Raw genomic sequence first — 140,785 nt, forward strand, 5'->3', positions numbered from 1 at the left:
TCTGGTGGAACACAGCACGCATATTCTTTACCACCCAGCTGTTCCCCAGATCGGCTAAACCTAGAAAATTTTTCTAGAAAACAGGTACAAAGAGGTTCACAGGCCCATTGTTTTTAATAGCACAACACTGGAAACAACTGAGAATCCACTTGTAGCAAAACATGTGAGTCAACAGCGGTCTGTGTGTTTCTAGTACATTGAAATGGAACCAGCTGGAGCCACACCCGTGAGGGTGGCAGGTCCCAGAAACACAGGATAAACCAAGACAGGGCTCCCACAGAGCACAGACTCAATGCTGCTGACACATTGCAAAACTCTAACCTAACCCAGATGCTGGGCTAGATGAAGACAGATGGAGCAACATCCTAGAGAAAAGCTGAGAACATCTAGAGGAGTGGTTATTTCCACTGGTGAAAGCAAGATGCCAGTGCGGAAATGACAGCACCTTGGCAGGAAGGGCAGGAAAGAGCACCTTGGCAATGAGGAGGTCTTGCTTCCTAAGCTGGCTGGGAGGCACAGGAGTGAATATCCTTCCTTCGTCCTTCTTTACATCATCACATGTAATCTTCAAGTGTGCTCAAAGAGGGGACAGGAGGTCGGAAGGGAGAGAAGAGGTACCGAACAATAAAATCCTCTTTAGTTCAAAAACCTGCTGAGAACTGTCAAGTGGAGCCGTGCCTGTCCTGTCAGGAGCGTGGCACTGCCAGGGGAGACCGTGGATCCCTTAGCCGGGAGGTGCACGTGGCTACGGGGAAAGTTACAACTCTACCCAGAGCTCCGAGGAAGGCTCCCGGGCTGCACAGGCTGGAGTGGAGGTCTATGGATCCCCCACTGAAGGGACCGAGTCCCCTCTCCTATAATTCAGAATAGCTTCTAGATCTGTGTCTTTTGCAACACGTGTGCAACAAGACATGGTACATCCACTCTCAGAGTAGGCCTGTGTCTCAAAAGAGAGCAGTGGTAGTGTAGTTAGGAAGGACCTGAGGACTGGCACCTGTTCAAAGGACCCCCAGGGCATGGGAAGACCTTGGCACTGCGGCCTGCAGTCTGGGCATCCAGCTCATCACTCCGGGAGGATGTGCCTATTTGAACCAGTGCCTACTTGCAGGGGAAGAAAAACAGGCATGTGCCCAGCTTCCTGTCCAATGAGCCAGGGGGCAAAAACGCTGCCAACCCCCGCAAGCAACCCTACCACCTCCAACTTCTAGCTTCCTCATGGCCTTCCTCGGGGAGTCCCCAGCCTCCCCATGGCCTTCCTGGGGGTGGGGGAAGTCCCATCTTCCTCACCACTTTCCTAGGGGGAGTCCCTGACTTCCCCTTGGCTTTCCTGGGAGCCCGCAGCAAGGGAGGCCTGATGGTCATGAACGAACGAGGTCCTGGCTCCTGAGGCCTCTTAGTGTATCTGCTAGACCCAAGACCCTGCAGGGGCCTCTAGATCCAGCACAGTCCCAGCCTGCTGGGCCCCACAACGGCGTGAGTCAGCTGAGTGTCCGCAGATCTGGAAGAGAATGGATCACAGGGCTTGTCACCCTCCGCAGCCCTCCCCAGGCCCTGCACTCCATCTTTCCCTCTATTCTGTTACTTCTACAAGAACACAGTTCTCCCAGCCCAGTCACGTTCATTCAATGCCATCCCATGACTGGACGCCATTGTCCCTTACTAAATCCACATTCCTCTCCCCCTCCACAGTGCAAGAAATACAACCCCATTCCAGACCCCTGCTGCGGGCTGAGGCTGTACCTGCTTGCCTGTAGTTGACACCTGCCAGGCTGTGACCTGGACACATATAGCTCTGCTGCTCTCATCTTACAGCAGTGAGAGCCTGGTGGGTGATGATGAGGCTAAGTAACTAAATGTCTTCCCATGGTGCTAATGAGGGGCCAGGACTCAAACCCAATCTTCCCTGGAGCCCTGCTCTGTAAACCAGGGCGCTCAACAGCCCCCCGACCCCTTCCCCATGCCACTTACAGTGCAAGACGGCATCCCTGACTTGGCGAAAGCCTCCATCAGGGCCTCTGCCATCCACATAGTACATGAATCGGAGCTCGGGTGGGTAGGCGGCTCTGGAAAGGCCCGACAGCAGGGGGATGGTGCGGCCCTCGGCGCCTGGGGCCTCGGAGAGGGCCTGTAGCATCTGGTACCTGCACCACGGATCGCGAAGGAAGCCCGGGGTGATGAGCAACACACGGCAGTGACTGCTGCTCAGGGCCTGGCAAAGCTCGGAAACGATGGCACCGCCCGGGGCAGCATCGCGCAGCTGCAGGAAGCAGCGCAGGCTGGCAGCGCTGTCCTCCAGGTAGGAGACTAGCTCCTGCGCAGCCATCAGGTCCTCCTCGCTGTGACACACGCAGACATCATAGTCCCTGCTCCAGCGGCCAGTGTTGCTGCGGGCGCCCTCGTGCTCCTCCGAGGCGGCTGATGGCCGGGTGGCGGATGGTGAGGCCGTGGTGCTGAGGCTCGAGCTAGCAGGCTGTGTCCCGGAGGAGACCCGCGGGGTGTCGCTGGAGGAGCTCTCTGGGGAGCTCGGTATCTTCGAGGGCTTCTTCTGCAGGGCCTGCCTGAACCAGTCTGTGGGGACAAAAGCAGCTGAGCCCGAGGCCCTCCCAACTCCCCTAGGCCTCTCCCCTCAGCTCACAAAGACCCATTGCCCATCCTCTTTTTTTTTTTTTTAAGATTTATTTATTTTTATTGGAAAGGCAGATATACAGAGAGGAGAGAAAGAGAGGAAGATCTTCCCTCCGATGGTTAACTCCCCAAGTGAGCACAACAGCTTGAACTGAGCCAATCCAAAGTCAGGAGCCAGGAGCTCTTCCGGGTCTCCCACGCAGGTGCAGGGTCCCAAGGCCTTGGGCCGTCCTCTACTGCTGTCCCAGGCCACAAGCAGGGAGCTGGATGGGAAGCAGAGCCGCCGGGATTAGAACTGGCGACCATATAGGCTCCCGGCGCGTGCAAGGTGAGGACTTTAACCACTACACTATTGCACCGGGCCCTTTTTCCCATCTTTTTTTTTTTTTTTTTTTTAATGAAACTCAGTTTTGAAACCAATTTTACTTGAAAGGCAGAGAGATCTACCATTTGCTGGTTTATTCCCCTAAATAACAAAAGCCGAGGGTGGGCCAGGCTTAAGTCAGGAGTCCCAAACTGGGCTCAGGTCTCCCACCTGTGCATGGCACGGCCCCAAGTACTTAAGCCATCACCTGCAGCCTAGCTGGGTGTGCACTGGCAGGAAGCTGGGAGTGGAGCAGATCCTGGACTCAAATAGGAGTTCTGCTACAGGATGCAGGCAGCCTGCTCAGCTCTGCTATGATACATCAGCAGGGTCCTGCCTAAAAGCTCCTGGTATCTTTCAAGGTTTTGGGAACAGGTGAGACTTCTGGAATTCTGTCAGTGTCTTCCCTGCCGGATGGAATGACCTAGCCCTGCTGCTTGCTCTCTGAGCCACCACTGTCTAGGTATACATTTCTTCCTCTGTAGAATGTGTTCATTGTAGCTGTTGTGGCAGGCTAACCAAGAGAATGCAGGGTACTTGTAGTGGAAACATTCTAGAATGGCACTAAAACTCAGCCTTGGGATATGGAATGCCCACAGCTCTCGTCGCGGTGCCTGGTCCCAGTCCCAGCTTCGCCACTCCCAATCCAGTTTCCTGCTAATGCACACCCGAAGAGGCAGCAGGCCGTGGCTAAAGTGCATGGATCTCTGCCACCCATATGAGAGACCCAGATGGAGTTCCAGGTTCCTGGCTTCAGTTTGACTCAGCCCTAGCTGGTGGGGGTATTTGGGGACAGGAACTAGCAGATGGGAGACCTCTCTTTTTCATCTTTTTTTCTCTCTACCTTTCAAACAAAATGCAAATAAGTTCATTAAAAACCCAGACCCCTCACCTCTACGGCTTGTGCTAAGGACAGTTTGGTATTATGGGGACTGATTTTCTCTTTCTCTGCCCATTCTTCTGAATGGTTCTGGAATAAGGATCGAGATGACAACAACCACAACTCAGCCCTTGGCACCAGGTTTCCCAGGTGAGGACAATTAGCTGAGCAGACCTGGAATACTTGTGTGCCTCCAGGACTAAAGATGTGACCGAAGCATGCCTCGCTCCCTCCTCTGCACAAAGCATCCGGCAGGATACTAAGCCAGGAGCCTAAGGCCCCCTCGGCCTTCCTGTCCACCCTCCCGCACCTGCTGCCATTGTTGGAAGCAGGACAGCCTCCTTTCCAGCCCACACAGAGGCTTTGGATTGCACTGTCGGCAGCAGTCCAATTTTACTCACCAGCCATCTTGCCCAGAGGCTTCTTGGGCCGGGTGCGAGGACCTGAAAGGGAGGTTGATGATGCCATCATGTGGGGCTCACTCACATGCCTGTGAGACCAGGAGGGAGGGAGAGGAGACCGAGTCGGGACCCCGTGGAGCAGCCATCCTATGGCAGACACAGAGACAGGGTGTCACAAAAACCGTGCTAACCTGGCTACTCTCAAGGCCCAGTGTAGGCACCTCAACTTCTGGTTCCCTCCAGATGCCTCAGGGGACTAGGGACACACACCTCTGGGGGCCATGCCTGCAAGGGGGGCGGCTGGGCATGACCATCAGAGTACGCACTGGTCATGCTTAGGAACCAGGAGGATATTTGGAGCTGCGGAAGGGCAGCTGGCTTTCTACTGCAAATGCTGAGGGGAGAAGGACGGCTATTTGGCTTTATACTTGTGTGGGCAGGCAGATGGAGACTTGGCAGTAAGGACAGCATGAGTGGAAGATTTCTTCCTTCCATGATGACCTTCCACCCTGGGAAAAATCCCACAACCCTTTCCCAGCCAGAGCAAGGAAGCAGGGCCACCAAGCAGTGAGGATGTAAACCGCAGGCAGACTGTCCCGAGCCTTGCCCCTCCCTCACTAAGGGCTGTCTTGGCAATCTTACTGAACATCAGTTTCTCCATCGATGAGATGGAAATATATAACACTGGAAACCCACTTCTCTTTAGCATTATTGTGAAAATCACTCCTGATAATTTACATAAAGAGTCTGGCATATGAACAATACCAAAAAATGCCGTGAGTTACTCCACTTTTAAAATAATCTATGGGGCTGGCCCAGTGGTACAGCACACTAATACTCTGTTTGTGGTGTCTGCATCTCATATGGGTGCTGGTTCATGTCCCGGCTGCTCCAGTTCCCATCCACCTCTCTGCTTATGACCTGGGAAGGCAGCAAAGGGTGGCCCACGTCCCTGGGACTCTGTACCCACATGCAGACCTGGAGGAGGCTCCTGACTCCCAGCTCAGCTCAGCTCTGATCACTGTTAGCATTTGGAGAGTGAACCTGCAGATGGAAGAACTCTCTCTGTCTCTCCTTCTTTCTCTGTGAAATCTGCCTTTCAAATAAAAAATAAATCTTACTAATAATAAACAATATGGGAGCAATAGGCTTATGGTTTACAAGACTCAACAGCATAGCATTCATTTTCCCCAAACTGGTCTTCAGTTTAACGCTAGCCCAAATTTCAGTCCATGTTTACTTTAGTTTTTGCTTTGGTGGGGGAATAAATTGCCTCTCTAGTTATATGGAAATGTAAAGGACCAGGAAGGTTCAGATGGTGTCCTGCCATGTTCTCTGCTCACCACAGCAGGGATGCTCCTGGCAGTGGAGGCTGCTCTGGCTTAGCCTCCGAGCAGAAGCCAGCATGCAGCATGGCACAGCCTGCGTCCAGGGAAGCTGTGCTACCCTGCAGACATAAATCCAGGTGGAGGATGGGTAGGAGACTTGGTTCCATTGCTGTGGACCAGCCAGTAGAGGGCTTCTTCCTTCCTTTCTCCCTTTCTCCCTTTCTTTCTTTCTTTCTTTCTTTCTTTCTTTCTTTCTTTCTTTCTTTCTTTCTTTCTGTCTGTCTTTCTTTCTGTCTTTCTTTCTGTCTTTCTTTCAAAAGATGACTTATTATTATTATGATTAATTATTGGAAAGTCAGATACACAGAGAGGAGCAAAGACAGAGAAGAAGATCCTCCATCCATTGATTCACTCCCCAAGTGGCCACAACGGCCAGAGCTGAGCCGATCCAAAGCCAGGAGTCAGGAGCTTCCTCTGGGTCTCCCACAGGGGTGGCAGGGTCCAAAGGCTTTGGGCTGTCCTCGACTGCTTTCCTAGGTCACAGGCAGGGAGCTGGATGGGAAGCGGGGTTGCCGGGATTAGAACTGGCAGAGGGCTGATTTCTTACACTCTGCCCGATCTGAAAAGGTCAAAACCAAAACTCCCTTTAGCAACTTATACAGACATGAGTCTAATCGTTAGACATGTGATCCACACTGTGGCACAGTGCATTAAGCCAATACCTACAGTGCTGACATCCTATAAGGGTAGTGGTTCTTGTCCTGGATGTTCCAAGAGGCATAAGTATTTGGGCCTTTGTTCCTACGTGGGAGACCAGGATGAAGACCCTGGTCCTGGCTTCTGTTTGGTCTAATTCTGGGCACTGTGGCCATTTGGGGAGTAAACCAGGAGTTAGAAGATTTCTCTCTCTCTCTCGCTCTCTCTCTCTCTCTCTCTCTCTCTCTTTCTCTCTCTCTCTCCTTCTCTCCTTCTCTCTCTGTAACTCTGCCTTTCAAATAAGTTTTTTTTTTTTTTTTTTTTTTTTTTTTTCAGAAAAGAGCTGCTAGACACACCAACATAAGAGGTCCCACAACAGACAGCTAACATTGGGCCTCAATGCTCTGTGCAGTAACACACCAGATGAGGATGCTGTGGATTTACAAATGTACACTGAAATTCAAAGCAAAATCAAACTTTTCATTGCAGCAGCAACAGGGGAAGAAAGAAGGACTGGAGCAGGGTGCAGGAGGCAGAGGAGATGTCTGACAGAGGAAAGTGGTTAACCATACCGGCACACCAAGAGTGAACTATTAGTGGGCCCACGAGTTTCCTTTCCTTGCTGATATGCTGTGGGTGTCAGACAAGCCAGGAGGAAGGCCGCACGGCTGCCGTGCAGCCTCCACAGTCCTGTCCCATGTTGTGGGAGGGCTGACCGCGTCGTCATGTCAGCCACTCAAGGCTCCATGTCTCCCCCAGTAGTAGACATACTCCTAACAGCATGAGGGTTTTAATAGAAATATTTTCAACTTTGATTAACTTCATCATTAAAAAAAAAAACTATTCATTTGAAAGACACAGAGACAAGGATCTCTCGCTGCTGGCTCGCTCTGCCAGGGGCAGCAACAGCCAGGACTGATAAGTCCCAAAGCAGAAGTTGCTGGAGGGCACTCTCGGGTCCCCAGGCTGCTTCCTGTTGCCTCTCAGAGTGCTCCTTAGCAGGAAGCTGGTTGGGAAACAGAGCCAGGACTCCAGCCAGATGCTCCCAAATGGGACGTGGGCATGCCAAGCAGCAGTTTAATCATCATGCCAGATGCCGCCCCAATTGTTTTAATTTTGTTGAGGTTCACATTGTGGTACGGTGGGTTAAACCACTGCATTCAATGTGAGCATCCCATATGAAAGCTCATTTGTGCCCCAGCTACTCCAACCACTTCCAGTTCAACATTCTGCTCGTGTGCCTAGGAAAGCATCAGAAAGTTGCCAAATACATGGGTTCCTGCCAGCATGTCGAGACCTGCATAGAGTTTCAGGCTTTTGTTTTCAGCCTGGCCCAGCCAGAACCATTACAGCCATTTGGGCAGTGAACCAGCAGATGAAAAATTTCTCTATTTCCGTGTCTTCCCCTCCTCTCTTGGTAACTCTGTCAAATAAATAAATAAATAAAATATATATGTATGTTTTTAAAGATTTAATTTTATTTGAAAGGTACACAACTTTCACAGAGAGAGGAAAGGCAGAGAGGGATCTTCCATCTGCTGTTAGCTGCCCAAATGGTCAGAGCTGAACTGATCCGAAACAGCGAATCATGAGCTTCATTCCAGCTTCTGACATGAGTGCAGGGTCCCAAGGACTTAAGTCATCCTGCATTGCTTCCCCAGGCCACAAACAGAGAGCTGGATGGGGAGCAGACTAGTCAGGACATGAACAGATGCCCATATGGGATGCTGGCACCTGCAGGTGGAGGATTAGCCTGCTATTCTACCACCACACACCCCCCCAACCCATGGCTAGTAGGCCAAGCCTCTGCTTATGGTGCCAACATCCCAAATGGGTACTGGTTCAAGTCTGGGCTATTCTACTTATGATCTACCTCCCTGCTAATGGCTTGAGAAAATAGTGGAGGAACCTATGTTGGAGACCTGGAAGAAGCTCCTGGCTCCTGGCTTCAGATCAGCTCAGCTCGAGCCACTGCAGCCATCTGGAGAGTGAACCGGCAGATGAAAGATCTCTATCTCTCTCCTCTCTCTAAATCTGCCTTTCCAATGGAAATAAATAAATCTTTTTTTTTAAAGATTTATTCATTTTATTACAGCCAGATATACACAGAGGAGGAGAGACAGAGAGGAAGATCTTCTGTCCGATGATTCACTCCCCAAGTGAGCCGCAACGGGCCAATGCTGCGCCGATCCGAAGCCGGGACCAGGAACCTCTTCCGGGTCTCCCACGTGGGTGCAGGGTCCCAAAGCTTTGGGCCGTCCTCGACTGCTTTCCCAGGCCACAAGCAGGGAGCTGGATGGGAAGTGGAGCTGCCGGAATTAGAACCGGCGCCCATATGGGATCACTGGCACGTTCAAGGCGAGGACTTTAGCCGCTAGGCCACGCCGCCGGGCCCATAAATAAATCTTTTTAAAATGCATTATTTGTCCTTGCTAGTTACAAACTTGAAAATCACTTGATTTTTAAAAATAATATTCCAAGTTAAAAAATAATATAACATGAAGATTAACATGTAACATGTTACCAGTTCTCATTTTGTCAAATAATTTTCCCTTTTGGCAACAGAGGCTGATTTTGGATAACTGCCTTTTTTACTGTTTGAGAAGAAGAAAGCCAACTGTTCAATAAATAGCATATGCCACTAGAAGTGGGGTGGGACAAGCCCTTGCGAGTAAAGTTATGCAAAGTTTTAAATAGGAACCAACTCTGTCTTTGGCAGGACCATTGAGCAAGAAGGTAGGAAGTAATCGCAAACACAGGTTACTTCCGAGAGTTTTAAACCCCAACCATCTTCCTTATACATCAAGGTTCTTGTGCAGCCAGGGCTGTGGAGCAACCCCATAAACATGCTTTAATCTTTCCAAGTCTTAGTAATAGTTGTCCTATATCAAGAAGTAGGTGTCAAGCAGATAAGATAGTGAATGCTTATCTCCAGCTGGAGGGTCTAATGATTAGTCCTATTTTAGTCACCGATTTGCTGTGTGGTTTGATAAATACTTCCTTCTTATTACATTTTTTAAAAGTTCATACAAGAGCCTGGGACAGTAGCCTACTGGCCAAAGTTCTTGCCTTGCATGCGCCGGGAGCCCATACAGACACCATTTCTAATCCTGGAGGCCCTGCTTCCCATCCAGCTCCCTGCTTGTGGCCTGAGAAAGCAGTCAAAGACGGCCCGAAGCCTTGGGACCCTGCACCCGCGTGGGAGAGCTGGAAGAAGTTCCTGGCTGCTGGCTTCGGATCAGCACAGCACCGGCCGTTGGGATCACTTGGGGTGTGAATCATTGGATGGAAGATCTTCCTCTCTGTCGCTCCTCCTCTCTCTATATCTGACTTTGCAATAACAATAAATAAATCTTTAAAAATTCAAAAAAAGTTCATATGATATGGAGTCGAGGTTGTGGCTTACTGGGATAAATTGCCACCTGCACGGGTACCACTTGTTCATGTCCACCCTCCTCCCTTTGCCATCCAGCTCCCTGCTTATAACCTGGGAAAGTAGCAGAGAATGGCTCAGCCCTTGGGCCCCTGCACACACATGTGAGGCCAAGAAGAAGCTCCTGGCTTCAGATCAACCCAGGTGTAGCTATTGTAGTCATCTGGGGAGTGAACCAGCAGATGGAAGACCTTTCTCTTCCACCTCCCTCTGCCATAACTGTCTTTTTGAAAAAGAGAAACAATTTTCACTGCATAAAATCCAAAGTGTAGGGCCCATTGCACTAGCCTAGTGGCTAAATCCTTGCCTTGGATGTGCTGGGATCCCACATGGGCACCAGTTCATGTCCCACCTGCTCCATTTCCCTTCCAGCTCCCTGCTTGTGACCTGGGAATGCAGTGGAGGGTGACCTATAGCCTTGGGATGCAGCACTTCCGTGGGAGACCCAGAAGAAACTCCTGGATCCTGGCTTCAGATCGGCTCAGCTTTGGCCATTGCAGCCACTTGGGGAGTGAACCAGTAGATGGTTTCTATCTCTCTTTTTCTCTCTGTAAATCTGACTTTCCAATAAAAACAAATACATCTTCTAAAAAAGAATCCCAAGTGTATTAAGTTTTATCTGGTTTCTTACTGTTCTCCAATTTCTATTTTATAGGAAATGTACCCAAACCTACAAAGAGATATGAGGAGAATATGGATTTTCTATGCTTCATATTAGAGTTCTTTTGGGCTGGAGTTGCTGTCTGTGGCAGACAGAATTACGGTCTCTCAAATATGTCCACATTCCAGTTCCTGGGACTATGTCTATGTTGTGTTACATAGCAAAAGGGGTTTTGCAGCTGTGGTTAAGGATCTGGAGTTGGGCTATGCTGGTTTATCCAATGTAGTTATGAGGACTGTCACAAAGCGAAGGAAAGAGAAGCAGAGCAAAAAGAAGCTGTGTCCACAGATGCAGAGAGGCTGTGAGCAGGGGTAGGTGTGAGGCCTCCGAATGCTGAACTAGAGTTCCCGAAGGCATGCAGCCCTGTCAGGCCATCTTAGCCGGACAGATCCCAGCATGGCAAGACAGTGCATGCTGTATGAAACTGGTTAGGTTTGGTGATTTTCCCCATAGGATATAACAGGAAACAAAGGTACAATGTCTGGTTGTATGTGAGGCATTTGGCCTGGGGCTTAAGATGCCCTCTAGGCTTCCTGCTTCCCATATCATAGCGCCTGGGTTCGCACCCATCTGGGAGACTGGCATCGAGTTTCTTTCTCCAGACGCTGACCCAGACCAGTCACAGCCATCATAAGTACCCGAGAGGGAATCAGTACTTGGAAAGCTGGGAGCTCCTTCTGTCTCTCTGCCTCTCCTCCCCCCCCCAAAAAAATTTTTGAATAGATAGTTTCAAAAGCAGCATTACAAATGGGCCGACAAGGCTGCCTTGTACCCAGGCAAGTGTTACACTGCTGGGAGAAAAGCAGGCAATAGCTGGCAGGCATTCTGGGCCTAGTTAATGACAAATCTGTATTAACTAGACCAGTGTGTCAACTCAGTCATCTACTCTTACTTTTTTTTTTAAAGACATGCAGGAAGGGTAGGGAGTTCTGGGCCAGGACATGCTACTCTGGCCACTAGGAACACTGTGTTTCTGCGTGGTGGGGCTACAGATTGCCTGGGCAAGGCAGTCTGAAGACGTGTTGGAGTAGAGTCTGCTGAGGGCCTGTTTGACAGTGGAGTGACTTCTGGGGTACTCCACGGGCTGGGCCATTGAACTCTCAGGTAGGCCAGGGAGCTTAGATGGAGTGATTTAGAGGAGGGAAACCATGAGAGGCATGTCTGGGTTAGGCCAAAGCATCCGCCCATGTGGGAGACATGAGCTGTGCTAAGTAACATCACCTGCCACCTACTTGCACACCCAAAATCTGAGGTTGGGAAGCATGCCTGGCTGGGCTATGCCACAGTATCTGCCCCCAAGGAGGTGAGCCACATCAGGCTGGGCTGCAGCACCCACTGGGATGTAAGATAACTGGATCTGGGGCAGATTTTATGGGGGATTTGTGCTTGCCTCTGACGGGGGTGGTGATGGGCTAAGCCAGCCTGGACCGTGGAGCTTACCAACACTCGTGGGAACTGGGGGTGGGAGGAGGCAGGGAAGTGCAGTACATGATGGCACATGCAAAGGCCAGGACTGAGGAAAGCGCATGCCAAGCAGGGCCATGGCACTTACTAGCACACATGAGATCTGGGGCTGGGGGCGGGCCTGGCAGAATTTGGAGAACTCCCGCGCCAAACTGCAACTCCTGCTGGGGAGCACAGTGCCAGGGCTGGGGAGGGCCAAGCCAAGCAAGGCTACAGCACCCGCTGGCATGTACAAGAGCCAGGATGGGATGTGGACCATGCCGGACAGGGCTAGACTGCGACACTGCCAATGAGAGCTGAGACTGGAGGTGGGTCATGCCAGGCTGGGCCAAAGCAACCTCTGGCACATGTGAGATTGGCCTGGGAATGGGCCTGGTATGGGGAACTTTAGGGAATCCCCTGCTAGGTTGCAGCTCCCACTGGTGAAATGGGGCTGCAGGAACTGACCAGGTAGCTACATTCATCACTAAGTCCACTGGCTGCTGTGGTTGAGGGACTGAATTAGCTGGTGCACGAAAAGTCAAGTCTGAGGTCACCCCAGGCAAGGTTTTTTGGGGGACTCCCCAACTAAATCGTTGGAGTAGGAATCTGGCCATAGGCAAAATCACAATGTGTGTGGTCCAGCCTTGGAGTGCGTGTATCGGGACTGGGCTTCCTCAGTTGCCAATGCCTGTGCAGTGGGCAGCATGCCCGGATGCCCACAGAGGACATGATAGCCAGCTCATCTGCCCAGCAGAGGATGTCAAGTGACTCGTCAGAGGATGGAAAGCGGAGTGGGTTGTATGGCTCTCCTAGCCAAGCTTTAACACAAGGGTCAGTATCTGTGGACTTGGTCAGCCAATAGACTTGGAAAGATTTTCTCCACCTTGACGCCAAGGTTGACATCTCACAGCTATCAAAGCTACTCAAGTGGTACTTTCGGAACATTCTTCCCTATGTCGGGGTTTCTAGGGCATTCCCATCCCAGGGTGCCAATGTAGCTTGGCAGTGAGGAGTGGCCCGCTGCCTCTCTGTGGACATAAGAGAAAAGAAAAACAGGAAGAAGAGAACTGAAAAATTGGTGCCACCTACGTTCCTGTGTGCTTCAACCCTTTCCACCTTAATCAGACGCCCACATAGGCGCATCTCTTTCAACCGTGTAAACAATATCAAAAATAAAAGAATTTTAAAAACCAAATGGCCAACAAATATATGAAAGACAAAAAAGCTCAATATTACTAGCCATCAGGGAAAACACAAATCAAAACCGCAGTGAGATATCACCTCACCGCTATCAGAGTGTCTATTCTCAAAAGACATGTGGTACAACGTATAAAGCCATCACCCTCAAATCTGACATCGTATATGGGCACCAGTTCATATCCCAGCTGCTCTGCTTCCAATCTAGCTCCCTGCTAATGGCCTGGGGAAAGCAGCAGAGGATAACCCAACTGTCTGACCCATGCACCCATGTGGAGGATCTGGAAGAGGTGTCCTAGTTGTTTCAGCCATTAGGGAGTGAACCAGCAGATGGAAGTTCTCTGTCTCTCTGTGTAATTCTGACCTTCAAAGAAATATAGATATGTATCTTACGTGTACAAGAACTAAATGGGATGCACAATCAACTGGATCAGTCTTCTGCACATACTGGTATGCGTATGAACTAAAGCTGGGAGTGGGTCTGGTGGGGGTTTTGGGGGGCCACTCCAACTAGGCTGTATTTCCTGCTGGTGTGCCTGAGGGTCTAATGTGTTGTGGGCAGGGTTGGGCTATGCCATAGTATCCACTGGTTTGCAAATGAGATGGGACTAGAAATAGACCCGACGAGGCAACTACAACCACCAGTGGGTATGTAGGCGGATGTGGGTGATGGACTGAGCTGGACTCCTGGCACAACAGCAGTCAGGTCTGGCGTCACCTCTGGTCAGGTTTCTTTGGAGACCCTTCCAATTGGACTGCTGGTCTCAAACATGGCACCCCCAGATGCACATGTGGGACATCACGGATCATTGAGGCCTGCAGAGGACGTCTAGCACCATGGAGGGCAGAACAAATTGGACAGCAATCCTGTTCAGGCTGGGTGAGTGGAGACCCTAAGATGGATTATGTCAACCAGTGGACCTTAGAAGGATTTCCTCAATCTTGGAAAAATGAAATCAACAACACATTAGAACCTTCGAAACCACTTAAGCAGTGCCCTCGAAACATGCTCCGCATCAGCATCCTCTCCCCTTCTCTCCCCCATCCCTCCGGAAACAGAAGAAAACAAATGGAAATAATAGTCTCATCCTCTTTCCCCAATTCTTCAGTCCTTCCTACCCTAATCAGTGGTCCACATGGGCATCTGTCCTTATCAACTATGCAAACATCATCAAAAAGAAAAGAAAAACTTTAAAAAATTATGTTCATTTTGTCTTGTATGTTAATCTCCCTTAAATGTGCAAAATGACTATTTTTACCTATATATATATATATACATACATATATTTTTAAGATTTATTTTTTTTATTGGAAAGGCATATATACCCAGAGAAGGAGAGACAAGATCTTCTATCTGTTGGTTCACTCAAGTGGCTACAGCGGCCCAAGATCAAGTGAATCTGAAGCCAGGAACCAGGAGCTTCCTCTGGGTCTCCCACGTGGGTACAAGGTCCCAAGGCTTTGGTCCATCCTCGACTACTTTCCCAGGTCACAAGCAGAGAGTTGGAAGGGAAGTTGAGTAGCCGTCACACAAACTGGTACCCATATGGGATCCTGGCTGATGAAAGGATTTAGCAACTAGGCTTTGCAGGGAAAAATATTTATGATCTTAAAGAATAATGTTGGGGGGCCCGCCGGCGTGGCCTAGCGGCTAAAGTCCTCGCCTTGAACACCCCAGGATTCCATATGGGCGCCGGTTCTAATCTCGGCAGCTCCACTTCCCATCCAGCTCCCTGCTTGTGGCCTGGGAAAGCAGTCGAGGACGGCCCAAAGATTTGGGACCCTGCACCCGCGTGGGAGACCCAGAGGAGGTTCCTGGTTCCCGGCTTCGGATCGGCGCGCACCGGCCGTTGCAGCTCACTTGGGGAGTGAATCGTCGGATGGAAGATCTTCCTCTCTGTCTCTCCTCCTCTCTGTATATCTGACTTTGTAATAAAAATAAATCTTTAAAAAAAAAAAAAGAATAATGTTGGGGTTTGGTGCAATGGCCTAGTGGCTAAGGTCCTCACCTTGCATGTGCTGGGATCCTGTTTCGGGGGTGGCTCGTGTCTTGGTGGCCCCACTTCCCATCCAGCTCCCTGCTTGTGACCTGGGAGGGTTAGCTGGGGATGATCCAAAGCCTTGGGATCCGGTGTGCAAGACCCAGAAGAAGCTCCTGGCTCCTGGCTATGGATTGGCTCAGATCCGGCTGTTGTGGCCACTTGGGGGGTGAATCAGTGGATGGAAGATCTTGCTGTCTGTCTCTCCTCCTCTCTGCACATCCAACTTTCCAATAAAAATAAATGAATCTTAGAAAAAGAATAATGTTGAACTATGCACTATCAGAGTAAGCATTTATTGTAAGGTAACAGTAACTACTTAAGTGCTTTTTAATATTTACTTTTATTTATTTGAAAGACAGTGAGAGAGAGAGGAAGAAAGCTCTTCCATTGGCAGGTCTACTCCCCAGATGGCTACAACAGCCAGGTTTGGTCCGAAGTAAAGAGGGAAGCCCAGAAGTCCATCCAGGTCTCCCGTGGGTGTGGTCCACGCACTCTGGCCATCTACTGTTGCTTTCCCAGGCACACTGGAAGGGAGCTAGATCTGCAGCAGAGCATCCAGCACTCAAATGGGGACTCCAGTAACGGGGGAGGCTTAACTTGCTGCATCAACTAGCAAGTCAACAGCAATGAAGGCAGAGTGATATTGGTGGGCAAGGGTAGACACACACATCGATGGAATGATAGGATGTCTAGAAGCACAGCCACACCTACACACTCTCCGTATTTATAAGTACGGGAGCCTGAAGTACAGCAGGGGAGATGGTGTTTGTTTCCATGACTCGCATTAGGGCAAATTCCATGGCCTTACGGAGAAAAACTAGTCTTGACTCATATTCTGCGTCATCTAAAAATTAATTCCCAATGAACAGCTTAATTCCCAAAGTCAGCTCCTCATATTTGTGGATTTTGCATCTTTTTTTTTTTTTTTTAAGATTGAGAGGAGAGAGAGAAAGGTATTCCATTCACTGGTTGTCTCCCAAATGGTTGCAATGGCTGGAGCTAAGCTGATCCAAAGTCAGGAGCCAGGAGCTTCTTCCAGGTCTTCCATTCAAGTACAGGGTTCCAAGGCTTTCAGACACCCTCTACTGCTTTCCTAGGCCATAAGCAGGGACCTGGATCAGAAGCAGCCAGGACACGAACTGGCATCCAGATGGGACGCTGGAACTTGCAAGCTGAGGATTTGGCCATTGAGCCATTGTCCTGGGCCTGGACTTTGCATCACTAGATTTAACCAACCATGGGTAAAAAAATGCATTGTCATTTTTATCCCTAAAAAATAATACAGAATAATAACTATTCCCATTGCATTTACATTGTGCTAGATAGTACAAGGAACCTAAAGATGATTTAAAGTATATGTGAGAAGGAAGGCAGCTGGCCTAGCAGGTGAGGCACCCAGGTCTCATACCTGGAACTGAGTCCCAGCTGTCTTTCAATTCCAGCTTCCAGCTGGTACAGACCCTGGGAGGAAGCAGGTGATGTCTCAAAAAGTTGTCTCTGCCCAGTCCCATGGGAAAACCTAGAATGACTTCCTGGCTCCTGATTCCTGCCCTGGGCCACTGTGGACACTCGGGGAGTTAACTAATGGACGACGCTCTCTGCCTGTGTGTGTCTGTGTCTCTGTGGCTCAAATAAATAAAGTATATGGGAGGATGTGTGCAGGTTACATGCAAATACCCCACCATTATATATAAGGAACTTGCGTGTCCTTTCAGGGAGGAAGTCCCTGGGAGCAGTCCCCCACTGATACTGAGGTAGGACTGCAAGCTGAAGGATTAAGCAACTGAGATGTTAGAAGGAAACACCAGGACCTATCTTTTCTGACTTTGGGGCGGGCAAAGATGCTTGCAAAACAGACACTGTGCATACATGTATAAAAGAGAGAACAATGAAAAACTGGAAAAGATAAAAATGAAGAGCTTCATCAAAAGGCATCATTCGAAGAGTTATAAGGCAAGCTATCAAGAAAGAGTAAAGCTGAAAAAAGACATGTCCCATAAGTGTCTCTTACCCATACATATCAGGAACCCCTAAACACCAGCAAGTGAAAGAGAGAGAACCTATCAGAAAACAGGCCCGGCTGCTGGGAGCATGATGTCCTGTTTGCCGTTCCACACTGAAGCTGAACACACATCTACCCAGGGTGGAAGTGCTCCCCTACGGTCACCGCAAGACAGCACCCTACTCAAAATAACCCTAAACTGGAACCTAAACTGGAACTAACCTCACCAACCTTGTCCATCAGCTCATCCGTCCAGGCGGACTGATAAACTTCTTAGGGTCTAGCCACGTGGGAATCATTACACATCAAGGAGAATAAATGTATTATTGCCAACCGAAGCCCAGGTGAACCTCACAAAGGTAGTGGGTAGAAGATGCCTGCTGCACAAGAGGACATGGTATTTGATTTCATGGACTTAAAAGTCTAAAAACCGGCAGAGACGTTTTACAGCTAGAAGAAGCAGCTACTATTCCTTGGACCCTGGGTTGGTAGGCGTATGGGCCGAGGGCTGCTGACTGCGTGTTATTGGTTGTCTGAGGTCAGGCTGCACGGAGAACGCCTTGTGGACAGCGGTTACGCTGGACACTCGGGATTGGTGCACTTTCCCATGTGTCTGTAACACACTGAACGGTTTTCTACGGACTAATAATAATAATAATAATAATAATAATAATAATCAGATGTGGCTCCCTCTGAGTCCACTGAGTTAGGTGTGGCACTTGTCTGCACCGCTCTAGAATTCTGCTCTGTCCGCCGCCGCCGTTCTGGTTTTCAATTTACCTGTCTCCACGAGGTCAACGGGACTCGGGGTGCCCAACGGAGAAGACAGCAGAAGCTCGCCACAGGTCCCTCACCCCAGGTTAAAAAAAAAAGTTAAAAACCCATTCATTTGCTGGAGAACGTCGAGAGTAAGAGGTACAGGCTGTGGCCAGGGAGAGCAGGAAATCAGGAAAAAACCATACCTACGGTGAGATGGCAGCAGCCCCTCCGGCCGAGCTCCCCGGCGACGGGACCCGCTGGGTCGGCGGGTGCGGGAGGCGGCAGAAGAGAGGAAGGCGTCCCTCGGGGTGGCGGGTGGGGCAGATGCGCCCAGACTGGGGCAAGGCCGTGAAGGACCGCCTGGGGATCCCTGCAGTCTGCAGGGTGGCAGGGGTGCGCCCGCCGAGCCCCGCCGCGCCCCTCCCCGCCCCGCGGGCTCCGGGCTCACCTGCGCGCCGGCCCGGGCGGCGGGGCGCTCTGCGCGGGCTCCCCGGGAAGTGGCGCGCAGGCCGGGTTCCCGGAAGCGCTCTGGGGGCCCGGCGCCGCCCTCCTCCGAGCTGCAGGCTCCGAGTCTCGACCCTAGAAGGCGCTAGGGCACCGCGAGGCCTGGGCAGGCACGGTGTCCCCTCCGCAGGAAGCCGGATGGAAAGCTGAACCCCAACTTTGTCCTAGGTGAGGAAGCAGGACAAACATCTTTAGTTCATTCATTTCGTCCTCTGTGACACCTTGCAAGCGAACTGTACTTGTTCCTGTTTTAATTCGATTGAGAAAAGTAAGACTGAGTGGGGTGAAACTCCTTCCCCTAAGGGCCCACACCGTGAGTGGTGGGACAGAGGTGGCCTGGTGTGGCTGTGGTGTGTGCCCAGCGGGGAACCCAATGCAGGGTGTTGGTGCTCCGCTGGGTGGTGACTCCACATGGGCACTTGGTGAAGAGTTCTTCAGGACGCAAACAGAAAGTACACAGTGGGCACAAGTCCAGGTCCTGAATTCCACACATGCGACTGGCTCCTGTGGCTGCCAGGTCCTAGCATGCTGGAGAAGTCAGCAGACCACATTTCCCTCGCTAGTGTGGCCAGAGAACAGTGGATCTTGCTATGTCCTGAGGCCTGCCATTGGGCAAACACAGGCCTCATGCAGTGTTCTGGCAGTGATGGTGGCTGAGGGTAGTTTAACTGGACCAACCCTGCCCCTCACACAGTTTAATGGTGCCTGGAGGAAACCCCCAGTGTGTCCACAGGATTTCTGGACAGTTCTCCCACTTGCTGGTGCATTCTCAAGGGGCTGGGCCCGAGCCAGGAGTCAGGCCCTCAGTGCATGTCAGTGCGATGGGCAGCAGAGATCCGATTACTTGAATCATTACCACCGCCTCCAAGGGCGCACATTAGCAGGAAGCTGGAGCTGGGACTTGAACCAGGTGCTCTGGGTATGGGATGCAGGCTGTACCAATGCCTCCGACCCCATGTGTCCTTAATACATGCAGCGTTTTTGGTCTTAAGGAGAGAAGCTTCTGTGTGAGCAGCGCAGGCCCCTCTGGACCTCACCTTGGTGTGTCCATGCGGAAGGGAAGTTGCATGGCTGCCAGCACTCTGAACACCTGACAGGGTTCATGGGCTCTTGGTTTGGCCTGACCATCCCTACCCTCGAGCCCCTGGCAGGCTCCTTCCGGCCCTTCAGCACTGCTTCCCAGGGCCTCTTCCTCCTCGACTCACGTCTTTAACCCTCTGTGCCACAGTGCTGCCCCCTCAGCTTCCTTTTAAAATACATATATATATATTTGTATGTATTTGAAAGTCAAAGTTGCAGAGAAAGGGGGAAAAATAAAGAGATCTTCTGTCTGCTGATTCACTCCCCAAATGGCCACAGCAACTGGAACTGGGCTAGTTGGAAGCCAGGAGTCAGGAGTCCCCTCTGGGTCTCTGTCGTGGGCTCAGGGGCCCTGGCATTTGGGCCATCCTCTGCTGCTTTCCAAAGGCACATTAACAGGGAGCTGGATTAGAAGTGGAGTAGCCAGGACTCCAATCGGAGCCGACATGGGATTCGAGGGCCGCAGCCAGCAGTTTTACCTACCGCACGGCAGTGTCAGCTCTGACACCCACTCACCTGTTTAGTCCTTACTCCTCCACTTGGCACTCTGACCAAAGGCTCAGCCCCCTGACCTGCTGTCTCTATCCCCACTCAACTTCTCCCTTTCTGTAGCTGCTCTCGCTGAGGTCACTGCCGACCCACACTTGCTGCTGAATCCAGATAGCATTCTGTACCACTGTACACTTCCTCCTTAGTGTCAGCCTCACTCTGGCTTTTCTTCTGCTTGTCTGGGCACCTCTTCAGCATCTTCTTTGGCCTGTCATATGTCAGTAGCATTCCTCTAGCTTCCTGCTTTTCTTTCTTGCTGAAGTGATGCCATGCTGCTGCACAATGTCTCTTGTGCACAGCTCAGACTGTGCCCCTAGGGCCATGCCGATGGCCCCAGCGTCTTGTAAGGAAGGTCCCTGAACACTGCCCAGATGCCTCTCAGGCAGCACGCCCATAATCGCCACCTTGGTTTTGGCCCCTCTTGTGTTGCCTGCCTGCACATCTCAGAGAGCCATTGCTCTGTCCAGTTGCCCAAGCAGAAGCCTTAGTCTTCTTTCACCCTGGTTCTTTTTTTTTTTTTTTAAGATTTATTTATGTTTATTACAAAGTCATACAGAGAGGAGAGACAGAGAGGAAGATCTTCCGTCCAATGATTCACTCCCCAAGTGAGCGCAACGGCCGGTGCTGCGCTGATCTGAAGCGGGGAACCTGGAACCTCAAACCTCTTCCGGGCCTCCCACGCAGGTGCAGGGTCCCAAATCATTGGGCCGTCCTCGACTGCTTTCCCAGGCCACAAGCAGGGAGCTGGATGGGAAGTGGAGCTGCTGGGACTAGAACCGGCGCCCATATGGAATCCTGGGGCGTTCAAGGCGAGGACTTTAGCTGCTAGGCCACGGCGGCGGGCCCCACCCTAATTCTTGTTGCTGCTACTGCCACCTCTTGGACCCTCAGCAGCAGGGCCCTCTCTGGGATCCTTGTCCCCTGCTCTGACGTCCCAGCCCATTTGCCACAGGTTTCCTTAAAGGAAAACCTGATGGGGTCACTACCTTATTCAAAACTCAACAGTGGGGGGTGGATGTTTGGCCTGGCAGTTAGGATACCTGCATACCGTTATCATTGACTCAGTCCCAGTTCCTGCAGACCCTGAGAGGCAGTGTGATGGCCCAAGTATCTGGCTTCCTGCCATCCTTGAGGGAGAAAAGTAGAACCCTACAGTGGTACCTGCCCATTAATACAATTCACCTTTTTTTTCCCCTAAATAAATCACCACCACCACAAAGAGGATATGTCTTTTTATTACAGTAGGCTAAAGACTCTGCCTGTGGTACTGGTTTGTGTCCTGGCTTTTCCACTTCCTATGGGCTGGGACAGCAGTGGAGAATGGCTCAAGTGCTTGGGCCCTTGCACCTGCGTGGGGAACCCAGAAGCTCCTGGCTTTGGTCTGGCCCACTCCGGGCTGCTGTTGCCTGTTGGGCAGTGAACTAGCAGATGGGAGACCGTGCTCTGTCTCTTAACTGCCTTTCAAATAAAAAAGTTTCAAAATTTATTTTTGAAAGGCAGAGCTACAGAAAGAAAGAAATGAATTTTCCCTCCTTCTTGTTCACTCCCCATAGTGAATGGCCTCAGAAGCCAGGAGCTTTTTCTAGGTCTCCTGCAGGGGTGCAGGGGCCTAAACACTTGGGCCATCTTCCACTGCCTTCCCAGGCTATTCACAGGGAGCTGGATTGGAAATAGAGCATCTGGAACTCGAACCTGCCACAGGTGGAGGCTTAGCCACCTAAGGCCACGGTACTGGCCCCCCCAATTCAAGCTCTTTAGCATGGGTCTTCAGTCTCTGGTCCCTCTTCTTTAGTTCTGTTGTGGTCTGTTAGGTTAGAAGATAACAGCTAGTGTGATATATTTAGAGGCAGGGTCTTCTGGAAGGCTCCACTCTGGCGCAGCGCCCATGTAGAGGCTGGAGAGAGCTGCCTCCCTGTTAGCCCTGTGATGAGGCAAGGAGGCAGTGCCATCTTGAGCAGAGAGCAAGCCCTTCCTGGACTCCCTGGCCCCTTAGGCTAAGCAGTACACATCTACCATGTATCACAAAGCCAGTCTCTGGTACTTTGTTCTAGGAGCCCAAATGGCTAAGACAAGTCCCCGGAGTCTAGTTAGATCGTGCCTTTGCTGAAGGGAATCTTCATAAAGTTCATGGAAAATGTGTTTTAGAAAAAAACTATGCATGGCTTTCAAATTTTCTTGCACTGACTTTTAAATTCTTTTTTAAAATTATTATTATTATTTTTACAATTTTGTATAGGCTGGGATTCCCTCCCCAAAACTCCCACCCCCCCCATCAGATTCTTCCCATATTGTTACAGCAGTGTAGGCCTTCATAAGGAATCATAATTCCATCAGGGACTGTTTTTAAGGGGTATATTTCTTTTTCTTTTCTTTTTTGCAATCAGCCGCTCATGAATTGTTGATTAATAGGTTACATCACAAGACCTTATTGCATATAGTACAGATGGCTTGGAAGTGCAATAGGATATAATTTACAGGTACAGTTTTTATGTTTGACATCGTGTTATGGTTCATCTACTCTATGGTTCTACTCTACTCGGCTGTTAAAAAAAAAGACTCTAAGTTCCATATTTCACAAGGCTTATGATGTCTCCTTGTGTAAGATTTTCCCTCGTCTTGGACCCTTCCTGTACCCCCTCTTGCAGTTGCAATGCTAATCTGTTCATTCTTTTATAAATTCAGCTCAGAAGTCAACTCCTTCCCTGGGAAGCTTCATGGAGGAACTCCCTTCAGGCCTGACTGCCACTCTGTGAGCTGGATGGGGCATCTGTGTTGTCTGCTTACTCTAGCACAGCAGAGGTGACCCTGTGTGAACTGGGCATGAGGTGGGTGGAAAGCACAGATATGAAAATTCCAGTGAAGACCTCACATCTTGGTGCACTCTAAGATGTAGCCCTGAATCTGGCCTGCAGCTGGGGCTGAATAACATCAGCCAGTAGATGGATGCATCCACCACTTCTACAAACACACTCCTTGCAGGGACTTGGAATCAGGAGGCAACAGCACACAAATGAGACTCCAGCTGGGGTCTCAGAAAGCTCCATGGAAGGGGGGAAGGAGGGAGGGAAGGCAGCAGCTGCTACAGTGAGAAACAGAAGGGGCAGAGACTATGGGAAAGACTTTATCACATTTATTGAGTGATGACAAAAAAGACTCAAGTCAATCAGTCTGGGCCAAGCTGCTGCTGGGCTTGGGCTCCTCCCAGCCCTGTCAAGAGGGCCAGAGGCAGTCTTTCTGGGCTGGTACCATGAAGCAGCCAGGCTTGGGCAGACTCCTCAGGATTGCAACCGGGTGGCCTTTGTCAGGGGGACTAGCCTGGGCTACAGATCAGTACGTTCAGTTACTGCTGCCTGGACTTCAGCGCCTGTGCCCACCCACCTGCTTAGCCAATACAGGGGCAGAATGTCCTGTCCAGTGGGAGCAAGGCTGAGGTCCTGGCCCAGGGCTGGGAAGGATGTGGGCAGTTCAGAGGACTGTGACCAGGATGCTGGCCTTATCCATGTGAGCTCAGAAAATATTCTGCTCCAGAACCTTCTCTCCCAGGTGAAAGCGTGTGAAGAGGAAGGGGCTCAGGTCGATGGTCTGGAAGTGGCCCTCCAGCACCATCTCGGCCACGGCCCGCCCCACAGCAGGGGCATGCTGCAGCCCATGGCCACTGAAGCCTGTAGCAAAGTACATGTTGACCACCAAGGGGTGGGGGCCCACCACACCGTTCTGGTCGAAGGTATTGTAGTCGTAGTAGCCAGCCCAGGCGCTCCGAACCTGTGAGTGCACAAGATGCTAGAGTCCCAGGGAAGGTGCCTGGCTTGCTCAGCTCCATCTTAGTCAGGGATAAGTTCACAGTACCCTCTACCAGCGGCTAGGGGCCCATGAGATGGGATGGGAATGAGTCTATCGGATTCCTTAGCAGCTGCGAGGTTGGGAAGACATGGCAGTGTCCCTGGGGCAAAAGCATCTGCTGCTAGTTACCTTCAGGTTCTCAAAAGTTGGTACCCTCTGAGCCAGATGGGGCCATACTCTGTCCTGAAAGAAGTCATGGTCCACTTCCAGGTTGCCTGGGTCTGGCTCTTCCTCCTGGGGTGAGAGGTGGAGACAAGGGTTATGCTGCCTGGGATCCAAGAAGAGATCCAGATCTCACTGATCCCTGTCAATCCCCTTAGCAGGGGGTGGGTGGGGGAGAAAGGATGTCAGTTCAAACATGGAAGGGGCTATACCACCCAGTCATAACAGTGCAAGGTTCCCCACTCCACCCTGGAGGCCAGACTCTCTGCTAGCAGGTGGCCCGTGTCTCGTTCCTGGCACCCCCAGCCCACATGGCTCACCTCCGAGGGGCTACGGCCACCAAGGTAGTTGTGGCCTAGGCCTTCCCGCCGGAAGTAAACTCCATTGGTGTCTGCAACAAGCGGAGTCTCCAGGCCTGGTCCCTGGGGGCAGTGCCATAAATACACATACCTGCCACGACCACAGGTTAGAGCATCACTAGACTAGCACGGCCAGCGGAACACACATGACCAACTTCCATGGTGCTTCTTTCCTCCTCTCACCGACCTCCTCGCTGTCCCGAGGGGTGCTACCTTTTCCTTGGTTCCACAGGTAGCTTGGTGCCCTGCAGGGTGCCGGGCGGCCCCTTCCCAATCCCTGCCAGCTCTGCAATCTCTCCAGACCAGGCTCCTGCTGCATTGATCACTATGGCGCACTCCACAGGCTGGTACTCCAGGCTGTGCTCCATCTTCACCTGCAGGTGCCACAAGACCGCAGTGAGGACACTTGTGTCCATGGTCCCTCACTCCCGAAGGAAGATGCCTGCCCTGGGAACTTACATGGACTTCATGGATCCTTCTCAGGATCATCTCTTCCCCACTTGTGGTCTCCATGCGGTTGGAGGAAGAGACAAAACCTGCAGCGAAGAAAACAAAAATGAAAGTTTTAAAAATTTTATTTTTATTGGGAGGGCAGATTTACAGAGAAAAGGAGAGACAGACAAAAAGAGCTTCCATCTGCTAGTTCACTCCCCAAATGGCCCCAATGGCTAGAGCTGAGCTGATCCAGAGCCAGGAGCCAGGAGCTTCTTCCATGTCTCCCACATGCGTACAGGGTCCCAAGTCTTTGGGCTGTCCTTGACTGCTTTCCCAGGCCACAAGCAGAGAGCTGGATGGGAAGCAGGGCCGCCTGGATGAGAGCCGGCACCCATATGGGATCCCAGCGCATTCAAGGCAAGGACATTAGACACTAGGCTATTGTGTTGGGCCCCAGGCCTCACAATTTTTAAAAACAACCTTGAGGCTTTGAAGAGGAAGGACATGGGGGTTCTTTCTAGTTGCTCCAAGGGAGAAAGCTGGGAGCCCATGAGCTTTCCTCCAGACACTGAAGCAGGCAGAGATGAGGTAAGTAGGAAGAATCTGGCCCCAGCTGGGGTAGGACGGTAATGAAACTGTCCCATAGATCCTAAGTTACAGAGCAGCCTAGAACAAGCCCTTGGCCAACCAACCTTGCTTAGCCCCATCCTGGGGTCCTGACCAGGCTAAGAGGGGGCATCAGACTCACGTGTCACCTCGCCCTGGCAGAACAGGACACCCATGGACTGAGCCTTCCGCCGGAGGCCCTGCAGCAGGGACCAGGGGTCAAACCAACCTTCATCTTCCATCCCTGAGGAAGAATTCTGGATAAGGAACTAGGCCCGGCTTTCCCCGGCCCTGTTTTCTCTGCCCACCCCTCCCTGCTCTTCCCTGGGGCTTATAAGGAAGGTAAAGTGAAGTGATGACTGCCTAGTTGGCAGTCAAGGGCAGAGAACAACTAAAGAGCAAAGAACCAGCAGGCTTGGCCAGGCCCTCCTGCCTGTAGCTTGGCTGGTGGGTGCCAAGCTTGCCAACACCCAGCCCACCTGGCAAGCAAGCCTCACCATATGATGCCAAAGCCACTCCCTCGGTGTTTATCCAAGGAAACTTGTTCCGAAGCTGCTCAGGTGACATCAGACAAATTTTGGCTCCTTCCTGCCTGCGGGAGATGTGTGTGTTGGTGAGTCAGAGATGGCCAAGCGTGCGGAGGGGATGTGGAGACATGGACAGGCCGCCACTGCACAGGAGGGCGCCAAGCTCATTCCCGTCACCTTTCTGCCCTACACGGCCCAAGGCTGCCTCACTGCTGAGGGGGCAAGGACCCAGCCCCCAGGGAACAGCCCTCCTCCTTTCCTTCTCAACACCCTGTCTCTATACCGCGGCCCGCCTGCCCCATGTCAAGTCGTGTGTGGTGACTGTGAGTGACTCCTCTGCCCAGAACGGCTTAGAAGCCAGGACCACCTGAATCCCGCTGCCACCACTTAGAAGCCGCAATACCTCACTTTCCCCACTTACAATGAGTTAAGATCTGTATCCCACAGATGTTACCAGCAGGACTTGGAGCATATGTGAGAAAGGAACAGAAAAATAAAACCTCCTGCCGTAACATAACCACAGATGCCCACTCTTGATGGGTCACAAGGTGCTTTAGGGCAGGGGCTGCCACTGCTGACCTGCTGCCTTCTTGTGGATGACCCACACGGCCAGCAAAGCCTAACATACTGGCTGTCGGGTCCTTTACAGGGGAAGCATGTTGGCCTGTGACCTGGGCTCTGCATGTGATCCGTCTGCCTGGGTACACGCAGGAACGTACACGGCTGTATTTTGGCCATATCTGCCACAGCACTTGGGCCGGAGTATGGAAGGTCTTACGCACTGCCTTTCCTGACAGACTGAGCTGTTCTAGAGCAGGGGCCTGTCCCATCAACTCTTGTCCTCCCAGCTCCTGATGTGGCACTGAGCCAAGTAGCCATTCCAGAGCCCGTGCTGGGTACCCACCTCTGCACTTTGACGTTATTCTCTAAGGTGGAAGCGCCCGTCTCAGAAGCCAGCAGGAGATAGCCTGAGGGGTTGAACTGGAGGTCCAGGGGCGGGGCATCCACCACGGCCAGGTAGTCCTGTGTGCAAAGGAAAGCTGCTCAAAGAGGCCATCCCGGAGAAGAGAGAGACCCCTTATCCTCATCTACAGCGTCTGAGCTCTGTGTCCCAGCCAGAGGAACCTTCCTCCAGGCACCACCCCCGGGGAAACAGACTCCCAATGCCCCTGATGCCTGAACAGGTTGTTCACGACGCTGAAGCGGGGGTCAGCACCCAACCTCTCAAAACTTACTGTACACGCACATTGATGTTGCGAAGAAAGTTGATGGAGAAGAGGGAGAGCTGGACGTTCTCGGGCAAGGAGAACTGCTGCCGAATCCCGCCCACAGAGAGCCCCGTGGAGGCCCGTGAATACTGGGGAAAGACGAGACAAGTTCAGGTGCAGCCCGCCTCGTGCGATCCGAATGCTGCCAGGGACGCTGGCAGTCATAAGCCACAACCGAAAGCTGAGTCCTGATGGCAGCTCAAGAGAGGTTTCAGGGTCCTGCAGACCAGCAATTTGACATCAATACTAGTAAAACTGCAGGGCAGACAGGACGGGCCATCTCCAAAGGCCCACTTGTTAGAAAGGGCCACAAAAGTACGACTCAAAGCCAGCTGGCAATGGCCAACAGGAGCGACTAGTATGCGGAAACCCACAAGTCACAGAGCCTAAAGGAAGACCAAGACAGCTGCTTGCATTAATTATTAGTTTGAGGGCCCGACGTGGTAGCCTAGCAACTAAAGGGTTCGCCTTGCATGCACCAGGATCCCATATGGTTGCTGGTTCTAATCCTGATAGCCCTGCTTCCCATCCAGCTCCCTGTTTGTGGTCTGGGAAAGCAGTTGAGGATGGTCTAAAGCCTTGGGAACCTGCACCTGCATGGGAGACTTGGAAGAGCTCCTGGCTCCTGGCTTCAGATTGGCTCAGCTCTGGCCATTGTGGCCACTTGGGAAGTGAATCATCAGATGGAAATCTTCCTCTCTGTCTCTCCTCCTCTCTGCATATCTGAATTTCCAGTAAAAATGGAGTAAATTTAAAACAATTATTAGTTTGAATGTGGGATCTCCTGGCCAGAGCTTTGAGACCTCCAAAAGACCCAATCCTGCAGAACGTGCTTTCAGAAGCAAAAGCCTGATTGCCAGGGCCTCTGCTCTAAGCTGCCAAAGACCAGGGCCTCTGCTTTAAGCTGCCAAAGACCAGGCCCTCTGCTTTAAGCTGCCAAAGACCAGGGCCTCTGCTCTAAGCTGCCAAAGACCAGGGCCTCTGCTCTAAGCTGCCAAAGACCAGGGCCTCTGCTCCGAGCTGCCAAAGACCAGGGCCTCTGCTTTGAGCTGCCAAAGACCAGGGCCTCTGCTCTGAGCTGCCAAAGACCAGGGCCTCTGCTTTGAGCTGCCAAAGACCAGGGCCTCTGCTTTAAGCTGCCAAAGACCAGGGACCATTCAAGGGACGAGGCACAGATCTCGGTCTCCCTTCTCTCCTAAACCTCATCCCAAGAGCCCTTCATAAAGCATGGGTCACCTTCCTTGCCCCACTAGTGACTCCATGCCACCCCAGACCTCACCGTGTGGTCGCGTTCCACCACCAGCACCCGGATGGCACCTTGGGGTTTCTCCAGCTTCTTCAGCCAAAAGGCGACAGACAGGCCGAGCACCCCACCTCCCACGATCACCACGTCCGCATGCTCGGGGGGCAGGTGGCTGGTGTTATACAGTACATTACAGGCCTCTCCAGGCAGCGCTGATCTGATCTTCTTCTTAAACTCCGAGAGCTTCTCGTCCCAGTCTGTGGGACACGTTTATGGTCAGATGACCCGCCTTGCCCTTTCCATACGGTGAGGGGCTGGGGGTACACAGACATTCGAGTTGGCAGTCCTTGCTGTCATGCCTTCCCATAGGAATCCACTTGCACTCAGAAGCGCGTGCCACGTGGTTTTAACAAGCCATCAGTCTCCCTGTCCCTGCATCCAGCCCCATACTGCAAGCCTCGCCAATCTGGAGTCAACACTTTCCACTCTCCGAGTTAGACACTGCACAAATGCATTTTGCAGAGCTCTCTCTACCTTGCCAACATCTCCACTTGGATGATCTCCACTAGCCCGTCCCCAGCCCCGTTCCTCCACCAGGCATCCAAGGATGGAGCAAGCTGCAGCCGCCCAATCCTGGCTATCCAGTACCAGCGTCGAGCTGACATTTACGTGGTGTTTGTCACTTGAGAGGGGACTGTCTTGGGATCCACACGCCTGCCCAGGCCCTACAGGCTCTGGCAGGCGGCTTGTCACCCTGCGCACAGCGGACCGCAGGTCCTGCCAGCATGGACTGGGCTCCTGTGTCGTAAAGGTCACAGGGGCGGAGTTGGGGCGTCCGGAGCCACAACTTTACCTAGAGCGGAGCCTCCTCTGCGCGTGCCCAGGCGCCGATTCCCAGGGCCCCGGCCCAGCCCCAGCTGCAGCACCCTCCGGAGCATGGCTGCTGCAAAGCTGCACCCCCAGGAGCTGCGGCTCCTCGCCCGGGGCTGCGCGCCCGGAACACCTCAGAGCAGCGCACCCATTGGGCCAGCGGCCCACTGTAGCCCCGCCCAGACACGCCCCCAGCAGCTATTGGCCGGCCTGGCAGTTACGTCAGCCCTGCGCGCCCAGGGGCGGAGCCCGGCTCCGAGCGGAAGTGCGGAGGGCCGGTTTCCGGGCCTCTGGTGTGACGTGTCCCGCGCCTGGCGCAGCAGGAAGCGGCGGCGCTCGCGGCCCGAGTTCCCGACGCCGGCCCCGGCTCCCTGCCCATCGCCGCCATGCTCGACTTCTTCACTATCTTCTCCAAGGGCGGGCTTGTGCTCTGGTGCTTCCAGGGCGTGAGCGACTCATGCACCGGACCCGTGAACGCGCTGATTCGCTCGGTCCTGCTGCAGGTACCGCCCCCGCGGGATCGGAACTGCAGCTCTTCCCTCCCCGACCCCCGGTCATGGCCCCCGTCACCCGAGCCCCTTTCGGCTGGTCATCCGTGCCCGACCGAGGCCGTCCCGTCCCGGAACGCCGACTTGGTTTCTGCCTTACGTGGGCCGCCCCGCAACTTTGCGACCCTTCTGTCCGCCCTGGTGTCCGGGGCTGAAGCCGCATCCTGAGCCGTTTTGGGGCTTCCCTTCCTGAGCGCCCCACCGCTCACCTCTGCCCCCAGCAGCCTGGCTGTGTTAGGTGGAAGCTGGGGGAGCTTATGGCCCGGACAACATCTGGAGAAACTACTCCTGCTGCCCAGAGACCTGGCTGCTTATGTGTCCGCTTCGCTGCCCAGAGGCCTGGCTGTTTGCGTCCACTTCACTTTCGGCTCCCACGTGTCGTGTCGTCCTCATCTCCCCCCACCCCCTCCCAGCCTGCTGTCTCCGTTTGTCCCTGGTTAAATGCTGGCGGGAGGTGCCCTGGTCCACCGAGGGCCTGATGAACCCCAAGGATACTCTTTTTTTCCCCCCCAGGAACGGGGAGGTAACAATTCCTTCACCCATGAGGCACTCACTCTCAAGTATAAACTGGACAACCAGTTTGAGCTGGTGTTTGTGGTAAGTCGGCGGGTGGGGAGCAGATGGTGTTTTGTAAAGAATGATTGCATTCTGAGTGTAGTTCTGGTTATTAAGAGAATCTTGATGAACTGCACACGGGGTAAATGATGAAGTTGTTGAGAAAACTAGCACGGTGGACAGGGGTCATGGAGGCAGCTCCTGGGCGCAGGCAGCGGTTGGCCACCTGTCAGCTAGGGAAACCTGCCAGGTGCCCGAGCCTGCCTCTGGAGGCCTGGGCTGGCGTGTAAGCAGATCTCTTGGCTCTGTGTCTTTCCCAAAACAGGTTGGTTTTCAGAAGATCCTAACGCTGACGTATGTAGACAAACTGATTGATGATGTGCACCGGCTTTTCCGAGACAAGTACCGCACGGAGATCCAGCAGCACAGTGCCCTGAGTCTACTAAATGGCACCTTTGATTTCCAGAATGACTTTCTGCGGCTCCTTCGGTGAGGGGCTTCCTCCCCCAGATCAGTTGAGCTCCCCTCTTGAAGGTGCTTCAAGGATAGAAAACTGTGTGTTTAGAGACACTGCTTGTTTGCTGCCTGGTTCTGTCCGTGCTCTTGGTGGAAGGGTCCTTCTCTGGACTTCCACTGGACTCTCTGCACAGGGCAGATACCAGCCATGCCTTTTGTTGTTTAGGGAAGCGGAGGAGAGCAGTAAGATCCGCGTTCCTGCTACCATGAAGAAATTTGAAGATTCTGAAAAGGCCAAAAAACCTGTGAGATCCATGATTGAGACACGGGGGGAGAAGCCCAAAGAGAAAGCAAAGAACAACAAAAAAAAGGGGACCAAAAAAGAAGGTGAGCGCGCGCCTGACCCGTGGAGGTGGTCTGTCCTGTGGTCGTGGCTGGCCACGTCACTCGCCATGTTACCATTTCCCAGGCCATATGGTCCACATTTGTTCAGCTGAAGGATTGGGAAGGCCTTGCCCATTGTCCAGTTGCTTGGGGACTGGCTTTCTCGCCAATGAGATTTCTCTTGAACAGGTTCTGATGGCTCTTTGGCCACCAATAAAGCAGTCCCAGCAGACAAGTCGGGTCTCCCAATGGGGCCAGAGAATGGAGTGGAACTTTCCAAAGAGGAACTGATACGCAGGAAGCGAGAGGAGTTCATCCAGAAGCACGGGAGGGGTATGGAGAAGTCGAGGTGAGTGTTCTAGTTTCCTCTAGTACTCTTCCAAAGCTGTAATTGAGGCATGGTGGGGGCAAGGCACCTCATCTGACTCATGTATCCTTTTTCCTTTTTGCATGTAACCATCTGTAGCAAGTCCAAGTCAGATGCTCCGAAGGAGAAGGGCAAAAAGGTGCCCCGGGTGTGGGAACTTGGTGGCTGTGCTAACAAGGAAGTCCTGGATTACAGTACTCCCACCACCAACGGAACCCCTGAGGCCGCCCCCCTGTCTGAGGACATCAACTTGGTAAGAGGCAACAGGCATCTTGAGTTACTATCAGCAAGAACTGGGAAGGATGCAGAGGCTAGTAAAGGGATACAGAGCTGGAGCCAGAAGCCTGCCCCCATCGTGGACACAGCCCCTGTGAATCTGGGACTCCTTCCTCGTGTTCCTGGTCCCCTCTCAGGCCTTTCCCCATGTCCTCCAGATTCGAGGGACTGGGCCTGGGGGGCAGCTTCAGGATCTGGACTGCAGCAGCTCAGATGATGAAGGGACCGCTCAGAACTCCACCAAACCAAGGTAGGGCGATTTCAGGCAGGAGTGGTGTGTACTGCTGCAGAGCTGGTAAGCTGTAACTTCTGCCTGCTGGCTTTGTGTGTATTTGTGATCTTCTGTGCCTGCAGTGCTACCAAGGGGACTCTGGGTGGCATGTTTGGGATGCTGAAGGGCCTTGTGGGTTCCAAGAGCTTGAGTCGCGAAGACATGGAATCTGTGCTGGACAAGATGCGTGACCATCTTATTGGTAAGCGCTGAGAACTGGGCTGCTCACATTCTTGGGGTGGACTGGTTTCAAACAGCACCTACAGTTTTCTCAGCTGTACCATCAAGATGCTGAGATAAAACTTACACAGCCTTTCCCCTTCTCTCAGCTAAGAATGTGGCTGCAGACATTGCTGTCCAGCTCTGTGAATCTGTTGCCAACAAGCTGGAAGGGAAGGTGATGGGGACATTCAGCAGTAAGTACTCCCTAAGCCAGAACACACTTCCATGTAGCAGGCAGTACAGCAGCCCTCCATTTTATAGGTACATGACACATGTCCTTGACTTCTAAACCTCTAGTAGAAGCTAAACCTTAAAGAATTATGAGGGTAAAATACTGTGCTCAGTACAGTATGGTTTGGATTCCGGTGACAGTAATGTAGCACCATGTTTTTGGGGACTCATGGCTGTGTCTCCCTCCACCTGTGCTTTCAGCGGTGACTTCCACAGTAAAGCAAGCGTTGCAGGAGTCCCTGGTGCAGATCCTGCAGCCACAGCGTCGCGTGGACATGCTGAGGGACATCATGGATGCCCAGCGTCGCCAGCGCCCTTATGTTGTGACTTTCTGTGGTGTGAACGGAGTGGGGAAGTCTACCAATCTTGCCAAGGTCAGTGCGGTTCCCCAGCCTGACGCTGACGTTTTTTACTGTTGTTTTAGAACCCTTGCTCTAGATAACATTTTTCTTAACACTTTTGCAGATTTCTTTCTGGCTATTAGAAAATGGCTTCAGTGTGCTTATAGCTGCCTGTGACACATTTCGTGCTGGGGCTGTAGAGCAGCTGCGCACACATACTCGGCGTCTGAGTGCCCTACACCCCCCAGAGAAGCATGGTGGTCGCACTATGGTGCAGTTGTTTGAAAAGGGTTACGGCAAGGATGCTGCTGGCATTGCCATGGAAGCCATTGCCTTTGGTATATATAGTGCATGGGAAACGTGGGGGCGGGGGGTTGTCCTTCCTGGGTTTCCTTGGAATTTGCAAAGAGGATCAGGCTTACCCTGTTACAAAGTCACTGCTCAAAAACAGGATAAAGGATTAATTGCCATGCTCTGCTTTTGGGTAGCTAAGGTATTTATTATATTCTAACCAAAGAAATCTAGATTAGGGTCAGCTTTACCTTGTTGTTTACTTGTTTCCAAACATGCCTGATGATAATAGGCACAGAATGGCTTTTTTTCCCTCTTATTACCTTGTAATCAAATCCATAATCCAAGAAATGAATGGGCTGTGAAAATGGTTAGATCCGAACTTGTTGAGAAGTGACAGGAAGCTAGCCTTGTTAGTGCAGGTACTTGGAGTTGACCACTTTTTCTCTCTCTCTAGCACGTAACCAAGGCTTTGATGTGGTGCTGGTGGACACAGCTGGCCGCATGCAAGACAATGCCCCCCTGATGACTGCCCTGGCCAAACTCATAACTGTCAATACACCCGACCTGGTGCTGTTTGTGGGGGAGGCCTTAGTAGGCAATGAAGCCGTGGACCAGCTGGTGAGGGCTTGGGCCTGGTTCCCTTTACACCCTGAGCTGGGGTCAGCTGCATGGTTCTACATCATCTTTTTTATTTCCAGGTGAAGTTCAACAGAGCTTTGGCTGACCATTCAATGGCTCAAACACCTCGGCTAATTGATGGCATTGTCCTCACCAAATTTGACACCATTGATGACAAGGTAAATGTGGAAGGTCCAGAACTGTGGGACTGGAGAGGGGTGGGCATCCTTCAAGGGAGCAGAGACAGGCTACATTGGCTCTGAAAGAGTGAAAACAGGCCTGAGCTAATTGGCTGCCCCTTTCTCTACTCCAGGTGGGAGCTGCTATTTCTATGACGTACATCACAAGCAAACCCATCGTCTTTGTGGGCACTGGCCAGACCTACTGTGACCTACGCAGTCTCAACGCCAAGGCTGTGGTGGCTGCCCTCATGAAGGCTTAATATGGCTCTTGTCTAATACCAAATCGCCACTTTCCCCAAGCCCCTCATCCTGTGTCAAGAATGTGCTTTAGAGTATGTGAGCAACTTGTCAGTGTAGTACAAGGGCAGAGTAAGGGGACTTCCAGGGGCTTGCAGCTCCTTCTAACCCCATGCCTTGTCCAACCCAGCCTCCATCTGCTAGGAGGGCCTAATCATGTTACAATCACTGCCCACCGACTCCCTTGTCCTATTCAGGCAGCCCCTTTACACTCTACCGACAGACTGTCTCATTACAGCTTTGACCAATGGTTGGAAAACCCAACATCAGAAACATTAGAACTTTGTTCCTCAGCGTGGTCATGGATCGCCTGGGGCTAATGAGCAGGCTGCAGTGCTAGCACCTTTAGGTTAGAGACTGGGCGCCAGTGCTGGGTCTTGAAATGGTACCTCTTCCTAGGACACACAGGGTGATACCCACCTCACTATGGCAGTGTATGGCCTGTTTTTAATTGCTGCTAATTCTAATTCTGATGACTCTTATCCCACTGTTGTCCCCAAAGCAACAGAAAGGCCATAGTGATTTCTTGAAATTAAATGGATAATGAGTCTCCACCTCCCTCAGAACTGAGAAACAAAGGGAGCCAAGCTGCAGTGTTGCCTTCCGACTGGACCCCACAACTAAGATCCAGGTGTAACCTTTGCATGTTCCCACTCCCAGGAAAAAAGCTACCAGAGGCTATCAGTTGTGCCCTCCCCGGCTCCATCCTTCACCTCTGACCAAGTCCTGGTTCTTCCCCATCCCTCTCCACAGTGCCTGGTAGACAAGTGCTACACTGAAGAATTACAAACCTCTGTTAAGACCTGTCCTGTAGCTTGGTATTACAGATGTGCTATTAGTGCAATAAGGTAAAGGCTGTCCGCCCAGAGAAATACATAATTTATATAAGAAAATAAATTTCATAAATAAACTGCCTTTTAGGTCTTGGAATTATTTATACAGGGCTCAAAACTGAAATCCCATATCACACTAACTGGTTCTGGGGCTTATTGATGGTAGAAAGGCAATAATGCTGAGGAAGCAAACAGCAAAAACATGCCTACCCCACATTAAGCTGGAAAAAAAAAAAAAAAAAAAAAACCAGAACCGCCACATTGAGTTATAAAAAAATCAAGCTTGTTAGTATACCTTGATGCAAGTTGGAGTTTTCTACAATGACTCAATGCAGAGCCAGGTCCCTGGCAAGTAAATGAACAAGCTTTTTTTTTTTTTTTTTAATGTAAAATACTGTACACTGTAAAAGATCTAGAAAACTAGAGCTTCAAGTCATGTTTTACAAAAGCCATTAAGCTTAATCGAAAAACCAAGTATGGAGTACAAAACTACACCAAGAGCCAGGAAGATGCCATGGCTTCTAGATGCCTCAAGTCCTTCATGCAGAGCTGCAGCCACGACCCGTGGAGGATCACACACTGTGCTGGGTGGACACGAGCATGTCCGGCCCATGGAGTGGGGCAGGGGTTTCATTTGGGTCCTGTTGTCACTTGGTATTCTTGAACAGGCAGCAGAATGTCAAGAAACCAGCAGGTATAAAGCATTAGGATTTAGAATGTTTCCTCCCCTATTCTACCCCCAACCTTCAACCTCCGTATTGGTACTTCTGGGAGCTTTGTTGGATTCTTGCAAATTTACTTGTTAAACACTGTCCACAGTAGGGTCTTACAGCTTGGTCTAGTGGTGGTAATTTCTCTAGCTTGCTCATGTACTGCAGCCTGTGAAGAGAAGGAAAAGAGAAGAGAATGAAATTAAGTTTCCAAAAATGGGTTTAAGCTTTAGATACTTCAGTCAATCTTAACTCCTGAGGAGACAGGAGATTCTAGGATTCTTGACGGGTCACACTTTAATAGGTGGCATAGGTAAAACATTGACTAAATTTCAGGAAATGTCTGCAGGTAAATAACTATTAGGATGGCATACCTCTTAGTTCACTGTGTACTGCGGAGGAACCATTTAGCTGACCTTCTCTCACCACTCCTGTTGAAAAGAGTGGATGAGTATCAGACATTAGCTTGAAAGACCAAAGCCATCAACAGCAAAAAGAAAACCACGTAAATGGAGTGCACACGGATGGGACAAGAAGGCTGGCCTTGTCTAGACAGAACAAGTAGATTACCTAGATGAGTCCTCAGACTGTTCAATTAACTGCTACAGCAGAAAGGTCTCTTAGTGCTCTAAGACTGAGCAGAATATTTCACACAGGCAAAGGGTATCTGCTGTTCCTGGGTAGTCCAGAAGCCAAGTGCAGGTGGAGAGCAGCACCAAGCTGAGCAAATCCAACCATGCAGAACACTGAAAAGCAGCAGACACTCCTATGCTACAAAATGGGCAAGATCTGCACTGAAGCCCATGGTCCTGCTAGCTTATGTGACTGTTGGCTGTGGTGCTGCACACTGGGATTATGTTTTTGAACCTCTGAGAATACATGTCAAGGCTATTACCAATGGAAGAAAAAACCTATGGATGACGATGTGATTCATTGCAATATTAACAGAAAAAAACTTACCCAATGGGGTTAACTAGTTTTAGGATCCATACTAGAACACAAGTCAAATAGTGATTACAGGGATTGTGACAATGTGGGAAAGTATATAATGTACTACTAAATAAAAGTGCCCAAATTTTAAGTATATATTTTGTTTAAAACTGAGAAAATACATAAGAAAAATCTTCACACATAATTACTTTTGTGGTAATGAACTGTGAGAGAAATCTTTTCCTCATTGCTTTATTTCTCCTGAAATATCTGATTGGATCCTCCAGTCTTTTAACAAGATTTTTACCACGTAAAATGGAGTACACAGCAAATGCAAGGCACACAGCACTGCTGAAAGATGAAGCAGAGGAAACCTTCCTAGTATTTAGACTCAAAACACAGCCCAGCGTTGTAGATAAGCTGACATACCAAAAAATGAAAAAAATGTTTCAAAACTGCTTTGTCAGATTTCAAACTGGAAACTTAACTGACCATTCTAATAAAGCTCCAGGGCCATCCTGAAAATCCACCATTTAAAAAGTACAGAGCACTTCAACGACGGGCAACTTGGGTAGGAAGCTTACATAGCACATAACAAAATGTATACATTTCTATGACTTGGTTCAACAGAAACAGCTGTCCAGCAGGAATTTGCTGTTGAAAATCTGTAATTGCTAGCATATTTCCAAAGAATCTCAGAATAATAGATAAAATGATAGATGTAGAGTGTGGGTGTGGATCTCTTTAATGAAAACAGAACATGAGCAATGGCAAAGCCTAATCCTGGTCACAGATGTGGAGAATGAAGGATCCAGGACTGTAAGATGCTAGAGAAACTTATCCCAACAAAAACAGCCAATTGCCTTTACAAAAGAGACAAACTTGGTTTGTCCAAACCTTCTGGAGATACGGTAGATCTTGACTGCCATGGTTAATTATGAGGCTGACTTTTGTTAACAGTTTGTACAACTTCTTCATTACAAGATAATTTCACCAGAAAATCATCTGAAAATCTGGGAGTAGTTAGGTTTAGGAAAATGGTGTATGGATTAGCTGAACTTTAACAGGCCCCCAAAAACAGTTGGATTGGCAGTGAAGCACTTATTAATATACTCTGTGTCAGCAGGCTTCTGTGGGGCCAGGTAGGTAAAAGAATTGTCATGCCTTGAGAACAGCTTTACTCCATGGGATGTTTTTAAAATCATGCATTGGTGTTAGGACTATAAACTTCCACATTTTATAGTCCCTGGGAATCTGCCTGCAGTCAATAACAAACCCAAAGTTCATTGTGATTTTTCCCTGCACTGCTAGTCTGGAGATAAAATGCCAACTTCTGACTTTAATATATTCTTTTCAAGTAAGCATTAATATATGCTTTCCAAGTAAGTTTAAAAGTTTTGTTTAAATATATTACAAAAATCACGGGCCCAGCCGCGTGGCCTAGCGGCTAATATCCTCGCCTTGAACGCCCCGGGACCCCATATGGGTGCCGGTTCTAATCCCGGCAGCTCCACTTCCCATCCAGCTCCCTGCCTGTGTCCTGGGAAAGCAGTCGAGGATGGCCCAAAACCTTGGGACCCTGCACCCGCATGGGAGACCCGGAAGAGGTTCCAGGTTCCTGGCTTTGGATTGGTGCAGCACCGGCCGTTGCGGCTCACTTGGGGAGTGAATCATCGGATGGAAGATCTTCCTCTCTCTCTCCTCTCTGTATATTTGACTTTGTAATAAAAATAAATAAATCTTAAAAATAAATAAATACATTACAAAAATGAAGCATTATTCCAGATATTTTCTACATATACACCTATAAAATACAGCTATGCCTTTCTATAAAAAGTTTCTAAAATGTTCACGGGGAGTGTGTATTAAGAAAAACTGGATGGTGCTCGCTTCGGCAGCACATATACTAAAATTAGAATGGTACAGAGAAGATTAGCATGGCCCCTGCGCAAGGAGGACAAGCAAATTCGTGAAGCGTTCCATATTTTTTAGACACGAAACATTTTTGCTTTCTCCAATTTTATGTTAATGGCGAAAGAATGGAAGCGAATAAAGTTTTACTGAATTTTGAGACACTAAAAAAAAAAAAACTGTGGGTGGATTTCAAACCTTTCGGGTCAGAACAAATTTATGTTTGAATGGGATTGACCATATGGTATTAACAGCTCACTTTTTTTTGGAAAGAGCGATTTTCCATTTGCCGGTTCATTCCCTAGACAGCAACAGCCAGAACTGAGCAGACGACAGGCAGGAGTTAGGAGCTTTGTCAAGGTTTCTGAACGGGTACAAGGGTCCCAAGGACTTGGGCCATCTTCCAAGGCTTTCCCAGGTGCATTAGCATTAGATTTGAAGTGGAGCAGCCAGGACAGGAACCAGCACCCATATGGGATGCTAGCATTGCAGGTGGTAGCTTTTATGCGAAGCCATAATGCAAGTCTCTTCAGCTTACTTTTTTTTTCACATGTGCTTGTGATTTGTGTATGGAAATGAAAGCATTTTCCCTTTGATGGTTTCATTATATTTCATCAGCAAGTAAACTGGTGTCCACTAGGATGAACTGTATTCATGGAATCTCTTGGTCAAAGGTTTTCAAATTCTTGGCACATATTCTAAAACCTATTCTCATAAAAATTACATTAACTTAACCTCCCCACCCTATATTACACGGCTGTTTACTCCCAGCCTTAGTCAAAACTTGAGCAATCGGTCTTCTGTACTTTGACAGTATGGCTGTAGGTCTCAGAAGATACTTGTTCATTCTCCCTGCTTCTATACAGAACGCTGGAAGGTTTTTTTTTTGTTTTTTTGTTTTTTTTTTCAGAATTTTGTTTTCCAAATGGCACTCTAGAGTAATCTGAAGACTGCCAACTTCCTGCCCAACACAACCAGGGATGGCATTTCTCATCCTGGTAATGACTTTACCCATCACACACAGAGCTGAGCAGCCGTGTCCCCTCCTGCCATCAATGCCTCTTACCTGATCTACCCCTCGTGGAGATCTCACATGTCAGCCGCTTGAAATATTCTGGAAGGTCGGCATAGTCATTTCCATAGGAGATGACTTTAATCCCTTTATCTAACATATTTTCTCGAAGCTTCTTGAACTCATCAACATCTCCTCTTCTAACCAGCATGAAATGTTCGAGGTCCGATTTATGCTTGACAGCCTCCAGGAAAAGGGCCTGGAATGTGGTGTCATCCACAGTCCAGCCACAACCCAAGAAAAGAAATGACTTGTTTTCGTAGAGTTTCTGAATCTCTCTCTTGAAGGAAAAGAAAGAACTTATTAATGACACTATGAACATACACAGATGTGTCTGAAGTAGCAGGTTCATACTGACATCTGGTAGACAGTGAGGGCCAAGTTTTAAGAGCAGATAACGTTCTATGATGGAGCCTGAGCTCCTCTTACTACTCTAACTTGATACGGGCTGGTCCATAGACTGTACCTTTTCTTGGCATTCCACTTGGGTGCAGGTCCCAAGGCTTTGGGCCATCCTCGACTGTTTTCCCAGGCCACAAGCGGGGAGCGTGTGGGGAAACGGGGCATCCAGGGCATGAACTAATGCCCATGTGGGATCCCAGAGCATTCAAGGTGAGGATTTTAGCTACTGAGTACCGCCCTGGGCCCAGGAGTGATTTTTTTTTTTTTTTTTTTTTAATTTTCGAATGGGGTTAGCTGATGGACCCAGGAATGGCAAAATGTCAGGGGAAAAACATGGAAGAAAGCATCTGAGGCTTTAGAAAATACTGTCTTTTCTTGCCCCCTTTTATTTTGTGGCATCGTGTGTAGATCTGTGACCCAGTCCTGCTAACAGCCAACACATAGGTCTCTGAGGGTTGGGGACCAGTGAATTCCCCTACATACCCACTGGTGAGGAAGTGCTTCTGGCTGGAATACAGTAATTATCAACAAGTTCAAAACTTATATCCATCCCAAATTGAGTTATCAAAAAGGAGGTAGCCTCCATCTCATCCCTCTGGCTGAATCCCTGCCCTCCATTTTTGTCCAATGACCAAGTAATGTGAATTAGTGTGGCTAATTTAGTATAAGACTGCTGCTACTTACACAGAAATCTGTTTACAATATGTGCTGTCAGAGTGATCGGTTTGCAAAAAGCTGCCTAAATTATTTTTGGTGCAGAGAGGGATATTAATAAACCAAGCGAAGGAGGAGGCTAGTAATGTATTTCTTGCATGTGAGGATGCTGCCAGCAGTGGCGTGCCAGCAGCTTGTTTGCAACTGAGCACAGATAAAGATTCCATGGGTGACACCTACAGACTGTGGCGTGTCCCAGGGCAGTGCACGTGCCAGGGCCTGAGAAGCACATGCCACAATGTCTGTCCTTCCGGTTACGATCATGAGGAAAGTAAACCCCCTGCAGGACCTGTGCACCTCCAGGGGCCTCTCAGGCAGGATGGCAGCACTCACCATAACTTCAGTGTTCCTAAGGACGTTCTGATACCCAGCTGGATGAAGGACGATGCCACTGGGGTTGGTGTAGACGCCATGGATGTGCAACACGCTCAGCTTCCGCTTCTCCTGCGCCCACTCCAGGACCTGCACAACATACACACAGCTTATCCAACTGACAGGGAGAGCCCTGCTTCAGGTCACAGTGTCCCCACGAAGCTGTCTGAGGACAAGGCAGCTGACGTAACTTTCCTTTCCGCACAGTCACGGCCTAAGGTTCCATTTCAGGTGTGAGTATCAGAAAGGCTGACAGCATTCTTGCTGATAACTCTTTGAAAGCAATAATCAAAGTATTAAAATTAACAAACTTTCCAGAAAGAAGTAGCAGGGGCACTTGCACTGGTGGAATAAACAGGGAACTGAGAATGGTTGTTTTAGGGATGGCCCCCAGAAATCACGCCTCCCTGAATCCAGGCCCCTGAGCTGTCACTTGTCACGGTGTTTCCAGGCTGGCTGCTGATGGCCAATGGGGCACGAGCAAATGACCCAGCAGCAACTTCAGAAGTGCTGGTCTGATGAGCCTGCTATTGTTTCTGGAACCCAGCCTAGGCCAGACTGCTGCAGACATGGCCCAGATACCTGACACCGAGGAAGAGCACACAGCCCCACTCTCGTCAGAAGATGAGTTCAGCCATGAGAGTGAGCCACGAAACCAGGAGTGCCCAGTGGGTGGCTGAGCCAGCGCCCATTGCTGATTCATTTTACCCAGGGAACATGAGGTATTTACTGTTCTAAGTCATGAAACTTCAGGGTGGTTCCCCAAACAACAATAGGACAGCAACAGAAGAAGCACTTTAGTCATCTCTGAGGAACTCTGGAGCCATCTACAAGTCGCCATCACTTGGGTGGCAGTTACAACAGCCACCTGCACATGAGTCTGCCTTTAAAAGGACTTGATTGTTACCATGTTATCACATTTTGGGAGATATGAATATGGATTAGGAAACAGCCCAGAAGCATGGAGATTTGGAATCGTATTACTAGGCACCATTTCTACCACTCAATAGCTTCATTCATGCGACTTCAATATTGTCTCGTTGTTAAAACCACAAAGCAAATCTCAAGGCTAAAGTCAAGACCGACAGAGCCCTCACCTGAAAGGACCCTGGCAGCTTCTGATACCCACGACCACTTTGCTGTGATCTTTGGTGATTATACTAGAAACTGCAAGGAAGTTGCACAAGATACCAAGCTTTAAATTATTTAACTTCATCGTTCACTAATTTAAAAACTACTAAGCACCTACTACATGTCAGGTGCTGAGTCACAAGTCTGAAAGGTTGACATGGTCCAAATGAAGTTTTTTAATCCTACGGAACAAACACAAAAATAAATAGAAGAAATAGACTAAGTAAAAACTACAAGCTACAAGGCCAGCATGGTGGCACAGCCAGCTAATCCTCTGTCTGCAAGTGCTAGTGTCCCATGTGGGCACTGGTTTGTGTCCTGGCTGCTCTACTTCTGATCTTGCAGCCTGGTAAAGCACACGCCTTCCAGAGAAACCCAGCCTTCAAGGCACCATTTCTCTAATTTCCACTCCCTTTGAAAATTTGATCCTAGATCAGCAGAACCACAAGAGCCCCCCGCTGCGCCTGCCCCTTCTGTCTTGGCAGAGGCAAGAGGAGCAATGAATGCCTGTGGCCTGATCCCTTATCCCAGCTTGGATCAGCTGGACTCCAAGACCAACACAAAGGCACATTCCCAAGGGAAACAAAATAGGAAATGAAAATTACAAAACTGGAGAAGGACAAAAGAGGCCTTAAGCACTCAGATATGTTAGACTGAAATACTTAACTCAATATATGACAGATGGGGAAAAGAAAAGAAAGTTGGCCCAAGTTTCCTGGCATGTTAACCTCCACCTAGCAATGACCTGGCCTGGAAGTTCTTCCTCTAAAACAGCTACCACCCATTTACAGTAGACAATGAATCCCGGGGTGAGAACTCTATTATAGCACCTACTATTAGAGACCTCCGCTTCAAATTACTTCCTCTACACTGCCTTTCAAACTGGGCCAAAGCTCAGAGTGAGACACTTTTCTAAACACCAAAAAGCACTCAAGACAAACAATCTTCCTTTTAAATGGCACATAATTACCAACATCTCAAATAGGAAATGGCTCTCCTAATGAAGACACAAGCCTCTAGCCTATAGAAAATCTGACTACTCTGTACATTCTACCTTTTTCTCATCTGTAAGGTCGAGGGATTCAAGCTGTTTTCCTTGATCTGCTGCATACAGTTCCAGGAGATTATCAAAATTTGTAGTTAACACCAGGGCTCCATTTTCCATCAAGTGCAGAACTGACTGAAGGAGCTGCTTCCCGGAATCTTCCATCTTCGACTCCAGGTCGTCAAACACTTCATATAAACAGTCCTTGAAGAATGTAGATCGAACATTACTGGTACGCTGGGAGGGAAGTGAAAGAGGAAAGTTAATTCCATGGTATCTTGGCAGGTAATTTGTTTTCAATACACTTAAGATAGGGCTAAAATCCTTCTTTTTTCCCCCAACAATTTATTTATTTTATCGGAAAGGAAGATTTCTAGGGAGAAGGAGAGACCGAAAGATCTTCCATTCATTAGTCCACTTCCCACATGACAGCAACGGCCAGCGCAGAGCTGATCTGGAAGCAAGGAGCCAGGAGCTTCTTCTGGAGCCTCCCATGCGGATGCAGGGTCCCAAGGCTTTGAGCTGTCCTCAACTGCTTTCTCAGGCCACAAGCAGGGAGCTGGATGGGAAGCGGAGAAACTGGGATACAAACTAGTGCCCATATGGGGTCCTGGAGCATGCAGGTGAGGATTTAGCTATTAGGCTATTGTACCATAGGACTAAAATATTCTTTAGTGGTGCTGTAATAGGGAAAACTGGAAGACACATGCCATGAGCTGAACACAATGCCTAGCATGTAATTATGGTTAAAAGAAAAAAAAATCCCCTTGGGCCTGATACAGGTAGCCTAGTAACTAAATCCTTGCCTTACAAGCACAAAGATCCCATATGGACGTCGGTTCTAATCCTGGCAGCTCTGCTTCCCATCCAGCTCCCTGCTTGTGGTCTGGGAAAGCAGTCGAGAACGACAGATCAAAGCCTTGGGACCCTGCACCCGCGTGGGAGACCCAGAAGAGATTCCTGGTTTTGGACTGGCTCAGCTCTGGCCATCGCAGCCACCTGGGAACCAGTACGTGGAAGATCTTTCTCTTTATATCTCTTTCTCCCTGTAAATCTTTCAATAAAAATAAATTTTGGGCCTGGCGTGATAGTGTAGCGGTTAAAGTCCTCGCCTTGAATGTACCGGGATCCCATTTGGCACCGGTTCTAATCCTGGCAGCTCCACTTCCCAGCCAGCTCCCTGCTTGTGGCCTGTGAAAAGCAGTCGAGGACGTCCCAAAGCTTTGGTACCCTGCACTCGTGTGGGAGACCCAGAAGAAGCTCCTGGCTCCTGGCTTCGGATTGGCTCAGCTCCAGCTGTTGCAGCCTCTTGGAGAGTGAATCAATGGACGGAAGATCTTCCCCTTTGTCTCTCCTCCTCTCTGTATATCTGCCTTTCCAATGAAAATAAATAAATCTTTTATATATATATATTTATTATATTTTTGACAACCTTTACATAGTATATTGTTTCCTCCATGTATCTGAGGTAAAGAGGGATATTAAGGGAGAAGCCCTACCCAATTTCCCATCCACCCCAAGTCCCGGATGTGGGGCATGCTCTGATATTCTTGCTCAAGAGGTTTTGATAGTTCACCAGTTATGAATTGCTGCCAGTCTCGCCACTCCAAGCATGATGAGATTGTTGAAGAATAAATAATAAACAAATAAGTCTCCTTTACATCTCCTCCATCTTAAATATCTGAACGTGCTCTGATGTCTCTTTCTCTAATGCATTTCATACAACTGCTTATGGATTTAGGAAAAAAAAATGTGAATTCCTCCTTGTTTCATCCTGGCCCAAATCAATATTCTGTTCCAAATTTGCTATGAAGAGTATCTTGTGTGTATGTGTGTGCACATCTGTGTATATGGTCACCAGAAAAAATTTCGTAAATCTTGTCAATGTAAACGTGACTTTTGCAATAGTTAAAAAATACCAAACACTCATCACTCTGAACAGATCTCCCATTTCCCAGTTAATATTTAAATAACTGCTCTTCCAGGTTCATTCTCACATTCGAGTACAGTTACGTGTGCTCGTGTTTTGATGGATGACAGCCAACGCACACATGATGGTTTCCTAAGATTCGTGTACGCTCGTTCTATGTTCACAGGACAACAAAATCACCTAGTGACACATTTCTCAGACTAGGTCCCTGCTGTTAAGTGGTGCCTGACTGCATCCCTGAGGAATGCTGAGGAAATAACTGTACTAACCTCAGACAGGAAGCTAGCTTTATGACATAAATGACAAAGAATTTGAAATGGGAAAGTAACCATGCAATGTAATGTAATGAGTATCTGCTTCCAGACACATCATTCCATTAGATAAAAGCAGAGCAAGAATCAGTCACCACAGGCACTGCTATTTCCCAGGGAAGCTACAAATAATTGCTCGTAGCTGTCAGGGAGTGGATTTTTAGCTCCTTCTGCTTTCCTTCAGATTGGACCCTGCTGTCCCCACTGCCATAGCATTTATATATACATTTTTTTCCTAATTATTTTTATTGAAAGGCAGCACTAGAAGAAGAGGGAAAAACAGACTGATCTTCCATCTGATGGCTCACTCCCCAAATGACTACAATGGCCATGGCTGGGCTAGACTAAAGCCAGGAGCTTCATCCAGGCTTCCCATGTGGGTACCAGCCCAAGGACTTGGGCCATCACCTACTGTTTACTTGGCACTTTAACAGAAGAGCTGGATGGAAAGTGGAGTCACTGGGACTTGAACTGATTCTCATATGGGATGCCAGTGCTGAAGACTATGCCTTAGCTTGCTGTGCCTCAGTGCCGGCCCCCAAATGGCATCGTTGTAATAGTGCAATGCTCATATGAAGATCTACTTCCGTGGAACCAATTAAGCAGCTTTAGAAAACATGGTTCAATGTGTCATACTCTTTCTCTGATTTGTCAAGGTAATAAAAAAAAATCACCAGTTACTTAATCACACTTATAAAATAAAATAACTGTGTTCACAAAAGAGCCGGTAGAACACAGAGGGTTTTGGAAAGCGTACTTCTACCCTGTTGTGCAGGGCTCAGGGAGCCCTCTCCCATGCTGTACCCGCAGTGAGAAGACAGGCCTCCCGCTGCCAGTGGCTGCAAAGAATCTTTAAGGGCTGGCACCTTGATGACTTCCACCTGTGGCGCCAGCATCCCCTTGGGCACCAGTTCATATCCTGGTTATGCCACTTCCAATCTGGCTTCCTACACACCACTTCAAGGGCAAACAAATGAAACGACACACACAACGTGATCAGCGCGCCATCACATGGCAGCAGAATCCTGGAGTAAACCAAATACCATACAGAGCAGTGTAATATTGCCAAGTGCCCACACAAAGGGACCATCCAAAAGTTCATAGAAATGCGTACTATGAAAATCTACTGTAGTACCCCCACCAAAAAACAAAAACAAACTCCTACCAACTTGCTCTAACAAATCCAAACAGAATTTATTTTGAGGAACTAAGACATTTAAAAAGGCTGACTATCATTCCCAACATGAATTCGGTTAACATCGAGGCAAGAAGTTAAGGTACAATGAAGCCTGGGTGGAAGAGTGGTCAGTTACTGACACATTACATGAAGTTCCCACAGAAACCAGCAGTTCACAAGCTAAAGCTGAGCTAACTTGCTGCTCAGTTGATGCCACAACTGACACAACCAGGTCAGCTTCACACAATAGAGATTTCCAATGGAATTTTAACAGAAAGTGGAAAAGATAGAGATCTTCCATCTGATGGCTCACTCGCCAAATGGCTGCTAAAAGCCAGGGCTGGTCCAGGGTGAAGCTGGAAGCCTAGAACTCCAGCTGGGTCTTCCACATGAGCCATCCTCCACTGTTTTCCCAGATATATTAACACAGCGGGATTGGAAGTAGAACTGCTGGGACCCAAACTAGTGCTTCAATATGGGAAGCTGGCATTATAAGCAATGGCTTAATCCATGATGCCACAACACCAGCCATCTGTCCCCTCCCCCCATGGAAGTTTTATATATGATTCTGAAATACACTGTTGTGAAAAACTGTCAGCCATGGCTTTCCAATATGATTCTGATGACAAAACAAAGTTTTTGTCAAAGCAATAGCTATCCAGACTAGAAGTGGTTTGGTCAAAGCAGAAACAGATCAGTCAAGAGCGTAGGTCACAGCAACAGCTTTTTGGGATGTTGAAGGAATTCTGTTTGTTGACCTTCTGGAAGAACAGTAATATTCATGACTGGCACAATGGCTCAATTGGCTAAACCTTCCTTTGCATGCTCCAGGGTCCCATAGAGATGCTGATGTGTGTCCCAGCTGCACCACTTCCTTTCTAGCTCCCTGCTTGTGGCCTGGGAAAGCAGTAGAAGATGACCCAAAACCTTGGAACTCTGTATCCATGAGGGAAATCTGGAAGAAGCTTGTGGCTTTGGATCAGCTCAGTGCCAGCCGTTGCAACCATTGGGGAAAGAACCAACAGACAGGGGCCCGGTTTGGTGGCCTAGTGGCTAAAGTCCTCTCCTTGAACGTGCCCAGGATCCCATATGGGCGCCGGTTTTAATCCCGGCAGCTCCACTTCCCAGCCAGCTCCCTGCTTGTGGCCTGTGAAAGCAGTCCAGGACGCCCAAGGCCTTGGGTTCCTGTACCCGTGTGGAAGACCCAGAGGAAGTTCCTGGCTCCTGTCTTTTGATCGGCACAGTACCGGCCGTTGCAGTCATTTGGGGAGTGTGAATCATTGGACGGAAGATCTTCCTCTCTGTCTTTCCTCCTCTCTGTATATCTGACTTTGCAATAAAAATAAATAAATATTAACAAAAAAAAAACCCCAGCAGACAGAGGGTCTTTCTCTGCTCCTCTCTCCTCTCTGTAAATCTGCTTTTTCCAAATCAATAATAATTATATATATACATATATATATATAAATGAATCCTAAAAAACAAAATAGTAACATTCACTTAATAAGATAATGCTCTGAGAAAATCAGCAAAAGGTTTAGCAGAAAATGCCTGGGAAAGTTTCTCCAAGGAGTCCTCCATCATGCAATGCTCCTGTTCGCTCCTCTCACCAAGCAAGGGCAGTTTTACCAGCGATCTGATGGGAATCACTAGGCACTCACCTTAGTCCTGATTGGCTCCTTTGATTTCTTTTTGTCTGGTAATTTACAAAAACCTTAAAGGACATGTATATCCCTAACCTCTCATTTAATAATGTAAAAATGATGGCATCAATATAGCTAAATTCCAGTATCCTCGGTTTTTCTAGGTTGGACTAAATGGCTGGTATCACTGCTTACAAAAGTGCCTTGAACTTGATGGGAGTTTACTTTGAGAAATAATGTTTAAACTTTTTGTCATTTAATTTCATTTTCCCACAACCCTTTTGAAGACCCCTTGTATTCTTCTTTGTTGTTGTTTTGTTTCCACATTATTATTTTTTTCTGTATGGGGTAAGTGGGAAGACAAAGGGAGAAGACACACCCAGCGTCTCACCCATCCCAGATCCCCATGTGGGGCATGCTCCAAGTAGTTTTGATAGTTTAACAGTTCTGAATTGCTGCCAATTTTTACTGGAAAGACAAACAGACGGGAGAGACAGAAAGATCTTCCGTCCGATGATTCAATCCCCAAGCGGCCTCAATGGCTGGAGTTGTGCTGATCCGAAGCCAGGAGTGTCCTCCTGATCTCCCACACGGGTGCAGGAACCCAAGGCTTTGGGTCATCCTTCACTGCTTTCCCAGACCACAAGCAGGGAGCTGGATGGGAAGTGGGGCTGCTGGGATTAGAACCAGCGCCCATATGGGATCCCGGCGTGTTCAAGGCGAGGACTTTAGCTGTTAGGCCACAGAGTCGAGCCCACCCCTTGCATTCTAATACCAGTTCAGTTATTATGCACAGACAAAAAGGCCTGGGTAAACAATCAAGTAATCATAGTGTGGAATATATTTTCTAGTTTCTAAGACAAGGTGCACAAATGATTAAACCCTTGGGGGGGGGACCCTAGAAATAAATTCGGACTCCCTTATTCTGGTCAAACATCTTTTACTTCTATTTTTCCAGGTTATTAAATCTTCTATGTCAACACAGCAAGGAAGGAAACGGACTTTCATAGCTGACTTCAGATTTCAAATAAAGCTTTTTCTGTTTCTTTAAAACATGTCCCTATAACTAAATTTCCCACCAGTAGCTTCCTACAAGAAAAGACAAAGGAATGAAAACACAAACGGGGTTCAACAGTCAAAAGGAAATGTCAAACTCCCACACAACTTCAAATGACATTCCTACCCTGTCCCCCCATTTTAAACAGGAAGCTCTATCTATTGCTGTTTCACTCCCTTCAACTCTTTAGTTTTTTTAGTCCCAGGTAGTGTGAAAACAACACACACATCCTCTTTTTCTCCAATGGTATAACTACTGCTTTTATACATTTACTATGCACCAGTTACCCACTATTTATATCACCGATTCCTCTCAAAACTCCATGAGATAAGGCCCAGCACCACAGCGTAATGGTTAAGGTCCTCATCTTGAACGTGCCCAGGATTCCATATGGGCACCGGTTCTAATCCTAGCGGCTCCACTTCCCATCCAGCTCCCTGCTTGTGGTCTGGGAAAGCAGTGGAGGACGGCCCAAAGCCTTGGGACCCTGCATCCGCATGGGAGACCCGGAAAGAAGTTCTGGCTCCTGGCTCCTGGTTTTGGATCGGCAAAGCACTGGCCATTGTGGCCACTTGAGGGAGTGAATCATCGGATGGAAAATCTTCCTCTCTGTCTCTCCTCCTCTCTGTGCATCTGCCTTTCCAATAAAAATAAACAAATCTTAAAAAAAAAAAAAAAACCCAACCAACCAAACAAAAAAACCTCCATGAGATAATATCCCAGTTTTACAGATACAAAATCAGATTTAGGAAAGCTAAGCAACCTGTCCTGGTTCCTAACGGCTGTTCAGGTAACTATATATTATTGCTTGACTGACTTCCTCTGTAGATCCACCATTTCACATTCTTATACATTCAGGAAGTTTCAGTTTTTCTCACATCCCTGCCAATACCAGATAAGCAACTCCCTGAGAATGAATATTCTTCCTGTGGACACTAAATCTATAGCAGATCTATGACCTAAAAACATTTTTCTGTTATTTTGTGGGCCATCTTTTTTTTTAAGATTTATTTATTTTTATTGGAAAGATATACAGAGAGGAGGAGAGACAGAGAGGAAGATCTTCCGTCCGATGATTCACTCCCCAAGCGGCCTCAACAGCTGGAGCTGAGCCAATCCAAAGCCAGGAACGTCTTCCTGATCTCCCACACGGGTGCCGGGTCCCAAGGCTTTGGGTCATCCTTCACAGCTTTCCCAGACCACGAGCAGGGAGCTGGATGGGAAGTGGAGCTGCCTTAGAATCGGCAACTGTATGGGATCCTGGGCGTGTCCAAGGCTAGGACTTTAACCACTAAGTTATTGTGCCTTGCCCTGTGGGCCATCTTCTCAATGGCAACAATTAAAGCAAAAAGTTTCAGATTCTGATAACAAACAAAGTTATCAACTTCTACTTTGTTCTTTAGGTTTCTATTTTTTTATCCAAGCATGCCTTTCCTTGCTATCTTGTTACTGTTGCTCTGAGGTAAGTTTTGAAATCATAACATGTAACTTCTCCTTGGCTGTTTTTCCACAATGTCTTGGTTATTCTGTGTCCTTTGTAATTCCCTGAGTTTTTTTTAAAAAGATGTATTTATTTTATTGGAAAGGAGATGCACAGAGAGGCGGAGAGACAGAGAGGAAGATCTTCAGTCCAATGATTAACTCCCCAAGTGGCCACAATGGCCAGTACTGTGCCAATCTGAAGCCAGGAGCCAGGAACTTCTTTCCGGGTCTCCCATGCGGATGCAGGGTCCCAAGGCTTTGGGCCGTCCTCTACTGCTTTCCCAGGCCACAGGCAGGGAGCTGGATGGAAAATGGAGCTGCTGGAATTAAAACCGGTGCCCATATGGAATTCTGAGCACGTTCAAGGCGAGGACTTTAACCATTACGCTATCTTGCCAGGCCCAATTCCCTATGAATTTTTATACCAGCCTGTCAATGACCACAAACATCACCAGGGATACTGATTCCAATTTTAGCTATGATATTTAAGTCTTTGATCCATTTTTTAGTTAATTTCTGGTGAATGGTATTAAATGGAGATTACACAATTCCTATAAAGCCCATTAGTCATTTTTATAGTTCTAAGTTAGTAACATTTTATGGCTATTAAATTGGAAATGCAAAGAGGATGTAAAAAAAAAACCACAAGGCTCTGGGATGCTACTTGGTACAGTGGGTAAGATGCTGTATTCCACAGCAGATAACATGGGTTCTGGTCCCGACTTTGTTTTCAAATTTAAGTTTTCTGCTAATGTGCACCTGGGCAGGCAGCAGGTATAGTTCAAATTCTGGTGTCCCTGCTACCCATTTTCCATGTGGGAAACTGACTGCACTGTAGGCTCTACACTTCACCCTGGCTTGTTCTGGCTGCTGTGAGCATTTAGGGAATGAGCCAGCAGATGCAGGATTTCTCGCTAACTTTCAAATAAATATGTTCTAACCGCAAAATACTTAAAAACACAGAAAACCCACAAGGCTCTGCAATGACACATAAATCAACAGAACTTTCCTTTATGTTGATGTCTTTTAGGCTCTTATTGGTACTTCCTTCTACAACCTTAAGGATCTGGGGAAACTTTTTCAGGTTATTTTGGCAAAGATTTTATTTTTATTGGAAAGGGTTAACAGGGAGAGGAGAGACAGGGAGAGAGAGCTTTCATCTGTGGGTTCACACCCCAAATGACTAAACTGCCTGGAGCTAAGCTGATCTGAAGCTAGGAAGCAGGACCTTCTTTCAGGTCTCCCACAGTAGGTGCAGGAAATCAAGGCCTTGGGCTACCTTCCGCTGCTCCCCAGGCTTACACAAGGGAGCTGGATCAGAAGTGGATCAGCCAGTGCCCACTGGGATGCTGACATCACAGGCTTAGGATTAGCTTGTTACTGGGTCCCAACAGATGACTCTCCCCCCCCCCCCACAAGATTTTTATTTTCATTGGAAAGGCAGATCAGATTTACAGAGAGGATAGACAGACAGACAGATCCTCCATCCACTGGCTTACTCCCCAAAAGGCCCCAATGGCCACAGTTAAGCTAATCCAGAGCCAGGAGCCAGGAGCTTCTTCTGGGTCTCCCACTTGAGCACCATCCTCTACTGCTTTCCCAGGCTACAAGCAGGAAGCTGGATGGCAAGTGGAGCAATGAGAACATGAACTAGCGTCCACATGGGATCCAGGCACATACTGGTGAAGGGTTCAGCTACTGAACCATCCATCACACCGGGCCCCCAACAGCTGAGTTTTTTAAAGAGTTTTTTAATTGTTTTGTTTGAAGGTGCATTTGACTTTATAAAATTTAAAATATGCTTTGGTATTATTAATCTTGATTTTTAACAAATTTTTAAAGTTATTACCTCTAAAAAGAACATTTAAAATTGGTTTTGATTCACCCACAACATGTTAATGATTATCTCCATTCTTCCCTGAGGTTTCTTATAGGCACAGATCACTGTAACACAGATCTTCTAGTTGTGAGTGTGGAAAAACTAAATAAAAATCCCAGTGATATTGGGACAGTAGTCTCATTTTGGCACAAAGGTTTCAGCATCATTATACACTCTTTTAAAGCACACCCTGTGAAATGGGGTCAAGACAATTATGTTAATTGTAAAAATAGACATTTTGCAGAAAGACAAATGCTATGCAAATTCAGAGGCTACCAGAGGATATCCCTGTAACACTCAGCACGCCGATCCTGGCTTTTGGGCACTTCCAATGCCACGGCCGCCGAAGGTACTCACAGGAGAGAGTTTCTGGATGAGGTCATGTGCCAAATGCACAAGGTTCTTATCTTCATGAAGACATTTCTGAAACTTTTTACTCTCCTCATCTTCTAAAAGGTCAAAATCAATGGCCGCGTCCAGTAAGGCCTGAATCAGCCCCTTCCAGGACTTCAGCGCTGGGACCTGAGGCGCAACAGCAGCACTGATGCCTGTGCCAATGACCAGCACAAGTTCCCGGGGCTTCTTGGTTTTCAGGCTTGGAAGCAGCTTCCTGGAAAGCGAAAGAAACCAGAGCATCAGAACACTCTGCAGGCTGGAAGTACAAAAGACAACAGTTGGCTTGAAACCAGGGATGTGAGAGGCAACCTGCAGAGCTGCAAAGATGACAAGTACCAACTGCTAACACTCCACAGAGTGGCGTGCTCAAAAACACTCGAATACTGTGCTACTGCTGTTTGAAAAGCAAAGTATAAACCCATTCCAACAAGCCTAAAAATCAACCTTGAAACATATTTTCTCCTCCATAGGCCTGTGAGCTAAAGAAAACCCACAAATACCAGAGAAAGGTCCAAATAGGAGCATTTCACAGCTCAGCTGAGCTCTGCTAACTAAATTACATTTCACAGCAAAATTAAATTTCAAAAGGATGTTTGATTTGCACTCCCAAAAGACAGAAAAGAATGCCATACAAATACATAATAGCAGATGAAACAAAGTCAACAAAAATTTTAATCTCAAATTTTACAAACGTTAATATAAAACTGAGCATGAGACAGTGAAAAATGAGGACAGATCTAGTTTTGATTGTTGCTAATATTCTCAGCCCTCCAGGTGTCTCCCTCCTCCTATCAGCTAGCAGAATTCTGAAACACAAGAGCCTCATACATCTAAATAAACAAAGTACAAGACTGTTCAATAAACTTGACAGAAAGCTTACCATGATAGGTACAGAACAGGTTTCTCTTTTGAGGCTTATATGTAAGCTAGTACTTCTCTTTGATTCTGAAAGAATGGGTTAGAGCTAATATGTGAAATATGCCCCTTCACTTTAATTTTTGCTAATGGCATGCCCTTTTGACTCCAACATTGCTTTCTGTCCAAACAATAACATGAACAGAAAACAAGATCCACATTGTGGCATAAACCAAGAAAGGAATGTATTTTTAAAGCATGGGAGATTGAATTTTGGAGAAATCCTCTTTAAGCTTGCCGTCCGCATGCCCAGAGCTCCTGCATTCACTCACTCAACAAAACAAAACAAAACAAAACAAAACAAAACAAAACAAAACAAAACAAAACAGAACAAAAACCTGTACCAGTCACAAAGGCAAGTTCTAGTGGTTACTGCAAAAGCTCAGGCTCCTTGAGAAGACTGATGACACATACTAGATGCAAAGGACACAACATGAACTTTGATCCAGAAGAATCAAGACAAACCAACATGGATATACACAAAGGAGCCAGAGGAACTCTGGAAGACGGGGAGGACTTCAACCTTACACTGTTGTTCTACCTCAAGTTTTAACATATACATCTGAGCTAGAATTCTTCCTAACTAAAACTTGCAGTTCAAAAAGGATATTATCAGTTTTGTATTATTTGCAATCCTTCCTAAAAACTCTGAGTGGTTGGCATTATTTTGAAGAGATACATGCATAAAAAGTAGGGTAAGACGACATAAGACAAGCAACAAATCTTAGAATTTATGAAGGCCAATTCCTTTTCCAGGACCTTGGAAATGTTCAGGGACACCTGACAAAGGAAGGAGCTCCAGATCAGAAGCCGTTACCCTGCTGTCTCAGGACTTGCCTTCTGGAGCAACTCTGGCAAGAGAACTCGGGATCAAGTATAAGAAAGGACAAAACAAAATGCAAGTTTACGGAATATGTGCTTTTAATTTCATTTTCCACTAGGTTAAAAAAAGATTTATAAATACATTTATTTGAAAGGCAAAGTCACAGAGAGGTTGAAAGAGATAGGCCTTCATCCACTGGTTCACTTCCTAAATGGCCATAAAAGCCAGGTCGGATGCAGGATTGAAGCCAGGATCCAGACTACAGCCAGGTCTCCTGTGAATGGTGATGGAGCCAAAGCACTTGGACCATCACCTGCTACCTCCCTACATGGATTAGCAGGGAGCTAAATGGGAAATGGAATAGCCAGAACTTGAACCAGAATCCCAGTGTGGAATGATGAACTTGCAAGCAGTGACCCTATCAAATGTGCAACAACATGGCCTCTTCACTTTCAGGTAGCCTCGTATTAAACTTCTCCCAATCATCTGCCTATAGGGGAAGATTCCTAGGAAACATTTTTATACCTGCCACACTCACACCCTCCATCCAGTTAGAAGGAGGATTCCTCTTTGGGGAAAAGATCCACAGCCTCTACTAGGTGAGAGACCCTTCACAGCAGAGCCTACGCCACGCCCAACACTACCAGGTTGGCTCATCAGCAACCTAGGCCCTGCCCAGTGCACACCCAGATTCTCCAAGTGGCTTTCTAATGCTTTTGCTAAATATGAACAGACTACTTACATTTTGAGGAAAGCCCCAGATTCCAGAATTAAGCAAAATAAAGTAGCAGATAGGGAGGAATAAGAGACAACACAGGAAAGAAGAGGAAAATTTAAACCAATGACATCTTCCCCACCCAGACTTAAAATGTAAGTAAACTCGTATCCAGAAGCTCCAGCAAGAATCCTACAAAAGCAGTGTCCTACAAGACAGCTTCTCAGTGAAGGTACACTGGTGGCCAGTTTGAGAGAGCTACACTTTAAGATCTATCATTAGGAAATTTCAGGTTCTGAGAATGAATGGAGCACAAGCTTTTACAAGCTCTGATAAGAAAGGGATTTGGAGCTCAAAGGACTGGGAATAAAAACAGTGTGGCCATATTGGCAGGAACACACAGACATTAGCAGAGAACAAATGGTGCCCGCAAAACACTAAGAAAATTTCCTAACTAAAGTTCTATGCTCAAACCATCAAATACACGTAAGATAAAGACATCTTTAAACATCTTCAAAGTTTTTTCTCCTATCTTTACTAAGGAAGACACACAAGCATGTGCTTCAGCATCAAATATCTAAGACTTGAGGCCCAGAAACAGAGCAGTCATCCAAGGGCAGTTGGATGGGGGAATTCTTGGGGCGTCCTGTGAGCCATGCAAGTAGGACTGGAAACACCGGTATAGGGCAGAACCCAGGAACAGAAGCAACCACCGTTACCCACATTTCGACAGACAAGCATTCACTCTTATGTCACAGTGTCTCTGGGTATAAATCGAAAGGAAAGGGACACAACAACCAAGCAAATGAGAAAGTCTTTAATCTAGAGCAGTAAGTAGGCAAGAAATATAATCATATGTATTATTAGCCTCAACTATGATTATAATTTGCAGTTATCACAATGCAAATATTAAATTGTCATAACAATACTGGCAGGGTGTATGGGTGAGGGGAGCAGCCATGAAAGTGAACAGAATCTTTTAAGTCATTAACTGAAAATAAATAAAGCTAAAGCAAATACAAAGTAGCCATACATATATAACATTACACAGACATCATTATTAGAAGACACAAACAGCAGGTGACCATCTCTGGAGAGGGACAGGGTACTGCGAGCCCTGCAGTGCTGACGTCATGACTGCATGTATCAGGGGACAGCAGCACATGAGCGAAACAGGTGAACAGAGTTCATCATTACTACTTTTTAAACCTCCCACTAACGGAAATTGACTCGGTTGCTCTCATTGCCTTCTCTTGTTTACCTGGGCTTTTTGCAGGGGGGTGCGCCATCATTGAAGAATCCAAAAATCTCGTCTATATCAGAGGCCTGGCTCCCTGTAGAAGCCATCCAGTTTCTAGAATAGATTAAACACCATGGACCATGATTAGATCTGTAAAGTACACCACTCACAAGAGCATACACATAAAACAGTTTTCATAAGTTGTACCCCCTTAATGATGTTTTGGAGGTGTCCCCTGCTTAACAGAGATTTATTAACACACATTCCAAACTGAAGGAATTAAATTACTCTAAAAGAAGGAAGTAAAAAAAATCACAGACTTTGGCATTCACACTGTATCCTGTTCCTGAAGATGCCCACCACCCACCAAAACACACTGCTGTCCCCCCAGGTGGCTAGCACTCCTCAGAGCTCAGTGAACACCTGCTATTCTGCTGCATGAGATAGGTTTGGGGAAATAGGATAAAAATGACCCATATCTCTCAGCAGAAGAAAGCACAGGGTAAGAATAGAACAATCAATACTAACTTGCTGATTGTTAGACATTCCATGTTGCTGGACAGGCAACAACTCATGTCTTTCTGTCTGAACACTTTCAAATCATGCCCACATAAATGTAGAGAGGGATTATCAGGCAAAGACGAACAATGACTAACTATATTCAGGTGTTGAGAATGGTCAACGTAAAAGGGTTACCACAGATTAGAATAGTAACCATAAAGAAAAGAGTTTGCAAAAAAAATGTTTTTTAATTTGAAAGGCAGTTATACAGAGTACAGGGAGGGAGATGGTCTATCCCGTTTCACTTCTCAAACCCAGGTTCCCCTCAGGGGTGACAGGGACCCAAGTACTTGGACCATCTGCTGCCTTTCCAGGTGAGCAGGACTGGAAGTGGAGCAGGCAGGACTTGCATCCACACTATGATGTAGGATGCCAGCAGCTTAATGTGCTATGCCACAATGTCAGTCTCAAGAAAAGTCTCAGTTGTTTAAAACGTCAATAAACTTTAAAGTAATTAAGCTAATGGTCATTACTAATTTGATAAAAACAATAGTATTTTAAACACTACACAGAAAATAATATACTTCTACCAGTTTTTTCATATTCCACTATGAATAATTAGAAAAAAGTGAATTACTAATAATTATTAGAAGTTTAATGTCTTATCAGCATGTTTTTCTTTAATAAAACATTTTAAAGTTTGCTGAATTCATTTTTCTGATAAACAGAAAGTTACAATCTTCAACCCATTTTCCATCATGCATAATAGTTCTTCAATTGTATAACTATTAGGAAAATCAGAAACCATAAAATCACTGACATGAGCTAGGAAAATCTAGTCAAACTTTTGATCTACTGGTGAAAAACTGGGGGTGAGAAGACAGAGACAGCATGCAACCCAATCCAGCAAACCCTGCGCTAATCTAACCGACTGTGGCACCGTTATTTCTTTTCTTTTCTTCTCTTTCCTTCCCTCCCTCCCTCCCTTCCTCTCTTTTAAATTTTATTCAGACTTTCGAGATGGCTAGAGTCCTGGCTTCATTCTCCCTTCCAGCTTCTTAGTACTACACATGTAAGCAGGTGGCCACTAATGACTCAGTCCTCGTACCCTATTACCCACTGGGGACACCTGGGATGACTTTCTGATCCTGGCTTCTGCATGGACTAGCCTTCTTTCTCTTCTACCTCTCAAAAGAAACTAAATAAATAAAAATTTAAAAATAAATTAGGTAGCTATTCTAAAAATTAAAGTCAATTAATTAGAAAACGGTATATGTTTCTGGGTCCTACTGAATCAGAATCTTTAAGGGATTCTGATAGTAGGGCAAATAGAAAACACTTAAATTAATTTTTCCAAAATCCAACTATTTTGCTAAATTCAAAATGTACAGAAGCGCACGCATCATTTATTACAATCCACGTCTTCCAGTTTGCAAGTACCACCAGGCGGGAAATAATTCCCATCAAAATACTTACAAGTTTTAATTTATGTGAAACCATTTTCCATTCCAATTTTGAGGATAGTTTTAAAAGGTACACAAAGAAAAGTATGCTCACCCTTCTTCCTTCAAAATAGTTCTGTCATCTCCTGACCAAATTACACCCTAACAATGTGTATTGCACAACACTAAAGTAAAATGTAAAGAGAATTTTGTGTTCATTAAGTTTTGAAGATAGCTACCTTCAGATCATAACACCGTAAACTGCAAATTGCACACCACAAAATTTCTCTCATTCATATACAGTGCATATGAAACATAAATGAATTTCATATTTAGACTTGAGTCTCACCCCCAAGATAACTCAAATACTCCAAAATCCCCAAACATAAGAAGCCTGAAATGCTTCTGTTACAAGCATTTCAAGTAAGAGACACTCAACCTGAATTATTTTCCTATTTTGCAGGTAGGAAATGGAGGCACACAAAGGTTTGTACTCGACAGCCTCAGAATTCAAACATAGCAACACTGCCTCCCAAGTCCATGCTTAAACTACATCATTACTAACTAAATTCTCCAAGTATTCACTCTTCAGATTTAAAAAAATACTAGAACTCCAAAACCATCAAAAAGAAATCATGTATGTTTTAGAAAGCAAATATTTGAGTCAATTTTTCTGCAGGTCCACTCCACTGACCATCATTTAAGGAATTTAAGCATAGCCAAGAGCTCCTGACTGCATGCTCTGAAGAGGTCAGCATGCCGGATCCTATCGTCATCCTGTTTTCTTCCATCTTACATGATGTGACCTCACAAGGACAGCCCAGTAGCATACACAGGTAAGCAACAGCACACTCCTTCTGGAGCACTGTCTGAGGGGGTGGGCAGGGCAGGGAAAAATCCATTTTCATGTTTACCCTAAACAGTAGGTAGCTACTGCTAAAGCTAACTGTGAAATGTCCGACCTGGAGTTTGCAACATGTGTCAAGTAAATCACATAAGAATTTTTTCCCCAGATTTATTTACTTATTTTAAAGGCAGAGAGAGAGAGGTCTTCCATCAGCTGGTTTACTTCCCACATGGCAACACCAGCTAGGGTTGGCCAGGCTGAGGCCAGAAGCTTTACCTGGGTCTTGCACTCGGTGGCAGTGGCTCAAGCACTTGGGGTGCTTTTCTAGGCATGTTAGTAGGGAACTGGATCAGAAGTGAAGCATCTGGGACACAAATCGGAGCCCATACGGCATCACAGGTGGTAGCTTAACATGTTTCATCAAAATGCTGGCTCAGTAATTTCTTCACATGGGCACTAGCTGAATATTTGTTTCAGTAGGACTTACTATGTATCCGGGAATCAGAAATGTTTTCCTGCCACAACGAAGGAAGTGACCCGTAGCAGGGTCTTCATTACTCCAATTACTGCTAAGCACCGAGAAATCCTTCAGTGCCAACTTAATCCAGCAAAATAAAAGTAAGCCTCTTGGTAAGCACTGAGAAAAGCAATTGACAGCCACTTAAAAGAAAATGTGAAGGCCAAGGTCTTCATATGAGATACAACACTTCCACTTTGAAACCTGTCATTCTGACAGGAAAGAGGTATCCATGAGTGCATGCTAGAGGACCTGTGATTTGCAAAGCATTCAGAGGCTTCTGCTTCTAGAGTCCCGGTGCTGGCCGAAACAGCAAAACCCTGCCTCCACTGGAGAACCATGCTGAAGCCCCCAGCCTGCCTTCATGGCTGTGAATGCTAAAGTGCTGCAAGCAGACACTCCTGAGTTGTGGTGCCGTTAGGAACTCCTAACATACATTGGTAGAATGGCAGATGGAATAAATAAAAGGAAGAGAAAGTTTTGGCTTTCTTTTCCCTATTTTTTGGTGGGGGGAAGGATCCCCAAAAGAGCTTGAGAAGGTTGCATACTTCATGCCTGAAAAGGATACACTGTAATTATAGCAAGTTTCCCTGCAATGGTTTCAACAGGGCAAGCAACAACTGGAACAAAAAATAATTTATTTCTTCTGTGTAAACATAGACAAGGGTTGGCTTCACTTTCTAAGGGAAAAAGATAGTCATCTTCTGACTTGAGAAGAAACCAAACCCCTCTCATTGTGGCTCTTGGCCTCATTCCAATGCATCTGTTTTCTAGCAACTGTGAGGAATTAGAGGAAGGAAAAGATACCCAGTATGAAGCTCTACAAAAGAAGACTCAAGAAGCCTGCTAACAACCAACAAAACGAATAAAAATGTTGCTGCTGGAGCTGATGTGTTTAATTGCCCAGTGTAAGCCTGCAGCTTACCTTCTCCATGGACAAAGCCAAGGTCAGGAATCAGGTCTGCCTGTGCAGGGACTCCATTCCTCTACACACCCTGTCATGAAGCATGTCTCCTCTCCGTGGCTCAGTTAGGGTGCTCCTACTTCAGTTCCCAGATGGGACTGACAGCCTGGTTCTTCTGCTGGGTGACATCTGTATCACAGTCACCTCCTGAAAATCTGCTTGCACACAAGACATCAGCGCTGCTCAGTCCTGACATTTCCTCTCCAAACAATGTCAGGATGGGCTCATCACAAGTAGGGTTTCCAGAAGACCTTTAGGACTGAGATGGATCACTCCAAACTCTAAAAGTTCATTTGAGATTCATGTCCCCAAATAAACCCTACTGGTATCCAGGCTCAAGAGAGCAGATGTTTTTATGAGTGATTTTCCAATTATAAAGCTGAAACAACACATCATTTAAGTAAAGAATAATGGATCTGATATGGTGACTGGAGGTGAGAATTTTACTGTGAAATGAATGACAATGTTTCAGTGTTTTTCCTGCTGTGAAGCCTCTGGGAAGGCCTATGCTGAAAATAATGACATATGCTGCTAAGGAAGGGGGCTTCGAAAACATTTAATAAAAGCCTTTCCTAAGTACTCAGTACAATCTTACAAACAATTCCATCAGAAATGACAGGCCATTCATTAAAAATGAAATCACATAAATGCTTAAGTTCAAGATTTCCAGTATGTCCTTGAGAATTAAATTCCCACTATTAATATAGTGAGTGATGCATGATTCTATTCCCACATATTCACTCTTCATGCCAACCTAGTATGTACAAAAATGTTACATTTGGGGGATTGCATGGTGGCATAGCACCATAATCTTTCACCTCTTAGTGCCGGCATACCATATGGGAACTTGTCCTGCCTGCTCCACCTCTATTCTCTGCTTATGGCCTGGGCAAATAGCAGAGGATGAGTGGCCCAAGTCACTGGGTCCCTAAACCCATGTGGGAGAACAGAGGAAGCTCTTGCCTCCTAGTTTCAGGTCAGCTCTAGCCACTGGGGCCACTGCAGTGAACCAGCTGATGGAAGACCTGTCTGTTTCCCTACTCCCTTCTCTTCAACTCTGACTTTCAAGTAAAATAAAACAATCTAAAAAAAAAAAAGTTACGGACAGGGGCAGGCATTTGATTTAGCGGTTGGGACACCTCTATCCCACACCGGGTGTCTGGGTTTGGGTCTCAGCTCTGCCCTCCATTCCAGCCTCCTGCTGATACAGACTTAGGGAGGTTGCAGGTGGGTCCCTACCATCCACACGGGAGACCTGGGTTGTTTGGCCCAGTCCAAGCAGTTGTGGGCATCTGGGTAGTAAAACAACAGGCGGGAGATTTCCCTCAGTGTCTCTCCGCTTCTGAAGTTAAAATATAAATAACAATGCTGTGTACAAGTGAAGATTCTTCCAAATCTGGGAAATCCCAGAAGATGCTATTGTTACCAGGGTAACTGTAAGCTGACATTTGACAAATCTTAATAAAAGGAAGACTTTATAATAATAAAAATTAAAACATTTAATCAATACATCTTGTCTAATGTCCACCTCCTTCATGTTTTCTGACCTAGGGCACTCTAAATTAAAAATTTTAAAATAAAAAATGGCCTTGAAATTAAAAAGTCCTATTTTGACGTCAGGAAGCTTGGCAGATTGTCTCTGAAGGCAGCAAAGCGTAGCTGATCAGGTGATCAGGTGAACCCAGCAGCACAGCAGGACAAACGCTGGGGAGTGCCCCCTATTGTTAGCCTGGAATTCAAATCCCATCAAGAGCCAAACAAAGGACAAAGTATAAACAAGAAACAAAGCAGATCTATTTTTCATTTTCTCTTAGAATCAAGTAAAATGAAAACAACAACAAAAAAAGTGTTTCACAACATCAACATATACCAAAATTCAGTATGAAGGCTAATGTACTGATTAAGATTACTTTCAAGTTCAAAGGTATCATACTTTAAACAGATACACAATGACAAAAAAACAAAACAAAACTGAAAAAATATCTATCATAGGTTCTTCATTATATTTAAAATCTAGTTTCGAGGGCCAGGCCTACAATGCAGCAGTTAAGACACCCCTTGGGCTGCCTGGTCTATACCCATGGGCTTAGGTAGGTTCCAGGCTGGACTCTGTTTCCAATCCCAGCTTTCTGTTGTGCGCACACTGGGCGGGAACAGGTGATTATTCAAGCAGTCAGCCCCTATCGCCTACATGGGAGACCTGGACTTTGGCTTGGTCCAGCCCTGGCTGTTGGGGCCATCTGGGGAGTGAACCAATGGATCAAAGATTCTGTCCGCCCACCTCTGTCTCTGCTTTTCAAACAAATAAAAAACATAATTTTGAAACAATCTTCAAAATCTATATTACTGCCTAGAAGGAAAAGGGTCCGTTAAACTTCTCAAGGGCTACTCAACTTGTAGTTACATGAACTTGTGTCATTGTCCTTTTTTTATTGGTGGAATGTCTAGTCCCAGAAGGTCAAAGACAAATGTTTCTGCACATTTTCTTCTGTAATCTTATGTCAACTTCAACCTCATGGGAAACTAAACGAGAAACAACAAACAGCAAGTCAGAGAGGAAGATTCAAATATAAAAAGACTATGACAAACCGGGGCAGAAGTTTTAAGACATTACAAATACATACTCCACTTACGAAAAACAAAATCCAGAAACAACATGGGGGAAAACCAGCTGTGGGCCAGTATGGCTGCAACAGTTCTTCACCGGCTAAACTGAGCATGCATCTTCATGAAGAGTGTTATGTGCCTAAAATTAAGCTGACCCTGAATGTTCATGTCCATAGGACACAATGGACATGCACATGACTTGGGCAACGTTCTTCTATCTTGGTCATTGGTTAAGACTTTGCAAAAGTAGTACGCCCTATTTAAAACTGAAAATCTAAGGAATATATGGAAAATTTCACCGAGACAAAGAACAAAGCATGTGGACTACTAAATAAAAACTTAGAAACAGGGATTGTAAACACAGTTTGGAATGCCCACATCCCATACTGGAGGGCCTGGAGTCTCAGCTCTGCTCCCTGACTGCAGTTCCTGCAATGCCCAGCCTGGGAGGCTGCAAATAATGCCTCAAGTGCGAGAGACCCTGGGAGACGTACAAGGAATTCTGAGCTCCTGGGTTTGGCCTGGCCCAGCCTGCTGTTGTGGCCATTTAGAGATCGAATCAGGAGAGAAACTCTTTGTGTCCCTTTTCAAGTACAGTGAAAATAAATATAGAAGAGGTTGGTACCGTGGTGTGACAGGTTAAGCCTCTGCCTGTGCTGTCAGCATCCCATATGAGTGCTGGTTTGAGTTTTTTGAGTTCCAGCTGCTCCATTTCCAAGCCGGCTGCCTTCTTACAGCCTGAGAAAGCAGTGCAGGACGGCCCAAGTCCTTAGCACCCTGTACCCACGTGGGAGAGATCTGGAAAAAGATCCAGGCTCCTGGCTTCTGATTGGCTGAGCTCTAGCTGCTGTGGTCATTTTGGTGAGTGAATCAGTGGATGGAAGATCTCCCTCTCTGTCTCTCCTTCCCTCTCTGTTGTAACTCTTTCAAAAAAAAAAAAATAAATCTTTAAAAATAAATTTTAAAAATGTACAAGGATGGGGCCCGGTGGCGTGGCCTAGCGGCTAAAGTCCTCGCCTTGAAAGCCCCGGGATCCCATATGGGCGCCGGTTCTAATCCCGGCAGCTCCACTTCCCATCCAGCTCCCTGCTTGTGGCCTGGGAAAGCAGTTGAGGACGGCCCAATGCATTGGGACACTGCACCCGCGTGGGAGACCCGGAAGAGGTTCCTGGTTCCTGGCATCGGATTGGTGCGCATCGGTCCGTTGCGGCTCACTTGGGGAGTGAATCATCGGATGGAAGATCTTCCTCTCTGTCTCTCCTCCTCTGTGTATATCTGGCTGTAATAAAATGAATAAATCTTTAAAAAAAAAAAATGTACAAGGATGTGATACTGTTGAACTGGAAAGAAACGAGGAGCTTGTTGAAACCTGCCCTTCTAAGGACAATTTCCCCCAATGAGCCCTGCTCTTCTACTCTGGAGATGGGGGACACTGGAATAGTAAAATCCTTAATCACCTCTACGAAACTACCCTGTGAACTGAAAATTTAAGAAGCCTTGGCATGACTTAGGAATTACCTAATTCAAGTTAAAATAGGAGTCCAGGTGTTTACAGATTACCATCTATAGAACATTCACAGGATGAAGTTCTCTGCCTATTCGTTCATTTGGGCATACGAACCTCTTGAAACTGAGAAATTAATTCCTAGAAAAGTGAGATGCTCCCTCGGTCTCACAGCCCTTACAGAGATCCTCAGGAGGCCAGGTACTCTGTGGCCTTGAGGAGTTACCTCATCCATCTGATGCTTGCTCTCTGATAGGCACGAGTTCCCAAGCCTTTGCTCAAGTCATGTTCTTTCAGTGCTTGCTATTCTAGCCACACCACTTAAAACTATCAACTCCTTTTCTTATTTCATAGCACACATCACCCCTAACACCCCAATTATAGTCATTAGTCATCTGCCTCCTCCCACTGAAATGGAGGCATCCAAAAGACAGACAGAGCTTTTGTCCGAGGAATGCTGCCTGGCACACAGTAGGCATTTGGTCAACTCACTCAGCCAACATGTTCATGATCCAAATCACAAGAAATAGTTTTCTGTGAAACAGGTAATGCATTTTCAATTAGGAGAAACACCCCATTACTGCCTTTAAAGTAAGGAGGACCAGAGGGTCATTTTAGTTTTTAAACTGAGCAAGAAAGAAAACCATATACACCAGTAAATCAATACTCAGGTTGCCATTTTTTCAGATAAGTCAACAGCTACAACACAAGTAAAGAAACTGGATTATAGCAGGTAAAAGAAGAATTTTCTTGAAGTTAAGACTTGAAAAATCTTAAAAAGCCAGGCATAACACAACACTTTATAGATAAATCACTTCATTTTTATAATTCAAGTTTCTGATACAAAAAAGTAAACTGATTTCTGCAGCAGATTTTTAAGGGAAGAACTTTCTAGTAACTGACAAGCTATCAAATGTTGGCCTAAGAAACTGGTTTTTTTTTGTTTTATATACTAAATCTATCAAGTAGGAGAATAAACTACTATTTGGAAAACAAAGGTCTGCAAAGCATTCAGGGGAAAGCCCTACAGCCCGGGATGCCATTGATCTTACACTCAGACCACTCTGATGTGAGTGACACACACAGTGTCTGCTTCATTTTACCCATCTGGAAAGAACAACCTTGAGCAACCCTGTGTTCTTTTTTTTTTTTTTTAAAGATTTATTCATTTTATTACAGCCAGATATACACAGAGGAGGAGAGACAGAGAGGAAGATCTTCCGTCCGATGATTCACTCCCCAAGTGAGCCGCAACGGGCCGATGCGCGCCGATCTGAAGCCGGGAACCTGGAACCTCTTCCAGGTCTCCCATTTGGGTGCAGTGTCCCAATGCATTGGGCCGTCCTCAACTGCTTTCCCAGGCCACAAGCAGGGAGCTGGATGGGAAGTGGAGCTGCCGGGATTAGAACCGGCGCCCATATGGGATCCCGGGGCTTTCAAGGCGAGGACTTTAGCCGCTAGGCCACGCCACCGGGAACCCTGTGTTTTTTATCCATACATTCCTTAACCATTCCCAGAAGTGCTCTTCTTAAGTTAAACATCAGCCCTCTTTTTGGCAACCAATCATGTCCTTAAAAGAAAGCAACGGCCAACCACTGAAGAATTTGCCCCAGCTGACCAAGCCAAGGTATATTTACTGCATGATAATAACTGAATAGAATTCCCGAATAGAATCTGACCACTCTGGAACACTGCCCAGGACTCATTAAGTCATGGGTTTGAGTCTGTTGGGCCTAGGTTACTCATACTCTGCCACAATAAATCTTCCATTAACCTTGTTACACAGCCTGTTTACCACCCTTCGCAAGTATTTTACAATTAGAGAAAAAGGAAAGCTTATGTAGCAGCAAAAGGGATTTCAAATCACAAATTGGATTAAGTCATGGTTTAAAACCATTCCAAGGCTTCTCATTGTGCTTAATCCTCATTGTGGTTACAAGACCTGGCATGATCTGCTCAGCCTTCCGTGAACCTCTCCTGCACCCAGAGGGCTCCTTGGCCGCTGCAGGGCTCTTCTGGAGTCTGCGCAAGCCATGTGTCCTGCTCACAGCCTCTGCTCAGAGCAACAGATTCTACAAGTAACATTCATCACACATACACACCCTCAACTCTCAGTTGAAATGCAACCAGCAGCCTGGTTTTCGATCCCCTTCACCTTAACTTCACCTTTATACTTCAACTCATCTGCATCCCTTACCACCCATGAGTGCTTACTGGGCTCTCCCACAATAGCAGCTCCTTGGGCAGGGGTAGTGTGTCTATCTGACTTACCATTCCAACCCCAGCAGTTCAGACATTTGCTGACTCAATAAGTATGTACCTAGTATGAGTTAAAGTCTAAGAGATAGATCATCACTCCTAATTTTCTGGGCTGTAAAGGCAGGATAAATGAATACAATGTAGCATTCTCTTTCATACCAAGCAAACTCCATCATTCCCTGTTTAAGGCTAATGTTTATTACTACACCTCAACACATCTACATTTTCACATGCTCTGGAATTTTTATCTTCCAGTTTTATCCTAAGAGGAATTCACATGGAAAGAAACTCTGATCACATAGTTTCTGTATATGCTCATAGAATTTAAAATGATAGGAATTGTGTTAGTCACAAACTGTTGAGTTTTCATGTTCAAAATTTGTTGAATGCCAAGCACTGTGCTAAAAAGATTATTATTATTGCTTGCAGCTCACCTCCACCAAACACTACACAGCATTTAGAATAAGCCAGGCACTTTTTTCTATACTTCATAAACATTCACTCTTCCGCAAATCAGAAACTACTGCCACCATATATCATAAACACCACAGATCATGGTACTGAGGCATATACAAGTTATGCATCTTGCTAAAGGTCACACAGCTATTACACAATAGACATGGAATGCAACTCCAGAGTCCACACTATTGGCAACACCAAGATGAGTAAGATAGGGTCCCTACCATTAAAACAGCTATACCTTTAGGGGAAAGAGAATTATACACAAACACTCATAGCATGCTTGTGCCAAGCATTAACATTAATGTCACATTAAGATTATATACTAATATATGTCACAATATATGAATATGAACATGAACAAGCAGGGAAGAGGTATGCAAGAGACTAACACCTGTGTTTAAGGAAGATCAAGGATAGTCTTAAGCAATATAAATCTCCTTTTGGGGAAACCACGAGACTGCTAGCATTTCTTGTCTTTTACCTCCTGGAAGCACCTGACATTTACTTCAACTCCTGTCCCTTCCTGGTTTCCTAGCTGCTACGCTAATGGAAGATCCTCCGCCATCCATTCCCTATATATTAATGCTCATCCTTGGGATTCTTCTGTTCATTCCCTTTACAGACATACGTACCTGCCCCGGTCCTCCCCACTCCTATGCCGTGAAATACTAACTACATGCTAGAGACTCCCGAATCTCTCTTTAGTTCAGATCTCTGCAGGCCTTAGCCCACAAGTTAACCACTTAAGGCAGCTCTTCATTCTTGCTGGGACTTCAAGGCAGTACTTCTGGCTTAAAGAAGAGTTCACCAACATGCTCAGTATCATGGATTTTGCATGTCTGAATATGGCAGAAACAATCTTTGGGTAGAAGATAACAAGTGATTACTTCCTTCTGTTTTAAACACCAAGAAAAGCATTTACTGATTTTGATAAAGCCGTCATATACTTCACAATGCTCTCTGAAGTGATTCCTTGGATGGGTTTCAGTAACACCTTCAGAACAAGAGAACCATGGGCCAGTACAATTGTGCACCACATTAAGCCCCAACCTGTGACACAGGCACAGCCCATATGAGTCCGGGTTCAAATCCTGGTCACTGCACTTCAGATCCAGTTTCTTGCTAATGCACTTAGGAAAGCAGTGGAAGATGCCCCAGTGCTTGGGCCCCTGCCACCCAGGTGGGAGCCCCAAACGGAATTCCAGCATCCTGATTTCATCATGGTCAAGCCCCGGTCACTGCATCCACGGGGTGCAGTTAACCAGTGTATCAAAAATCTGTCTACTCTGGCATCTTTAATTTCAAATAAGTAAATCTCTAACAGATGAGAGAGACATAATAAGCCAGAAAGAATATAGAAAAGGTTTTTAACTTTGTCTAGCATGATATTCTTGAAAAGATAAGTATATATTTTAAAGATTTGCTTATTTATTTGAAAGTCAGAGTTACTGAGAGCCAGAAATTCTTTCATCCACTGGTCCACTCCCCAAATGGCTCCAACGGCCAGTGTTGGACTTGGGCAGAAGCCAGGAACTCCATCCAGGTCTTCCACATGGGTGGCAGGAGACCAAGTAGTTGGGCCATCTCGTGCTGTTTTCCAGACACATTTTAGCAGGGAGCTGCTTACGAAATGATGTAGCCAGCACTTGAATCAGTGCTCAGATGGGATGCTGGCATTCCAGTGGCCATTTAACCTGCTGTACCAAAACAATGATTCCTTTATAAGGTAAAGTCTGAAAGAGAGAGCGAGCGAGCATGAGAGTGTGTGACAGAGAGAGAGAATATCGTCCATCTGTTAGTTCACTTGTCAAATGGGCAAATGACCACAATAGCTAGGGCTGGGGCAGGCTGAAGCCAGGAGCCAGGAACACCATCCTGGCCTGTCAAGCAGGTGATGGGGGCCCAAGTGCTTGAGTCATCATCTGTTGCCTTCCCAGGCACATTAGCAGGGAGCTGGATGGAAAACAGAGTAGTCAAGTGCTTGAATTGGTACACTGATATGGGAGGCTCTTGTTGCGAGTGCTGACTTAACTCTCTGTACTGCAACACCAAGCCCCAGGATCATTGCCCAGTAAAAACAAACTAAAGTGTATTCTCTATGTCCCGTAAATGACTAAGAGCTGAGAGTGCCCTGAAGACCAGAATCAAGAAGCTCTGAAAGGACCACTCCCCTGCAAAAAAAATAGAAAAAAGCAACCATTTACAACAAAAGTTACTGGAAAACCTGGGTGAACTTAGGAGAGCCCCAAAAGCTTTGCTTTTGCTGAGCAGACAGCAACAATCTTACAAATCGGCCAGAGAAAATAACTTGAGGGGCAAACAAACAACCAGGTTCTAGGTAGGTAGGAAGGTTAGAAGGTAGTTTGTGTGTGGGTTTTTTTTTTTTTAAGATTTTTATTTATTTTTTACTGGAAAATCAGATTTACAGAGAGAAGCAGAGACAGAGAGAAAGACCTTCCATCCACTCACTGGCTTACTCCCCAAGTGACTGCAACCGCCAGCGCCAAGCCAACCTGATGCCAGGAGCTAGTAGCTTCTTCCGAGTCTCCAACATGGGTGCTGGGTTCCAAGGCTTTAAGCCACCCTCAACTGCTTTCCCAGGCTACAAACAGGGAGCTGGATGGGAAGTGGAGTGGCCAGGATTCGAACTGGCGCCCATATGGGATCCTGGCGCATGCAAGGTGAGGACTTTAGCAACTGGCATTGGTCATCAAGGTAGATCTTTTTTGTTTTTAAATACTTATTCTATTTGAAAGGTAGGATTAGAGAGAGAGAGAAAGAGAGAATCTTTTGTCTGCTGGCTTGCTTACGAACAGTTAGAATAGCCAGGGCTGACCCAGGCCAAAGGCAGGAGCCAGGAACTTCATCCAGGTCTCCCATGTGGGTGCAGAGGCTGCAGCACCTGGACAACCACATTAGCAGGGAAGTAGATTGCAAAGAGTAGCCTGGACCTGAACCAGCACCTATAGGGGACGGCAGTATCTCAGGTGATAACTTAATACATTGTGCCACATCACCAGGGTCTATTTTCCAGTCTTTTTCCTTCATTTACCTCAGCGGCCTAGTAAACAAGATAAAATCACTGGAGCAACTTGTGTTTGTGTTTCCATAGCGGCACAGCACCTTTCTAACAGTGGAGGGCAGCAAGGCACAGTGAAAAAGTAAGCACCTGACCTTCTGGGTCCCATGGACAGGACTCCAACAGAATGAAAAAAAAAAAAAAGTAGCTCCAAATGCTGGCAACAGATGTCACAACTGCTATTTATTTATTCGTTTGCATGTTCATTTAAGGAAGAGTTACAGAGAGAAGGATAGACAGATATTTCATATGCTGCATCATTTTCATACACAGCCATTACAGTTGGAGCTGAGCCAATCTGAAGCCAAAAGCTAGAAGCTTCTTCTGGGCCTCCCTCAGGAGTGTAGGGGCCAAAGGACTTGAGTCACCTTCCGCTGCCTCCCCGGCCATTAGCACGGGGCAATCAGGAAAGCAGGACAAGAACTGGTGGTGCCCATATGGGATTCTGATGCTGCCGGTCGAGGCTTAGCCTATTACCCTCGGCTCTGGCCCACTTGTTGTGTTTAAAACTTTTTTTTTCACATTTGCTCTTTAGCCATAGAGTTAAAAACAGCGACTCCAGCACAAGGCTGACCTTTAAGGGACTTAGCTATAACTAAACGAGGGCCAAAAGATACATTTCTGAAAATGGGAAAATTCCAGAAATCTGCATCCTCCTAGTTTGAATACAGGTAGTATTTTGTCTTGTGACTTGGCGAGTAAAGGAAAAGAAATAACTAAAAAGGAAGAGAAAAGTGTTAGTGGCTCTGTGCTTCAGTGCTGGCCTCTTACTGTTTCCAAGCACAGCATTCAAATGACACGGGAAGAATTTTCTAAGTAATGACCTCAACACATGAAAGAATCTCCAGTGAATGTTTGTGCATGAAAAGCCAGCCTTAGATGCAGACTTGGAAATGTGGACTGCTATAAAGTCTCTTCAATGCACAAATTCTTTTTTTACCCCCTCCTAATTTCCTTTGCTTTCTCTACTTCCAAATCTAGAGGTTTAGAGACCATTCAAATGAAATCTGAAATGGCTGCAGAATCAAATACATAAGCAGGAACAAAGAAAAACTGGAAGAATTAAGTCATAAGATGCACTCTGAGAGGTGGCCTCCCTAGACCCTCATCCTTGACCCTGTTTACCATTGTGAACTGAACGAATACACACACACACACACACACACACCACCACCACCACCACCACCACCACCACCAACAACAACCAAGAAGACGCAGCCTGGTGTTTCATTTTTAACAACAAAACCCAGCCAGGGTCATTAGACATTTAAGAAATCTCAAGACAAAAAAAAAATCTGCTTCCTCCTTCAAGAAATTATTAAACATCACTAAGTGCCAGGAACTTTTCCACAAGCTGGAATTATGGTAGCTAACAAAACCAAACCCCTGGGCTCATGGAATTTATACTGCTGGAGTGAGGGAGATAAGCAAACAAGGCATGTGGCATGTGTGGTGGGAATAAATGCTCTCAGAGAAAAGCAAAGCTGAGTACACCACAAAACTGTCAGAGCTTTCAGGGAGAGACAAAATGAAGAAGGCAAGATCATGTAGAAGAGCTTTGAATCACTATGCCACTAGAGCAATTCAAGCACCAGAAAACAACACAATAATGCCTTGCACATTCTGGGGGAAAATTCGTGCCAAGCTAGACTTCTACAACATGCCAAACCCCCAAACCAGCATGTGGGCAAATCAAAGGCATTTAAATATTCCTTAGGAAACAGCTGGAGTATGTGTATTAAGAAAATGAAAGACATACACCCAGGGCCCGGCGGCGTGGCCTGGCGGCTAAGGTCCTCTCCTTGAACACCCCGGGATCCCATATGGGCGCTTGTTCTAGTCCCAGTGGCTCCACTTCCCATCCAGCTCCCTGCTTGTGGCCTGGGAAAGCAGTCGAGGACGGCCCAATGCTTTGGGACCCTGCACCCAAATGGGAGACCTGGAAGAGATTCCTGGTTCCCGGCTTTGGATCGGCGCGCACCGACCGGTGCAGCTCACTTGGGGAGTGAATCATCGGACAGAAGATCTTCCTCTCTGTATATCTGACTTTGTAATAAAATAAATAAATCTTTAAAAAAAAAAAAAAAAGACATACACCCAGAAGGAGGACAGGTTCAAGACAAGTACTGGGCAGTAACACCTGGGGAGCTGTTCCCGGGAGGAACACACAGTGTAGGAGGAGGAAGAGGCAGCGATCCAATAAACAATCTAGGTGTACATATGCGTTCATAAAAAAAAAAAGTTATTGATAAGAGTGTGACAAACACATTGGCACATTTTGGGAAAAATTAACAGTAGCTACATTAAAAGTACAAGCAAGGCCAATGTAAACACAAGGAGTGTAGCTGTGGCAGATCACCTGGCTCAACAGGAGCAGTATTTAGCAGAGATGTAACTGCATGCAAGTAACCAGAGTACACTGTAAGTCCGGGGCCATGAGAGAGGAAAGACAGGGAAATGGCAGTGTGGAAGAACTAACAGGAAACCAGGAGGCACAGTGGGGAGGTGATAGAAGAAGAAATAATGTAGCAATGAGCTAGGAATAGCAGGATGATCTCAGAGGAAAGAAGACACAAACTGAGTGGTGCCTAATAAAGAACAAAACGATAAAGGAGGCAGAGTGGAGGGAAGCTACCTTTCCTCACTCCAACTCTTGGACTATTTAACAGTTTACACCATACTGGCAAATTACTCTAACTCAAGGGGAAAAGCAGCAGCACCTACAATTTTAAATAATTTTTTATTCATCTCTAACTATTCAATAACTTTCCTTTTGTCTAGTATATCCACAAATGAAGGATCATCTGGTCTAAGCCCCTAGAGTGCTTGTTGGGACAGCTGGAAGACAGGCAGGAAAGTGTGACTCCTGGGCCTAAACTCAACCTGGGATTGATGGGAAAGGGGCATGACACTGCACCACAACCAGTCAAATCACTGCTCGCTGTGCCAGCATCCTATATGGGTGCCAGTTTAGAGTCCTGGATGCTCCACTTGTGATCCAGCTCCCTGCTAATGGCCCTGGAAAGAAGCAGAAGATGGCCAAGTGCTTGGGACCCTGCACCCATGTGGGAACTCTGGGAGTGCCCAACTCCTGGCTTCGGTCTGGCCCAGCCCATCATGGCCATTTGAAGAATCAAACAGCAGACAGAAGACTGTCTCTCTCTGCCTCTCCTTCTCTCTGAACTTTGCTGTCCAAATTAAAACTAAGTTTTTTTTTAAAGATTTATTTATTTTTATTGCAAAGTCAGATATACAGAGAGGAGGAGAAACAGAGAGGAAGATCTTCCGTCCGATGATTCACTCCCCAAGTGAGCGCAACAGCCAGTGCTGCGGCAATCTGAAGCCAGGAGCCTGGAGCCTCTTCCTCCAGGTCTCGCACGTGGGTACAGGAACCCAAGGTTTTGGGCCGTCCTTGACTGCTTTCCCAGGCCACAAGCAGGGAGCTGGATGGGAAGTGGAGCTGCCGGGATTAGAATCAGCGGCCATATGGGATCCCGGGGTGTTCAAGGCAAGCACTTTAGCCACTAGGCCATGCTGCCAGGCCCTAAAACTAAATCTTAAAAAACAAAACAAAATAAACAAACCAATTAAGTCACTTGTATTCCACATTTCAGCTCCATTTCCTGCTAATGTGGACTCGGGAAGGCCATAGGTAATGACTCACAGGATGGGATTCCTGACATTTGGGAGACCTGTGTTCTAGCTCCTAGATTGTACCCGACCCCAGTCCACTCAGTTGCAGGTATTTAGGATAAACAAATGGCTGATTCTCTGCCTCTGAAATGAATAAAAAATAAAATTAAAATGATCTGGTAATGCATATAAACAGATTTCATCAGGTGATTTTTATTTTTTTTTTTAAACATATTTGAAAGAGAGAGGGGAGGAGAGATGGGGCAGGGTACAGAAGCAAGACAGAGAATGAATGTCTTGGTTTACTCGCCAAATGCCTGTAACACACGGGGGCAGAGTTCAGCCAGGGGAGGGAGATCAAAGCTGCTTCTGCTTTGTGCACGAGGTGCAGGGGCCCAATACTTGAGCCACCTTCCAATGCTTTCACAGGCACATTAGCAGGGAGCTGAATGATAGTGGAACAGCCAAGAGCTCCAACCAGTGCCCATATGGGATGCCAGCACAACAGTAGGCCTTAGTTGGCTACACTACAATGCCAGCCTCAGGTAACTCTTACCATTAAGCAAGTTAGGGGAAAGTTAACTCACAGCTGGGGTTAGCACACTGTATACGGATCTGGCTTTCTGGATCTGTTCAGCTCTCCTAACATCTACCACAAGTTATTTTCATAAAACTCATGGTACCACTGGAGCAGCATGCACCAATCTTTAACAATTAAAATGCAAACAACAATCCACATCTTTAACTTATTTTTGTTCAAATTCTCAAATAATCCGGAAAGTCTGTTCTATTCAGCAACTGCTTGTTGCAGGAAACTTGTTAATTTCTCTACGGACTTACCAGTCAATGGCTTCTCTCCAACACCATGGTTTAACAGTCCCTCAGTGGTGTACTCTCTGTGAAAACTATATCCACACTTTTCAGTGTATATTCATGTTGCTACATAATTACCTTGATCTTCTTCATTTACATAATGTTTTAAAATACAGTTCCTGAATTTGTTTTTACTTGTCAGAGAAACAGCCCTCCGATGGTCTCACCAGCTGGGGCTGGGCCAGGCTGCAAGCCAGATGCCAGACCACCATGGGGATAGCAAGGACCAGATTACTTGTTGCCTCAGCAAGAAGAGGAGCCAGGACTCGAACCTGGGCATACAGACGTCCCAAGGGGCTACTTCACCACTGAAAACACCCATCCCCTTTGCAGTTCTGAAAATGCTCTAGTGAAATATTATTTTAACCTGTAATCATGCTGTATCACTACTAATCTGAGTGCCTGTTACACATTAGGCACCGTATGCATTTACTTTGCTGCTTTTCACAACAACCATATTACGCAGATTAATTTCATTATCATATAGCAGAAACTGAGGCTGGAATGCTTAGATATTTGTAAAGAACAAAGCCTGACGCTTTGTCCAAACGTAACAATGTTCACTTCCCATAAGCACTGCAACTTCAGCGGTCAACTAATTGTTTACTCAACTTCCTTTTCTAGGTGAAACATTTAAGTTCCAAACTTGGAAGAAAATCACCTAAATGGCAGAATTAGACTAAATTCAATCATCTCTTGACTCTCACCCCATTTACGGCCCATCAATACATATATATGCACCTGGTGCTACACCATAAGCTGGGAACAGCTAAAGGTTGCTGAACAGTTACTGTATATGAATATCCTACAGTAGCATCATCCTCATTTTACAGTATTAAAAAACTCAAGTGCAAGTTAAGTAACATGCATGAGGTTATATAATCAGCAATGGCAGAGCCAAGATATGAAACCCTGTTTTATTGCAAAATGCAAGCTCTCTGCCACTGTGTTCTGTCATCCTGTTTCCTGTCCATCTCTTTTGCATGCCCACACGGTACCATTCCTCTCATTAAAAGTACCCACTGTGATGTGGTAGATTAGGTCCCAGCTTGTGACTCTGGCATTCCAGACTGGATGCAGGTTCAAACTGCTCTGCTTCCAGTCCAACTTCCTGCTAATGCATTTTGGAAGGAAGAAGCAAATGACCCAAATGTTTGGGACCCTGCCATCCAAGAGGGAGGCTAGGATGGAGTTCCCACCTATTGGCTTAAGCCTGGCTCAACTCTGGCCAATGCAGCCATATAGCAAATGGAAGATTTTTCTTTTTTCCCTTGCCACTCTTCCTTTCAAATAAGCAAATCCTTAAAACAAACATATACATGAGACAAATTGCTCTTTAAAATAATTTATTTGAAAGGTAGAGTCATGGAGAAAGAGAGGCAGAGAGAGAGAGATCTTCCATCTGCTGGTTCACTCCCCAAATGCCCACTATGGCTGACCTGCATCAGGATGAAGTTGGGAGCCTGGAGCTCTGTCTAGGCCTCCCAGATGAGTGTAGGGGCCCAAGTACTTGGGCCATCTTCCACTGTTTTCCCTGGCACTTTAGCAGAGAGCTGCATTGGAAGTGGAACAGCCAGGACTCAAACTGGTGCCCATACGGGATGCTGACATTGCAGGTAATGGTTTAACCCATTATACCACAATGCTGGCTCCAATGTGTGGTCCTTTTTTATGAGTCAGATTCAAATGAACTGCTGAGAGTGGGTGGGGATGGGTAAACTGTGCACTGACTGCTTGCTTTTAGTGTGAAGAAACATATTTTTAAGAAGATGTGATAATGGTATTATGGTTATATTAAAAACAAGTCCTTGCAAGGTTGGTGTTGTAATGCAGGGGGTTAAGCCATTGGCTGGCATCCCATACAAGCATGAGTTTGAGTCCCAGTTGTTCCACTTCCAATCCAGCTCCCTGTTAATATTCCTGAGAAAACAATGGGACAGGGCCCAAATGCTCGGGCTAATGCCACCTGCGTGGGAGACCTGGATGGAGTTCCAGGTTCCTGGCTTCAGCCTGGCCTAGGCCCGACTGTTACAGCCATTTGGAGAGTGGACCAGCAAATGGAAGATGGCTGAATCTGTATCTCTCCATAACTTTACCTTTCAAATAAATAAATCCTTACACATTTTTTTAACATATACATTAAAAAAAGTCCTTAAGGTGGGCACTGTGGCCCAGTGAGTTGCTCTACTGCTTAGGACGCCCCTACTCTATACCAGCATGCAGTCAGGGTCGGTTTCCAATCCAGTTCCTGCTAATGCATCCTGGGGGCAGTGGATGTTTGCCCCGGCTCCTATATTCCACATGAGATCCAAATGGAGTCCTAGGCTCCTGATTTCGCCTGGTCCAGCCCTGGCTGCTGCAGGACAGATCTCTCCCTCCTTCTCTCCATTACATTGTGTTTCAAGTAAATGAAGATAATGATTAAGAAAAAATAACCCACTAAATCCTCTTCCTTCACAAATGAGGTGATGTGTGGGATGTGTTTCACAGCCACCTGGGAGGTCAGAACAGGGTGTCTGGTGCTGCAGAACAGGACGGAGCCCCTGCAGGAAGACGGCAGTTGCTGCCTGACAGTACAACAGGGCTTATCATAGCATTTTCTCTATTCCTATAAGTGTTTAACATTTTTCACAACTTGGGCTCAGTGCGGTAGCTTAGTGGCTAAAGTCCTCGCCTTGCATGTGGTAGGATCCCATATGGGCGCCGGTTCTAATCCCGGCAGCCCTGCTTCTCATCCAGCTCCCTGCTTGTGGCCTGGGAAAGCAGTTGAGGAAGGGCCAAAGCCTTGGGACTCTGCACTGCGTGGGAGACCTGGAAAAAGCTCCTAGCTTCTGGATTTCAACTGGATCAGCTCTGGCTGTTGTGGTCACTTGGGGAGTGAATCTATGGACAGAAGATCTTCCTCTCTGTCTCTCTTCTCTGTATGTCTGACTTTATAATAAAAATATGATACATTTTTTAAAAAATATTTTTTCACAACTCAAAAAAAGTAGAGTGAAAAAAACAGAAGGAAAATCATATTAATATATTTTGGGAAGAAAATTTAGGAATGCTTTCTTCCCATTCTACTTTATAAGAATTAGGAGGAGGGAAAGAGAAAGCTCCAAACTGCTGGTCCACCCCGCAAAGGCCCACAAGCACCAAGGCCGGGCCAGCTCAAAGACAGGAATCCCTGTCTCAATCAATCCCTGTTTCCCACTTAAGCAGCAGGAACCCACTACGTAGGCCACTATCACTCCCTCAAGTCCTCCATCAGCAGGACCTCAGCACTGAATCCAGGAGGAGGGCATCTGAACTGCTAGGCTACACAGTTACCCTCCTCATTCTGCTTTTTTCACATTTTTTAAATCAGTATTTTTAAAAAAATATTTATTTATTTTTATTACAAAGTCAGATATACAGAGAGGAGGAGAAACAGAGGAAGATCCTCCGTCCGATGATTCACTCCCCAAGTGAGCACAATGGCCGGTTTTGCGCTGATCCGAAGCCGGGAACCAGGAACCTCTTCCGGGTCTCCCATGTGGGTGCAGGGCCCCAAAGCTTTGGACCGTCCTCGACTGCTTTCCCAGGCCACAAGCAGGGAGCTGGATGGGAAGTGGAGCCACCGGGACTAGAACAAGCGCCCATATGGGATCCCAGGGCGTTCAAGGCGAGGACTTTAGCCGCTAGGCCATGCCGCCGGGAAATCAGTATTATTTTTATACTGGAAAATGCGTTCTGTCTAAAGAAATCCCCATGTTCCTTGCATGCTGATCTTCCTCTATGTTTTCTAAACAAGTAGACTTGACCTAACAGGGCCAAAAATCATGGCCAGTGCTTACCCCATCTTCAGTATAACTACAGCTCATGCTCTTAAAGAAGACTGTTCAGTGGGCCCAGCACGGCAGCCCCGTGGCTAAAGTCCTCACCTTGCATGTGCCAGGATCCCATATGGCCGCTGGTTTGTATCCCAGCTGCTCCACTTCCCTTCTAGCTCTGTGCTTGTGGCCTGGGAAAGCAGTCGAGGATAGCCCAAAGTCTTGGGACTCTGCACCCATGTGTAGACCCAGAAGCAGCTCGTAACTCCCAATTTTGGATCAGCTCAGCTCTGGGCCATTGAGGCCACTTGGGGAGTGAACCAGCAGATGGATGCTTGTCTCTCCTTCGCTCTGTAAATTTGACTTTGCAATAAAAATAAATAATTCGTAAAAGAAATTCAATATCTTAAAAAAAAAAAGGCCGCTCTGTAAGAACAAGCATGGACTTAAAATAAAAACTAGCCAAGAGCACAAAGGCATGAAAGTGCAAAGCAGGTAACAAACCAGTGACACAGATCCTCTTCACAGTTGGCAGGGCTTGGGTGAAAGATCTCGAAAGTGTACAGCTGACCTTCCTAATGCTGAGACAGATCAGGATGGGATGGGGGGGTGGTGGAGGGTACTGTGATACACTGATCTCTGCAGCCTCCAGGACCACAGATGGCCAGAGCTCCCGTGGCCAGTGGCCTTCTGGGGACAACCTCCAGTCTTCACCAGCGACAAAACAATGACTTCCAAATATACCATATGAAAAAGGTTTGGGAAGTGCTAGTTCAAATTAGACTCACCTTGTTCATCATTATTCAGAAGCTTAATAAAGGATACTAAGAGGCGATAAATACTACAATGCAGTCAAAAACACTGGTGTGGAAAACAGACCTAATACTTGCATTATAGGTTTGTATTAGATATCAAAGGCTTCTCCTTTGGTTAGGGCCCATACAGATATCTGTAACATCATTTGGCAGTCATATAAATTATCAACTTAAAAACTGGCTTGCTATAGATTTACTGAATTTTGAGTCCCACCTCGGGGTTTTAGAGTTTCTTACTCCTGCTATATATAATTTGTATCCCTTCTATACTCTACTTAGGAAATCTCCGGATATGTTCTAATAGCACTCAATGAAGTAACCCCTAAATATAATTGTTAGCTTGATGGCACAAAGCTAAACTCTGGGGACAGGAATACAACTGGACTCTACGTTCCAATGCTAGAAGTATTCAAGATAAATCTGAGATAAATCTGCTAAGGTTAGGTGTGGAAAATATTAATGCAAGCTCTGAGTTGCACAGTTCATCTTTTAAATGGCAAAACAAAACACCTAAAACCCAAATTATTTCCCCAGCTTTATTTCAGCTGAACTGAAAGCCTTCAGCTCTCCTGGCTCCAGACTGACCTTCAGGACACTTTCAGACAGCCCCTCCTAATTCTGCCATTTAATCTTTCTAAAACCATAAAGCAACGTCCAAGTACTTCCTGCTCTCCAAGGAAATGGACTCTTGTTAATCTGCAACTAGCACATCACTGTTTGAAGAACTGTAATTTCACTTCATCACTAATTAATCTTAACTTTGTGATACTTAAATACATGTTCATTCATTAGCGCTTGCTCACATTTGTGAAATATCAAGGCAACCCTTTTGTTTTCGCATAAATGAGGACATACCTTCAAAACAAGCTATGAAGCTCTTTATATGAGTATTTGGCGGAAGGGGACACACACTGTGCTTGATCAAAATCTATGTAAATAAACCATGTGTGAACACAGCTGTACTCTACGTAGGAATGAGCACAACACCACCAGAATTGCCTTCCTTGTAAAAACAAACTAGACAGAGCAGTCTGAAACTTCAAAGAAGATGGGAGACTGGTGCAGCAGTAAATATAGGAACAGGCTGAAATAGCAGCAGCTGAAGGAAGAAGTGGAGGAAGGCAAAAGAGAGAAAACAAACAGCTGGACAAGACATTTGCATAAACCCTTCAGATTCACAGAGCACCTCTAATCAGTGTCAAGACTTGGGGAGGAAGCTGAACTATCCTACAAACAAAAACTCTGCCTTCTTTACATTTATCTCACCAAGTTAAAACAAGAAAAAAAGATAAAACATTCCTTCTCCAGGAAAACAAACAAAAAAGGCTCATTCTGCGAGCACAGTACTGCTTCTTAACAAGCACCCGCACCTCTCCAAAACCATGAAAGTCCTGGACCCCAAACAGGTCTGCAACAACTGCCACCACCTGGATTTTCAAGGATGAAGCCTTGGATGAAGGAGCTCCAGGCACCTACAGAGCAAGTGATGTCCAGCTGGGACATATCAGAAAAGGGTAACCCATTTAAGGTGGAATTTCCGTATTTCTGCAGAATCCATGTCCCACCCGTGAAATGGCAGAAATAAAACAAGAGCAACACAGGCTGTTTCTCAATCTCCCTGGGAATTCTCGGTACACCAGGTCACCGGCCTCACTATGGCAGCATATACAAGACCTTTCCCACTCCTTACAGATTCACCCCTACCTTCACTCCTCAGGTCGAAGGTGGGCACAAATGAGAGTACTCGCAAAGACTCAGTCACCACACATCCGGGGGGCTTTTCAGCCACTTAACAAATATTTGTGGGGCTATCAAGTGTCCCACCCCTCCCCCCCCAAAAGCCTCAAGGAACTCAAAGAACAATGTTAAGTACAGGGGCTGGGGCGGGGGGAGACCAGGTAACGGCAAGCCTAGCTCACAGCATCCTGGTTGGTGTCCCATTTCAAGAAGTCTGTCTCTACCCGACAGGCTTCAAAGACCCCCGCTTACTCATCACAGCTCATTCAAGCTCTTCCACAAACCCTCTATAGGACGGCTTACCCCGGTTCCACCTTGTTTTGTGTTCAATATGGCTCTCTTCTGTGGATCTCTTTCGGAGGGGCAAGATCCGGACGCACACCTAGCTCAACTTCCTACTCCTCCACCCTTTAGCAGCCTCTAAAAGCTGTTCTCTCTCTGTCAACACAGGCCCCTTCCTCGTCAGGACATCCTTTCAGACCCCGCCTTCGTCTTCTCAACACGGGGCAGTTTCCCAAGGTACTTTTGATACTACCATAGCAAACAGATGTTCCTCTTCCCAGTCACCCTTAGTGCAATCAGGGAAGTCGCCCGCAGTTCGGGCACGGGAGTCCCAACATCGCACATCTTGTAAGAGAGGAAGAGAGGGTTCAGGGCGGTCGTAAACTATGGAGGGGAACAAGCCAAAGAAGAAGGGAAGGCGCTGGGCGAGCACACGGGGAACGGATCCCCTCCAGGGATGGACAGAAGGACAGCCGCGGTCTCCCTGGAGAGGAAGCACGGACAAGGACGGGGCCGCCAGCCCTGCGAAGGGAGGCCAGCTTCCACGTCAAACAAAGACGCTGCGAGTCGGAAGGTGAGGGTGGAGAGAGCCTACCGAGATCCGGGCATCTCCACACGTCTAGCGGCGAGGGAACGAGAAGGGCCCCGACGCGTGCCTCGGGAGACGCGGTTGCCAAGAGGGACGAAGTGGGCGGCCAGGACGGCTCTGGGGCGAGCGTTTATGGGGTCCAGCTTCTCCAGGGGCGCGGGGGCGGGGAGGTGTTCCTGAGTAGGATCGCGTCCCAAAAGGATAAACGTTTCCCAGGGTAGTGCTCTCCGGAAAGGGAAGTCCTGAGGGTGCGAGAAGCGTTAAGCGGTTGAGGGACCAGCATTTCCCAGCCCCAGTCCGGCTTGCCTACACACTCACCGCGTCTCCTCCAAACGCCACCGCTCCAGCTGCAGCTACCGGCTGGCGCAACCGCACTGGAGCGCGCCCCGCCCCACGTGACTGCCCAGACCGCCCCTCCCACATGATCCGTGGACACGCCTTCCTGACGTCACTGTTCACCACGCGTCTTGGCCCGCCCCTCCCTCTGGGGCAAGATGGCGGCGCACAGCCCTAGCATGTCGGGGCTCTGGACCAAGGGGACTGGCCAGCGTTTGGGATGCTTCTTCACTGTCACTTCAAAGTTATTTTGTTCGGCTACTGCTGCGTCTAAGCGTCTGGATGCTCAACAATTAGCAGAGAGACTCCGAGCCCAGAAACGGGAACAAGAGAAGAAGGAGCGGGTAAGGACCACAACTCCCAAGAGGCAGTTCGCTTGCCGGTTTCTTTGGCGGGGAGAGAGGCTGGCAGGAGGGTCCTCTGACAGTAAGTCCTTGTTGGAGACCTTGAGCGGAGAGGTAGGTAGGGGCGCGGCGTCCTCCCGTGCCTCTGCCAGAGTCAGCCCTAACCACCAGACGGGCCCGCAGGTAAGACCGAAGCTGCCTCCACTCTGATTCCCGAGCCAGGTGCGAGGCAAAGATGGACACGCCTTTCCCAGACCTTGTTAAAAGCTTTTCTCACCAGACGTTCTGCCTGCCTCTTGGCTCTCAGGTGCCCACAAACCGGGTTCAGCGAAGAGTGCAAGAATTCCAGCGGTTCACAAAGCAGCTACAGCGAGTCCACCCGAACGTGCTGGCCAAGGCACTGAGCCGAGGGATTCTCCACCAGGACAGGGACCTTGTAGTCATCAATAAGCCCTATGGGCTCCCTGTGCATGGTAAGGGCCATGTGCAAAGGGGAGAGGGGTCGTTGCTGCTTTCTGCTGCTGGGGGAAACGGCCATGTCATTTGTGATGAAGACTTTGCAGAATATTATCCCACTGAAAGCACTGTAGATAAATAAGACTGCTCTCACCTTCCACACAGTGACAGTCAGCAGTAAATTCACAGGCTGCCCCACGCTGTATTCCCCCCACAGGTATCGCTAAGATGGCTTCCAGGCTAATTTCCAACCTAACTGGGTAAGGGGAAACAATATATAAAGAAGTATTTGTGGGTTAGTGTATACCTAAATGTAAAAACCCCAGAGTGCTTGGAACTGAATGGACACTGAGATGTGCTTGAATAACTGTTGAATGTATGGGAAGAACTTCTAGGAAAAAAAAATGGATCTGTCAAAGAGTGTTGCAGAGAGAAAGGTATATTTTAGCTACAGGAAAATGTTGCTTCTGGGAACGTATAGAGCTGAGCTGATCCAAAGCCAGGAGCCAGGAACTTCTGCCTGGTCTCCCACGTGGATGCAGGGTCCCAAGGCTTTAGGCCGTCCTCAGCTGCTTTCCCAGGCCACAAAGATGGGAAGTGGAGCAGCTGGGACACGAACCAGTGCCCATGTGTACTCGGAGGTGGAGGATTAGCTAGTTGAGCCATCGAACCAGCCCCCCAGATAGTTACATTTTATAGATAAGAAAACAGTTGGGAAAATAATCTGTTCACGATCAAATGACAAGCGTGCGTAACGTAGAACCCAGGAATGTCTGACTTCTAAGCCGGTCCATATGGGCTTGCCAAGTGTGTTTGAAAACACCACATGCTCTGGGACAGTGCTTCCCACAGTTTAATGCGCTTTTAAATCATCTGGACACTTGATTAACGTGCAGGTTTGAATCTGGATTGGAGGCCTGAGAGCTCCATTTCCAAGCTCCCTGTACACAGCCATGTTGCTAATCTCTAAACTACAGTAATAGTACTAAGACTGGAGGAAACATGAACTGTTCATCTTGGGAGGGCTTTTTTTCTCAAGAATTGTAACGTGAAGACTCCTCCTGGCTTTCCACTCTTCAGGTGGCCCCGGGGTCCGGCTGTGTATCAGTGACGTACTGCCTATCTTGGCAAAGATACTTCGTGGCCACAAGGCTGAACCCTTGCATCTGTGCCACCGGCTGGACAAAGAAACCACGGGTGTGATGGTGTTGACTTGGGAGAAGGAAATGGCACATCAAGTCCAAGAGTTGTTCAGAACGCGTCAGGTGACAAAGAAGTACTGGTAGGTGGCCCACAGATGAGGTAGGGGTATTAGTGAAGGCAGCCCTTGCGTACATTCTTGCTATGTGCGAGGAACTCCTGTAATATGAGAAGAAAGCACAATATCTTAGTGAGAATATAAAAAGTTGGTGACACAACTTTGGTATTTAGAAAATTAAGAGCCTGGTAGAATAGTAGTTCTTAATTCTGGCTATACATAAAATAAAAATCACCAAAAATTAATTATACAAGTATACTCATGGTTTCGTTCCTGTGGTAAAATAGTTAAAATTACAAAGATAAAGCAAAAACATGAAACCCTAGAAAACCCGTCCACTCTGCCGCTACAGTTCCTTTCCTTAACATGGCACGCCTGTGATCAGTTTGGATTTCATACTTGCAGCTATTCACTGTGTGTACCTGTCACATACGTACACATATTATATCAAACAGCTTAGGTTGTTGGCTTAACTCTGTGTCCTGGGGATGTTTCCCAAATGATGTAAAAAGCTCTCCTTTGTTGTTTTGTTAATTATCTGAGAAGCAGAGAAAGAAAGTTCTTGTCTACTAGATCACGCCCCAAATGTGTGTTAATGGCTGGAGCTGGGCTGGGGTCCTGGCTGTGGCCAGCAGAGCAGTCCGGGTCTCATGGGTGGCAGGAACTCAGTTACTTGAGCCGTCACTTCTGCCTCTGAGGGTCCACGCAAGTGGGATGCTAGAATCCAGAGTGCAGCCAGGGCCGTGGGCATGTCTCCGCCCATTCTTGACCATTAGAGTAAATGCCTACCCCATAGAAACTGTCTCCTTCATAATGGGTCTTTGGTGTTTCAGTATGTGGATGGATATTTAGGTGATTTTTGACCTTTTCAGAGCCTATGGCAAACAACATATGAATATATCCTTTTTTTAAAAAAATTACTTTATGTGACTGTATCTTTAAATTTCTAGAAATGGAATTGATGGGTCAAAGGGGCACATAAAAAAGGCTGTGTGTGAGACTGGCACTGTGTTACAGTTGGTAAGCTGCCACCTGTAACACCAGTATCCCATATGAGTGCTAGATCGAGTTCCGGAGCGCCACTTCTGAGCTAGCTTCCTGCTAACATAACTGGAAGATCCGTGGAAGGTGACCCAAGTCCTTAGGAGCCCTGGGTGGAGCTCCTGACTCTTGGCTTCATCCTCACCCAGCCCTGGCCATCACAGTCATGTGGGTTGTGAACCAGTGGATGGAGGTCTTCGTCTCTTCCTTCCTCTCTGTATACCTCTCGTAACTCTGCCTTTTAAATAAATCTTAAAGATATGGTGTAGACAGAGAGACAAAGATCTATCCACTGATTTATTCTTCAAATGGCCACAGTGGCCAGGATTGACCTGTGCAAAAGCCAGAAGCCAGGAGCTCCTTTTGGTCGTTGCACATGGGTACGAGGTCCCGAGTGCTTTGGCCATCCTCTGCTGCTTTCCCAGGCATGTTAACAAGGAATTGTTTTGGAAGTGGAGCATCCAGGACAAGAACCGTGACCCATGTCATCGCAGGCAACAGCTTTAACATAAGTGACATAAGTGAAATTGACATTGGTTTTTCTTTTCTTACTTTTTTTAAAAATTTTTTTAAAATTTTATTTTGAAAAGCAGAGTTAACAGACAGAAGAAGAGAGGCAGAGAGACTCTTTCATCTGGCTTACTCCCCTAGTGGCTACGACAGCAGAGTCTGAGCCAGGCAAAAGCCAGCAACTTGGAACTTCTTCCAGGTCTCCCCTGTGGGAGATCCCAAATTTTTGAGCCATCTTTGCTACTTTCCCAGATGCATTAGCAGGAAGCTGGATCAGAAGTGGAGGAGCTGAAATTCAAACCTGTGCCTGTATGGGAAGCCAGTACCACAGGTGGCAGCTTTACCCACCCATTACAACACAACACTGGCCCCTGATTTTTCTTTAAAAACTCGACAGATATGTTTAAAAAAAAAAGCAAACAAAAAAAACTCGACAGAATACTCTGATGCGAAATTAAAGAACACCTTGTAATAAGAGATTATTGATAATGGAGGAATTCATTGAAGTAGGTGAAAGTCCATGAAGGTCTGTGTTCTCAGTAATCTGTGAAGGTTAGGCTTAGTAACCATTCTTATTATCAGTCTTCAAGAGGATTTAACATCAATGAATTAGATCTTGATGAATGAGTAGGATTTGATAGGGGAGTTGGAGAAATGTGTTCTAGACTGTGGGAATAACACGCACAACGGAGTATAGCTTGCAGTCCACTTTGGGGTAGGGGTAAGAGAGGTAACACTGGAAAGGTAGGCCCCCACCCAAAGATTGTTCTTCTTGTATTTGAAAGGCAAAGTTAACCGATGTTCCATCTGCTGGTTCCTTCCCCAGATGGCTGCATTGGCTGGAGCTGAGCCAGTCCAAAGCCAGGAGCCTCTTCTGGGTCTCCCACGTGGTTGTAGGGGCCCAAGTACCTGAGCCATCCTCCACTACTTTCCCAGGCCATAAGCAGGGAAAGTTGGATCAAAACTGACACCTATATGTGACGCTGGAACTGAAGGTAGAAGCTTAGCCTATTACACTGCAGTGCTGGCCCCTAGATCATTTAAATAGGATAAACTGGATTGGGTACTAGACAAACTGTTACCAACTAGAAACATGTGTACAGCAGGTGAAGTGATGTGTTTGATCTGAGTAGGTTTTGATGTCCCAGTGATTCTGCAGTAGGGCCTAGATACCCAGGAGAAGAACAGGTTATGCTGAGTCTTCCACCTGTCTGGAAGTGATTTGGAATGAGTTACTGAGTTACAGTTCCTGTGACATCTTTGGGCACTGTCTCTTCCTGTTTTACCTGCATTCTAGATAGGGCAAAAGAAATCTTGTGAATTTTTTCATCAGTTTCATTCATTTGTGTGTTCCTTTATTCATTTTGCATGCAGTCAGAAAATACCATCCTTTATTAGTAAAAAAGATAGGATATAAAACCGTTTCCATAATTTTAAATGCTTTTTTTTTTGAAGATTTATGTATTTTTATTAGAAAGATCTACAGAGAGGAGGAGGGGCAGAAAGGAAGATCTTCCATCTGCTGATTCACTCCCCATGTGACTGCAACAGCTGGAGCTGTGCCAATCCGAAGCCAGGATCCAGGAGCTTTTTCTGGGGTCTCATACAGGTGCAGAGTTCCAAAGCTTTGGGCCATCCTTGGCTGCTTTCCCAGGCTACAAGCAGGGAGCTGGTTGGGAAGTGGGATAGCTGGGACATGAACTGGTGTCCGTATGGGATCCCATTGCATGCAAGGCAAGGACTAGGCTACAGCGCCAAACCCTTAACTGCTTACTTTTAAAAATTAGAATGTTGGACTATGATATTGATATATTTTTGTCTTTTTTCCAAAATATTCAAAATTCACACATGACTTTGGAAGTAGAAAAGATATGGTTGTGAAAGTAGTCAGCTGGAACTGGGGTTGTGGGGTGTTGCAAGTTAAGCTGCTTCCTGTAATGTCAGCATCTCTCAAGAGTACCAGTTTAAAGCTTGGCTGCTCCACTTCTGATCCTGCTACCTGCTAATGCAACTGGGACAGCAGTGCAGGGTGGCCTAAGGCTTTGAGTGCCTGCACCCACATAGGAGACCAGAAAGATGTTACTGACTCCTGGCTTTGGATCAACTCAGCTTTGGCCTTTGCAGCTACTTGAAGAAAGAACCAGCAGATGGAAGATCTCTGTCTCTCCTCCTCTTTCTGTAACTCTGCATTTCAAATAAATGAAAAATAAAACTTTAAGAAAAAGAAAAATAGCCAGTAATCAGGCTAAACACTCTAGCAGAAGAACCACATGGGATCTCCAGTCATAAAACATGACCATGGCGCCCACCGTGGTAGGCTGGTGCTGAAACCCTTGCCTTGCAAGTGCCAGGATCCCATATGGCAGTTCGTGTCCTGGCTGCTCCACTTCCCATCCAGCTCCCTGCTTGTGGCCTGGGAAAGCAGCCAAGGATGGCCCAAAGCCTTGGGATCCTGCACCTGCATGGGTTACCCGGAAGAAGCTCTTGGCTTCAGATCAGTTCAGCTCCGGCCATTGTGGCTACTTGGGGAGTAAACCATCAGATGGAAGATCTTTTTGTCTGTTCTGTCTGTAAGTCTTCCTTTCTAATAAAAATAAAATCTTTTTAAAAAGAGAAAAGACCATCTTAATGCTGAAGCTCCAGTGGCCAAGTCCCAGGAGCCCCTTCCTGCCTTCTCTGGTTGTAGCGCAACCTGTGTGTCACCCCCAGGGCCCTCACGACAAGCGTCCCCGTGCCCTCAGCAGGAGTTGTGGATATTCCCATCGTCGAGAAGGAAGTGCAGGGCCAGCAGCAACACCACAAGGTGGGTGAGCTGCTCACTGGGGCTTGGGATCTACTATTTGTTGTGAGCCCTAACTTGGTTTCTTGACCTTCAGATGACACTGTCCCCCAGCTACCGCATGGACATGGGGAAGATGGTGAGAGTGCGGAGTAGCCGGAACGCGCACATGGCTGTGACTCAGTACCAGGTGCTCAGCAGCACGCTGTCCTCTGCCCTCGTGGAGCTGCAGCCCATTACCGGTGAGGGTGTCACCATCCTGCAGTGCAATGGCAAAACCCCATGCTGCCAAGCCTTGTGCAGGGCCTCAGTGGGGCACTGCCCATGCCTGAGTAGATGCAGCTGACTTGTGTGAGAATGTGCTTGTGGTGCTAACCCAAGGCTGGCTAGACAGGATGTGTATAGCCACAGAATACAGTCCGAATAAGTCAGGAGGTTGTGCAAAATGTGACACTGAATCACTGTATGTATCAGTGGCCACTTTTGGGTATGTCGCAGGCAGTGTGGCACAGCAAGTAAAGCCCCTGTTGGGGACACCTGCATCCCAGTGCCGGGTTACCTGGGATCCAGTCCCACCTCTACTCCTTTTTTTTTTTTCTTAAAGATTTATTTATTTTTATTTTAATGGCAGATTTATAGAGAAGAGACGGAGATCCTCCATTCATTTGTTTACTCCCCAAGTGCCCACACTGGCCAGAGCCAAGCCAATCTGAAGCCAGGAGCCAGAAACTTCTGGGCCTCCCTTGCAGATTCTGGAGCCCAAGGACTTGGGCCATCCTCCCAGATTTGGGCTACCCTCCCAGGCCATAAACAGGGAGCTGGATAGGAAGTGGAGCAACAGGGGCTAGAACCAACACCCATAAGGATTGGTAGTACTTCAAGATGGAGGACTAGCCTATAAAGCCACCATGCCTGCCCCCACCTCTACTTCTGATACAACTTTCTGCTAATATGTGTTCTGGGAGACAGCAGATGATGGCTCAGGTGCATGGGTCCTTGCCACCCTTCTGGGAGACATAGATGGAGTTTCTAGCTTTCATCTGGTCTATTCCTGGCTGCTGGAAGTGAAGCAGAATATGAGAAATGTCTCTATTTGTCACTGTTTTTGTGTTGCTGTGCCTTTCAAGTAAACAAAGATAAATAAAAAGAAGACAAGGAGAAGAATAGTTTTCCACATCCATTGTTCCTAAGTTGCATTATTATGGAGAGCCAAAAGGCATAGATGACCATATCCATTGAGGAATGAATGGAAAAGTGAGTAGCATATGCATACAGTAGAATATTATTTTTAACCCTAAAGGAGGGGCAAATGTGATGGCCCAGTTGGCTAATAGTCCACCTCCAAGGGCTGGTATCCCAATGGGTGCCGGTTCATGTCTGGCTGCTCCACTTCCCATCCAGCTCCCTCCTTGTGTCCCAAAAAGGCAGCAGAAAATGGCCCAAATCATTGAAACCCTACACCTGCCTGGGCGACCTGGATGAATTTCATGGCTCCTAACTTTAAATCAGCTTAGCTGTGGCTGTTGTGGTCATTTGGGGAGTGAACCAGTGAATGAAAGATCTTTCTCCTTTTCTCTCCTCTCTGTAACTCTGCCTTTCCAAAAAAAAATAAATATTGAAAGAAAAAGAAGTAAAGGAAACAAATGGCACATGCTGTGAGACAGGTAAACCTTGAGGACGTTTACAAGAGAAGCCAGTTACAAAAGGATTAATGCTCTGTGATTCCATTGGTAGGACGTAAATCAAAATAATCAAAATCCTAGAAATACCAAGTAGAATGGTGTTGCCACAGCGTGGAGGCAGAGGGTAGGGAGTACAGGAAGGGAGGAGTGAGAAATTGCTCTTCCCTGAGTGCAGATATCCATTGGGAAGATGAGAAAGTTCTAGAGGTGGATTGGTAGTGATAATTACAAAACTGCATGATTATTGAATACCTCTGAACTATATGCTTAAAAATAGCTAAGGTGAGAGATTTTCTGCACATTTTGCTACAATTTAAAAATTTACAAGGCAGTACTATGTATTATTATTTGCTACAACTGTAAAAAAAAAAGTTAAGGAAAAAGGTGTGAAGTTTATGATAGTGGTTGTCTAGCATGGGAAGAGGGAACAGTGATGGGGAAGCATACTTAGAATATTCCTGTTTACTGCTTAAGTTGGCTGGCTAATACTTGTTATGCTACTCTTCATACCTGATTGGCTAGTTTAATATGCTTTGATTTAATATGATTTGAAGCAAATGCCAGCAGTGGATCATTCCTGTGAACCAACCCTCCCCCCCAGGAACTCACTCTTTTCTTTTTCCTCCAAGGAGTGAAACATCAGCTTCGAGTTCACCTGTCTTTTGGTTTGGATTGTCCAATCCTTGGTGATCACAAGTACTCAGACTGGAATAGGTTGGCTCCCCAGGTAATATTGGTTTAATCCACTGTGCAGTAAAAGGGAGGGAACTTGCATTTTCTCTTTGTTCAAATCCCGCTGTAATTCACAGTGAGAACATACTGACTGTCTTTAGGCCTGATGGTGTACTGGCTGTCCAGCTTCTACAGAAGTGTTTTAGGCAGTGTCCTCAGGGGCTGCAGAAGCTGTTAGCAGAGCCTTATTGCCCCTTTGGCTTGGCATCAGGTTTTGTTGGGAGGCTGTGGGGAGAGGGAGGAGTCCTCCTGAAGGCTGAAAGCAGCCTTTCCCATGGCTGTGATGGACTCTTCCACCTGCGAAGACACAGCTCATCTTCTTGGATGCACACTGGCTAGTAAGAGCTTCCTTGGTGTGGTTGTTTTTCTCCTCCATTCTGGGTCTTGAGCCCTTCCTGGACTTGTCCCTGAAGCAGGTTGTCCATTACTGTGTCTTTCAGGGAGCGAATGTTAGTTTGCTTCCCATGGAAGGCCCCTAATGTAGGCTAAGTTTTGACCTTGGCCTTGCTCTCAAGGGTTTGTGCTGTCTCCCTGCAGAAGCTGCCTGTTGGCATCCTGAAGAAGCTGGGGCTGGAGCAGTCGAAGGCCCGCCACATCCCGCTTCACTTGCATGCCCGGCAGCTGATCCTGCCTGCCCTCGGGTCCAGGAAGGAGGAACTCAATTTGACCTGCAAGCTTCCTCATTTCTTCATGCGTTCATTGAGCCGCCTGGGCTTAGAGATGCCAAATCAGGATCAAAATGACAGAAGTGAAGCTGGGCTTCCAGGATCACAGTGAAAAAGACTGAGCTCTCTGTTGTGTTTGGTGAGCTCTGTTAACTTCTCACTTGTAAAAAGATGCCAGAAGAGCCTGGTGGGGTAAGTTGAAGGAACTCAGCTGCTTTGTAGCTTTCAGTAGAGAACAGTTTGTTTACTGGTGGCTTGGCTGTGCTGTGGAAAAACCTGAAGCCTGTTGCAAGTCTGCTTGTCCGAGGGGCTCCTTGTGGAGATGGGAGACAGCCCAGGGACAGAAGGATTCAAAGAGGAGATCTGTGCGGAAGAAACTGTGGTCAGCCAACAGGGAGGCTCATCAGCCTGTCAGGAGTCCTCTGGTTGGAAAGAATGGAGTGGCTGAACACATGTCAAGGAACCCGGGAATTCTGTCCAGCTGCTACCTGGGTGCCTCCTGCACTGGCGACTCTGGAACCTGTGAGGGGTCATTGACCGGGGTAGAGATGGAGTGTTTGATGAGCAAGGGAAGCAGATGTCAATGGCAGGGTCTGAGACAGCATAGGGACCATAAACTGAGCAGCATGCACAGTAACAGTACTAGATCCATTAGTTGTCACTATGTGACGACAAATTTTTTCTTTTTTTCTTTTTTCAGGAGAATCATGAAACCCAGATATTTACTTGGTTATATCTCCTAGTATATTGTCAGCTAAATAAAAATTTGAAAAAGATGTAGTATTTGTGAGGTAAATTTTGTCTACACATTACCAGCTTGGAATCTGTACTCAGATTGAGTTCCTAACTCCTGTGTTCAGGTTGGCCCAACCTTGGCGCTGTGAGCATTTGGCGAATGAACCAGTAGATGGAAGATATCTTCTCTCTGCCCTTGTACCTGCGTAAGTGTTACACTGCTTGTTGCCTTGTGCCTAGGCAAGTGTTAAACTCTGCTGGAAGAAAAAGCAGCCAGTACCTAGTGGGCATTCTGGATGTGGTTAATGTCAAATTTGTGTTAATTATGCCAGTATAACAGCATAGTTGCTTCTTTTTTTTTAATTTCTTATTATTTTTAAGATTGATGTATTTTTATTAGAAAGGCAGATTTACAGAGAGAAGGAGAGACACAGAGAAATATCTTCCATCTCCTGGTTCACTCCCCAAGTGGCCACAGTGGACAGAGCTGAGCTGATCCAAAGCCAGGAGCCAGGAGTTTCTTCCAGGTCTCCTAAGGTTTGGGGCCGTCCTCGACTGCTTTCCCAGGCCACAAGCAGGGAGCTGGATGGGAAGTGAAGCAGCCAGGACATAAACCAGTGCCCATATGGGATCCTGGCACCTGCTAGGCAAGGCTTTAGCCACTGGGCCACTGCGCCGCTCCCCGCCCTGCTGCTTTTTTTTAAAGATAAATGGGGAAGGTGGGGAACACCATGCCAGGACTTGTCACCCCAGCCCCCAGGCAGGGGTGCTGCAGATTGCCCTGGGAAGAGGGGTCTGAGAACGTATTGGAGTGGGAGTGGCTGAGGGCATGTTTGATGGGGAGGAATCACTTCTTGTGTCTGCCACGGACTGGACCACTGCACTTGCAAGTAGGCAGCAGAGCTGAGACGCAGTGGTTTAGAGGGGGAAAACTGGAGAGCATGTCTGGGTCAGGCCAAGGCTCCTGGCCACATGGGAGACCTGGACTAGGCTAAATGGCAGCGTGTGCCACCTGCTGGCGCATACAGGGGCTGTGGTTGAGGGGCATGCCTGGCTGGGCTGGGCTGTAGTGCCCGCTGTAAATTGTTGGAGCAGGGGTAGGCGGTAGCACCCACCAGTATGCAAGATAGCTGATCTGAGGACAGATTCTCTAGGGGAATTGTGGGCTCACCTCTGTGGGACTACAACACCCACCAGTTTACATGGAGAGCTGGAGTGGTGATGGGCCAAACCAGGCAGGACCAGGCAACTCACCTGACAGGAACCCACCTGACACTTGAGGGAACTGGAGTAAGGAGGAGGCCTGGTGGGGCTAGACTGCAGCGCCCAATGGCACATGAAAAGACTGATACTGAGGGCAGACTGTGCCATGCAGGACTGCTGTACTTGCCAGTACGCATGAGATCCAGGGTTGGGAGCAGGCCTACTATAGGAAATCAGGGAACTTCCCTTCTAGGCCACAGCTCCCACTGGGGAGCACAAGAGCTGGGGCCAGGGGCAGGCCATGCCAGGTAAGGCTGTAGCACTTGTCAGCATTGGTGTGGGCCAGTTCTGGGGACAGGCCAGGCTGGCCCAGGCATTAGCACCTGCTGGCATATATGACAGCCAAGACGGGGTGTGAGCTGCATCCAGCTGGGATAGGCTGCAACGCCTGCCAGCAAGGGGTGATATTATAGGTGGGCCATGCCAGGACATGCAGGACCTGGGGCTGAGGACTGGCCTTGTAGGGAAACTGGGGATTCCCCTGCTGTGCTGCAAATCCCATTCGTGAGTGCAAGAGCTCAGGCTGTGACGGACCTGTCTGGGCAAGGCTGCAGCATCCAACAGCATGTGTGGGCGCTGGGTCTGGGGTGGAGGGTGGGGCAAACTGGGCTAGGCTCCTGCATCTGCTGATGTTCACAAGAGCCAGAATGGACCAGGTCACATTACAGCCAGGTCTGGTGGTGGGCCAAGCTGGAATAGACTGTTAACATCCATTGATGAGAGCTGGAATGAGTGCATTCCAGTTGGACTAGGCTACAGTGTAGAACAATTGATTGGATAACGTTTGTAGGAGGCAGTTGATTGGATATCCAAAACAAAGAGATACATCCAGGCAAGGGTGTGAGAACAATTGATGGGTTCCATAGACAGGTTTATGGGAGCTCCCATAATCTCAAGTCAACTCCTTGCGGTTGATATGTAAACTCCTCATAGCCTCCTCCCTTATCCAGTGTGATCCTCAGTCTATAAAAGCCCGATGCCACTAATAAATTTCAGCTATTGACCATCGGTCTGTAGTCCACACGTACATGCACCAAGTCCATTGCTGCCGAACAGCGAACACTGCACTACCCACCAATGAGTGCCAGGAATGGGGGACTGACCAAGTCAGTCTTGGCAGCAGTACCCACTGGCACACATGAAATCTGTTGCTGGGAGCAGGCCTGTTAGGACACAGCTCCTACTGGTGAATGTGAGAGGTGGGACTGGGAGCAGGCCAGACCAGGCTGGGCTATAGCACCCATTGGCATGTGTATTAGCTGAGTCTGGAGGCTTGTTGGGCAGATTCAGTCCACAGCACCCACCAGTTCACACGACGGCTGGTGCTGGTAGTGGGCCTGGCTGGGCTAAGATACTGTACATGCAAAACCCAAGGCTAGGAATGGACCTAGTAGGGGAATTTCTGAGATTACCCCCGATGGGCTGCTACTTCCACAGGTGACAGCTGGCACTGGGGGTGCGGGGCTGGGCTGGGCTGCTGCACTTGCTTGTATGCATGAGAGCCAGCATGAGTGTGCACCAGCCAGCAAGTGCCAGGACTGGGTGTGAGCCATGTGAACTGGACTGCAATACTCCCTGGCAGGTACAAGATCTGGAGCTGGGAATATGCCTGGCAGAGGAACTGTGGGCACTATACTATTAGGTTCTACCTCCTACTGGTGAGCATAAGAATCAGGGCTGGGGGTGGACCAGGGCTGATAAGGCAGTGGCACTGTTAGCATACCTGTGGGCCATGTCTGTGCTTGGGTCGGTCTCAGCTAAGCCACAGCACCTATCGTGCCTGGGAGCTGGATGGAATGCAAGCTGAACCAGGCTAAGCCATAGCAGAGGCTGGCACACACACAAATGGGTTGTTGGCATGCCTGGTGGGGATTATTGGGAATTGCCCCAGCTAAGCCATGGCTTCCACTGGTATGCATGAGGACCAGGTCTGTGACAGACTGGGTAGGCTGGGGCACAGAACACATCAGTCTGTGTGAGATAGGGTCCTGGTAGAGCTGACCCGGCTGCTATATTTGCCAATATGTGTAGTGGCTGGTGCGGGTGACAGATCAAATCTGATCCTGCACTGACTGACACACACAGAAGTCAAGTCAGGTCATCCCAGGTGAGGTTTCTTGGAGGACTCCCCAACTGAACTCAGACCGCAGCCACAGGGAAAATCATAGTATGTGTGGTCTGACCTGATTGGGCCTCCTCAGTTGCTAATGCCTGTGTGGTGGACAGCATGCCCAGATGCACACAGGGGACATGATATCCCAGCTCATCTAGGCCAGCAGGGGTTGTTGACGGCCTTGTCAGAGGAGGGAAAGCAGAACAGATTTTCTCAACCCTGGAGCCACAAAACCAACAACTTCTCAGAACTATCAAGACCACTCAAGTAGCACCCTCAGAACACTAACCCACTCGGGGTCTCTGAGGTGTCAAAGGACCGTCCCCAAATCCCGGATGCTGATGTGGTTTGACAGTAAGGAGCAGCCTCTCACCATCCACTGCAGACACAGGATATCAGAAGCAAACGTGAAACATGTGTCCCCCCCATCTTCCTCAATACTTGACTCTCCCAACTAGTCATGCATCCCTCTCAAGTATGTAAACAGTGTTAAAAATGGTTTCCAAAAGGATCTCTCAGGCCTGGCGCAATATCGTAGTGGTTAAGGTCCTCGCCTTGCATGCCCAGGATCCCATATGGTCACCGGTTCTAATCACGGCGGCCCTGCTTCCCATCCAGCTCCCTGCTTGTGGCCTGGGAAAGCAGTTGAGGACAGCCTGGAGCTTTGGGGTGCTGCACCCACATGGGAGACCTGGAAGAAGCTCCTGGTTCCTGGCTTTGGATTGGCTCAGCTCCAGCTGTTGTGGTCACTTGGGGAGTGAATCATCGGATGGAGGATCTTCTCTCTCCTCTCTGTGTATCTGACTTTCCAATAAAAATCAATAATTTTTTTTTTAAAAAAGGATCTCTCTGGTAGTCAAACAGATAAATAAAAGAAGTATGGTAGCAGAGCAGATGTTAGATTTATTCTAACAACTGTGATGTCCTCAGCCTACATTGGAGTATCTGGGTTTGATTCCTGGTTTTAGCTCCTGATTCCAGCTGCCTGTTAATATAGACCTATGAGGAAGCAGTGCTGATTGTTCAAGTAATGGGGTTCCTGCCACTCTAAACGTCCTGGATTAAGTTCCAGTTCCCAGAGTCAGGCTGTGTCCTGCCCCAGCCAAAGTGAGCATTCGAGGGGATGAACCAGCTCAGGGACTCACTCTCCCCGTCTCTCAAGAAAACAGCCCGTGTGTCTGTGACCAGCCGTCCTGTCAGGGCTTCCAAGAGTGATCTGGCCTGTGAACAGATGCTCTGGACCCACAGGGCGGATCGGTGTAGGATCTGCTGTCAGGCAGCAGAGCGAGGACCCAGCCCCTGTGAGTTTGCAGACTTGTTGCGAGGCCGAGGGTAGAGGAATGGGTGTACAGCTTTTGGCAGCAGGTATGAGCAGGCCACTTCTGTGTCCAAAAATGAACACTCCTTAAAGTTGTTCAGTAAAGGTGCTGTGGCAAGGTCCAGGGAGTAAATACTTGAGACTTTGCAGATCATATGCACTCTGTTGAAAGAGGCTCAAGTCTGCCCCGTAACATGAAAGCAGCCAGAGATCATGTGAACAAATGAACAAGACTATGTTCCAGTTTGAATAGGCTCTGAAACTTGAACTATAGGCAGATGTCGCATGCCATGAAGTATACAGTAGTCTGGTTAGACTGCTGCAACAAAACCACACAACAGACATGTGTTTCCCACAGATCCGGGGGCAGGAGGTACAGAATCAAGGTCTATGGCCATACCACTCTGACATTGTCAGAGTACGCTCGGTCTCGTCTGGTCTCAGAAGCTAAGCAGGGTCAGGCCTGTTAGTGCTTGGATGGAAGTACAAACTCAGGTGTTGTCGGGTTGCCTTTCTCCTGGGTTTGCAGAGAGTTGCCCTCGGCCCTCACATGTCCCTTTCTCTGTACACACACATCCCTGGCATCTCTTTCCCAAATTACATCAAGTCCTCACTGCCCTGACTTCATTTGACCTTAATCACTTCTTGAAGGTTCTGGCTCCATGTAGTCTCACTGGGAGTCAGGACTTGGACACAGGAATTGGGTAGGGAGTATAAATCAGTTGCTAAACAATATTATCATTCAGATGCTTTTCTCCAACTGCTGAAAAATGTAAAAAGCATGATTTTATGCATCATGCATGTGGTGGGCTGCATTTGACCTGCTGACTGTAGTTTGGCTGTTACTGTTTCTAGTAAACCAGGCTTCCTAAAGGGGAAAAGAATGTGACACAGGAAATAATGATAATGAGGTTTGCTTCAGGGTGAGAGATGAAGAGGATCCATAAACCTGTAGGTGCTCGGAGTGGAAGGAAGCCTCCCCCCGGGGGCCCAGGCAGTGGCCCTGATGCTGCAGTCTGGTCCTGTGGCAGACCAGGGCTGCAGACGGCAGCTGAGGACAGCTGCGGAGATCCATAGAAACCTTGCAATGTTCAGCACTGCTGCAGTGGTTGGGGCGGTGGTGAAAGTTGAAGTTCTTCCTTTTTTATGTGCTCTTAGGCCTTACAAAAGGATTAAGCATTTTTCAGGGGACGTTCTCTGCCTGAGCAGTGTCCCTCAGCACAGTGGCTGTGGAGGAGGAATTTTGCCCCAGGTTTGCATGGCCTGACAAGATAGGCTTATGCAGCAACTGAACATGCCTAAAACGAACCTAACCTGTTAGTTTCAGGAAGTTGATTCTCTGGGCCAGCACTGTGGCCTGGTGTTAAGCTGCTGTTTAAGATGATGACGTCCACATCAGAGTGCCATAGTACTCCGATTCAGCTTCCTGTTAATGCGTCTGGGAGGCAGCTGATGATGGCTGAAGTACTCGGCTCCCTGCTGCCCACACGGGAGACCTAGCTGGAATTCCTAGCTCCCAGCTTTGACCCTGTGCAGCCCTGAATACTGTGAGCATTTGAGGAACAAGGCAGCAGATGGAATATCTCCTTCCTTGGTCTCTTCTGTCTTGCTCTGCCTTTCAAAGAAATATCTATAAAAATCTTAGAGGATGTATCTATATGTATTCAATATTTCTTTATTTGAAAGAATTACAGAGAAACAGGGAGATGTAGGCATCATCCATTTGCGGGGAATACCTCCCTCCTTCCCCACCACAAAATAGCCACAATGGCCAGGGCTGGGCCAGGCCCGAGCCAGGAGCCAGAGGCTTCACCTGGGTCTCCCATGTGGGTGGCAGGGGCCCACACACTTGTGCCATCCTCTGTTACTTTTCCCAGGTCATTAGGAGGGGCTGCGTTGGACAGTGAAGCAGACATACAAGAGAACGGGATCTTGCATCCACTTAATTCAGTCCTCAGTGGTCTTAACAGTCAAGAGTGTTCCAGTCCAAAGTCAGGAGCCTGGAACTTCTTCCAAGTCTCCCACTTGAGCACTGGGGTCCACCATCTTCCATTGCTTTTTTTTGGGCCATTAACAGGAAGCTGGATTGAGGTGGAGCAGCCAGGACTCAGACCGGCACTCACAACAGGATCTCTTCTAATCCAGGGTCCTTGAGCCTCCTTATCTGAATTCCCAAAGCTCCTTTGAAGGATTCAGACCTTGTGCTCCTCACTGCCAGCTCCATCTGTGTAGCCTGTCCCTCTCCCAAGGGACCTAGCAGCAGAGTAGGGCTGACTTGGGAGACCTCTGCTGTGTGCTGGAGCAGTGGAAGTCTGTCTCTTGCTTGCTCCCCACGTCTATTCCCTCTAAAACCCGGAGAAGGGCCTTTCCACTTTAATCATACCACCCCTCCTGAGCAGCGCATTCACTACCCTCACCCTGCAACTAGGACGGACTAGATCTGGACAATGGAGAGGCCTGCCTGAGAGTAGGGTCCTGGGCAACTGCTCGTGCCACCAGACAGCAGACCCCAAAGCGAGTGTGCAGGCTGTCTTAGGTTCCGGCATCAGAGCAGTGGAGAACTGCTTGAGCTGAACAGACAGATGGTGTCTCCACTCGCCCTCTCTGGTGTATTTCATTTCATTTTTTTTTTTTTTCTAAGAGAAGTCTTTTTTTTTTTTTTTTATTGGAAATCAAGATTATAGAGAGGAGAGACAGAAAGAAGGGTCTTCCGTCCACTGGGACTGAGCTGATCTGAAGCCACAAGCCAGGAGCTTCTTCCGGGTCACCCATGTGGATACAGGATCCCAAGGCTTTGGGCCATCTGCTGCTGCTTTCCCAGGCTTCAGGCAGGGAGCTGGAAGGAAAGTGGAGCAGTCAGGACATGAAGTGATGCCTGTATGGGATTCCGGCACGTGCACGATGAGGACTTTAGCCACTAGGCTACTGCACTGGTCCCTCGAATGTTTTCTAAACCTGCTACCCTTGGCTCTCTGGGTGCTGTTAGCCAGGATGCTTAGTAGCAGAGACAGAAACATGGCCTTCCATTGGTGCTGTGTGAATCATGTCATGTGGCCATGCAGACAGGTTTCCCCCAGTTGGGGTAAGGTTTGCAGGCTCAGAGCAAGTCACAGTAGTCAGGGCAATGCCACCCAGGGTACAGAGCGCCACAGGGCTCCCTGCCTGCAGACGCCAGCTGGCTGCAAGTTCAGGAGTTCCCACAGACCTCGCAGATTGGCCCATCCCTGGAATGATTCCCTAAACTCAATAAAGTTCTGTGCTTGCAATCATTGTTTTATTATATCAATAGAAGGATATAAATTAAGAGCCAAAAAAGAGAAGCCGGGATGAGATCTGAGAGTCTCAAACAGGAAGCCACCGTGTTTTCTGCTTGCAGAGCCAGAACACAACTAACTCTCTCTCTCTCTCTCTTTCTCTCTCTCTCTCTCTCTCTCTCTCTGTGTCTCTAATGCCTTTAAGGCAGATTTACAAGGAAAAGTAAAGGCAAGAGGGCTCTTTTATCTGCTGCTTCACACCCCAAATGACTGCAATGGCCAGAGCTGAGCTACTCTGAAGCTGGAACCTCTTCCAGGTCTCCCATGTATGTGCAGGGCAAGGAATTGGGCCGTCCTCTGCTGCTGTCCCAGGCCATTAGCAGGGAGCTGAATCAGAACTCAGGGAGTTAAATCAGAACTGAAGCAGCTGAGACATGAACCAGTGCCCATATGGGCTGCTGGTGTTACGTACAATGCCATGGCCCTGGCCCTGAGAGGATGATCGTAATCAATAATGCTTATGTAGTACTGTGAAGATCTTGCAAGTACTTTCACTTGATTTACACCCAAACGCACCCTAAATGCGCAGCTGACTCATGCCTCCTAGCCAGTTTCAGTATGTCTATATGCGTGGGTGTCTATATACATCCAGACATGTCTAAATACATCAGAATCCGTTTCAGTATGTCTATATGCATGGGTGTCTATATACATCCCAGACATGTCTAAATATATCAGAATCCCCACACTATTCATGTCACCTCTCCACAGCCCCTGCAGACCAACTCCTGTCCATAACATCTACTGAGCTCGTTAGCCACACCTAACTCACTTAGAAGAGATACGCAGAATGTTGTTAAAAGATCATTCATTTATTTTTAGGATCCGGCGGTGTGGCCTAGTGGCTTAAGTCCTCGCCTTGAACGTGCCAGGATCCCATATGGGCCCCGGTTCTAATCCCGGCAGCTCCACTTCCCATCCAGCTCCCTGCTTGTGGCCTGGGAAAGCAGTCGAGGACAGCCCAAAGCCTTGGGACCCTGCACCCACATGGGAGACCCAGAAGAGGTTCCTGGTTCCCGGCTCAGATCGGCTCAGCACCGGTCATTGCGCTCACTTGGGGAGTGAATCATCGGATGGAAGATCTTCCTCTCTGTCTCTCCTCCTCTCTGTACATCTGACTTTGTAATAAAAATAATAAATAAAAAATCTTTTAAAAAATATTATTTATTCATTTTTAGAGGCAGAATCAGAGAGATGAAGATCTTTCATCTGTTAGAGCTGGGTTAGTCTGCAGCCAGGAGTTAGGAGCTTCTTCTGGGTCTCCCATGCAGGTGCATGTAATAAGCATCTGGGCCATCCTTCACTGCTTTCTCAGGCACATCAGCAGGAAGCTAGATTAGAAGTGGAGCATCCAGAACTTGAACCAGCATCCATATGGAATTCCAACACTACAGGTAGTGCTTAATTAGCTACACCACAGCACTGGCCCCACTATAGTGGATCTTAATATTGCCTTCTCCAGGACTATGGGTTTTGGGAAGGCAAGCACCCAGACTTTCATCTTTGTGCCTTCTGCCCCCAATCCCTCCACTCCTGAGCCCTCAAAGATGCCCAGGACTGGGTAGGCTGAAACGCTCATGTCCTGGAGCCAGACAGGCTTGTGTTCAAGTCATAGTTCTGTTGACTCTTCGCTGTGACTGTGGGTTACTCACTGAATTCAGAGCCTCATCTCTAAAATGAGTATAATAATGTTATCTGTAGCAGACGTTTATTTTAAGGACCAATGAAAAAAACCTTTAAAAATATTAAAGTTTCCGGGCCTGGCGGCGTGGCCTAGTGGCTAAAGTCCTCACCTTGAATGCACCGGGATCCCATATGGCACCGGATATAATCCCAGCAGCTTCACTTCCCATCCAGCTCCCTACTTGTGGCCTGGGAAAGCAGTCGAGGACGGCCCAAAGCCTTGGGACCCTGCACCCACGTGGGAGACCTGGAGGAGGTTCCTGGCTCCTGGCTCCGGATCGGCACAGCACCAGCCATTGTCGTCACTTGGGTAGTGAACCATCGGATGGAAGATCTTCCTCTCTGTTTCTCCTCCTCTCTGTATATCTGACTTTGTAATAAAAATAAATAAATCTTTAAAAAAACATATTAAAGTTTCCAAGAGTTCCTGACGTATGGTAAGAGTCAAATTAATGTAATTATCATGCTGAAACATATCAAACATAACAAATATCTTTACTAAGATATGATTCACAAAAACCTCATTCATTTAAAATGTTTAATTAAAACATTTTTTTAGGATTTATTTATTTGAAAGGCACAGTTAGAGAGAGAGAGAGATCTTCCAGGATGGCCAGGAGTTGGGCCAGGCTGAAACCAGGAACCTAAAACTGCATTGAGATCTTCACATGAGCGCAGGTGTCTAAGCACTGGGCCATTTTCTGCTGCCTTCCCAGGTGCGTTTGCAGGATCAGAAGCAAAGCACTCACGATTCAAGCCAGCACTCCCGTGTTGGATGCCAATTTTGCACAGGCAGCAGCTTAAATTTGCTGCGCCACCATGCCAGTCTCAAGATTTTAGGTTAGGATGCTCAACCTGTATACCAAGACCTAATGTTAGAATATTTTCATCTCCACAAACAGAAACCTCAAACCCATTTGGCAGTCCATTAATCTATCTTCTATCTGTCTCTATACTCATAGGTTTGTCTATTCGGATATTGCATATAAACAGAGCATAAAATACAGTGTTTGTGACTTTTTCCCATTTATTGTATGCTTTAACTTTGCTTAGGTGTATGTCTGAAAGTAGCATTGCTGAGGACATGACAACTTTAACACTTTGTACGTTCCCAAGCAACTGTTTGGTTACTATTTTAAATGAAGAATCCTGTTAATGTTGGAAGATTTAAGAGAAGAGTTGGAAGGAGCATAAATAGACACTTTGCCCACACAGAATATAATTATTGAACACGTGGGAAAACTAAACATCATTAACAATCAAGACATAAAAATTAAAACAAGGATACAATTATGTAACTACTAAAATCTCTACAAAACCTCTATAATAGCAAGCAATGTGTGCTTACATAGCAGCAAGAATTCTATATAGAAGGATACAGAGATTAGCATGGTTTTTGTGCAAAAATGGCTTGCAAACAGGTGAAACATTCTGTGTGTATTGTAGAGATGTCTTAGAAATCTTGGAAAGTTGAAAGTCTCAACCGCAGACTATCAAGCAGCATAAAGAAAAGTCTGGACTTGAAGACAGATCTTATGACACGCCCCAGAGCAGAATGAAAAATAAAACAATGAAGACAGGCTCTAAGATCATTGGGACACTATTTTTTTTTGTGAATATTTTAAAGCTGGAGATTGAACAATAGTTTTTTTAACATATGTTTATATATATTAATTAATTAATATATATTTATTAATTACATTGCATTATGTGACAGTTTCATAGGCTCTGGGATTCCCGCAACCCCTCCCCTAACCTCCCCCCGTGGTGGATTCCTCCACCTTGTTGCTGTATTACATTTAAAATTCAGTCAAGATTCTTTCGTTGCAAGCATATACCAAGCATAGAGTGGTTGGGACACTATTAAAAGAATAGATATTCAACTTTGGGGGGAGGGAGTCCCATGGAGAAATTTTTTTTTTTAGCCGACACCTTATAAGCCAGTAGGGAATGGAATGACCAAAGGTCAGCTCTGAAAGAGAGAACCATCCACCATAAACACTCTTCCCAGCCAAACTGTCTTTCAGAAGTGGAGCAACAAAGACTTTTCAAATTAAGCAGAAACTAAGAAATTCATCCCTACTGGTTCACCTTGCAAGAGATGTTTAAAGAAATAACACCCAGACATAGAAGAAAGACAATTACTATCTACTGGTATGAAAACATGGACAGTATAACTTCACCAGAGGGCCCAGTGCAGTAGCCTGGTGGCTAAAGTCCTAGCCTTGCATGTGCCAGGATCCTATATAGGCGCCAGTTTGTGTCCTGGCTGCTCCATTTTCCTTCCAACTCTCTGCCTGTGGCCTGGGAAAGCAGTCAAGCATGGCCTAAAGCTTTGGGACTCTGCATCCAGAAGAGATTCCTGTCTCCTGGCTTCGGATCAGCTCAGTTCTGATTGTTGCAGCCTCATGGGGAGTGAACTAATGGCTGAAAGATGTTTCTCTGTGTCTTTCTTTGTGAATCTGACTTTCCAATAAAAATAAATAAATATTTTAAAAAATTTACTTGTTTATTTGAAAGGCAGAACTAGAGAGAGGGAGAGAGGGGGAGACAGAGTTCTTCCATCCTCGGGTTCATTCCTCAAGTGGCCCTAACAGCCAGGGCTGGGCCCGGCTGAAACCAGGAGCTTCATCCAGGTCTCCCATGGGAGGCACCCTAGGGGCCAGGTACTGCTGCTTATCAGCTAGATGGAAAATGGCACAACCAGGTCTGGAACATGCATTCCTATGGGATGCCAGTGTCGCAGGCAGTGGCACAATGCCAGTTCCACAATTAAGATCCAGGAAACCTTGGGCCCGGCGGCGTGGTCTAGCGGCTAAAAGTCCTCGCCTTGAAAGCCCCGGGATCCCATATGGGCGCCGGTTCTAATCCCGGCAGCTCCTCTTCCCATCCAGCTCCCTGCTTGTGGCCTGGGAAAGCAGTTGAGGACGGCCCAATGCATTGGGACACTGCACCCGCGTGGGAGACCCGGAGGGGGTTCCTGGTTCCCGGCTTTGGATCGGCGCGCATCGGCCCGTTGCGGCTCACTTGGGGAGTGAAACATCGGATGGAAGATCTTCCTCTCTGTCTCTCCTCCTCTGTGTATATCTGGCTGTAATAAAAATGAATAAATCTTTAAAAAAAAAAAAAAAAGATCCAGGAAACCACCAGACCACAAAGGAGAATGATAATAGAAGAGAAGAACAAAGGGTATGCAAAGCAAACAGAATGACAGGATGCGATCTTTACTTATCCATAATAACCGTGAATGCAAATGGACTAAATGCAAGGCCCAACAACACACTGCCTACAAGAACCTCACTGCTCCAATAAAGATACACAGGCTGAGAGTGAAAGGGTGGGATAAGACTGTGCAAATGATAGCCGTGTAGACAGAATGACTGTTACAACAGTAACAGAACTAAGGGCCGGCATGTGGAGCAGCGTCTTCAGCCGCTGCCTGCAGTGCGAGCATCTCCTGTGTGCCGGTTCCTATCCTGGACCCTTCCCATCTGATGCAGCTTCTGCGCTGCCGCCAATGTGCCTGAGGAAGCAGCAGAGCATCGCCCAAGTGCTGACGATCTGGAAGAAACTCCTGGCTCTTGGCTTTAGCCCAGCCCAGCTGCAATAGATGGTCTCTGCTTCTGTCTTTCCTTCTGCCTGTAAACTCTGCCTTTCAAGTAAACAAATCTATGAACAGCAGCAACATTCTGTGCATCTCCACAAAAGTGAGATGGGAGAAGGCAAACAGCTCGGTCGGTGTTAGAGGTGCGAGTTAGTCTGCAGAACCTACTACCCATGCAGCTCTCTGCTGGTGCACCTGGGGAAGCAGTGGCAGGGGAATCAAGTGCATGGACTCCTGCGCCCACATGGGGGACCCAGATGAAGTGTCTGACTCGTGGCTTTGTGGCTCTGGCCTTAACCATCCCTGAGTCATTGCAGCCTTTTAGGGAGTGAGCAAGTAGCTGGAAGACCTCTCTCTGTTTTTCCTTCTCTCTCTCTGCAACTCTGCTTTTCAAATAAGTGAAACTAATCTTTTATAAAATGATAGTAAATACATGTGATGAAAGCAAAGAGGAAACCTGCTACGACTGTTGAAAGAAATACTAATGGGCCCGGCGCGGTAACATAATGGTTAAAGTCCTCGCCTTGCACATGCCAGGATCCCATATAGGCACGGGTTCTAATCCCAGCGGCCCTGCTTCCCATCCAGCTCCCTGCTTGTGGCCTGGGAAAGTAGTCAAGGACAGCCCAAAGCCTTGGGTTCCTGCACCCGCATGGGAGACCCAGAGGAGCTCCCGGCTCCTGGCTTCAGATTGGCTCAGTTCCAGCTGTTGCTGCCGCTTGGGGAGTGAACCATCGGATGGAAGATCTTCCTCTCTGTCTCTCCTCCTCTCTGTATATCCACCTTTCCAATGAAAAGAAATAAATCTTTAAAAAACAAAAAAGAAATACTAAGAACAGCCATTTTAAAGCCCAGGTTGGAAGATCCTCCAAAAGCAAAATAGATCTATTCCAAAATTCAGATATCCCACGTCTGTGAATGTATTTGCAGGAAATGAGATCAGCACATTGAAGAGGAAACCTACACTCCCATGTTCATTGTAGCACTAGGGTGCCTGGGATGAAGTTCTGCCTCCACTTAGAATCCAGCTTCCCACTACCACACCTGGGAGGCAGCAGATCAGGATCCAAGCAGCCAGGTCCTTGCCACCTGCAGGGGAGACCCAGATGGAGTTCCTGGCTACTGGCTTCTTTCTGGCCTACCCCCAGATGTTGCAGACAATCTGTGAGTTCCTGATTCTGGCCCATCTTGCTTTTTTCTTTTCTTTTTCTTTTTCTTTTTCCTTTCTTCTCTTCTTTCCTTTCCTTTCATCTTCTTTCTTTTTTTCTTTCCTTCATTTCTTCAGTTTTAATTATTTTTATTTGAAGGGCAGATTTACAGAGAGAAAAGGTCTTCCATTCTCTGGATCACTCCCCATATGGCCACAACAGCCAGAGCTGAGCTGATTGGAAGCTGGGATCCACGAGCCTCCTCTGCATCTCCCACACGGGTGCAGGGTCCCAAGGACTTGGGCCATCCTCCACTGCTTTCCCAGGCCACAAGCAGGGAGATGAATCAGAAGTGGAGCAGCCAGGACACTATGTTCATATGGGATACCAGTGCTTGAAGGTGGAAGATTAGCTGGTTGAACCACAGCGCCAGCCCCAGCCCGTCTTTCTGATTGGAACTATCCACTGTGTGTGAAATGGATTATCAATGTGCTTTTGATTTGCATTTCTCCAGTGAATGATGCTGAACATCCTTCTGTGTGTGTGTGGTGTTGTGGTTTTTTTTTTTTTTTTTTTTTTTTTTTGGCCATTTGTGTACATTGTTTGGAGAAATGTTTATTCACATATTTTGCCCAAGTTCAAATTTGGTTATTGGTATTTTTTCTTAAGCTAAAAGAGCTCTTTCTGCATTCTGGTTACCAATCAATGTGTTCTGGAGGTGGTCCTCACTCCTCACTTTTTGGATGCTACCATTTCCTCCCTGAAAGTCACATAATTCAACGTAGTCCAGTTTATTTTCCTTTTGCTTTTGATGACATGGATGAGAAACTATCACCTAACCCCACATCGTGGCGATTCACTTTTAGATTTTTTTGTAAGCATTTTCTAGGAGTAGGCATTGTGGCTTTATAATAAGTTAAGCTGCTCATATTGCAATGCCTGGGATTAAGTCCTGCCTCAGCTACCTGGGCTGTGGCAGATTCTGATCCAAGCACTCAAGTTCCTGCCACCCGAGTGGGTGACATGATAGGCATTCCTGGATTCTGGCTGCTTTCTGGCCCAGGCGTGAGTGCTACAGGCACCATGGAGGGAGCTGCAGCTTTCCCTCTCTCTCTCTCTGCTAAACTCTGCTTTTTAAATAACAAATAAATAAATGTAAAAATGAAAAATATTTTACACTGAGTTTTTATTTTATTTTATTCTGTTTAGATCTTGAGTCCACATGTATTAATTTCTGGGTATAGTGTAATGAAGATATCCATGGCAGTAGCCAGTCATTCCATACACCGTCTGATGAAAATGCTCGTTCTTTCACAGATGGAATTTGTGTGTGTGTCTTACGATTTTATTTTATTTTTATTGGGAAGTCAGATATACATAGAGGAGGAGAGACAGAGAGAAAGATCTTCCATCCACTGATTCACTCCCCAAGTGGCTGCAGCTGCGCCGATCTGAAGTCAGGAACCAGGAGTTTCTTTCAGGTCTCCCATGCGGGTGCAGGGTCTCAAGGCTTTTGGCCGTTCTTGACTGCTTTTTTGCTGGATGGGAAGTAGGGCCTCCGGGACACGAACTGGTGCCCATATGGGATCCTGACGTGTGCAAGGCAAGGACATTAGCTGCTAGGCTACTGTGCTGGTCCCTCAGTTGGAATGATTTTGACAGATTTCTATGTTCACAGGTTGCATTTGGTTAAAAACAATTATTTAGAATGTCCTAGGGCTCAGTTGTGTTAAGGGGAACTCAGTGACATGCATTTTCTGTTTTGACCACCAGAGGGGAGCAGTCACCCAGACTTTGTCCCACTCCTGACTCAAAAAAGTGCAGGTTTTAATCAAATACCCTCTACAAGAGCTGTTCTTTTTCTCTAACCTCCTGATAACCTTAACTTTCGCTTCTCTGGCATTGTAAATTTTGCTCTCCCACATATTTGACTCACCCAAATCCAGATATTCTTGTCTTCTTGGGGAGGAGTGAAGTAGCAGGTTGTGCCTGGAGTTCCTCAAGTGAATTGGACCTGATTCACACACAGACACACACACACACACACACACACACACACACACACACTCACTCAGTTATAAAGTAGTTAGGCTTCTTGTTATTAAACTGTGAGGAGTGTAAGCAAACAAGCTGCAAGGATCAAAAGCTCAGTGGGAGCACACGCGCTTCCACCCCGCTCAGCGAGAACATCGTTGGTCTGGGAGAGTTGCTATCTCCTGTGGCTCAGAGCCTTGGGCTGAGTGTCAAGTGTGACTGGGCTCACTCACTATCCTTGTCGACATTTTATTTTTTTTTTTTTTGACTAAATTGAACACACTCTGACGCATCCTTGTTTACAGCGTAGCAGAGGGGAAATCAGGACGATGGCTCGGAAGTCTGGGCAGCATGTTTGCGAGGTCTTTCCTTGTCTCTCCCTGGGTCTTCAGTGACCCTGCCTGGGCTGGCTTCCTGCCTTGTCTCCCTGCAGGACCTGCTGTGGCTCCCATGGCCTGCCTGACATGGTACTGCAGCCCTGCACACCTGCCGCCTCCTGCATCCCAGTGTCATGTTCCTTTCTCCCAGGACCCGTGTTGCTATTACCGACTGCCCATCAGCAGCTCCATGGAGCAAGAATGATGACCAGGGACCTTCCAGGTTGTGGAGCAAGTATAGGAATCCTTGCTACCTTGATGTGGGGCATGAGGTCAGTGCAGGGGGACGGATGGGGTGGACAGAAGGGGAGGAGGAATGCTGTATGCAATCTCCTCTGCCATCACAGGTTCCTGGGAAGCTACCAGCTTTGCTCCCTGACCCCTCTCCTCTCACTGCACTCTGGGACTCATCCTCCCCCACCCTGGCCCTAGCATGCCCTGGGAGGCCCCTTTGGACTCTGCATCCCAAGCCTCCAGCCAGTGTCCTAAATGGTTCTCAGTAGCCAAGCGCCTCCCTCTGCCTCCACGTCATCAGTGGAGGGGCTTTACAAGGCAGGTGGTCATGACTTCATGCACCAAATAGCCTCTTCTCTGAGTTGCATAGGAGAATGTTCCCTCGGGAATCAGGGAGGCCCGAGGCTGGCCTTACCCACTGCAGTTTCAAGGAACTTCCCAACGACTAAGGGCTCCTGGCCTCGAGGATGAGGAAGAGGGAATAACAAGACCAGAAAGGAAGGGGGACGACCAGCAGCGTTGCTGCCTCGAGCTCCCTCAGGTCTCTCTCTCTCTCTCTCTCTCTCTCTCTCTCACTCTCTCTCTCTCTCTCTCTCTCTCTCTCTCTCTCTCTCTCTCTCTCTTTCACACACAAGCACACACAGCCTCCTCCAAGCCAGGCCTGAAAAGCTGCCAGTTCATCCTGGCCAAAGTCAGGGAGTCTGGCCTTTTTCCTGTCTAAGGTTACAGGATTTTCCAAAAGTTTTGTTGAATTATTTGCTGGAGTTCTAACCCATATTTACCCCCTGTTGTCTTCCTTCTTTGGCCTAGGGAGAAAAGTCAAGGGGAGGAGGCAGAGAGCTCTGAGGGCCTGAGATCTTAGCCAATGCCAGCTCCTTCTACACTTCCTCCTACGAGAAACCCCAAGACCTCAGGATACCACTCGCAGCATCCAACGCTGGCTGCTACATGGAGCCTCTTCAACGTACTTGCTTGTTTACAGCTTGATGAACAATATCCAACTCCTTCTCATTTTCACTTCCATGTCACAGCCTTTTGCTCCTTGCTCCTGATAGTGTCTTTTGATGTCCTGAGGTCACAGCTGGACTTGGCAGAAACAGCTTAGAACCCAAGTCTGTCCAACTTTGGAGCCCTGCACAGGGTAGCGGGTGTGGCGGCTCTGTACCTACATTTCTCCAGTGGGCCAGGTGTATTAGAGGTCCACAAAGAGATCCTAGGTGTTGTCTTTCCAGCCTCCCCAGCTCAGATCCAGGCCAGAATGGGCAGCAGTTCCATGCACAAAGCCACCAGGTGGGAGCAAGTCTTGCTGGCAAGCTGAGCATTTGTTGCAAAGTTAGAAGTGTAAGGGAGCTACCTTCTTAGTCATTTGTTTGGGAAGGAGATTGACTCAATATTTGGATGCAGTTTGGAGACAGGGCTTCCTAGAAGGCACCCAGGTGTGGAGCCCTCATCGTTCTGCCAATGCTTGGGCTAGGAGGGCCTCCTCTTCTCACCCTGAGCCTCAGGTGGTACCTCTGAAGTCAGACCCAGCTGTGGGCAGGGTCACCCTGTCCCCAGCCCCTCTCCTCAGCTGGCTCAGGGGTACACACTCCCTATGGCATCCATGGTTGCCCCTCTTGGGGTCTGTGTCGAAAGCTCTCTTCTTGTAAATAACCCAATCAGATTGGGTGAAGGCCCATACTAGTGGCCTCATTTCAACCCAATTTCAGCATTAAAGGGCCTGGCTCCTCTTTGTATTTTATTTTGCCATGCTTTTAAGATTTATTTGCATATTTGAAAGGCAGAGAGAAGAGAGAGCAATTCACTGACTCACTCCCAAACAGCCACAATAGCAAGGGCTGGGCCAGGTCAAAGCCAGGAGCCAGGAACCAGGAGCCAGGAACCAGGAGCCAGGAGCCAGGAACCAGGAGCCAGGAGCCAGGAGCCAGGAACCAGGAGCTAGGAGCTAGCAGGAATTTCTTCCACATCTCATGTGGGTGCAGATTTTCCAGGCACTTGGGTCATCTTCTGCTACTTTCCCAGGTACATTAGCAGGCAGCTGGATTAGAAGCGTAGCAGCCAGGATTCCAACTGGGGCCCATCTGAGATGCCTGCATTGCAGGTGGTAGCTTTCCCTGCTGCCACATTGTCTCTGAAAAAAGTCACATTCTAAGGGCCAGGATTTCAACATGAGAATGTGGGGGACATTGCCAGAGACTCACACAGCCAGGCTATGGTGAGCCCACCTTCTTGCCTACTGCACACTGTTGCCACTGAATAGAAAAGCAGGCTTAGATTCCTACCAAGTTTTCTGGTGAAGAGAGGTGGCAGGGTTCTCCCCTTGAGGGCCACAGAGTCTGTTTCTGAAGAGTCCCAAGGGAAGCGAAGACCAGTCACGTCTAACAGTATCACTTGGGTTGCAGTTTGGGGGCAAACAGAAGAGGAAATGTGAAGGAAGGGGGATAAACTCTTCCTGCTGTGTGCTGAGACCAGAGTCCCAGCCAGGTACCTGCAAGCCTTGACTTGGGAGTCGTCAGGTCGTACCTGAGCCTTGGGAGAGACTGTGAGCAGCAGCCAGAGTGGCTTTGGGAATAGTCTCAAGAATAGGGAGGACTACAGGTATTCCTCCCAACAGGATTGTCCTGCAGGGATGGAGCTGGAGAGAGAGGCCCTGGACAGGGGAGGAGCTGGCAGCCCCCAGCCAAGACTGCACCCTGGAAGCAGGAAGATGCCAGGGGCAAGTGGCATCACCCACTGCTCCTGAGGCTGCAGGTCCTTGAGCACTTGCAGATGGTTTGAGGCTGCTAGCAGGAAGCCAAGCTCTTGGGATCGTGGTTTGAAGCTAGCTGCCCCTCTAGCCCTGCCTCCCAGTTCTGACATTGTTCCTTTCCCTAAGGCAATTGGGGTGGGAGGAAAAGGGGAGGGTTGAGATTTCAGGGTGGAAGGGGAAGAAGCTCTTTCCCGTCCTCTGAAGCGCCCAATGTCACTCATCCCTGGGCAATTTAGCTGCCATCAGGGCCTGCTATTTGGCACAAAGATATGGGAAGGGGAGATCAGAGCAGGAGGGCGGGCAGAGGGGACACGGGAGGCTTTGTTCCTGGTGCCCGCCTCCCACAAGGGAGGGGGCAGTGTGCCTCACAACCTATCTGGCAGGCAGCCCTGGGTTGAGGCAAGGAATTAAGCTGTCCTTGTCTCCCCAGCATGAATGAGGGCCTGGGGGGCTGTGACAAGAGCTGTCAGGGCTGCTATCCTGTCCCAGGAATCGCTGAAAAGGCAGGCTGCTCAGGATGCCTGGGAAAGAGAGCAGGGGTCCAGGCCGGCTTGGGGGAGGGGCAGTGGGAACACAAGCACCTTTGTGCACCTGATTCCTCCTGGTCCTGTTGCAGGGCAGAGGGGTCCGAGCTTCTCCCGCCTCCCTGGGAGTCTAGAGCCGCACCTCTGCAGTGCATAGTAAGCACCCCCACCCTCACCCCTGCCCTAGCACCTGCTCTGGGCTGGACACTGAGCATCTCTAGAAGGCGCATCCTGGAAGGGGTTCCAGGAGGTTCATGGAGGACAGGAGCAAACTTCACAGTGTCACAGGTGACAAGCAGAAGCAGATCTCCTAGCACCGGTGGGTGCCTGCCCCAGTCACAGAGGAGTGAAAATTATGGAAGACCTGGCCTTCCCTGGCCCAGAGCCTCGCTGGGCCACACAGCCTGACTGCTCCTGTCCCGCCCCCAAGCAAACAGGGCCCTTCCTGGACCACAGCCCCGCTCATTCCCAGATCATTAGGCCAGGTACTGCAGCAGCATGGGGCCACATGTGGCTGTGCCAACAGCAGGCACCTCCTCCCCCCAACCGCTGCCTTGTTAGCAGCCCCTGGGTCCTGTTCTGGCAGTGATATCCCCTCATCCATAGCTCTCCCTGCCTCCTCTAATTGCCTCGTTATTTCCCTGCAGCCCAGATCCTCCCACCTAACCAGCTCCAGCTCTGCCTCTGGCTTGTCCTAACATCATCTTGTGTAAATTCTGGGCCCAGGCTGGCTTGCTAGTGCTCCAACCATGAAGCCCCTAATTCGCAAGGGGAGCTTTGCATGAACCTCGTCCCTTGCCTGGTTGGTGCTTTGAGACCCGGCCAGACAGGGAACCCTTTCCAGCCAGCATGTGTCTATTGTGCCTGATATCAACTGAAGTCAGGAACAGAGGATAGGGGTTTGCCATCTGGGGGATGAAAACGCAGCGAGGAATCAGGTGAGGCCCGGCTTGGGTCACTTCACCCACTCATCCTTTGCTCAGGGCTCCAGGTTCCAGGCCAGGTTCAGGTGGACATTGTGGACTATATGGCAGTGAGTCCATGTGGCAGGTGCATAAAGAGGGAATGCATCTAGAGTGTCACAAGACCCCTAAGAAAACCCAGTTCAATCTGGAGGGGAGAGGGAGGGAGGCTCAAAGGATGCCTGAGTTTTCGGGGTGGAGGGCTGAAGAGGACTGTCCAGGGAGCCAGCAGTGTAGCTTATGGATGGCTCCTGTGGGTGAGTTCAGAGTTGCCACAGAGTAGAGGTTGGAGCCCTAAGGGTGATATTGGAGACGGGCAGGCAAAGGAGCTTGCACTGTCAGCTGCATGGAGACAGGCACTCAGGGAGCTTAGAGCTGCAGGACCCGAAAGACCTGTGCCCTCTTGGTGATGCTCTGGCCTGGCGACTGATGGGATTATAGCTGCCAGGCAGCAGGGAAGCCATTCCTCAGCTCCAAAGCTCCCAGAAACCCCCTCCCACTGGCTCTGCTTGCATCTGAGCCACCTGGAAGGGGCAGGGAGGGTTAGTTTGGCTGGCTGGGTCTCAGGGTCTCCTTGTGCCTGGCACCCCATAGACAACCTCCTGGGCCTCCCCGGCTGGCCTGGCCTCAAGGTCATCGTCTGCATCTGGTCCTCAGAGAGTGTGGGAACATCTGGGAGGGGGTGACTCATTCCTCACTCCCAATCCCAGATCAGTGGAGGTCAACAGTTCTCATCACAGGATCAAGCTCCAAGGTAACCAGTTATAGCCTCCATCTATGCCAGGGTGGGGAACGTCTGGTCCGCAGGCCCTAGAAAGCCCATGGCATCGTTTGGTTTGGCCCTGGCAAAGGCCAAATGTGCAATAAATGTACAGCAGGTTCATTTTCAAGTTGGGAATTTTGCAGGGCCTGAGGGGTAAAGTTACAAGCATTGACCACTGGTCGATGTCATCCTTTCTTGCATGGTGTCCCTGTCTCAATGCCTATAGGTCTTCACTCAGCACATGTGCCCTATGCCTGTCTTCTCCTTTCTGTTCAGATTCTCAGCTTCTCCGCTCTATTGCTCTTTCTCTATGCATCTCCCCTCTACTCAGCTTCTCTTACCTGCCCTGAACAGCCCTATGGGACTCTCCATTGTGCTCATCTGGGTGGCAGCTTCAGTTCCATGCTCTCCCCAGACCCCTCCTTTTCATTGGGGAGGACCCCTTCTGGGGGAGACCAATGGCTGGGGTGCTCACAGAGGGGCCCACTGAGACCCCCAATCTTGTGTGAGCAGGCTGGGCGACAGGCAGAAGCAAGGAGCTAAAGCCTCATTCCCTCACCCTGTCCCAGCCTGAGGACACTGCAGAGGGAACAATGCTGGCTTTGCTCTGGTGTGTCCAAGCTGTGATGGCAGGGGAGGGCGAGGGGAGTTCTAGGACTGGGGTCCCTGGACTGTCCCTGACCATGGAGCTTCCCTGTTAGTGTCCATGTGATTCCCAAAATAAATGTAGCAGGTCCCTCAGCCTCCCGCTGGAGCCCTCCAGGAGAGAAGGTTGCCCCTCCCCTAGGGGGCTCAGCCCTGTCCCAAGTCCCAAGAGGCAGGACAGACCTTTCCTGGGGTGGGGGAGCAGAGGGCAACTCGGGAGGAGACATGGATCTCTGTCTGCCAGAGTCCTGGGCAGGACCCTAAGGCTGGAATGCTCACAATGCCTGGGGGAGAGAAAAATGCAATGGTGTCCTCACCCTCAGAGTGAACAACCAGGGTCTGGACTCCAAACCCTGGCCTCAGAGGCCGCTCTGTGGCCAGCTGTCATCTCTGCGGCTCCACCTCTCAGGAGAGTCACCAGTCCTATGGCAGGGCAGCCCCTTCCGCTCAAGGCTTCCCCAGTGTGCATGTGTCCATCTGTACCACAGTGTCCGTGTGTCTGCATTGGGTCTGAGGTTCCATCACTCTACTCAGGGCTGTATCTTCCACTCCTCTATGGGGCTCCAGGTCCTCTGAGGGGGTTCCCCAGAGAGGAGTGTTATTGCGGAAGCTGCTCAGTATCACGTGCCGTCGGTGTAGATGTTGACACTGCCAGGATCTGCTGTGAATACATGCTTTCCCTGCCTTCCCAGCCTGCGGTAGGGGGCAGCACCAGTTCCCTGGGACAAGTCCCCATATGGCCATTAAAATGCCAGTTCTCTACCTTTAGGAAGGTCTGGGTTTAACAAACCTCACTGAGTACATTCTCTATGCCTGATATGGAGTTATGGGAATGTATATACCAAAGGGGGTATGGGTGGACATCCTAGGGGGTTACCCGTCTACCTCTGGATCCTTTGCTCTCTAACCCAGTCTCTGTGTGGCAGCTGCCCTGGATGAGGGAGGACCAAATGTGGGCATTTGAGGGGTGGGCTGTGGGGCAAGAGTAGGGGTGTGGGTGGAGGGAGACCAGGTGTAGTGAGGTGGCTGCCCCTTGTGAGTGAAACCAAAGGTGGAACAGTCCATGTGAACTCTGACCTCCCTGTCCATTTCACCTTTCATCGGGAGCTTGATGAACAGATGTCCCACTCCGAGGAGACCCACCACAGCAGCAGTGCACAGGGATGCCGGGCTCGGAGTGGAGTGAAGGGCTGAGTGAGCTGTGCAGCCAGGATGCAGCTGAGCCCCTTATCCCACCAAGAGTTTTTGAAAAATAATGGGTGGTGCCTACAGATGGCCAATTCCCATGTGCTGGACATAGTGCAAGGTGACTCGCAGCCTCCACCCCATTGGGCCTCCACCTCATGTGTGGATGGTGTCGCCATCAACACTTCACAAATGGCCTTGGGGCAGGTGGGGAGACCTTGCATTTGGGGTTGACTTAAAATGAGTTCCATTAAACAGCAGAAGTCCAGTCAAACAGAGGCTTCCAGGGCCAACCATGGCCATTAGCATGAAAATGCCCTGTGTCCAGGAGCCAAGAAACCACTGTCCCATTGCTTCTTTTAAAAGAAATGTATTGTTTTCCAAAAAGGCATGGTTCCTCCACCCACTAGTTTACGCCTCAAATGCCCACAGCAGCCAGGACTGGGCTGGGCCAAAGCCAGGAGCCAGGAACTCAATCTCGGATTCCCCCAGGTGGCAGGACCACAACCATATGAGCTACAACCTGCTGCCTTCCTAGATGTCCATTAGCAAGAACCTGGAACACAAACCCAGGAGTGCTGATATGCACTGTGCTCATCCCAAACACAATTCCAACCACTGTGCCCATCACTGGCCCCATCTCATTCCTTTCTGGTAGAGTCCTGGGTCAGATGTGAACGTGGAAGACAGCCCTTAAGGGCCAGAGACATCTGTCTTGTTTGTGTAGCATCTCTAACACCTGGCACAGACCTGGTACCTAGAAAGGGCTTAGTCAGTACTTATCAGATGGGTAGCAAATACTATCAGAAAGAGCAGAATTATTAGGGCCCTAGGCACCCAGTGTAAAGGCTCCTCCTGGACGGCACATCTCTGGGTGCGGTGAGTGTTCCCTTTTTCTTTTGAGCTGAGGAAACCTCTGGTTAAAAGGCATGTGACTTTGCAGAGGGGCCTTGGGCCTGAGCTGGGCACAGGCACAGCTCTGGGGACAGAAGGAGACGCCCCTTTCCCTCTACCCTGTGCCCTCTTGCTTGCATCCACAAAGCAAGGGTTACCCCTCTTGGTGCCAGCCCAACAGGGTGGTCTTAGAAGCTGCCTGCCTGGAAGCCTGGGCTCTGCAGGACCCTGGGCCTTGTGCAGGCCTCAGTAGTTTTAGCCTAATCTCACCAGGGATACATTCATGGTGAATTCCTTTACCGAAAAGGATTACTTGTTGAACACTTACTCTTTGCCAGTAGGAACTGATGGAGGGTAAGAAGAATGAAATTCAGGGGTTTGGGAGTTTGGGAGTCCAAGGAGACTGGGGTTGAGAGACTGGGATTTCATGCATGGGGCAGAGGTTCAAGGTTGGTCACCACAGATTACTTCGATGGGAGGTGTGGCCATGTGTTCTTGCAGAGGCCACTGAGCACCAAGCAGTGGCCACAGCCTTTTTTGTGGCCAGCGCCCCAGGCACCAGACAGCTGGAGTGCTACATACTCCTGGGAAGCCAGGCACTTTCCCTGTAGGAATGAAGACAAATGAATGCAGCATGCAAGCCAGGAGCCATGTGGCACTCAATGATCACGACTGGACAACAGGTGCAAGCTGTTAGCAGGTAAGCAGGACAGTATTGTCACCTGAGCTCTGGAGTCACTCCAATATTGACACTTAGCAGTCAGGAGTCCCCATTCCCAGGGAAAGCTTTGCGGTGTGGACAATGGCAGGGACTGGAATGGCTGTCCATCTCTGGGTAAGGCTAGCAAGGAACGGCCTAGGAGGGGTAACAGATGGGAGGAAGAACATTCCAGAAGGGATGGGACTGGAAAGAACTAGAGCCTGGGGCTCTGGGCTGTGGTCAGAGCGGCTGTTCCGGGTGAGCTGTGGCTAACTCAACTCCACACAGATGAGCAAAGATGCAATAAACATTTGGGAACAGGCCCTGACAGGGAGCCGGGCAGGGCCCCACCACCCCCACACCAGCAGCCCAGGTGGATGGGGTGGGATGGGGACTGACCGTCTTGAGCATGAGAGCTCTGGGTCAGCCTGTGGGTAGGGACATGGACTCTGGAGAATCTGAGCAAAGCTGCAGGGCATCTTGGAAAACACACGGGGTGCTCAACCGGGATTGTTTGTAGTACTGCTATCTCAGGCAATGAGGTCTCCCGGCTCCCAGCTTTATTAAGTTTTTGCAGCACCCTGCAATTCACTTATTTAAAGTGTGCATTTAGTGGTTTTCAGCAGATTCACAGGATTGTGCAACCACTACCACAGCAAACTTTCAAACATTTTTTAGCAACCGCCACCCCCATACCCTGTTTGCCACCTTTCCAGTCCCTCTTTGCCTCTAGTCCAAGACACCGTGAAGTTACTTGTTCTCTGCTTTTGTTTTGTGGCCTCTTCATGATATTTTGTGTGAATGGGATCACAGTGTATGTGGTCCTTTTTGACTGGCTTCTTTCATTTGGCAAATGTTCAAGGCTTGCCCAGGTTGTAGCATCTATTAGTGCTTCATTTCCTTGACTGTGAAATGATGTTCCTTTGGAAAACAATTTTTTTTAAATTCATTCTTCAACTGGTGGACATTTGGTTTGCTTCTACTTTTGGGATTCAATGAGTAATGTTGCTTTCAATATTCATATACCAGGTTTTCTGTGGACATACCTCATCAGTTCTCCTGGGTGTATGTCAAAATGTAGAGCTTCTGAGACATAGGGTAACCCCATGCTTTGTCTATGAAGAATAGTCAGGGTGTTTTATAAAAAAGCTGCACCATTTTATCTTTGTGCCAGCAGTGTATTAGGTGCTAATTTCTCTACATCCTTACCAACACTTGTTATTATTTGCCTTTTTGGAAATCCTTGACAACGCCGCCCAGCAACGGCGACACTAAAATGACAAGGCATACTCTGAGGGTCTGGGAAAAGCTGGAACCGCAACAGGACCCCTCACTGCCAAAAGCAGTTGTGTTTAAAACCTTATCTCCGCTGCTCCGGTCCCCATTGGCCTAAGCTTTCCTCCCCGCTTCTACAGCTCTCTCTCCATCTTTCTTGTCCTGTATTTCTCCGTACTGCTTTCCTCTGCTTCTGTCTGTATCCCTCTTTTCTACTTTTTCTCCGGCACCTTTCCTCCCGCCTGTTCTTCTGCTCCCTTGGCCCGTATTTCTCCGTCTGCCGTCATCCTCGTCCCAGTCCCATCCGTCATTGTCTCAGTCTGCCTCAGCTAGCTTTTATCGGCTACTTTTGTATCGTTCTCCACCAATCACTTCTCCCCGTGGGTCCACTTGGCGCTACGTGATAGGCCAGTAATCACAGCCAGGGCATTAGCCTATCCCTGTGACTTCCTGTTTACCTGCTGGCGAGACCAGCTCCACCTCCTGGCCTTGGGCCAGCCGCCATCTTGCAACGGCCCCTCCTATTCCGGCTTTCCTATTCTGGGGAGCGGCTTCAGCACCCCACTCCCCACATGCCAGCTGCTCTGCTTCTGATCCGGATTCCTGCTAAGGTGCCTAAGGAGGCAGCAGAAGATAGCCCAAGTAGTTGGATCCCTGCCATCCACCATGGGAGAGCAGGATGGCGTTCCTGACTTCTGACTTTAGTCTTGTCCAGCTCTGCTTGTTGTGGCCATTTAGAGAGTAAACCAGTAAATGGATGATCTCTCTTTATCTATCTCTATGATCTCTTGTTCTTTTTTTTCTTTTTACTTCTTTTTATTATTATCATTTTATGATACAGTTCCATAGGCCCTGGGATTTCCCTTATTCTTTCTCCAACTCCCTACCCCCTCACCAAGTTTCCCTATATCATTACTATAGTATAGTTCCTCATACACAGTCATATGTCCATCATTGTGGACATGGACAATGGCAGAGAGTCCAGCATTCTATTATCAAAATACAGTAAACAGTTTCATTGGGAGTCATCATTGCCTGGAAGTAGAGATGCATACTGCATTGTGTCCTCACATCTGGATCTGATAGTCTCGATTACACAGTCACTATACATCCCCTTAAATGAAAAGCCACAACACAAAATCAACAACATGAATAAAAACAGAAATTTACAATGCAATGAAGTCAAATTATATGCTGCTAGATATGATAGTCTCCATTACACAGTCACTATACATCCCCTTAAATGAAAATCCACAAAACAAAATCAACAACAGGAAGAAAAAAATTAACAACATCATGAAGTTAAATAGTATGCTACTGAATGACTAATGTGTCACTGAAGAAATGAAAAAGAAAATCAAGAACCTTCTTGCAGAAAATGATGCTGCTGTATGATCCATGAGTCATTAAAGAATTTAATGAGAATAAAGTATTTTGAAGATGTGAAACTAACAAAAAAATCAAAATCCAAAAGACAGTTTCTGCTGATCTTTGTTGGTGAAATGTATCTCCTGTAGGCAACAAAAAGATGGGTTTCTTTTTTAAATCAGTCTACTCATCTGTGATGTTTGATAGATGAGTTTAAGCCATTTACATTTAGGTTAATATGAATGGGTGGTAATTTTGTCCTGTCATTTTAGCAATGGGTTGTTCATTGACTTGGTCTTCTGTTGTCATTTTACTGGGATATTCTTCGCATTTGCCTTTGGTTTTGGTGGGCACTATTCCTTTTCTCTGTCAAGAGAACATCGTTAAGTATCCTTTGTAGGACAGGTTTGGAAGAGGCATATTCTTTTAACTTTTCTTTACTGTGGAAGAATTTTATTTCATTTTCAAAGACAAAGGAAAGTTTTGCTGGGCACGTTATTCTGGGTTGACAATTTTTAGCTTTCAGAATCTGGAAATATGTCACTCCATTCTCTTCTGGCCTGTAGAATTTCCTGTGAGAGGTCTCTTGTGAGTTTAATTGGCATTCCTTTATATGTCAGTTGATTTTTTTTCCTGTGCACATTTAAGGATCTTTTCCTTATGTTCAATTGAATAGAGCTTGATTATCATGTGTTGTGGTGAAGATCACTTTTGATCAAGCCTGTTGGGAGTTCTGTGCCCCTCGTGGATGTTGTTTCCCAATTCTTTCTCTAGATTAGGGAAATTTTCCCTTATTATTTCATTAAATATATTTGTAAACCCAGCTTCCCTTTCGTTACCTTCTGGGACTCTCTTAACTCTTACATTTGACTCCCATAACTCTTATATTTGACCTTTTAATTTCAATTCTTGAATCTTTTTTTTTTTTTTTTTTAGCTTGATCCAGCTCTGCTTCCAGCTTTTTTTTTTTTCAGTGTTTCAGGCTTCTTTATTTAAAATCAAAGTGATGTGGGGATTAAAATCAAGTGCATCACTGAACTTCACCTTGCCTCCAACCAGTTTCCTCCTAATAACTCCTTACCCCAACCTTCACGTTTCCAATCCTGACTTAGTGAATGAAGAACTTTGGATCCCCCAAGCCCCAGCTACAGACCAGGTGCTCTTTCCCTAGTATCTTCTCTGTTCTCTGCCCCCACTCCATTCCTGGTAGAGAAGGGCAGGTTGTTCAGTTTAAATGCATGGGAAAGCCCAGAGCAGCAACAGGCACTGCAGGGAAGGCTTCCCCTCAGGAAAAGAGCGAGGTAAAGTAAGGGCTGCCATAGCCTGGGGTACCAAAGTCGGGCCCTGGAGCCAGACGAAAAGTGACAGGTGCCCCTGGGAAGGGAGATCCGGCAGCCTCAAACTCCTGTCATTGGGAACAGCCACTGCTTGCCCTTCTGGCGTCAGTTATGGAACCACACTGGGACCACGTCCTTCTCAAGCCCCAGCTGCTGGGTGATGTGGCTGATCTGCTGCAGCGAGGGTTTCCGGCACTGTAGGAACATGCTCTCCAAGTTGCCTCTCATTCAGTTCTCAATACTTGTTTGCTTTCTCTTCCAGACCTGCACCAGAGTCTCAGCTTTGCAAATCTCTTGAAGGTTCTCGTTGTTGTCAGCTTCTTCCACCCACTTCTGCAGCAGGGGCCGCAGCTTACAGATGTTATTGAAGCTGAGCTGCAGGGCCTCAAATCGGCAGATGGTCGCTTGGCTGAATACCTTTCCAAAGAGAACTCCCAGGGTGAACCCACATCGGCCTGTGTGTACCCCCAGCGTGATCCTTTTCTGCTTCAGAAGCTTGGCCAACTGCTCCAATTCTTTCTGGAGAGCCTTGATGTCCTGGGACTCCTCAGGGTTTTGCTCCAGTGTCTCCTTTTCATCTTTACGTCACCAGGTGGGGCAGCATGGGGTTCCAGGGAGGTCCCCTCAGAGATGCTCCCCACGCTGGCTCCTACCTCGCCCTCAGGCTGAGAGCTCTCCAGGCTGCCTTGAGGCTCACAGCGAGCTGCGGTGGGCAAAGCGCCATGGCTCTGCAGAAGTCGTCCGGCGGGGGACACTCGGAAAACCCCCACAGCTGCAAGCCCGGCCCAACTGCCAGCCATTTGGCAGGCCCACAGGTAGGGCCTTGGCTGGCTCCCGCCCTCTGGGGCCATTGCTGCCACCCCCTGGGGGGAGGGGAAGGCAAAGCCCGAAGTCAGGAGTCCTGCCATGGGGAAGCTGGGCGCCCCACGCCGGGGACGAGGGGGGGCAGGTGAAATCTGCTTCCAACTTTTTGTTTGTTTCTCCCTGATGACAGGAAATATCTTCTAATTTTGAGATTCTTCTGCCTCTTTCATTCTGTTTTGGAGACTCTCCACTGTACTTTTAATTTGCTCCACTGTATTCTTCATTTCTGATATATCAGCTTTCATTTGATCCATTTCCAGTGTGACATATTCCTCAAATTCCTTGAATTCCTGCTCTGCGTGCTTCTTGTTGTTGATAAGAAGTTTTATAACAAGTGTTTTGAATTCTGTATCCCCATTTTCTCGATGTCTTCCTCAGTTAACTCTGAGGTTGGCAAAGGGTTTTGCTCCTTTGCAGGGGAGTGTGCCTCTGTCTCTTCTTTTGCTCTTGGTCATTGTACTTGTGGTTATCAGATTCTTCCCCTTGGGGCAGGTTTCTAAGCTCTGTTGCCCACAGGTCTACAGTTCGATTTTACTTACTGTATTTGGTACATGGCTCTTCGTTTGAAGTCAGTTGTGCCACTCTCTCCAGCAAGTTCCAGGTCTGGGTTCTTAAGTTAGATTTCCACCAAGGTCTCTGTAGCCCCAGCTCGTGGCTCACCACTCTCCACTTCCTGTGATACTGTGCTGAGGCCGCACAGTTGTCTGTACAACTTTTCTCCCATTTCTGGTTGGAGTGGGTCCCGGGATTAGGGAGACACCAGGTGTCCTATATAGCTAGGTTATTGTTGGTGTTATCTTGCCGGAACCTGTTGGCTGTTTGGTCTGAGGGACTGTTTTGACCAATATGATGCCATAGTCGATATTATTTTCCTGTGGGACCAATGAAATGCACTGAACTCAGGGAGTTCTTGTCAAGCTCAGCACATACACAGCTCACTATTGTCCCTGCAGTCTTAAATTCTTTGCCACACTGTACGAAATGGCACCTGATGTGCCACTACTAGAGTTCTTGATCTACTGGCAGTCAGGTCTGAGGGCTACTTGGATCTATCGTGGGTGGAACCTGTAGGATACCACGTTGTTGCAGTTCACTGAGCCATTTATGAGTTCACTCCCAGCTCAGTGCATGCACAGTACTGTCCATAGCCCTTGCCTCCTTAAGCAAAATGGCACCCAATACGGCTCTAGGGGGGCAGACTCGGCTGTGAAATCCACCCTGTTCCAACACTGTCCATCTGGGATCTGCTGCTCTGTCATTGCTCCTGGTCAAATCAAACAGACCAGCAGGACAGGCAGTACTTTGCCTGGATTCACCTCTGGAGCTCCTGGTGAAAATCCCTTCCCACCTGATTGCTGGTGTAGTTCCATCTGCCAGTGTGATTCGATTCGCCACTTGCTAAATTCCGCTGGGGTATCAGTCACAGCAACACAACACAACTCCATTGTGTCCACTGCTTTCCTGTGTCTGTCAGTCTCCTGGTACCCCTCTGCTGTTGTTCTGTCCTTTCCTATTCCCTGGTATATGCTCCTCTCTACCTCATACTAGCTAATATTTCTCCATCTGTTTAAACGTGTCCTTACCCTATTCTGCCATCTTGATTCTCCTCTATGATCTCTTTTTCTATTACTTTCTATCCCAGCCCCTGTCTCTGATGTTCTTCCTTTCAAATAAATAAATCTTTAAAAAGAGGAGGGCACAGTCATAATGTCATTTCAATGACAACAATTTAGTCATGTTTAAAAACAACCTCCTTGACATCCCAGTGGATATGAAAGTGCTAGTCTCTGGTTTTAACTGAAATTTCCATGATTGCCAATGATGCTGAGGTTTTTTTTTTTTTTAAAAGATGTATTATTATTGGAAAGCCAGATATACAGAGAGGAGGAGAGACAGAGAGGAAGATCTTCCATCCAATGATTCATTCCCCAAGTGAGCCGCAACGGCCGGTGCTGCGCTGATCCAAAGCCGGGAACCAGGAACCTCTTCCAGGTCTCCCACGCTGGTGCAGGGTCCCAAAGCTTTGGGCCGTCCTCAACTGCTTTCCCAGGCCACAAGCAGGGAGCTGGATGGGAAGTGGAGCTGCCGGGTGTTCAAGGCGAGGACTTTAGCCGCTAGGCCACGCCGCCGGGCCCTTTTTTTTTTTTTTAATGTGTATATGGGCTGTTTGTATCTCCTCTTTGGAGAACTTTCTATTCTGGTACTTTGCTCATGGTTACACTGAACTGTTTGACTTTTCTTATTGACTTGTGAGCTCAGTGTCTGTGACTCCATCACCAGACAGACATATGGTTTGCATTTTCTGTTTCTTGATGGTGTTCTTTGAAACAAAGTTTTAAATTTTGGTGATATTCAATTTATCTCTTCCTATTTGCTTATGCATTTAGTGTCTTATTTTTTTTTAAAGTTGTTTAACACAAGAGCACGAAGTTTACACATAGTTTTTTCTAAACAATGATTGGCATGAGACTTTAGCCAAATCACCCATGTCTCAGTCACATCTTTGCATATGCCATATATGATAATGACTGCCCTGCCAGCATACTCCCTCTATTGCTTTCCTGGATTGCAAACTTTGATGAAACAAGTGGCAGATGGGCGAGACCTATATGACCCAGAACACAAGGTTGTCTCAATCTGCCCTCCAGAAACCAAACCAAACCAAACCAAACCACAGTCTTTCATAGAGGTAAATACTTCCCTGCTTTGAGTCTCTGATGAGCCCTGTCCCTGGCAACAACTTGAATGCAAACCTATACAGGAACCCAACTAGAAGCCAGGAGACAATCACTGTGTGTTGTTTTGAACCCTCCATTGTGATTTGTTACACAGCCCTGGGTAATCCCTGCATCTCCTGGTTAGTCCTCCTTGACATGGAATCACTGTTGAAAAAAGGATGTCTTTTCCAGCTATTGCTGGAACATGTTCCCCCAGTACCAGCAGCTGCGTGGCTGTCAGGATCATCTGCAGATGTATACACCTTGATTTAGGAACAGCTGTCAGAAAGAGCCCGATCCATCTGGAAAACCATAGTCCCCTGGGCCATCCTAACTGAGGGCACAACATTAAGGAATTGACTGCTGGTGATGAGGATACGGCACGAGGAAAGAGAATCCCTCCCTTTCCATACTTCCCATGACCCTACAGAGTTTGCAAGGTTTCATTTTCTCTGCTTGTCCCATAGTCTATAGCATGGAGATCTGTCGTTAGTAGTTACCCAAGAAATGTTTGCTGAGTCACTCGACCCAGTCATTTCCGAATTGATGACCGGAGCTGGGGCCAGCACTGTGGCATAGCAGGTAAAACCACTACCCATGACACTGACACTAGTACCCAATACGAGCACTGGTGAGAGTCCCAGGTGCTCCACTTCTGATCCAGCTCCTTGCTGGTGCTCTTGGGAGAGCAGCAACAGAAGGCCAAAATTCCTGGTTCCTGGCTTCCCTCTGGCTCAGCCCTTACCACTGCAGCCATTTAGGAAGTTAGTCAGCAGATGAAAGATCTCTCTTTGTAACTCCTTCAAATAGATAAAACACTTTTTAAGGACTTATTTATTTTTATTGGAAAGGTAGATTTACAGAGAAAAGGAGAAAACTCTTAAATTCACTGGTTTACTTCCCAAATGCTACAATGGTTGGAGCTGAGCTGAGCTGAAGTCAGGAGCCATGAGCGTCTTTTGGGTCTCCCACATGCATGCAGGGTTTCAAGGACTTGGATCATTCTTCACTGCTTTCCCTGACTACAAGTAGGGAACTGGATGGGAAGCAGAGCATTTATGACATGAACTGTTGCCTATATGGGATCCTGGAGCTCGTAGACAGAGGATTAGCCAATTGATCCATTGTGCCGGCCACAAAATCAAACTTTAAAAAAAGAAGAAGAAGAAGGGCCCAGCGCGATACCGTAGTAGTTAAAGTCCTTGCCTTGAATGCGCTGGGATCCCATATGGGCCCTGGCTCTAATCCCAGCAGCTCTACTTCCCAGCCAGTTCCCTGCCTGTGACCTGTGAAAAGCAGTCGAGGACGACCCAAAGCCTTGGGACCCTGTGCCCACGTGGGAGACCCAGAAGAAGCTCCTGGCTTCAGATTGGCTCAGCTCCAGCCATTGCAGCCACTTGCAGAGTGAACTATTGGACCGAAGATCTTCCTCTCTGTCTCTCCTCCTCTTTGTATATCTGGCTTTCCAATAAAAATAAGTAAATCTTAAAAAAAAAAAAAAAAAAAGAAGAAAGAGCAGGGCTGATGAAGGACTGCAGAAACCACCAAGAGGCTGCATCTAAACCTGATAGTAGCTTATCTGGCATAAAGGAGTCAGGCAGGGTCGTGCTTTTGGAGAGGGCTTGTGGATCTGAGAACACAGAGTGAGGAGTTTGGGCAAGAGGTTCCCCATAGGGACCAGCGTTAGCTGGCTCCCAAACCTACCAGGATAATCTCTGCCCTCTCCGTCTCGTGCTTCCAACAGCTTCCACCTGCACCACGAGTCCTGGCTAGCTGAGGAAGAAGAGTTCTGTTGTTGGGTCATCTCGGCAAATATTTCTGTTTCCTCCCTCACACATTAGAGGTCGGGGGAAACCAGCTTAAACACCTCCAGTCCTGCAGGCTCACGGCCCTGAGAAATGAAGACCACGTAGGGGAATAGACTCCCCCGACGTCACATGGTTGATTGGTTGCCAGTTCCCTTTCCATGTCACTCTACCGTCCTGCTGCCCCTTCTGTGGGGGTACTTACAAGCAAGAGAGCCAGGGAGGCCACAGCAGCCGGGGACTTCCCACACTCTGGAGCCGAGAACAAACATGGGAGTGCCTGGGAGAGTGGCCCATCTCCCCGCCTTCCCTGGAGGCACTGAGAGTTGGGAGTTGCTCAGAGGCACGAGGCATCTTGTTCATATTTTCTCCACTGGGCGGTCCTGGCAACAGCTCTTCATTTCCTGTAAGGGAATGAGTTTTTAATCTCTGAGCTCAACCTCCCTATGGATGGGGTGGAGGTTGCAGGCAGGAAAACCGATCCCCCAAGTGGAGCCTTTTCTCCTTGTTTCTCCCTTCCCTGGATCCCTCCATTGGGTGAGTGGAGTCCAGCAGTTTCAGACGAGGGGGTCCTGTCTGTGCAGGCTCTGGGCAGAGACCCAGGAGGCTGGGAAGGACTGGAGTGAGCAGAACCCCACCCTGGAGGCCCTGTCAGCGCAGCCAGGGGCTTGTAACAAAACGCTCAGGTCTTCCTTGCTGCTCAGCCTTCCACCTCCTGTTGGGCCTCAGTTCCGGGTCTGAATGGAGGTCCTGAATCCCTGAAGCCCCATCCCTGAATGGGGGTGTATTCTTCGCAAGGCAACTGTGATTGCATGAGGTCATGAGGAGCCCCATGATGGCGTTGGTGTTTTTTTAAGCCAAGGAAGACAGATTCAAATGAGCACGCATGCTCTGCTTGGCCCCAACGTGTCCTATGCTGTACTGTGATGCAACAAGAGGGTCCTCATGGGGAGCCCCACTCTTGAAGGCCTCCAGACCCAGCTGGTAACTGAATCCCTATTCTTTATCAACTGTCTAGCCTCAGGTGTCGTGTGACAGCAGCGGCAGCACCCAAGTTTGAATTAGGCTCCCCTTCTGGGTGTATCCAGAGTGCCGCATGCTCCCTCCACTGCGCAGCCTGCTTGCCTGCCTGTGTCCTCCCCTCTGCAGCCAGACCTTGCTAGGTACGTCCCTGTAAGAAGACGAGATGGGTGGTGCAAGGCACAGGGGAGAGCCCTGTCCACTGTGTTTGTAAGTGAAGTCCCTTCTGGCTCCTCAAGGAGCCCCAATGTGGGGAATGTCTTTGGCATTGGCCAGGCCTTTGTCTCCCTGCAGCACGCCACACCCTGCGAGGAAACAGGACCTCAGGCGAAGCCGTTCCCAGTGAGAGACAGGGTGACATTGCCAGCAGCTGGGGGATGGGTCTGTTTGCAAAGGGCTGGGGGCTGGGCAACATGGAATCCACCACCAACGCTTTCAGGAGGAGACATTTTGATAGCTGTAGTAACCCCTAGTGCGTTACCTGATCCTAAATAGGCATTCCAGAAATATTTGAATGTCTCCGTGGAACACAGCAATGTGAGGGCCCTTTTCCCTCTGAAGCAAAAGCACCAGGCCCTACATACGCTCCTCAAGCTTCATGATTCTCAGGGCTGGTGTCATCCTGGCTTCTGGTCTACCCTGAGTTGCTAGCTCTAAGATCTGACAGCATAGTTCAGTGTGGTATTCAGTGTGGTTTGCCCCACTGTGGTTTTATCAGAGCAGTCCCATGTACCTGAGTCTCAGCAGCGTTTTTCTGTAAAGTAACTTGAGGTTTTTAGCAATAACAGAAAACTTGGACTCCTGTATGCCAATCACTTACTAGAATTCAGAAGCTTCCCCCCATATATATTCTGTGGGGTTTCCCCATCCCATTATAAAGCTGTGTCTGTGTGTTTGTGTGAGAGAGTAGAGATATTTATCTGAGTTTAGGAACATTATTTATTCATTCATTCATTCATTCATTCATTTATTTATTTATTTATAGAAAGCTCTTATTCCATTGTTGGTCTCTGCCATTGTCCACGCCTACAATATCGGGAAACACTTCAGTAGTGGAATGATGGACCTAAAACTGTTTATGAAGAACCACCCATTGTAATACTAGAGGGAAAATCACTGAGGTTGAAGGAAGGGAACTTGGGGAGGGGGAAGGGAAAGCACAGAGTCTATGGAATTATATCACAAAATAGTAATAATAAATCATTTTTTTTAAAAAAAAGAAAGCTCCCATCCACTGGCCTACACTTCAAATACCTACAGCAGGTCCTACTTGAAGTAAACCAAGAACTGAACTCGGGTCTCCCACATAGGCGGCAGGAATGCAACTACTGAAGTCATCACCTCTGCCTTTTAGGGTGTGCATTAGCAGGAACCGGCAGTGGGCATCAAACGCAGGCACTCCGACATGCATGCGTAATGGTGGAGAATCCTACCTGGTCATTGACCTCTCTCAGTACAGAAATAAGGAGATTCCACGTTGCCAAATGAGAGTACTCCACTAGGAAGCCAGTAAACAAAGACAAATGGGAGAATGCAGCAACAGGGTCTCCTGATAGTAACACATGGAGAAGAGACTCTAGCGTTGGATGTCCACTGGGGAAATGGGTCTTTCAGTCCCTTTTTAAAAAATTTTTTTTATTTGAAAGGCAGAGTTACAGAAAGGAGAGACATACATATACACAGAGACAGATCTTCTATCTGCTGGTTCACTCCTCAATTGGCCATAACGGCTGAAGCTGGGCCAATCCACATGGGTAAAGGAATCCAAGGATTTGAGCCATTCTCTGTTGCTTTCCCGGCCTTAAGTAGGAAGCTGAATGGGAAGTGGAGCAGCTGGGACACAAGCTGGTCCCTACTGGGGATGCTGGAACCCCAGGCAGATTAGCCTGATGTCCCACCCCCCTGGTCCTGCTGTGCTCGTTTAGATTCCTACCATCAATATTTGGAGTAATCAGGACTTTCCTTATATTTTCACCTGCCCCAGATCCTTCAGTCTTTAACACGTGATCTAGCTTTCCTTTTATCCATGTCGCCTGGTGTGACAGCCTGAACACAGGATGTGGGGCCACTGCCACTTGGGCTGGTATCCTGAAGGAATTGGGGTTGGAAGGTTCTAGCAGTTCACTAGTGCTTCCTGAGCACAGAAGGTAATGTGACTATTCAGGTCCTGGCAAGTGTGTGAAATGGGAAAGCATATGAAACAAGGGAGAAGAAGGGGGCAATCTGCCGCCTTCCCAGAGCATGCCTGCCCCTGCCTATATCCCATTCCTTCTACAGAGGCAGGTGTCTCAGTGGTGTCCTAACTGCTAGCCCGAACACCTACTTCAGCATTTACTCTTACAGAATTGTACCTTGGCTGACTTGAGCAATGGGCCTAAACCTCTGAGATGTGTATCTTTCCATTTAGAGTTTGTGGTAGCTTTCAGCCTCATGCCCATCAGTCTCTGAAGAGCAGTCAACACCTGTCTGGAATAAGCGTTTTCATCAGCCCTGTAGTACAGATAAAGAAACAGAGAATTAGAGAAATGGGCTGATTGCCCCAAGGTTGCAAGAATCCGGTTGGGGAGCAATGGTCTAAGTCTGGCTCCAGCACATGGTCCTAAACACTACTATATATAGTCCCCCTTGTTCCCATCCAGCTCACTCCTCAGGTTAATGGAAAGGACTGACTCTGGGATAATCAGTATGAGAATGCTTATGCAAATGGAGATCTCACAGAGAAAATTCCAATATCCTAGCATGTGAAGGAAGGTGACATTACCTGTCCCAACTGCTTCCTTCCACCTACTCCAGTTTGCACGGGAACCTCTTGGGCAAGAACTTGGATGTGTGTATGTGTGTGTCCATCTATAAGTCTATAAACATGGTTGGGGCACAAAAGAATACCTGAAAAAGAATCACTCAAAGCAAACGATAAACAGTTTCCCTCCCTGTAAGCTTTCTATTCACTCTTCCCAGCCCCAACTCACATATCCCTCTGCCTGGCAAACTCTTATTGATCCTGCAGTATTAGCTTAGGAGTCACTTGATTATCCAGACCAGTGAGGCCTGATTGTTCTGTTCTATGTCCCTGGAGCAACTTGCCTGTCCAGAAAATGCTTGACACATTTGTAATGTTTCACTCCTCTGTTGGGTTTCTACTCTAAGATCTGTGAGAGTAGGGACCTGGTGTGTCCTGGCCTTGCCCAAAGCAGTCTACTATGTCTGCTTGCTTGCGCTAAGATAATTTATTTGAAAGGCAGAGTGACAGAGGAAAAATCTTCCACACACTAGTTCACTTCCCAGGTGGCTGCAACAGTTGAGACTAGAACAGGCTGAGACCAGGAGTCAGAAACTCCATCTTGGTCTCCAACGTGAGTAGTAGGAATTGAAGTACTTGGGCCCACCATCTACTGCCTCCAGGATGCATTAGCAGGAAGTTGGATTGGAAGCAGAGGAACTGGGACTTCAACTAATCTTCCAACATGTGATTAGGGTATCCCAAGTGGCAGCTTAATCCACTGCACTACAGAGCATGCTCTCGACAAATCGTCAATGAATAGATTTTGAAAGCAGTAGGTGGAGGCAGAAAAAAGAAGGGCAAATCCATGCCTTTCTTAATAAAGTCAGTTGACTGCCCACCAGCCCACTCCCAGCTTCTCATCCTTTTCTGCCATCTGTCTCCAGGCCCCACCCCTGCTTACCCCACATTCTTGGACTGATTTTCACCATAGAAAAGGCCAAGGCAGCACTGCATGGTTCAGGCTGGTGCCCTCTGGGCACAAATCTGGCAATGCAGCCAGGTTTCCTTCTGCTTCATAACAAGTGCTTGGTGCTGCCAGCTCTGCCAGCAAGCTCGGGTCTGCCAAATCAAGTCCGTGTCAGGAAGGTTTTTAAAATGACACACATTCAGCAATGACATTGACCATGAGAATGGGCCTGGGGGGGGAGTGGGAATGGGAATGGTCTCTGCTCTGAGATCAAAGGTGCCCTGGGAGTTAGGCCCTGAGCTCTGCCTCTCCTTCAGGCTTCCCCCAATAGTGTCACAGCAAGAAAACCAAAGGCTGAGGATCCTGCATTCTCCATCCCAATGAAGCAGTCTCGAGCCCCCACCTAGAAGGAAACGAGGAAGTCAGCTCCTGGCTTGCAGAGTTAGTAAATGTGGGACACCCAACACTGACTCTGCATTTTGCCTTGCTTTCAGAGTTGATTAACGCCAACTGTGTGCTATGTGCTCGACATGGCATTCTCAGTATTTCCAGTCATCTCATTTATCCTTACAATTCTGAGACAGAACGAGGAGTGTATCTGCCAATGAGAAAACTAAAGCCCAGGGGAGACCACATGGCCTGGCTTGTAGCAGGTTCTGGACTAGCACCTAAGCCACTGGGACCTCTGCTTGGTGCTGCTGTCAGCCCCAGGGAGACAAGCACTATGGCCCTGGGGACCCTGGGCACGGAATTTCCTTTGTGGTCCAGATGAGGTATGGAAGGAGGCAAAAGAGCCACCAGGCACGTACTCATCTGGGAAGCTGGCAGTTTCCTTCTGCTGCCATGTGAAAACTTTCCAAATAAGGGGAGCCATCTGTTGATGATGTGAGAATTGGGCAACTTCCACTCTCATCGTTAGCTTGGCAGCATGGAAAGTGAGTGTGGAAAGAACCCTTGTGTATCATAAAGGAAATGTACGCCGTATGTTTCTCATTCATTTACTCTTAAGTCATCAAAGTGTTGGTTTTAAAGAGGCTTTTGATGTTCAACTTGCTTTCTGCATTTTTTTTCTTGGGGGAGAAAGAAAGGAAGGTGCGATTCTTAGGCCATAAATTACCCAGGTTTGAGAAAGTTAGACAGACCCAGTTCCCCAAATTCTAGAGGTCAGTAGGAAGCTCCAGGCAGTGTGTGCCTTAGGGGCACAGACAAGAACATTTATGCTGGCTCAGCAAGATGTACACAGAGCACTTGGTGTCCAGCATGGTAACAGTTCCAGGTAAACACAGTGAAGGTTACTCTTCCTGGAGGAGTAGCAGGCAATGGGGAAGGCAGGTGGGACATTAAAGAGCAATGCTCTTCACCTGCAGGTGACTCTGCTGCCCCCATCTCTCCAGACACTGCCACCTTGAGTGGCACCACACTCAAGAGTGTGACTTAGAGTGGTTAACATGTAGGAGGGCACTCTCACAGTAGCTGTTGCCCTGTGTATTTGCATCTGGGCTGTCTTGCCCTGGAGCCCATGGAGTGGGGTGTGTGTGTGTGTGTGTGTGTGTGTGTGTGTGTGTATGTGTGTGTGTGTGTAATATTGATTTGTTTGTTTATTTACTTATTTATTTGAAAGACAGAGTTAACAGAAAGATTGACAGAGAGAGAGAGAAAGAGAGAGATCTTCCATCTGCTGGGTGACTCCCCAAATGTCTGTAATGGTCAGAGCTGGGCCAGTCTAAAGCCAGAAGCCTGGAACTTCTCCCAGGTCCCTCAGCTGGGTTCAGGGGCCCAAGAACTTGGCCAGCCTCTGTTGCTTTCCCAGGCCATTAGCAGGGAGTTGAATTGGAGGCAGAACAGCTGGGACTTATATTGGCACCATATAGGATGCCAGTGCAACAGACAGAGTCAGCCTGCTCTGCCATGGCACTGACCTCTAGGGCTCATGGTTTTGATCTCTACATCCTATAGGAGATACCCAAGCAGAGTTACCCAGGCAGGAGTAGAGGAAAAATCCGTTAGGCAGAGGAAAGAACATCTGAGAAGGTCCTCAGAAGGAAAGGGCACGGCACAGATGAGGGACAGAAAGGTCAGTTGGTGAAAGATAGGACAGGGGTCAACCCAAGTGCCACTGGAAGGTTTTAAAAGCTCTCCAGGTAATGTGGTTTTGTGGCTGAGAACCACTGGGGCAAAGGTGGTGGCAGCTGAAGCAGGTGTAGGTGGCAGCTGGAGTGGTAGCAAATGAACAGGGATTAGAGGACAAATTAGAGAAGTCCCTTAGATGTTGACTTATACATTGTGTGTTGATTGCATGGTAGAAGAGGGAAGGAGAGGAGATGAGGATGAGAGGCCAGGGAAGGGGGTTGTGGAGGCTCCCAGAGAAAGGGTCTGTAGGGCTCACTGCTTCACCAAGAGCCTGAGCTTCTGTCTCAATAGAAGAGTACTTCCAAATGTACATGGAAAAGTGGAATTAAAAAGAGGTTTACTGTGGTGCAAAAATAAAGTTTAATTCCATGTATCAAAATGTTAATGGAAAACACATATCATAAAAAAAATACTATTCACCAATTTGGTCAATTTACTTTGCACCACAATAAACTTATCTTCTAATTCAATACTTGCATGAATCCTTTTAAGTGTCATGTGTGGACTCAGTTGTGCCCGGGAGGTTTTCCAGGGATAAAAATCCAGCTTGCTTTTGGCTTGTCAGGTCAAATTGTCCAACTGAGTTGTTTATATCACAGTGTGGCAATCATCACAACTCAGATACAAATAAAACGAGATGGTGGCTGAGAGCACGAACAGCCTCCTTCTCCCTGTGGGGGTGGAAGAGGTCAGGGAATGCTAGTTTTTAAAAGACAAGCAGCTGCTTGCAGAAAAAGTGTGTCCCCAGCATGTGTGAGGGCACTGGCTTGTGAAGCACCTGTAGAGTCTGGAAGACAATGGGAGGTTCAGAGTGGCTGCTGAGGAGAGAGAATGACAGGGATGAGGTTGGAGAGGTGCTGAGCCCAGATGGAAGGAGCTATGGAAGACAGGGAGGATCAGCTCTAGACCATCCTGGGTTTGAATTGTTCGAAAGGAGGAGGTCCTACAATTTCATGGAACCAGACAGGCTGCTGATTGGGAATGCCTCAGCCTAAACCACCTTCTGTGCAGAGCTCTGCAGTGAATGTCCCGGGGGTAGCCATGGCCTCTGATTCTGGGACAAATGGCTGTTAAGTTGTTTTAATTTGTCCACTCTGGTCATTCTCTTGGGTATGGGCATGTCCGATGCTACTCTCTCCACAAAAGACTGTAGCCCTCTCTGAGTCAGCTCCTTGCTCGCGTGCTCAAATGAAAGGAGCTAATTTTAGGCACTTCCTGATGACTCTGAGCTGGGTCTCATTAACAGATTTAAAAAGGGTGGAACCTCAGTTGGAGAAGGAGAAACTTTCATTGGTCCTCGTCTGTTTTCCATCTCCGCATTGTTGTTGATGTTGGCTGCCTCCAAGCCAAGCAAAATGAACTCCCTCCAAAGAGAATGGACCACAGACTGCTGGCTGGGTGCCCCAATCCGTGGGTGAGGGTGAAGGAACACGTGTCCAAGGGAACATGACCACCTCTGGTGGCAGGCACATGTTTTGTTCATAATACACATCCATCGTAGGAGTGCCTAGGCATTCCTTTTTCATTTATATGCTCATTCAGCATTTAATGATCACCTGGCTTATATATCCCAGCCTCTGAACTACCTCATAACCCCTTGCCATAACCTACAGCTTGTTAAGGACCCAGAAGCTTTTAACAAACAGTGCCTGCCAGCTAAGAATTCGCGGCAGGTGGATGGGCTAGGCAAGCATAGGACTGCAAACTCACATGAACTGTGGATGGGCAGAAACAACCCCAGGTAATGTGTGCCAAGAGCTTTTGGCCCAGGCTCTGCCTGAGGCTTGATTGTACCTGAGTTAACTCAATTCTCACCATACCCCCTACCCCACCCTGAGTGCCTGGAGAAGGACCACCTAACTTAGTAGGGAGAGGGAAGCACAGAGCAGGTACATCAGGAAATTGGGGCACTCAACACAGAGCTGAGTGTGCAAAGGTGTGAGGTTCCATGCGCTGCTGGAGTTTGCAGATCTACATACTTCTTCCTGCAATTGGTTTGGTCTGTTATGGAGGAAAAGATGCTTATAAATATCCCGCATTTGGTAATGCCTGACTAGCATAGGAATTTCAAACACCTCCAGAGAGTTTTCTTTCCATGCAAAACAATCTTCAGCAATGGCTCTGGCCTCCTTTTGGTGGATTTGTCCATTCTCCAACAGACCATGGTTGGGAACCAGTGTATCTCTCCGCCTCATTTGTCTTTCTTGTCCTTTCCCTGCTCCCATAAATTGAATCCGGCTTTGTTCATCTAACTTTTGGTCTACAGTCACCCAGGACTGATCTCTCCCCCTCACCAACTTAGCTTGTTTACTGATGGGATGAATCTGGGACAGTTAACCTGGGACTGTCTGTAGGCAGGGTGGATACTTCAAAACTATTTCTACAACAAGTGCAGATACATCATTAGGAGCAGCAAGGGTGGCCATTAGTATCTACCTGTTCACAGTCTGCACTGGATACCACACAAAACTCAGTATCCGCTTTGTCTGGCAATCCAGTGCCCAAATCAGGACTCACACATAGGATCAAGACCAAAAACTTACAGGAGACCCAAATCCTACAGGGACTTGGAGGAGAGGCATTGCCAACACAATTGGGGTCACAGTGGAGACACTTTTGGAATCACTGAGAGAAGTCTTTCTGAAAAGATGTTATAATTACACAAAGTGATGTTCCAATCCTGAACTGATGACATGAGAATAGTGGCACATTTGGCTGGAACTATCACTTCCCAAGGACTTGCAGCTCCTCCTTGGTCTCCTTGATCAAGGAAAATGGAGACATTCCCTTCTCTGCTTGACTTGCTCAGTCCTAAATCACAGGAAGAGAAGTTCCAAGCTCTTGCTCCCAATAAGGGAGTTGGGGAGCACCCAAGCTGGCCTCAGGGGGAAAGGATGGTGCCTGCCAATGAGGCTAGCTTCCCTCCTACCTTGTGTCTTGGCTCCATACGACAGCCCTCTCAAAGCACTTGAGGCCTTGAGTCTTTTTGTTTTGTTTTTAATGGAACAAGAGACTCGTAAATCCCCAGTCCAGACTCCCTTGGAAGCTCTTGGCTCTGCTCTCCTCTCCTGGGCCTCTGCCATGAGGATCATCTTCCAAACTGCCCTCCTATCCCCCGGTGGGGCTTCACACATGGTACCATGACTGCAGTGGGGCAGCCTTTGCCATGCCTGGCTGGGGGACCTCTGCCTGCTTGGGCTCCTATGGACAAGCATCTTGGAGCTGAACCGTAGCCCTTAGCTCCTTTGGAAACTTGTAATTGTTTGGTCCACAGATGTTGACTCAATGTTCTGGAGAAGGTCTGCCAGGAGAGAACCCAGGTGGTCAGCTGTACAACCAATACAGGTTGCATTTCTGAGGATCCAGACAGCCATTTATCTAACCAGTACAGGCTGCAAAGGAGGGAAAGCTCAGTTGAATGCTACCTGCAGATCCATTTCCTTCAGTGAAGGCCCCGACTTTTGGAGCCCTCCTTATCATCCTGGGGCCCCATCCAGGGGTGTTGATCCTTTTTCAGCTTCATCCAGCTGCCCAGGCAACTATCTCTCTTCCACTCTGAGAAGGGGCCTCTTGTCCCTCCTTCCTCTTCCTTTCCCAGTCACCCTTGTCCTTCATTGTGAGGTCATGGGCAGAGACCTCCAGGTGCAGCCTGTACTGGGCCAGCGGAGTCAATTCCACACTGTCAGGCAGATCTGTCAAGAGAGCTTTGGGGCTGGTAATTAGGAGGTCCAGCTGGGCTTCTTCTGCAGCCCTCCTCACCCCACCCCCAGCTCAGCTTGCAACTGCACTTGTTAAGTCCAAAGCAAGGGAAGCAGGAGAGAAAGTGAAGGAGGGAATGAGGGGAGCGGGAGTAAGAGGGAAGGGGTGGGGTGGAGCGGGAGTAAGAGGGAAGGGGTGGGGTGGGGCGGGAGCGGTGAATGAGCTCTAGCCCCGACCTCCTCCCTGGGTTCGGAAGACACCTGTCTCTGTCTTGGCACTTGCTGAATTTCAAGGCCCTCAGGATTAGCATACTTTTTCTTATGGAGGTAAATGCTGTCTCCGGACTTGTTAGAGCAATGTGTTCCTTTCCCAGCCTGGATTGGGCTGAGTGTCAGTAACACGGAGGGCTCAGGAACTGGCTAAATTCAGGCCCTAGCTTGCAGGGGAACCTTAGAGCTCTTGTCTCTCTGCTCAGGGTGTCCGTTTTTAGGGGCTTTGATTTGGAAGGGGCAATGCCTCAGGGGGAGGCAGCTGGCCCCGTGTGGCTCAGAGCTGACAGGACATGTGGACGCAGTCTGTGACAAGATTTGTACTCTAGTCATTTCCTCCCGAGGCTCAAGTCTGTGGCTCAGTCCCAGCAAAGAGTTTCTGGGTGGTCAGGGCCACTCTGGAGCACCTTGAGGCTTCCCCATCCACCTGCTGCCTCGTGTCGCCTGGTGTGTCTATGCCTTGTGGGTCTCATCATTTGGGCTCTCCTGCTCCTCTTTGTTTGGGACCCAATTACTGGAACCTGCAGGAAAACCTCACTGAATCTCTGTATTGAAAATAGGAGCCAGGGCCCAAGGCCCTAACTAGAAGATGCTAGGGATAAGAAGAGAAGTGTGTTTGCTTTTCATTCTGGATTAGAGGCCTTTTGAATTGTGTACAGAGCCCAGGCTGGGGCTGGGGGATCATGAGTGAAGTTTGTTTTCCTTCTCCGGCTGCCTCTCCCTCTTCCCACCCTCCCTGCAGGAGAGGATTTAGGGAGCATTGGCCAAGGGATCTGTCTATCTTAGCTGCAGGCCCAGGGGCCACAGGAGTGCAGCCTGCGGTCCTGCCCAATCTTAGGTAGGGGTGTGTGTGTGTGTGTGTGTGTGTGTGTACATCCTCTGTGGATAGCCCTTGGTGTGCTTGCTTCTGCATGTGTGAAGGTTGCTGTGGTTGGGGACATGCAGCGGCTCTGGGACCTTCCCTTTTTGCGGAGGGCCACCTGCCACCAGGTGGCTGGACTGGCCGTGTGTGTGTGATTTACTGAGCCCTGAAATCAACCTGTCTCCTTGCAGGCCATAGATGCCATTCTGGTTAGCTGCTTCTTGCTCCCACCCCGCTCACTGGCAGCAGGGCCCAGCTGTTTCTCAGCCTGGCCGACCCTGGGAAGTGTCTGCCTGGGAGCAGGGACTTGCCAGGGTTCTGCTGTGCGTGCTCTTTGGGTGGAAGCTGCAGCAATGCTGGTGTCCTGGCTTCCTGGCCGTTGCCCTGAGGCTCCAGATACATTTTTGTTTGTCATTTGAGTGGAGCCAGGAGAGGCTCAGTGGCTTGTCCCAGGCCCCTATGTCCCCCACCCCAAGGGCCTCCTGGCTCTAAAGTGCACTTAGAGGCAAGGCCTTGCCAGGTTGTACAGCAGGTTCAACCGCCGCTGCTGGAGCTGGGGACAAATGCAGCATCCTGTGAGTCACTCGCTCAAGGCCACAGCCTGTTGCAGGAAAAGTGAGTTTGAACTGGGCCTCCCTTAGTCCCCACCTCCTCTGCCCAGCTGGGGAGCACAGTTTAAGGGCAGGGACAGAGGAGAAGAGGACCACAGGGACAACAAGGACCTTGGATTTTGTCTGGCTTTTATTCTGAACAAAGATCGCCAAGAGGGCCACCAGCCTTCGCACTG

General features: G+C 47.9%; 5 protein-coding genes, 1 non-coding gene and 1 pseudogene across 10 annotated transcripts; 3 read left to right on the plus strand and 4 right to left on the minus strand.

Moving 5' to 3' along the window:
• Positions 1 to 462: 462 nt before the first annotated feature.
• On the minus strand, positions 463 to 4,369 carry TIRAP (TIR domain containing adaptor protein). Its single transcript, XM_004593313.2, has 3 exons — positions 4,271 to 4,369; positions 1,969 to 2,568; positions 463 to 1,498 (listed from the first exon to the last, which is right to left on the minus strand). Exons 1-3 carry the CDS (start codon positions 4,338 to 4,340, stop codon positions 1,479 to 1,481), a joined length of 690 nt encoding a protein of 229 aa, XP_004593370.2. The 5' UTR covers positions 4,341 to 4,369; the 3' UTR covers positions 463 to 1,478.
• An 18,712-nt stretch (positions 4,370 to 23,081) lies between these two features.
• On the minus strand, positions 23,082 to 29,375 carry FOXRED1 (FAD dependent oxidoreductase domain containing 1). Its single transcript, XM_004593314.4, has 11 exons — positions 29,261 to 29,375; positions 28,444 to 28,664; positions 27,143 to 27,253; positions 26,801 to 26,919; positions 25,867 to 25,961; positions 25,512 to 25,613; positions 24,788 to 24,864; positions 24,542 to 24,702; positions 24,290 to 24,419; positions 23,937 to 24,041; positions 23,082 to 23,729 (listed from the first exon to the last, which is right to left on the minus strand). The coding sequence occupies exons 1-11, from the start codon at positions 29,343 to 29,345 to the stop codon at positions 23,475 to 23,477; spliced, it is 1,461 nt and encodes a 486-aa protein (XP_004593371.2). The 5' UTR covers positions 29,346 to 29,375; the 3' UTR covers positions 23,082 to 23,474.
• A 180-nt stretch (positions 29,376 to 29,555) lies between these two features.
• SRPRA (SRP receptor subunit alpha) lies at positions 29,556 to 35,230 on the plus strand. The gene is made up of 14 exons (XM_004593294.4): positions 29,556 to 29,780; positions 30,339 to 30,422; positions 30,706 to 30,869; positions 31,063 to 31,223; positions 31,410 to 31,569; positions 31,687 to 31,840; positions 32,022 to 32,113; positions 32,218 to 32,336; positions 32,464 to 32,550; positions 32,789 to 32,961; positions 33,053 to 33,266; positions 33,677 to 33,840; positions 33,921 to 34,019; positions 34,154 to 35,230. The coding sequence occupies exons 1-14, from the start codon at positions 29,664 to 29,666 to the stop codon at positions 34,280 to 34,282; spliced, it is 1,917 nt and encodes a 638-aa protein (XP_004593351.2). The 5' UTR covers positions 29,556 to 29,663; the 3' UTR covers positions 34,283 to 35,230.
• Positions 35,231 to 35,565: 335 nt separating this feature from the next.
• On the minus strand, positions 35,566 to 83,353 carry FAM118B (family with sequence similarity 118 member B). Of its 5 annotated transcripts, XM_058664126.1 has the most exons (9): positions 83,234 to 83,304; positions 82,922 to 83,157; positions 57,029 to 57,121; positions 53,276 to 53,528; positions 43,449 to 43,676; positions 41,225 to 41,353; positions 39,770 to 40,055; positions 36,237 to 36,293; positions 35,566 to 36,031 (listed from the first exon to the last, which is right to left on the minus strand). In XM_058664126.1, the coding sequence occupies exons 2-9, from the start codon at positions 82,933 to 82,935 to the stop codon at positions 36,018 to 36,020; spliced, it is 1,074 nt and encodes a 357-aa protein (XP_058520109.1). In that variant the 5' UTR covers positions 82,936 to 83,157; positions 83,234 to 83,304; the 3' UTR covers positions 35,566 to 36,017. The 5 variants fall into 5 exon arrangements, with proteins under 5 accessions (XP_058520109.1, XP_058520111.1, XP_012784714.2 ...); XM_058664128.1 differs by lacking the exon at positions 57,029 to 57,121 and having other exon boundaries at positions 83,234 to 83,353; XM_012929260.2 differs by lacking the exon at positions 82,922 to 83,157 and having other exon boundaries at positions 83,234 to 83,350.
• On the plus strand, positions 38,675 to 38,781 carry LOC118759546 (U6 spliceosomal RNA). Its single transcript, XR_004996249.2, has one exon. It is a non-coding gene; the product is annotated as a U6 spliceosomal RNA (small nuclear RNA).
• A 20-nt stretch (positions 83,354 to 83,373) lies between the features above and the next one.
• Positions 83,374 to 93,423, plus strand: RPUSD4 (RNA pseudouridine synthase D4). The gene is made up of 7 exons (XM_058664130.1): positions 83,374 to 83,595; positions 83,903 to 84,068; positions 85,132 to 85,333; positions 89,570 to 89,663; positions 89,737 to 89,881; positions 91,951 to 92,048; positions 92,591 to 93,423. Exons 1-7 carry the CDS (start codon positions 83,410 to 83,412, stop codon positions 92,828 to 92,830), a joined length of 1,131 nt encoding a protein of 376 aa, XP_058520113.1. The 5' UTR covers positions 83,374 to 83,409; the 3' UTR covers positions 92,831 to 93,423.
• A 29,468-nt stretch (positions 93,424 to 122,891) lies between these two features.
• On the minus strand, positions 122,892 to 123,851 carry LOC101516211 (POU domain, class 5, transcription factor 1-like; annotated as a pseudogene).
• Positions 123,852 to 140,785: the final 16,934 nt, after the last annotated feature.

Source organism: Ochotona princeps, chromosome 4 (assembly GCF_030435755.1).
Source record: "Ochotona princeps isolate mOchPri1 chromosome 4, mOchPri1.hap1, whole genome shotgun sequence".
In the NCBI taxonomy this organism is placed as follows: domain Eukaryota; kingdom Metazoa; phylum Chordata; class Mammalia; order Lagomorpha; family Ochotonidae; genus Ochotona; species Ochotona princeps.

Excerpts from the sequence above, each read along its gene's own strand:
- SRPRA (XM_004593294.4), top strand. The coding sequence starts at position 29,664 with ATGCTCGACTTCTTCACTATCTTCTCCAAGGGCGGGCTTGTGCTCTGG. Across the intron at positions 31,224-31,409 it reads AAAGGGGACCAAAAAAGAAG|GTTCTGATGGCTCTTTGGCC; the intron begins GTGAGCGCGCGC and ends TCTCTTGAACAG. Across the intron at positions 32,114-32,217 it reads CAGAACTCCACCAAACCAAG|TGCTACCAAGGGGACTCTGG; the intron begins GTAGGGCGATTT and ends CTGTGCCTGCAG.
- FOXRED1 (XM_004593314.4), bottom strand. The coding sequence starts at position 29,345 with ATGCTCCGGAGGGTGCTGCAGCTGGGGCTGGGCCGGGGCCCTGGGAAT. Across the intron at positions 26,920-27,142 it reads ACTTTCTTCGCAACATCAAT|GACTACCTGGCCGTGGTGGA; the intron begins GTGCGTGTACAG and ends CTTTGCACACAG. Across the intron at positions 25,962-26,800 it reads AATAACGTCAAAGTGCAGAG|GCAGGAAGGAGCCAAAATTT; the intron begins GTGGGTACCCAG and ends CATCTCCCGCAG.
- RPUSD4 (XM_058664130.1), top strand. The coding sequence starts at position 83,410 with ATGGCGGCGCACAGCCCTAGCATGTCGGGGCTCTGGACCAAGGGGACT. Across the intron at positions 85,334-89,569 it reads CAGGTGACAAAGAAGTACTG|GGCCCTCACGACAAGCGTCC; the intron begins GTAGGTGGCCCA and ends TGTCACCCCCAG. Across the intron at positions 89,882-91,950 it reads GGAGCTGCAGCCCATTACCG|GAGTGAAACATCAGCTTCGA; the intron begins GTGAGGGTGTCA and ends TTTTCCTCCAAG.
- TIRAP (XM_004593313.2), bottom strand. The coding sequence starts at position 4,340 with ATGATGGCATCATCAACCTCCCTTTCAGGTCCTCGCACCCGGCCCAAG. Across the intron at positions 2,569-4,270 it reads GCCTCTGGGCAAGATGGCTG|ACTGGTTCAGGCAGGCCCTG; the intron begins GTGAGTAAAATT and ends TTGTCCCCACAG. Across the intron at positions 1,499-1,968 it reads CAGGGATGCCGTCTTGCACT|ATCTGCGGACACTCAGCTGA; the intron begins GTAAGTGGCATG and ends ATTCTCTTCCAG.
- FAM118B (XM_058664128.1), bottom strand. The coding sequence starts at position 83,338 with ATGTGGGAGGGGCGGTCTGGGCAGTCACGTGGGGCGGGGCGCGCTCCA. Across the intron at positions 53,529-82,921 it reads GTGGAGATGCCCGGATCTCG|GAAGCTGCTTCCAAGCCTGA; the intron begins GTAGGCTCTCTC and ends TTCGCTTTCCAG. Across the intron at positions 43,677-53,275 it reads TCATCCAGAAACTCTCTCCT|CGTACCAGTAATGTTCGATC; the intron begins GTGAGTACCTTC and ends CTTCCCTCCCAG.